Source organism: Malania oleifera, chromosome 8 (assembly GCF_029873635.1).
Source record: "Malania oleifera isolate guangnan ecotype guangnan chromosome 8, ASM2987363v1, whole genome shotgun sequence".
In the NCBI taxonomy this organism is placed as follows: domain Eukaryota; kingdom Viridiplantae; phylum Streptophyta; class Magnoliopsida; order Santalales; family Ximeniaceae; genus Malania; species Malania oleifera.
In genome coordinates, this window is record NC_080424.1 from 11,810,729 (window position 1) to 11,954,907 (window position 144,179).

At 35.6% G+C, this 144,179-nt stretch overlaps 2 protein-coding genes across 3 annotated transcripts; both read right to left on the bottom strand.

Annotated features, from left to right (window-relative positions):
• Positions 1–26,545: 26,545 nt before the first annotated feature.
• Positions 26,546–96,352, bottom strand: LOC131162475 (sugar transport protein 6-like). The gene is made up of 8 exons (XM_058119000.1): positions 95,314–96,352; positions 88,047–88,094; positions 83,468–83,515; positions 68,684–68,748; positions 68,474–68,559; positions 27,879–28,198; positions 27,077–27,610; positions 26,546–26,934 (listed from the first exon to the last, which is right to left on the bottom strand). Exons 2-8 carry the CDS (start codon positions 88,092–88,094, stop codon positions 26,599–26,601), a joined length of 1,437 nt encoding a protein of 478 aa, XP_057974983.1. The 5' UTR covers positions 95,314–96,352; the 3' UTR covers positions 26,546–26,598.
• On the bottom strand, positions 95,272–113,758 carry LOC131162476 (probable UDP-arabinopyranose mutase 2). 2 transcript variants are annotated; one of them, XM_058119003.1, is made up of 7 exons: positions 113,114–113,758; positions 112,886–112,945; positions 109,109–109,175; positions 107,868–108,998; positions 107,644–107,703; positions 99,893–99,942; positions 95,272–96,352 (listed from the first exon to the last, which is right to left on the bottom strand). In XM_058119003.1, exons 4-7 carry the CDS (start codon positions 108,932–108,934, stop codon positions 96,297–96,299), a joined length of 1,233 nt encoding a protein of 410 aa, XP_057974986.1. In that variant the 5' UTR covers positions 108,935–108,998; positions 109,109–109,175; positions 112,886–112,945; positions 113,114–113,758; the 3' UTR covers positions 95,272–96,296. The 2 variants fall into 2 exon arrangements, with proteins under 2 accessions (XP_057974986.1, XP_057974984.1); XM_058119001.1 differs by lacking the exon at positions 109,109–109,175 and having other exon boundaries at positions 95,346–96,352; positions 113,114–113,748.
• Positions 113,759–144,179: the final 30,421 nt, after the last annotated feature.

Here is a 144,179-nt window from a genome sequence, read left to right on the forward strand (position 1 = left end):
TCTTTAATTTAAAACAAGCAAGCACAAATTTTCTGGTTTTATCATTTAAGTACATTCATAACATAACCAGAAAACCAAAGCGATAATGATCCTAAAAATTCAACAATCACATGCAAGATCATATGGCAAGTACAAACGGTTGTGGCAATATAGACATGCTTCAGATTATGGTTTTCAATAAAAAAATTTCATTCAAGTGCATGCCACAATGAATTCATTTAAAATCTAAGCTAAGCATATAGGTAAGCAAAACAGGGTAGTAATTTAATTCTAGATACTCCTCCCATTAATTTGAGTTCATGCTTAGATTCTTCAGCTACTTATACTAACTAAAGATCAGTTTCATTACACTCAGTAGTATAAGCTATCAATCTAAATTTTTAAAATCAACTATACAGAGTATTAATCAACTCTATTTACCCCTATCAGTATAGTTGTCCCTATGGACCATAGATGCATCAGAAAAGTGTATATCAAGGCATGCAATTGAGTTCATGACCCACAAACATTCCATATCAAAACATAAAACTTTAAGCATAAAGATATAATGTTTATGGATTTCAGAAGAGCCTCAATATTTTAGTAGACAAAAGTGACGCATATAAGTCATTTATGTTCTTCCTATAGGGATGGATTTTACCCTTTCTAAATCCTTGATGATTACACTAGGATGAAGTCTAATTAGCTATTTGAGTTTTCACTCATCCTTTCAAAAATATTTTATCATTTATTTTTTTACTATGATGAATTTTAATTAGCTATTTGAGTTTTCACTCATCCTTTCAAAAATATTTTATCATTTATTTTTTTTCATAATCATCCATGTACAAGGTTTTGGTTTGGGGAAATTGCACTGAAATTTTGGCAGCATGCCATCTGTAAATCGGACATTTTCCCACAAAACCTGTACCTAATAGGTTCAAATAAGCAATTTATAATAAAATTCAAGGCACACGAGAACCTATATCTGCTACCAGCATGCAATACATAACATACTGCATTAACCATGCAGTTGGCGTTCCATACAAGCATGCAAGTAAATAAATTTCTGCAACAGCCTTGCAGATGGCATTCCATGCAATCCAGTATTATCAAACAATATATTCAATAACAGTTCACAATACTAGATAATCTCAAATCACTATCCATCAAGATATAATATGAACAATAAACAACAATGGATGTGTTTAATATAGTGCGGTTATTCATTAATGCACAAAGACATAAATGATATAAGAATATAAAAGCATTTTAATGTATATAATCATGAAATAATATATGCTCCCCCTCAGTCATGTACTTATTCATTTTATGCCTTTTTCATCTTCTAATTTATTTAGCCAAGAGTTATAAGATTTCCAATGGTTTAAATTTTGGCGTGAATGCTTAGGCTTAGAGGACCGAAAAGTCACAAACAATATTTTCCAAGGTCATAAGCCAACCTTGCCTCTTTTCTTATGAATCTCAATATGTGCGAGAGACATGAGTTAGAATGACCTTTAAATTTAACTGATCATGCATAGGTTTCTTTCAAACTTCATTTCATAATCTAGATCTGAAACCTTGTGTAAATAATTTTATCCATTCAACTCATTTCTAAGTACATAAAGCTCTATAGGATATGACTTAACGTTTTGAGAGCTTATGTGTGAGAAGTAACGAATGAATACTCTTAAAGATTAAACATTTTATTTAAGTTCAAGAGAGTATTCAAAAGTAGGACATTTGTCAAAAAGTATTTGTGCCAGTTAATATGTCCTAGAGTGATGACTTAATTTTGATTGATAAGTTTAGGGAAAAATGATATAAGGCAAAACGAGTTCCCTAAGCTCAATTATGTGCAATGGATAAAGTATGCTTAACTTAAGATGTTTATATTTAAGTGAGAGTTAAGCATTTTTAATTAAATACTCGACATAGATGTCATGTCTATTTGGAAGTGGATAAAGATTCTTAGTATAACAAGATAGGTGAGTGCGTATACTAAGATTTTCATTTAAGGCAACAACCACATTCCAAGCCTACAGTCATCACAACCCCCTAAACCTAAACCTAGGAACTAAGGAAGCATTGAATAATTAAATAGCATTAATTTAAGTTCATTTTTCCTTAGGTCCTACGAGGTTTGCTTTCATAATTATCCATTTCATTTCCTTTGCTAGGCCTCTGACACTTCTAAGTAAACAATTAAACCATATGTGCCACATATTTTTGCAAAATAAGCAGATATTGAATTTTCGTGAAGGGATATGCTTATTTATTCTGTTCTTACTCAATAAGGCATGAAAATTTTGATGACAATGGGATTTAAAGAATGTACCATTTTTAAACGATTTACTTCTTTTAATTTCAAAGGGTTTATTATGATTATTCTTCTCATTTTTAGTTTTGAAAGCAATTTTAGAATAATCATCTATTTCTTCATCTAAGCATGCAATTTTCAATATTTTCTCAATCTTTTTCTTTTCAATAATAGCATGATAATTTTCTAACTCCTTTAATTGTTTTGCTATACTTTTATTCTCATTCTTCAAAAATATTTTATTCTTAAATGCTCTAACTAGAAACTTGTGCATTTTCAATAAAGTTTTTTTTAGTTTTTCATGTGACAACATGCTTTTAATATTCAATGCAGCACATGATTCAACACACAATTTAATACAAGAATTATCACATGAGTCAGTGCTTGAATTTTCAACCAAAACATCACATGAGCTATTATATGATTCATCACGAGATTTTTCACAATAAACATTGCATGAATCATTCACAGTATTATGAACAAATGATTTAGTATATGATACATCACAACGTTCATCACAAGAATCATTAAACGATCGAGAGTGAGAATCATATACCTCCTCGTTGATTTCTTGCTCATGATTTACCTCCTCTTGATCATTTGAGTTTGGAGCATTCAGAGGAGTTACGATCTCCTTCTCCTGGGATTCTCCATATTTCTTTTCTAGTTCATCCCAGATTTCCTATGCACTATGACATGCCACAAACTCAACAAAAATATTAGAATCTAAAGCACATAATAATAAGTCCATGGAATTAAAATTAATCATATTAAAATAATTTTCATTTATTTGTGCACATCTTCGTTTAGAAGTCACTAGCCAGGCCCTCCAATCCATAGATTTTAAAAACATAGTCATTCTAATTTTCCAGGGGGTGTAATCAGCACCACAAAATAATGGAGGGCTAGTAGGTGACTGTACCTCTCTGAATGGGGATACACCAAATCGAGCCATTGCGATCTTTTTGCAAAAAACGTTTAAGTCAGGTGCAACGAGGCTCTGACACCAATTGTTAGCTTTGGTGTATTCCCAATAGGGGGGTAAATTGGAATTTTCAAATTTATCACCTAGATTAAATAAAATAGTCGTATAAAACAACCTAGGGTCAGTCAGTCTATATAATTTCAAATGCGCAGATATAGAACATATGCGGAAATTTAAATCAAGCGCATCATTCACACTATAACTTATATGTGCGGTAAATATAAAGAGAAAAAATGTAAATAAACACACGATATATTATCGGGGTTCGGCCAACTGTGCCTACGTCCCCACCTCTAGCTCGCAAACCCGAGGATTCCACTAAAGGCTCACTTGAGGGTGGAGCAGCACCGATTACAACCTGGTCAATTAAAGGGTTTGACCTCAACCAACACGCCTTACCAAGATGATGCACCTATCTTTCCTAACCGGGTCTAAGCCAATTCGGGACTATTCAAAGGGCTAATCTCCCTTTTCAGGCACGCGCCTGGAATATAACAGTATTGAAATACAATCAAATGGTACAGTGATAGTGTTTTCGTGTAAAGCAGATGTGTATCCAGTTACGCGCAAGTAATAATCAATTCGCACCAAACATGTACGAACTATAAGCTCAGTGGTGTTCTACGTGTGCAACCAACACTCAATGTTATGTCTATAAGCAATCAAGCACAAGAGTATATCAACAAGATTTTCTTTGAAACACAATATATAATATCTCAATGCAAGCTTAGGGTTTCAAATATGCTAGCAATATTATTCAAACGAACTCAAGAAGATTTTCTCAAATTGTATTAAGCACAATAGTTGTTTGAAAAACAAGCTTTGAAAAATGTTTTTGTACACAAAAGAAGAAGCCCAAATGAGTATTGCAATGATAATGTAAACTCACTTAGCTATATGATTTTTCCCAACCAAAGATTTATCAAATGAAATCAGGGAAAAAATCGAGCTAGGCCCTCAATATGAAAATTGCAAGCGCAAAAGCAAGTGAGGGTTCTTAGCAAAATGGAATAATCAATAAAACACTCACACAACTATATTTCTCAAAAGAATGGATGTATTATGAGTGTATGGGCTTGGAATGAACAAATAGGGTTTTGGAAATTTGAGAGATTTTTTGTCTAATCCTATTTGCTAATCACCCCTTAATTTTGCAAATGAAGAGATATATACAGGCATAGGAAAAAGTATGACCGTTGGGGACACCAAGGGTATTCTTAAAATTGTTTTAAAACAGTTTAAGAAAATTAACCTTCATTAACCCATATTTACCTTTGTTAAAATAATTTTAACCCGACAAGGTTCGGGTGGCTGAACCAAGGTTCATCCGCCCGAACAAACTAAGCTTTGAAAAGTATTTTAAATGGTTCGGTAGCCCGAGTCTAGATTCGGTTGGCTGAACATTAGACAGAATGATCATAACCATGGTTCGGGTGCCCGAATCTACAACCCAAGTTAGTGAAAAGCATTCTGTCGTGGGTTCGGTCACCCAAGGGAGTTATGTTTATTAAAGGTTTGGTCGCCCGAAACCTGGTCAATCCGCTGATTTCTCAGCGGTTCAGGTGCCCAAGGCGTTTTGAACACTTAGGGTTCAATCACCCGACCTCTCACAAATTTTGCCTATTTAGTTAAATGTTAAACCAATTGATTACCCTGATATTTTAAGTGATGTAGGGGACTTTGTGCACTAAGTGTTGGGACCTAGGGTCTTTTTAAGGCCTTTTAAAGTACGCCAAAAACCTGGCGTCGGTCAATCGAAGGGTGATCCCTAAGGTCTCTAAAGCCTTGAGCTTTTTACTTCCGACATACATGTCATGCAATGATTATTACAGACCTTTCTTACCTAAATATTACAAACCAAATAATGTTGAAATGAATTACAACATGAACATAATCTTCAGGGTCTTCAGTCTTCACGTGCCATCAAATGATCTTGTTATTATGAACCTACACATAAACTTGGCAGACATTAAATACCAGTATTTGTCATTATCAAAATAAGGATATGACCCATAGGGTCAACATCCTCTCTCGCATAATCTATAATACCAACCTTAGATGATTTTCATGCTCTTCCGAACTCCTCAAGTATACCAGAATGTCATCAATAAACATCACTACAAATTGGTCCAGGTACTAATGGAAAGCCCTGTTCATCATATCCATGAACACTGCTGGAGCATTCATCAACCCAAAAGACATGACTAAAAACTCATAGTAGTCGTAACTGGTTCGACAAGCAGTCTTCGCAACATCCTCAGATTTAACCCTCACCTGATGATACCCTGACTGTAGGTCGATCTTCAAAAAGACCCTGACTTCCCTGCAACTAGTCAAAGAGATCATCGATATAAGGCAACAGGTAACGATTCTTCACAGTCACCTTGTTGATCTCACGGCAATCAATGCACATACGCATCGACCCGTCCTTCTTCTTCACAAACAGAACTGGAGCTCCCCAGGGCGAAATACTAGGTCAGATAAAGCCTTTGTTCAGTAATTCCTGCAACTGCTCCTTCAACTCCTGAAGTTCTGCTAGAGCCATCCGGTATGGAGCTTTAGAGATCGGTGTCTTGCTAGACAGCAAATCTATCACAAACTCCTCCTCATGATCTGGAGGTAAACCAGTTAAGTTTTTGGGAAACACATCTGGGAACTCGTTAACCACTCAAATGTCCTCAAGCTTTAACTTATCCCACGGCGGTTCCCTCACACAAGCTAGATACCGCTGAAATCTATCTAAGAGTAACCTCCTCACCTATAATGCCAATAGAATCTTGGCGTTGAATGCACACAAGATCCTACAAACTCATACTCCTGCTCCCCAGGAGGTCTGAACACTACTACATTTCCATGACAGTCGATCATAGTATAACTGGAGGATAACCAATCCATCCTCAATATGACGTCAAACCTAGACATATTGTACACCACCAAATTTGCCGATAGTTGTCCTCCTTGAATTACCACTGGGCAGTCTCCTAATATCCTCCTACGGGACATTACACTCCCAGACAGTATAGCTACGGATAACTCCTTATTCATAACTTGGGCGTCAACCCCACACAGCTTTACAAAGCTCACAAATACAAAAGAATGGGTTGCTCCTGAATCAAATAAAACAATAGCTCTATTTGAAAGCAATAATAAGGTTCCTCGAGTTCACAGATACAAAAGAATGCATTGCACCTGTCACTATATTCCCCGCACGGTCAGCATCCGATGGAGTAAGAGAAAATACCCTCGCTGGAGCTGTGTTCGCCTGAGTGGTTCCTTGAGGTATCTAGTTGCTACCCCAGTTCACACTAGATGTAGGCGTATGTCTCTTCAGTGCGTGACATACCTGAGCCATGCGACCTGACAGGCCACAATTGTAGCAGTTAGCCCCAAATGGCTGGCATTCTTTGTCATGCCATTTGTGGCACTTGACACAACGATCATGCGACTGATTCACCTGAGAACCCTGACGCTCGGTATTCTGGCAGTAATCCGAACTCTTGTTCTTCTTCTTCCATGATCATTGGCGAGACCCAGAATGAGAACCAGAAGGTACTGGCCTTTTCTTCGGTTCTTGATACACCTCATCCTCCCAGATTCCGGTCTCGATCATAGTGGACTTGTCCACCAAAAGCGAAAAACTTGTGGATCTGCAGCATACCCACTAATCTGCGTATGTCTTTCCTCAGGCCCTTCTCGAACCTTTGAGCCTTCTCATACTCGTTCGAGATCAAACACGGCGTGAAACTGGATAGCTCTATATACCGAGCAGCATACCCCTGGCGATTTTGAGTGTAATCCTATTGAAAAACAATGGACAATGGAGCAGGAATTTACTCCACAAGAATTTCTGCCTCTTGTGATGAATGATCCACCCGTTTATTTTGGAAATCCTCCACAGTATAAGCAATTTCAATTTACAAGCTCAAATCCTCCACAAAATTGTTGCTTATGATATTCTTCCAAGAGCAAGATCCTATGATCATATTTCCTTCTTCGATTGTTTTGTCATATGGTGCATACTCAAAGGCAAGAAATTGGATTTAGCAAACCTCATACCTAAGTGGATGGTAATGAAGTTAGAATCTCCTAGAATTGGACTTTCATATGGTGGCATACTTTCTTTAGTCTTTGCTCACTTCCAAGTTCTCACTCCATCTTTCAAGATAGTGAAACAAACCTATTATAATGTATTTACCTCCACTACTCTAAAATGGATGGGTTACAAAAAATACACTGAGGGATGGATGTATAGAGGAAATAGGCTTGTATGATCGGAGCTAGAAGAACCTAATCCAGCTCTTGAAGAAGCTTATATGCCTGCTTGGTTCCTTCTCTTCTATCAGCATTATTTCAGTTTCAGTTTTGACATGAGGGCTGGCTTTACTTCCCTTCAAGACAAAATCTCAAATATTGATGGTAAGTACTCTTCACTGGATGAACGTCTGGACAAAATAAAGCAACATGTCACTAGTACAGCACCTATGGACATTAGTTCAACACCAAATGATTCTAATTCCGAAAAAAAAGAGTGACGAAAATGATGGCTCACAAAAATCATCAGATGAAGGCTCTGCTGAAGAAATCTAAAGGGAAAGCAGTTGCAGCAGATAGTGATACAGCCTCTGACGCTTGACTGAGTTTTTATTAGGTTTAAACTTTTTGATGTTTGTTACACATGCTCTGCTTATGGTTGTATTTTTCCTTTTTGTTGATGTCAAAAGGGGGAGTATGTGTGTATAAGCGCAAAGTATTTTGTTGAACTATGTTTCTATGTTCTATGTTTCTATTTTAAATAGGAAGTATCTAAAAGTGTGCCTTCTGAAATTGTGCTTTAATGTTTAACTATTACATCCACTTTGAAGATTTATGCTTATTGAAAGGGGGAGTATTTTTGTATCTTTGCTCCTTATTTGTCATCATCAGAAAGGGGGAGATTTTTTGGCCTAGCTAGGCTTACGAGTCTTGATTTTGATGATAACAAAGTAAGGCTATCTAATCTGCTTCAAAGTAGAACTATTTCAATTAATAAAGGCAAAAAGGATTTTAGACGATAAAAGGGACAAATTCCGAAAGCTCATGTCAAAATTCAGATCAAATGAAGCTTAGACCTAAAATGACATATCTTGAAAGCTCACAAGGATCAAGGAACATGGAAGGCCCTATATCAGTTTTTAGAACAAGCTTTGTAAGTACTTCAAGTATGATTCAAATATGACTTTTCATTTTGAAGCTCATTAGGTAAATGAGACTTAGAGACCTTAGTTTTAAGACTTGGAACTCATTTTTCAAAGAAAAAAAATTAATATTCCAAGATTAAATAAGCAAAGAAAAGAGAAATAAAAAATGTTAACACACGAAACAAATTGGTTAACAGGCGACTGACTGCCCACGGCCAGTCAACTACCATGTTAAAGGACCTTAAATAAGCTGACAGAAGCATGGTAGATGACTGTCTAGTGCTAGACGGGCGACTGTTAGTGTAAATTGAGATGACTGCTTGTGTTTTGTCAGTCGTCTGTCACTCCTCTGGACATTTAAAAAAACTCAATAGTTCAGTGACAGGCGCCTGACTCCCTATTCACAGGTGACTGCTACTTTACTATTTGTTCATTTTATACATGAAATACACTGACAGCAAACTGTCAGAGTTCTCACACTCAACTGTCACGCGGCAAAAATTTTAAAACATAACGAACATATTTTGAAATATTTAATTGTTTGGGGCTCAAACTTATTTAAATCTTGGACCCTACTCTAAGTAAACTTGGGGAACAAGTTAGATACTCTTCTACATCTATAAATACACCCAAGCTAATTTGATTCAATACCAAGATTTCAATTCAACATTCAATATCTCTCTCAAGTATTATGAAATTCTCAAAGCTCACTCTTACTCACAACTTGCACGAAATTTAATGAAGTCTTGCTGATTCTCTCACTGGTATTATGCTATAACTACTAATTCTTTCATCCATTTAAAGAATCATTTGGTGAAAAATTTTTAGAGCTTCAATCTGAATTTCATATTGTGAATTTTATTGAAGTATATAGTTTTTGATCTGTACTAATCAGTTCCTTGATGAGCAATTCTTTGTACATCTATTTGATTTGTATCTTGTAGATATTGACGGTTCAAGGTTGTTTGGATCATTAGCTAAGCATGGGGATATCGCTTAGAGAGGCGAGCTCTAGCCTAATTAAAGGAGTGACCGAACAAGAGTACATCGTTTGGAAAGGTGAGCTCTAGCCTACTGAAGGAGTGTATAATCAGTGTTGTTCCGCTCGGTAAAGGAATTGATTTTAGCGAATCCTTTGGTGGTTTGCCAAAGGCGAGGACGTAGGCTGGGTATAAGCCAAACCTCGTAAAAATCTCGGTCTCACTTTCTCTTTCCCTTACTTTTTATTTTTAGCACATTTAAATTGCGTTGATGGTTTAATCGGTAATCATATTGTCGCGACGTCCCGGGAGCGCGTGTGCTCCCGAGCGGCGATATAAAAATCATTTTAATATTCAAGGAAAAATAGGGAATGTCAGAGTCGCCACTAACCTTTTAGTGTGGTTAGAATACATGATTACTACCCCATTAGGGGTATAATGGGTCTATGTTACTAGAGTTAGGCTCGGGAGTTCGGTTACGCGAGGGGAAGGTACAAGCACCCCCTACGTGCCCGTTCTTACGAACGGTACCTAATTAATTTAAAATTATCCCAAGTTAATCTAATAAGTCTTTAAATTACTCCTTTTTATGAATTTATAAATACACATAAAAAATAAATAAATACAATATATACATATATATTCCCTTAGAGCTTAGGGTACGTGATGCCCAAAGGCTCATACCCCCGCAATAAAATCATAGGGATATACATACGAAAATACTTAATAAAATAATACAAAAATATTAGAAGGAGTAAATATTGTAATACAATAGAAACATAGAAAATAGTAAAAAATAAAAAATATATATATGTGATAATAATAAGGCTAATACATCATAATGATAATACACTATGTGTAATAACTATTCTACTTTGATAGTGATATATATCTCATAATATTAATAACATATAAATGTTAAGACAATATTTTAATATTATATATCATAACACGTAAGTACTAATATTGTACAATAATAGTATTATTAGAAGGATAATATACCTATATCACACTATTAGCAATAGTAATACACATATATTATAACAATACTACTAGAATACTATTACACATATATCACAATAATATACATATCTTAACACGTAAATATTAATATTATACCATAATAATACTACTAGACTAATGATACATATATATCATAATTTTAATAACTATACACTATGATAATAATACATTTTAACAAATATATGCAAAAACCCTAATTATAATTAATCAAAACTTTAACATAGCAGTAACAAAACCCTAATGTTAAGAATAAAGGAAACACTTAAGAATACGCCAATAAATCAAACCCTAAAAGTTAAGACAAACATGGAAACAAATAAGACGAACTTATGGAATTAGCCAAACCCTAAAATAAATATACCATATATGCAATAATAATTATGGAAATAATTGAAGCCTTACCATTAATATACAATGAAAATATGGAAACAAATTAAACCTTATAATACACATGCAATATATATACAATAATAGAAACTATTACACAAGTAATATTATGGGAAGCAATTTAAACCCTAAAGTTAACACGCGACAATAATTATGGAAATAATTTAAAACCTTACCATTAATATATCATGACAATATGAGAAACCAACGGAACCCTAAATAAAACAAAGCCCTAAATATACCATTTAAAACCCTAAATACAAAATATAGTAATTTAAACCCTAAATACACAATACATAAATAACATACCATAGGATAATATACAACAATAACGAAAATAACCCCCAAACATAAAAACCGAACAATTAAAATAGCTATAACAATAATAAAAACCTACAACATGAATATAACAACAAAACCCTAATCATGAATATTTAAATATACAACAACAATGACTGCTTTAAATATACATTTACATGCAACACCAATAAATACAAAGAAAACTCAAAGTAATTAAACTTGAACACACATTAATAATGAAAACTCTACAAAAAAGACATGAGCCTAAATATTAACAAATATTATATAAAGATATTCCCAAACAATATTATATGTCAAAAAAAAAATTTTAACTTTAAATATTGAGACAAGTTAATAAGACTTCTACAAATAATAACAAAATAAAGTAAAAACATTAAAAATAAAATATAATAAAAATAAGAAAGATCCTGCACACACATGAACAACAATCGTTAAATACTATAAATAATAATAATAATAATATTCAGCATTTAAAATATATGACAAACACAATAAAAATCCAAACTTGAATAAACCTATTTACATATATATACATACATGTATGCCTGCAAAAATAAACAACAATTTTAGTGTCTCAAATATACCAAAACAAACAAAGATGTAAAATAAATAAATGAATAAATAAGTAAATAAAAATAAAATAAAATGCATGTGTGTGACAGTGTGAGTACGTGTGTGCTCTGTCCGTGTATAGTGTGTGTGTGTGTGTGTGTGCGCGCGCGCAGATATAGGGAGGCAGGGACTCACCATGGGATGGTTTTGAGGTCCTGAGGGCTGGTGTAGGTGTCGCCGGGACTGGAGAAGTTGGTCGGAGAGTTAGGGTGCTCTAGCGGTTCTGCTGTGCTGGCCGTGGAGCTTGGCTGCGGCTGTGGTGCCTGGCCGGAGTTGTAGAGGTGGTGCTGTTGGAGGGGCTGGCCAAGGATGACCAGAGAAGGCTGGCCGCGAGGTGTTCGGGTCTTGGAGTGGTTGCAGACGATGGGAGAGTTGCCGAGGGAACTCTCGGCTGTGGTGGCCGGTTTGAGTTGCAGAGGACTTGGAGGATGACTGTGTGGTGGCCGGATGGCTGGAGGGTTGCAGCGTTCTGGTGTGGCCGCAGCTGGAGAATGATATGGAGGAGGGGCTATGGGGTTGAGTGAAGAAAGAAGCAAACGAAGAAGAAGAAGACGCAGAGGAGGAAGAAGAAGAATGCTTTTTTTTTTTTGGTCTTCTGTGCTGCGTGTGCGCCCGTGCCCTTTCCCGGCTGTCCCCTCTTGCCCTCATATATAAAAAAAATTGACAACCCTAAAACAAACCTTCCCTTTTTTATTTGATTTTATTTTATTTTTTTATGCTTTTGGTAGTAATGAAAATGGAAATAATAATAATAATAATTATCATAATAAGGTATTACTACTAAATAGTAAATAATAATAAATAATTATAGTAAAAAATAAAAATGAAGATACTATCGATAAAATAATAATAATAATAATAATAATAATATTATTATTAATAAAAATAAAGTAATAATACTAATATTAACAGTAATAAATAATAATAATAATAATAATAATAATGATAACATTACAATAATAATAATAATAATAATAATAATAATAATAATAATAATAATAATAATACTAAAGTATAATATAAGAAAAAAATAATAACAATAATAATAAAATAAAATAAAATAAAATAATAATAATAATAATAATAATAATAATAATAATAATAATAGTAAACAATAATAATAATAATAATAATAATAATAATAATAATAATGATATATCAAAAACAACAAAATAAATGAAAAATAAAAATAAGTATAGTAAAGTAAAAATAAAATAAAGATAATAAAAGTACTAGTAATAAAAAATGAAAAATAATAATAATAATGATAATAAAAATACTAGCAAAATAATAGTAAAGTACTAATAATATAGGAAAATAATAATAATAATAATAATAATAATAATAATAATAATAAGAGGGGACCCCGTATTTTATTTAGTTAGGGCAAAAATAGGGTGTCTACACATATATACTACGAAATCAAGTAAACTTAAAGTTTAATTTTGATTTGGGTTGCGGAAACTGAAAGGAAGTATGTTGGCTAAACCATACTTTGCGGAAACCATACGGGAGTATGTTACTTGGTTAACATCTCAAAGATAAATTAATTAAGAGTTTATTTGAATTCTGAATTTTGGGAAGAGTGTGAATGGTTTGTTGAATATTAAATTGAGAATCAAATTACATTCTCTACAGGGCTTACAAATTTGTATACGCAAGGCTACAAACAAAATAACCATCTTGATTGAACATTGTGTTTTGGTTAATTTGTTTGGTTGATTGATTGGATACTTGATTGTTTAAATAGTTGTGTTGTTGATTGTATAAAAGAAACTAAGTTCTTGTGTGATTGACAAATTAAACAAACAAGTTAAAAATTGGTTAAAATAAATAAAAGAGGTTAACAAGTCTTAAAAGGAATTAAGGAAAATTTTAAAATCCAATTCACCCCCCCCCCTCTCGGGACTACATCTTAGTTTTCAAACTTGATTCAGAACCCTTATTTCATAATTAAAATGACCTGGTAAAAATTAGGGTGTCTACAAGACTCTCAAAACCAATTATCGTCTCTAGGTCTTTTGTACTAACAAAACCATTTCTTGTATCACTGCACAAAACACAAGTCAAACTAGACAAAATTTGGCAAAAATGTGGCAGTCAAAGGATGGTGTAATGAGATGGGACTGAAGTGCATTTTATTTCATTTAAATTCAAATAACTTAACAAAAAGAATTTATGAGAAATTGTCCTTTTTAAGGATGAAAGATTTCGTTGAAGCACATACTCAATTTTCCACCCTCACTTTTGTATCATGTTAGCTCACCTCCAAAGTCGACTACCAATCAATCCTCCAACCAAGTATGGAACTCTATTAAATGAGCATCTTTTTCTTTCTGGCATTACTTCCTCCATAAGGATGATCTTGTAATGCCTGCACCTCCTCATGTATATTCTTTTTTGTCCATTCCCTCCTTTATAGTTCCTTGCCCAATACTGGAATTGCTTATTCTTCCCATCTTAAATGTCCCTTCAATTCGTTCCTAGATGATTACCAAATCGGCAAAATTTTGGGGAGTGCTTCTGATAAGATGGTCAAAATATGGATCGTTGAGGGTTTTGACAAATAAAGAAATTGCTTCCCTATCCTCAACCAGAGGATGAACTTGTGTTGCCACTTCTCTCCATTGGTAAGCATATTCTTTAAATGATTTACTCATCTTTTTCTTCATATTTTACAAAGTCAACCTATTTGGAACTATATCAATCACATGCCTATAATGGGTAATAAAATCATGAGCTAGATCCTTCCAACTACGAATTTGTGCTTAGTCCAACTGAATATACCATCTTATAGCTGCCCCAGTGAGACTATCTTGGAAACAATAGATGAGCAACTTATCATTATCAGAATGCACATCCATCTTTTGAAAATACATCCTCAAATGAATTAATGAACATTTAGACCCACTAAACTTCTCAAAATTCAAGACCTTAAACTTTTGGGGTAAAACCACATTAGGAACCAAGCACAGATTAAAAACATCCACTGAACTAGATATACTTGTTCCCTCTATTGCCCTTAGGTTCTCCTCCAACACCACGTATTTACGGTTGAACTCCTATCTTGGAGTTTTCTCCTTGACTGTTTCCCTAGTTACTTCTTTCTCTCCAGCATCAGGAATCACAATTGGCGGTGTCCCCATATGATCAGAATCCTGACACTGGTACCATTGGGACGAATGGTGGTGTGCTTGGGCCAGGACCGGTTGCCGCATTCATTGGCTGAGCTAGAGGGTGATTATCAATAGGTGTAAACTCAGGTGGAAACATGGCGTCCTCTTCCATTATAGGCTCTGAAACTTGCGTAGCTTGCCCCTTATTCATAGTGATGAGTATCTCAATTAACTTATTTATTTGATCTTTAATCTCCCGAACATCTTGACAGATTTCCTCATAACCTTGTTCAAGACTTCTTATGTAGTTTCCCAACTGCTCACCCATGATTCTAACCTTTCGTATGGAGTTGTAGAGAAATTATCTTGCTCTGCTCAATGTTGGAATCTCGAATCTTAATTCTACCACCCTAAAACACTTTCTTTGTAGACAATTGGAACATGAGCAAGGACCCGTTAACTATGACTATGTGTGCATGCCTATGCCTGAAATGCATGAATGCGATGCAACCTAAACAACCACGTCACTAAAATTCTTAGAAAAATCACATCACCTAATGAAAACTCCCAAATAAAATCAATTTTTGATATACAATTTTCAATTCAAGACTCAGGTTGTCTTCCCCAACTTGCACAAAAATTTATTTTCCTCTCCTTACTATTAAAAACGGTCTTATCTATTGAGCATTCCACTTCAGGCAAATCTTTCTTCAACTAAGAATTCTTTCATGCACTCCTACCTTTCCCTACAACCATACCATTCCTGTTGAGGCAAGACTTGGCGACAAACCTCCCATTTGAAGAGTGAGAACTTCTTAAAGGCACAATGTTGGAGGGAGGATTAATTCTCTTAATGGGTCAACTTGACCAAATTTCCCTTCATTTCTTTTCTTAACCACCTTAATTATTTTAGTTCAAATAATTTTTTGATAATTCTGTTGGACTCCAAAATACTGCTGAACCTCTATTTCTTCTTTATTGTATACCATTAGTACTAATTTGTCCATAGGGTCGCTTATGGGTTTTTCCAAATTTTTGACTAAGAATCATGCATGCCTAAAATGTGTGCAAAGTATGGGAAACCACACAAAGGAATTCAAATAGACACAACAAAGATTGGACTAAGTCATGTGAAGAAGGATGAAACTCTTGTCGCAAGCCCAAGTAGATTTATTACTTAGAGGTCTTCACCAAAGTTCTATCATAGTGGATGAAACTAGAGGATAAAGTATGTGTGGTTCAAGCTCTATTACCTATCAACAATAGGTTCCCAGCATGTCCTTTATCCTTACCCAGTGGATTTGGACAAAGTACATGCTGAGTGGAGTGGTTCACGCACCCTCAAAGACCTTGTCTCATGAGAGCTAATGATACTACAACCATATCTAATCCTAAAAGGTAAAGCCTGGGTAGGAGGCTCGTGAAATTGTGTGTGCTCATAGATTTTTAAAGCCTATCTCTTTAATCCCCACATATCATCAAACCCTACACATGCTTATCCATTCATTCCACAACATACACACCAGAATTGTATATGGGTAAATATTTACAAGTATGCAACAATCAACCATATTTACAAGCAAAACATCATGGAGCAATCAAAAAACCATTAAATTCATATTCATGATGATTCATAACTAACTAATGGCTCGATTCTCTAAGTCCTCAGTAGAGTATCCAAGTTGTTGCAACGTCTTGGAAAATGGTTCGGAATGGCAAGGGATAGTAGATATTGAAAATTGAATGGAGTTGTCACTAACATATTATTTACCTTGGTGCAGTTATAACACCTATTGGTCTCTACCCGTTCTACAAACAGTACCTAATTAATTATGAATTATCCCTAAATTGAATTTTGATGGTCTTTAATTAACTCCTTTAAAGTAAACAAATAAATAAATAAAAGTAAAAAAATAAACCAATAAAATAAATTAAAAGGAAAATAAAAATCAAAGTGTGATTTAGGAATGTCTAATAAGACCTCCAAATGAGGGGATCTTGTTAGATAACCCCCCCCCCCTCTCACAGTGGGGTCTAAAAGACCTCATTGCCATTTTTTAAATCGTAGGGACTCACAGATACACACACAAATAAGCAAAATCACCAAATTTTAAGCAAAATAATCTTTAAAAAAAATCCCCCAATTTTTCATAATTTTTGTAGAAATTTATTTTGAAAATTTTCAATAAAAAAGTTTCTAAAATTTTTGAAATTTTTGAAGACTTTTCCTTACTTAAAACTGCTGTTGCAATGGGGCTGTCGTCCAAGTCACAAAACCAACGTTACAAAGCTCCAAATGACAAGTCGACCGTCCTAAATGAATAAGGATAAGCCATGAACAACTTGTCAAAATTGCAGCTCAATCAGATGGGAAATCACTATCCGATTGTCTAGATAAACTTACTGCGCAGGCACCTCCAATACTGAAGCTACTGTCCAAGCCATGAAGCTGAAATTACAAAACTCCAAATCACAATCCAACCATCCAGAATGAAGAAGGATGCATCATGAATAGCTTGTCATAATTTCAGCTCAATCACACAATAAATCACCCCCTGATCGTCTCGATCAAGCTGACTGTGGAGACACTTCCAATCCTAAACTTTCAGCAAATAATTTTCTTTCATCCCTCACTCTTTCTTAGTTGTCCCAAGGATGCACGAAACTCCTTTTTTTTCCTCTCCTCTCTTCTTTTGATGTCTTTCTTCTTTGAATATTTCTCTATTTATAGGTCTTTGAAAAATAACTCAATTAAATTGTGATTGATTTATTTAACTTTGATTGCTTAATTCCCTCAACAAATGATCAATCTTTCAATCAACAATTTTATTTGAATTCTTCACATTTAGCACATGCATGTTTGAAAATGATTTGCAAATTGAAGACTACTTGGTCCACTTCCATTAATTTTTTTTTCTTTTTTTTATAAAAAAAATTCCAATGTAGAAATGTATTTTCCTTTTCTCTGCATTATTTTTTTGTATTTGTATTTTTTCATATGAAATAAAAATTCTTTTTTTTTTCTTTACTTTTTGTAATATAAGACTCCTAAACAATTTGAGGTGTCTATTAATAAGTGTGAGTTAGTATAAGTATTATGTAAGTATTATGGTTATCAGCATTGTACTTGACATATATTATAAATCAAGGGACACCTATCATTCAAAATCTCAGATAAGATGTTTCATTTTACCCAATTATTCAATAAGTATTCTTTCCTATCAAAATGAGAATAGGAGTTCCCACAAGAAGAAAAATTTCCTTTCTTTTGTTCCTTAACTTTCCCCGTCCCCCCTCTCCCCATCAAGGAAAGGTTGGTTTTTTTTTTTTTTTTAAAGAGAAACATATACCTGTTAAATTGTAAAGTCTTTTTCAAGCATTCAAAGTCTAACATAGGGGTTGTACTATTCATATGGTGGTTGTACTATATATATGGTGGCTACACTATTCATTTGGTGGCTGCACAAGTCTACAAAGCTGGCTACACTATTCATTTGGTGGCTGCACAAGTCTACAAAGATGGCTACACTATTCATTTGACGACTTTGAAAAAGAGGCTTACAAAACCCCTATAAATAGAGAAGTGGTGGTGAAGGAAGTTGTATCCATCCCAAGCATCTCCAATTCCACCTTTAGAGAGAGATCAAGTACTCTCCTACAAAGTATCTCTGCTGTAGCCCGTGTTTCTAGTTTCTCATAATTTGAGAGAAGTTGTATCATTATTTTTGATAGTGGATTCCTTCTACTCTTGCCCGTGGTTTTTCCCTCAATTTGTTTGGGGGTTTTCCACGTAAATCTTGGTGTCAATTCCTCTTTTCTAATTTCTTATTTTAGTTGTGTGATACTGTTCCTACCCATTCAATTTCCTAACAGTGGTATCAGAGCCTTGGGTTACGGCCTTTGGGTTGGGGTTACTATTCACGGTTACTATTCACACGTGTCACCGGATACTTTTACAGTATTGTGAATGTATACGAGATTTGTTAAAGTATACAGTTCCATTCATTTATGATACTGTTCATGTATACGGTATTAATCACGGTGAAAAAGTGGGAGCCGGTTTAGTGGAGGAGCAGATATTATCTACTACAGTGGCAGCAAAGTACGAAATTGAGAAGTTCAATGGGGGTAATTTCTCCCTTTGGAAATTGAAGATGAAAGCGGTCCTAAGAAAGGACAATTGCTTAGCGGCAATTGGAGACAGACCAATAGGGATAACTAACGAAAAATGGAGCGAGATGGATGACAATGCTGTGGCTAATCTTCATCTAGCATTAGCAGATTCAGTGTTATCAAGCATTGCAGAGAAGAAGTCAGCAAAAGAAATTTGGGATGCACTGACAAAGCTCTATGAGGTAAAGTCACTTCACAATAAGATCTTATTAAAGAGACGACTCTACTCTCTTCGAATGAGTGAGTCCACATTGGTTACGGACCACATCAACAATCTTAATACGTTGTTCTCCCAACTGACAACGTTAGGCCATAATATTGAGCCAACCGAACGAGCGGAGCTTCTACTCCAAAGTCTGCCAGATTCGTATGATCAACTCATCATCAACATTACAAATAATATTCAGTCAGATAATCTAGTCTTCGATGATGTTGCGGCAGCTGTTCTGGAAGAGGAATCTAGACGCAAAAACAAGGAAGACAGATCGTCCAGTTCTCAACAAGTTGAGGCACTACCGATGACGAGAGGAAGATCAACAGAACGTGGCCCTAGTGGGAGTCACAATCATGGTAGATCAAAGTCAAGGAGTAAGAAGAATTTTAAATGCTACAACTGTGGCAAAAGGGGGCACATCTCGAAGGATTATTGGCATAGGAGAAGAATGCAGGGAAAGCTCCTGAGGAGAACGCTTCTCAAGGATGCGCTGCGAGTACTTCCAGTGATGGCGAAATCTTGTACAGCGAAGCGGAAACGATCTCTAATGGTGGTAAGAAACTTACTGATGTATGGATCATGGATTCAGGAGGAACTTGGCACATGACCTCTCGCCGAGATTGGTTCCACTCTTATGAACCTGTTTCAGGCGGATCTGTATTCATGGGTAATGATCATGCCTTAGAGATCGCTGGAGTTGGTAATATTAAACTGAAGATGTACGACAGTACAATTCGCACTATTCAAGGGGTACGACATGTGAAGGGTTTGAAGAAAAATTTATTGTCTCTTGGACAGTTAGATGACCTCAGCTGTAAGACCCTTATTGAAAATGGGATCTTGAAGGTTGTCAAAGGCGCGCTTGTATTGATGAAAGCAGAAAAGATCGTGGCAAATCTATACACACTGCTAGGAAATACTATACAACAGGGAGACACATCAGTTGCATCAACCCAGGAAGAATCAACGATAATGTGGCATCGTAAACTTGGCCACATGTCTGAACGTGGTCTGAAGATTCTTTCAAAACGTAATCTTCTTCCCGGACTCAAATCAGTAAGTCTACCTTCCTGTGAGCATTGTGTTACAAGTAAGCAATATAGAATAAAATTTGAAAGATCTACTACCAGAAGCAAACACATTCTAGACTTGATTCATTCTGACGTATGGGAATCACCAGTTCCATCCCTAGGAGGAGCACATTATTTTGTATCATTTATTGATGACTACTCTAGGAGATTATGGGTGTATCCAATCAAAAGGAAGTCAGATGTGTTTCTAGTGTTCAAAGAATTCAAAGCGCAGGTGGAACTTGAATCTGGAAAAAGAATCAAGTGCTTAAGGACAGATAATGGAGGAGAATATAAAGATGGTAATTTTATTTCATTTTGCAAGCAAGAGGGTATTCAAAGGCAGTTCACTGTTGTGCATACACCTCAGCAAAATGGCGTAGCAGAGCGGATGAATAGAACCATATTGGAAAGGACCAGAGCCATGTTGAAGACTGCAGATCTAGCCAAGTCATTCTGGGCTGAAGCAGTCAAAATCGCTTGTTATGTGATAAATCAATCACCGTCAACAGCAATTGGTTTGAAGACACCAATGGAGATGTGGATTGGTAAGCCAGCCCAATATTCTTCTCTTCATATTTTTGGATGTCCTGCATATGTAATGTATAATGCCCAGGAAAGAACTAAACTGGACCCAAAGTCTAGGAAATGCATATTCTTGGGTTATGCTGACGGAGTCAAGAGGTACCGCCTGTGGGATCCCACTGCCCGCAAGGTCGTAGTCAGCAGAGATGTGATATTTGTAGAGAATGAAATGCAAAATAAAGAAAACAACAATACTTCGGAAACAACTACTGTTCAGATAGAAGAAAATAAAGATTCGTCTGAATCCGCACCAGAGCATGAGGAACAAGAATCAAATGAGGCCAATGATACAGAAGTTCGACGTTCAGTACGTGAAACAAGGAAACCATCATGGCACTCAGATTATGTCATAGCAAGCAATACTGCATATTGTCTTCTAACAGAAGATGGAGAGCCATCAACTTTCCATGAGGCTATTAGTAGCACTAATGTTTCTTTGTGGATGACAGCAATGCAGGAAGAAATTGAAGTCTTGTACAGAAATAATACATGGGAGCTTGTTCCATTACCACATGGACGTAAAGCCATTGGAAATAAATGGGTCTACAAGATCAAACGAGATGGTAACGATCAGGTGGAACGATATCGTTCAAGACTGGTAGTGAAAGGGTATGCTCAGAAAGAAGGTATTGACTTTAATGAGATATTTTCTCCAGTTGTTAGACTTACTACTATCAGAACTGTATTGGCTATGTGTGCTGTGTTTGATTTATATTTAGAGCAGTTGGATGTGAAAACTGCTTTTCTTCATGGAGAACTTGAAGAAGAAATTTACATGCTCCAACCAGAAGGTTTTGAAGAAAAAGGAAAAGAAAACTTGGTTTGCAGGTTAACCAAATCTCTGTACAGTTTAAAGCAGGCGCCAAGATGTTGGTACAAGAGGTTTGATTCCTTCATAATTAACCTCAGATACAACAGACTCAGTGCAGACCATTGTACGTACTACAAGAGGTTTGGTAATAATGATTTCATTATTTTATTGTTGTATGTGGATGATATGTTGGTTGTAGGCCCCAACAAAGAAAGAGTCCAAGAATTGAAGGCACAATTGGCTAGGGAGTTTGATATGAAGGATTTGGGACCAACAAACAAGATTTTAGGGATGCAAATTAACCGAGATAGAAAAGACAAGAAGATTTGGCTTTCTCAAAAGAATTATTTGAAGAAAGTCTTGCGACGCTTCAACATGCAAGATTGTAAGCCAATTTCTACCCCAATTCCTGTCAATTATAAATTATCCTCAAGTATGTGTCCTAGCGATGAAGCAGAGAGGATGGAATTGTCTCGAGTGCCATATGCATCAGCAGTGGGAAGCTTAATGTATGCTATGATTTGTACAAGACCAGATATTGCTCAAGCAGTTGGTACGGTTAGTCGGTTCATGGCAAATCCTGGTAGAGAGCATTGGAATGCTGTGAAGAGGGTCCTAAGATACATTAAAGGGACCTCAGATGCTGCATTATGTTACGAAGGATCAGAATTTATTGTCAGGGGATATGTTGATTCAGATTTTGCAGGTGATCTTGACAAAAGAAAATCCACTGCAGGTTATGTGTTTACTCTTGCAGGAGGAGCAATAAGCTGGGTATCAAAGTTGCAGACTGTTGTGACATTGTCTACAATTGAAGCTGAATATATGGCAGCTACGCAGGCTTGTAAGGAGGCAATATGGATTAAAAGACTATTGGAAGAACTCGGGCACAGTCAAGAGAAAATTTCTCTATATTGTGATAGTCAGAGTGCCTTGCATATTGCAAGGAATCTAGCTTTTCATTCCAGGACAAAACACATCGGAGTACAGTATCACTTCGTTCGAGAAGTTGTGGAAGAAGGAAGTGTGGACATGCAAAAGATTCACACCAAAGACAACCTAGCAGATGTTATGATAAAACCAATCAACACTGACAAGTTCATATGGAGTAGATCCTCTTATGGCTTAACAGAAACGTAAGTGGCATGAAACTGGCAAGACTAGAAAGGATGAAAAAAAAAAGGGGGGGATTTGAAAATGACTTTAAGTGGGAGAATGTTAAATTGTAAAGTCTTTTTCAAGCATTCAAAGTCTAACATAGGGGTTGTACTATTCATATGGTGGTTGTACTATTTATATGGTGGCTACACTATTCATTTGGTGGCTGCACAAGTCTACAAAGGTGGCTACACTATTCATTTGGTGGCTGCACAAGTCTACAAAGATGGCTACACTATTCATTTGACGGCTTTGAAAAAGAGGCTTACAAAACCCCTATAAATAGGGAAGTGGTGGTGAAGGAAGTTGTATCCATCCCAAGCATCTCCAATTCCACCTTTAGAGAGAGATCAAGTACTCTCCTTCAAAGTATCTCTGTTGTAGCTCGTGTTTCTAGTTTCTCATAATTTGAGAGAAGTTGTATCATTATTTTTGATAGTGGATTCCTTCTACTCTTGCCCGTGGTTTTTCCCTCAAATTGTTTTGGGGGTTTTCCACGTAAATCTTGGTGTCAATTCCTCTTTTCTAATTTCTTATTTTAGCTGTGTGATACTGTTCCTACCCATTCAATTTCCTAACAACACCTTCCACTTTATGGTAAAGAGATGAATCTAATCAATATCCCTCGTTAAGATGAGTTCTTGAAAAGTTTATGGTAGCAAGGCATTTTATCATATTAGATATACCTTTTTTCCTCTCTTTTTGAAGTAGATCTATCATAACTGAATATTATTCAAAATAAATGTAATATGGTTGTCTCACTATTTTTAGGCGGGGATTCGGAATGTTCTGAATTTGGTTGTATTTGATCCTCTGTATTTTTTTGTGTGGTATGCGATTGCTTTGGCAAGATACTCTACCATCTCAGCGGGGGATGGTTTGATAAGTATCCCTTTGGAGTGTTCTGAAACGTTGGGATGGAGGAAGGATTTTAAAATGAAATCTGCAGGAAGTTGTAAAGTGAGACTACGAATGAACATTTATGTTGTTTAAACATGAATGCCAATTCAAAAGCCAATCTTCTCAAACTTGACGGTTATCCTTTTCCATTTGATCCACACGAACTTGACACACCCTCATTCTTCCATCTTGTGAAGGCAATAGGCCAATTGCGCTCTTTGATTCAAAGTTCTGGGTAAGTGTGAGCATGCTTGAATTGCCACCATGCAAACAACGAGAAAGTGTAATTTCTAGAGCATGAATCATGACCTTTCTTGGCAAAAAAATCTCACTTTTCGCTCTGCATTCTTTGTTTGCTTTTATTGCCAGCCTTCTTCTCAATTTAGCCACCTTTTATGGTCCAAATCCTTCCACGTGTAACTAATTATCATCATCATCATGTTCAGTTATGGTAATATTTTCATAGTTGTCTTTCCCTGTTTTCCACTATTTTTTTTTTTTTGGATTACGTACCGGGTATCCACGTGTCCATTTTACGGTCCACGTGACTAATCTCGTGCCCCTTGAAGTTGACCCAACAACTCCAAAGAGAGGGTAAATTCAGGAGCTCGGGGGCGGAAACGAGTCTAGGAGGGTTTGAACACCTGGCCTTATGAGAGGCACTCCCGCAGCCCGCACTGCCACCTGAACCACACCCTGGGTCCCTGTTTCCCACTATTGAAGTAGGTGAAAGTTACCCATTTCAGCAGATTTGAATATGATTTTTAGCCAAACTTAAATTATACGTACTCAATACTGTGTAAAATGTATAGACATAACTGTGTGGACGAAAGCAGTGACCAAGTTAATATTTACAAATGCCAAATCAGTATATGTTTTATAGGGGAGTATTCACCGTTATATGGCTTGAGCCTGAGATTGAGTGATAATAAAGAATTTGCAGCACTATAATTATGATGACTCACTGGTGGTTTTTTCATTTATGACGCAAACTAGATTAAGGTTCATTCATGGTTAAAATAAAATTCAACATGGATGACGAAAAAAATTGTAACTTGAGGGGTAGAAAAGAGTCTAGATAAAAAGAGAGAGATCTGAAGCCAAGCTTTATTATCCAAGAATCACACTGTAGGCAATTTTTTCTCTGCCCATGGACTTCCAACACAATGACCAATAGTCAAAACAAGAACATGAACCTTGCTTGAAAGCATGAAAATGATGCTGATCCCTTATAACAACTTCCCTGCTGTATATTTCAAACACCATTTTGATAAGTGAATTTTAATCTTAGCAAGTTCGTCCATTCTTGAAAGACATAGAGAGGAACATCATTCTGACAAAAAACTTGGCATTTAGTACCATGTGGATGTTCTGATTTTCAGCACTGTGAAGTCGACCAAATGTGCTGATTTTCAGCACTGTTAATGGCCATAATGCTGATTTTCAACATTGTAGATCCACCCAAATGTGCTGATTTCACCGCTATAATAAACCCAGATGTCCTCGTTTTACAGCACTGCAGTACAACCTAAATGTACTGCTTTTCAGCGCTTTAAATTCACCTGAACGTGCTGATTTTCAGCACTGTAAATTCATCTGAAAGTGCTGATATTCAGCTTTGTAAATCCACCTGAATGTGCTGATTTTTAGCATTGTAAATCCATCTGAATGTGCTGATTTTCAGCTTTGTAAATCCACTTGGATGTGCAGATGCTCCAAGAGCATCACAAGCTAATTTTACAAGGGCAACACTAAAACACACATTGGAAGTTTTGATTTCGAAAGAACAAAGAACGCTTTTTAAGAACACAAACGGTTCATATTTATTTTCAAAAAGCAAACATTCACATTTTGGTTGAGGATAGACCCAACGTTTTCTCACTCACCATACTCACATTTTCAAAGCACACACAAACCCTCCATTAATTTTCTAAAGCTATAGACATGGTCCCCCAACGTACTCAATGTGTGTAAAAGAAAAATGTAGGAGGTGAAAACACAAATCTCTCTATGCATACATATGATTGAGATGCTCACAAAAAACACATGAATATGCACATGCATCAAGCTCGTAATAGGCATACACATAATTAATCAACATGCGTTAGGACTCGGTTTATATACCTCAACTGCATTGCTGATAAGTCTACTCAAAAACCTCCATTTTAATTTGCATGTTGTGCAGCTGATGTTGGAATTCACTCTATTTTGTGTAATTATATTCAGGTCATATAAGTTTTCTTGATTCTTTTGGCTAATTACCTTTTTACAACACAGTAGGTCTTATAAACTCTCAAAAATCAAAAAATAAAATTTAGAGAATTGTTGCCTCCTCCACACACACATCATCACCCAAAAAAATTGTAATAGCCATCTCCAACAAAAAAAGAAAAAAAGAAAAAGGAAAACCCAAAACAACATAATTATAACAATAATTCTCATTTAGCACGCAGATGAAATTCTAAGGATTTGTGATTAGCTTTTATCACCCCTAGTAATTACACTATTTTTTTTGTGGACAAGAAAGAGTTATGGAGTGATTCTTCAAAATTTATCATCGGAATTCGAAATTTGTCACTGAAAGGACTTTCGATTAATTCAGCAATGGCTGAAGCAGTCAAGTGGATTCTTTAAAATGGAAAATAAGTTTTAAGCTTTAAAATTTGAATAAGAAGGATGATAAATTTCTTTACATTGACAAAACTTTCTTTAATATATATGAACTCCTTAATTGAAGCAAGCACTAAACTTTTTTCCCATCAAACTCACTACAATTGAATTTTTTTACATATGCCAATCTTGAAAATACCAAAAAATGACACCTACAATAGTTGTCAAAAAGAAGAAGAAAATAAATACAAGTGCTCTCCAAGAGCATAACATTAAAAAAAATACGTGAGTAACTACAACATAAAAAAAGAAACTAGTAAAATTAGATATTATTGTGCCAATGGTATTGGATTCTTCAGAGAAATCAACAGCAAGGCATCCTTCAGGTGCTGTTATGATCGCTGAACCAGCCGCAAGAAGAAGCATGAATGCCGCAAGGACACCTGCGCCCGTTGGATTAGGGATGCGGAACTTATTCAATATAACCAAAACAGCAACCAAGATGGACAACTGCAATAGATTAATATGAAATTATTAAATAGATATAATTATATAACATGCACTCTCAATATATAAAAAAAAGTACATTTTTAAAATGCCTTAACTGAGAGATGAAGGTATAAATACTAATACTCATGTTGTGAAAGCTAACCTGCAGAAGGATGATAAATGATAGCATGATGGAGAATAAAAGTCTTCCTCGTCCCCCACATGTTCTTCGCAGCACACTTGCTACAATTGAACATAACATACTAACGCCAGCGAGGATCATGGCCGCTAGATATGACTCTTGGGAGGAAACACCGATGCCCTCTAACATGACCGGCATGTACGAGCTCAGTGTATCCATCCCAACTGCGTGTGGGAGCCCTTGTGCAGCTAGGGCCTGAATTAGCTTTCGGCCACTAAGACATTGAAATATTTCTTTATACCTTGTATGTTGATTTCTTTCCTTTCTGAATATAAAAGAACCATCTGCAAGAAACAAAGACAAAACGAGCAATGGGACGTTGAAAATCGCAATGCTGCCAAATGACCCCATCCAATCCCAATCAGGATATTGTGATGTGTAGTAATTTACTACACATCCTAGCAGGTTCCCAGCCATTATGCCAAATTGGTTTACAAGCCCCATGTTTTTCTTGAGTGGAACTGACTCAATCTCAAAAATGTTCATAGGAATCACCTGCAATAAAAATTGAAGATTCTGAAGTTAGTGAGTGAATAACAGAAGAGACAAACAAGAAACCATGCATGAACATTAATTCTAACATGACTATATAATTTGATCAAATTTGTAATCATGTGGAAAGAAACTTACACATGAGACTTAATATGCATTTTTCATTAAAGCGGCTTTATTGGGTGACTTTATTGAACACTTTGTACACATGATCAAAGCTAGTATTTTTTTTTCTTATTGAAGAAAAAGGTAACAGGAAAAGTGATCAAACCTGATAGAGTACTCCGGCTCCAAACCCCATCAGAATTCTGCCGCAAAATAATGCAAAAGTGTTCGGTAAAAGAACACTGATGACAACTCCCATGAATAATACCAGTGTGGGGCTAAAAATTATCCAGCGTCGGCTAAGCCTCTGATGTGCCATTGGTGCTATAGGCAACATGGCCATCGCTGCTAAGTACTGTACGGAAAGTGACAGACTTAGCCACTGGTTGCCGTAGGAGCAGAAGTTGTCCTCCCTAGCATGTGTAAGCTTGTAAAATATTTTTGGAAAAAAAATATACATAAAATTATCCATGGCAAGAACTCCAACTGAAACACAATAAAAACTCATGATTAGAAATGCATCAAAAAAAAAAATTTAGTTTATTAAGTTAACTATGATATTAAACATAACTGAAGAAAAGAACAATAGTGTATTGATGATGAATAGTTCCATGTATGTTAACAACATAGGGAACGTGATGTTAATGGGCTATAATATAACAATTGATTCATCGAAATTCTGAATGTTCATACAACCAAAGGAAGATAATTCTATAATTTTTCTAATACTTTGGTTAGATTTTGAAAATAAAACATATGATATTATGAAATATGGAATATCTATAGAGTAGCTATAATATATCATAGATGATAAGCATGATAATATTTTCACATTAACCCTTTTCATTTTGACCACATAACTTTGCAACATAGGATGTTGTGATTCCTAATTCACTCAATAACGAAGTATCATCTTAGCATATTAAAGTAAATGAATCAGAATTTGGTTCATGTATTGCTTAAAGAGGACCCACAAGGAAACTCTTTAAATCATTAAAAGGAAAAAAAATGTTTTGTCATGCGATTACGGGAACACTTTCCAAGGGTGCCCAGCTAAAGAAGGGGAAAGTAGTTCTTGTGGGGAGGAATCTATTTGTTTAAATGGGATAATCTGTTATAGTTAAAATAAAAAAGAAGGCTTGGGAATGAAAGCATGGTTAGCTAAATTGCTTGGAGATTTTCTATTTAAAGAAACAAAGAAAAGGACGACCTGCTATAAATATGGATACAACACCTTAGCCTGGTTTCCACCCTTTGCAGATGCCTCCTATTGTCACAACCTTTGGAGAGTTATTTTAAAATGAAGCTCTCCTTCTGGAAGGAAGATATATCAAATTATAGAAGGATTAGTGAGTGGGAAAGTTTATGTTGAAGGACAATACAGGGCATTATACTTGATTTTTGTTGATAAAGATGCTTTGATTAGATGTTTTACGCTTAGAAGGATCTTCTTTCCACTCTTATAGCCCCTGTTCCAAGATTAGTTTTTCACAGTATATGGTGGAATGAGAGTGCAAATGGGGTTTTTCAATAGAATAAAATGTTTCATCAATATGTTGCCAACAATACTCAGATCATCGAGAAGTTCCCTCAAAAACTAATTTGGCATTTGTTGGTCCTAACCAACAAAGCTTCTATGTGTGTGTCGCGATGTCCCGGACCCGGCCCGAGAGAAAACCACTCTCTTGAGCACAAAAATGGGTTCAACTTGCGAACTTGGAAAAATGGTATGTGTGATTTTGAAAAAGATATTTTCATGGAAAAATAATGTGTGAGGGAGTCGCCACTAACATTTTGGAATGTGGTTAGCACACTTAATTACTACCCCGTTAGGAGTAGAATTGGTCTACGTCACTAGAGTCGAACTCAGGAGTACGGTTACGCGAGGAGAAGGTATTAGCACCCCTTACGCGCCCATTCTTACAAACGGTACCAAATTAATAAAAAATTATTCCAAAATAAATCTAACAAACCTTTCAAAATTACTCCCTTTCAAAAATCAAAGGAAAGAAAATACTATATAGTTATTCCCTCATAACCGAGACAATCCAATATTCCGAAGAGTCCATGCCCTTTGTTGCAATCATCTGGAAGAAAAATCAAGAAAATAGAGTATAAAATACTCTCCCGGGGGTTTGAAAATCTGTAGGTTTTTCTACGTATGAAAATACTATTCTGAGGGATTTTCTGGAATTTGTTCAAGATGAAAATGATTTTCAAGGCCTAAAAACATTTTTTGTGATTTTTCTAAAGTATGAAAACAATTGTTGTGATTTTTCAATATTTTTGTTTTTATTAATTTGGTCACAACCATGAGGGATTGGCTTAAACAATCGAGATGGGGGAAAACTAACATCAACTGCCCCAGTTTCAAAATAAACAACACAAATTTGGACCAAGGTCAGGGTCCCAACTTCCCAACAAATGATACGGGTCTGGGTCGGGTGCCCCAGTTTCAGAGCAAATGAATCAATTTAGGACTGGGTCAATGCCCCAATTTTAGAGAGGATGACTGGATTCATACTGGGTTAACTGTCCTAATTTCAGAGCTGATGAATCAATTAAAGCCCAAAATAGTTGCCCCAAATTTAATAAGGCTTTCTTAAATAAGGATGGAGAATGGATGCACAAGAGATGATGCAATGCGATGTATGTATGTGGGCTATGATGTAACGATGCAAAGGTGTATACCTATTGCTATGTGTGTGAGAATATGTATGTTTTTTTTCTTTTTCTTTATGCAACGCATGAAATGCATGTGATGCGCAAGTTGTCTTTCTTCAATGTGCTTGTAATCAACAAAACCAACTTTGAATTTCAATCTGGTATTGATGCCTCTGAATTAGCTTCGCCGAAACTCGTCGTGAAATCTACCCCAGTTACATCCGTTTGTGACTGATCCTGCCCACCTTGCATTCCACAAAAATGGCCTTCTTTGGATCGCCTCCTTAATGTTTTAAAATGAATATGCAATCAGATAAACCAATCTCAGAAATGGATGCTCAAACTTGTTCGTTTTCACTTGACTTTCTATGCTTGCTTAACATGAAACAATTTTACAGTACTTTGGCATGGATATAACTTTGATGCAAACTCAGGGAACCACGTTATTGGGCAAACATCTTCTCCCGTTTTTTTTTTTTTAATTTTCTTTTTTCATTGACCCCCTAACCAAAGATTCTTTCTTGCTCATATCAAAATTTCTGTCTAGTGTCTTATTAAGTAATATGATCGATATCCTGATTTCGGGGTGGACTTTGAGACACGGGACAATATATAGGCCAAGGATTTCAGTTTTAAGAAGAATAAGGAAACCAAGGCTCAAAAATCCCATTCCATAACAACAAATTTTGCCCTAGTTTGGGACGTCCTATTTGCAAAGTGTTGACCAAACTTGTCATTTAAACAAGCTGCCTACGTACCCTTTCGGGATCAAGTCATTACGTAGTTCAGACTCAACAAGGAATCTGACAAATCATTTGAGACAACAATGTATGCCAATCTAGTAAGAACTTTCATTTAGATCGTAATGTAGGCTTAGGGGATTGGTTAGAGAAGAAAATGGGTACAATACGGATCAAACTTTGCTGAGCTTGAAAAAGGTAATTCTTAGTCAAAGATCACATCTTAAGCATGTCCCTTTTCATTTTCTTTCTTTTTCTTCTTTTTCTGCATTTTCTTATCTTTTGCTTTCTCATTTATGGAAGATTTTTGAGCATCATGTTCATTGGAAGCTCAATTGAGATTAATCTTTTTTAAAACTACCCCAGTGTGGGGACGGGTAAATCAAGAATTGAATTCTTTTAGGCTCAAGAGGGAGGGATTTTTTCTTCGTTCTTCTTTAGGGTAGCAGAAAAACAGCCTGTTGTCCCTTTGGTAATGACCATTACGTCAAATGACTTGTCAAACTTTAGAAGACTCAAACCTAGGTTAAATTTATGGTAAATCGACTTTTGAGAAGAAGAAAAAATGGTTTAACATATATATTCAAGTTCCAAAGGGTTAGCAAGTGGTAAATGACAATTTGTTTTTTTCAGGAAAAACTGGTCGACAAAATATCCCTTCCTTTGATCGGGATGTAATCATCATACTTTTAAAACACTAATTTGTTCATCGATTTGAACAGATGTGAAGCTTGATAAGTCGTTCATGTCTTCTTAATCAACAAAACTCCTTATCCTTATTTTGTAGAGGGGTCATTGACAAATTTTAACTTGGAGGCTTCTCCTTCATTTTTCCTTTTTGTTTTCTTTTTTCTTCTTTTGTTTTTTTAAGTGGTTTCCCAAAATCAATTACTAGCTCCAAGTCCCTTGTCCTGGTACAATCATTTCCGGTGTTATCACACAAAATGCAAGCTAACATAGACAAAGTTCGGCATAAGGTGATGTGATGAGATTGAAATGCATTTCATTCAATTTAAAACTCCAAACAATTCAATCAAGACTTTGTAAGCCATTGTCCATTACACATAGTACTCATTTGATTCAACTTTCCACTGATAATTAGTTAATCTTCTTTAGTACTTCCTTTTTACTCATACAACTTTCCTTTTCCCTTTCCCAATGATTCGGCATGGGTACACACTAGCTTACCAAGTGTATTTTTGTCAAAAGAATACCACCCTACATTCCTTAAGACTTGTACCTTGTACTTGAGAGACCAACAATTTTCGATTAAAAAGCCTATTGCCCAGGACTCTGTCTTCTAACTGTTCTGCCATGATATTTACTTTGCTTTTGGTGTTGTAGTGGTGGGAAGAGGTGAGCTCAATGCTAGAATTCCGAATTTTGATTCAGCTTGATTTTACAGGAAATTGGAATGTAATTATTGACCCATTAGAGAAGAACATGCATGCATCATGTGTGAACTTATGCATGTATGCATGTAATGCAACATAAAATAATCATTTGGCTAGAGTTTCGGGAAAAACCCATTCATATGTACATTAAAACAAACAAATATAAACACTATGTGCAAAATATGGTGGAGTAATCAAAAGGCTTACAATATTTGAGATTGAGATAATTCTCAATTAATCACTGGCTTGACTCTCAAGTATCCCTAGCGGAGTCGCCAAGCTGTCGCAATGTCTTAGACCCAGCCCCAGAGAAAACCACTCTCTTGGGCATGAAAATGGGTTCGACTTGCGAACTGGGAAAAATGGTATGTGTGATTTTGAAAAAAGATATTTTCGTGGAAAAACAATGTGTGATGGAGCCGCCACTAATCTTTTGGAGTGTGGTTAGAACACTTGATTACTACCCCGTTAGGGGTAGAATTGATCTACGACACCAGAGTCGGGTTCGGGAGTACGATTACGTGAGGGGAAAGTATTTGCACCCCCTACGCGTCCCTTCTTACGAACAATACCAGATTAATAAAAAATTATCTCAAAATAAATCTAACAAGCCTTTCAAAATTACTCCCTTTAAAAAATCAAAAGAAAGAAAATACTATATAGGTATTCCCTTATAACCGGGACAATCTAATACACCGAAGAGTCCATGCCCTTTGTTACAATCATCGGGAAGGAAAATCAAGAAAATTAGAGTACAAAATACTCTCCCGAGAGTTTGGAAATCTGTAGATTTTTCTAAGTATGAAAATACTATTTTGGGAGGTTTTTTGGAATTTGGTCGGGATGAAAATGATTTTCTAAGTTTAAAAACATTTTTTGTGGCTTTTCTAAAGTATGAAAACAATTTTTGTGATTTTTCAATATTTTTCTCATACTTTAAAATAACACAAATAAAACCATGAAAATCAAAGTATGAAAATGTTTTTTAGATTTTTGAGAATTTTGTGATTTTTATGAATTTTCTGAATAACTAAATAATAAGAAGCAAGTGAAATGGAGAAAACTGGCGTGAACCAATTCGAGGGATGACGAACAAGTCAAACATTGACCGATCCGAGGGGAAAACCAATTTAAGGTCTTGGTCAAGACCAAATGACTTTTTCGAATTTTTCAACATTTTTCCAAAATAATAAAATAACAAAAAAAGAGTTAAAGCAAAATCTTCAAAAATTAAAAAGATGAGAAATAAAATGGAAAGCTGGACCAGCTTCATATCGGTTCAGAAGATCCAACAAGTTCGGGAAAGATCCAACCCAAGGAGGGTTGACCCGTTTTAAGCCCGATCAACGCCATGTCAACACGCGATGCCTATGGGGTGCACACATTAGGGCGTGTTTTAGAGTGTGCATGGGATGTGAAAAATGTGTGTGCATGGGTGTTATTTGCATGCACAGTTGTGTACGTGTGTGCATGCATGTGTTACATGCACGCCTAGGTGGGTTGGTGGATGTGTGTGCTAGTGGTGTGTGTAGGTGTAAATTAATGTGTTAGTGGTGTGTGTATCAGTGGGTGTGCAGGTGTAAATGTGTGTGTAACAGTGTGTGTAAGTGGTGTGTGTGTTTAGGTGCGTGTAGCAATGTGTGTGTAGGTGTGTGTACAGTGCATTTAAGTGTGTGAAACAGTGTATGTTTTTTTAGTGTGCGGCTGTGTGAGTGAATGTGAACGGTGTGTGTTTTTTATTGGGTGAAGTAGTGTGTGTGGCCGAGTGTAATAGTGTGTGGGCATCAGCATTGTGTGTGGTAGTGTGTGTAGTGCTTCACTATGTTTAATAGTGTGTGTGTGGGGGTTAATCTGCTGTGTTGTGACGCTGCCTGCTGAAGGGTTCGATGCTGCTGCATTTGATGCAGGGTTCAAAGACAATTTCAGATGGCTATGCGCAAACGATAGGCACGTGCTCTGCCTTTTGACATGACCCAGGTTATCTATGAATAATCAAACAATATCCCTTATTTCTCCTTTTCAATCAGACTCAACAACACCACAATCACCTCATTTTGAATTCGAATGTGAGGTAAAGAAAATCCCAAAAAAAATTCAGATCATATTAGAATATTTGCACTTGCAGAAGGGGTTTGGCATTCTGTGAGGTAAGGAGCCGTGAGTATTCACTTTTTAATGCATTAAGATAAAACCCAGGCCACTGATTGAATAATAACCGAGGGAAATAGGGGAAATGCCAAGGTTCCAGGCCACTTACCTACAGCCAGAAGAGCCAATGAAGGAGTGTTAGAACCAACTAGATCGCAATAAGGATATCTCAACAACAGTTGTCACTGGTGACGCCAAAGTGTTTGTATGAAGCTGAACGAAGTCCTAGGCCGGCATCATCGCATGAGTTCTGTGACTGCCGGCATCTCCCAGAGTATAGATAAAACTTAAACTCAGTTCTGCCATAAATTGAATCTAGTGAAATTACAGTCGAGTACAGAGAGACGGGATGCCAGTTGTGGTCGTGCTGAACAGCGTCCCCAGGTGACTGTTGTGTAGTGTGGTGATGCACAAAAGGTGGGAGACGCCGAGTGGAGTCCACGAGGAGGAGCAAGGGGTTGGAGACGATGGAGGCTTGCGGGGTGTTGCAGCTTGTTTCGGGGGTTGGAGTTGGGCGATGGAGCTGTTACGGCCGCAAGTGGTTGGTTGCCAGAGCTGTGCGTGTATTGTGTGTGACTGTGAAGTGAGTGTGGCGAAGAGTTGCTGGTGTGGGTGGTTGGTTACGGGACTGTGAAGGTCTGGCCGTAGACTGAATCTGGTGGTGGTCATGGGAAATGGTTGGGGAGCAGGTTATGAGGAGATGAAGGAGAGAATCAGAGGGAGGGGGGAGTCTGAGAGTGGAGAGGAAGGTGGTTCGGATCTGGCTGCAGGTTCTGGGGGTGCTCCCGGAGGTTGGTCGAGAGGGGACTGGTGGTGGCTGGTGCTCTGGTTGCTGCAGAGGCTGGAGAGCCTGAAGGTGGCCGGCGAGGTGGAGGTGCGGCTGTGGTGTGGTTGGTTAGTGGCCGTGAGTTATGCTATAAGAGGAACGAGGTGGTGCTCGGGACTATAACCGAGAGGTGGTGAAGGGACTGGTGGCTCGGCTGGGGGCTAGATATGATGGAGGCTAGTGCGGGTGAGTGAGGGAGATGAGGGAGAGAAGGAGCTGGTGTGGTGGTTGCTGGTATGGAGGAAGAGGAAGGGTCAGAGGGTAAACCAGAGAGAGCAAGAGAGATGGCTGGAGAGCTTGAGGGAGAGCTGGAGTTGCAGGTGAGGGAGACGCCGAGAGAGCCGTGCGGTGGAGATGGAGTTGCGGGTTCGTGAGAGAGGCGAGTGGTTATGGAGAAGTCTGGAGAGGGGAGTGGTGAGAGCCAGCGGGTAAAAACCAGAGAGAGGTCTCAGATGGAGACAGTGAAATTTTGAGATCTCTTTCTCCCTATTATTTCTTTACTTTGGTTGGAATTATTTATTTTATCTTTAAACTACAACATTTTTTGCCTAAAATAAACAACCAAATACATATAGTCAATCTCTTTCGAATGAAAAAATGTGCATTTATTATGTTTTACTGTGTTACCTATTCAAAAAAATTACGTTGTATATCATTAATCATTTACATCATGGGCAGCAAATTCCCTTCTTGTAACCACTTCTTCATAATTCCTCCCCAAGAATAAAAACCAACAGCAAGGATTTATTCATCTCATAAAAGACAGTGATACAAATATACAACATTGTTAAAGTATATATTCCCAAGGGATAAAAATGAAGGGGAAGCTAACAAGCCTAACATGGCTATGGATTTTTTTTTTTCCAATATAAAAATGCATTATGTCATAATATCTTTATCATATATATATTTTTTATTTTCACATTGTAATTTTTTGCTTATTGTGAGTAGGAAATGTAACTTGCTTTTAAGATATAGAAGTCTTTGGCAACAATTGTTCTGTGAAAGAAAATATGTTATGTATAAAATATAATTGGATTATAATTTATAAATAGATGAAAATGGTATTTAAATTATATACCTATATATAATAATCATTGAAGATGATAAGTTTTCAAGTCTTGATTTATTGGAGTTGAAGACAATAATGTTTTGAGTCTTAATTTATTGGAGCTATCAACCCAACTTCTTGTAAAACATAATATAAGTGTTCTTACACTAAAGCTCTTGCCTGCTGGTCTAAGCTTTTATATTGAGCATTCTCTCAATATATATAGTATTCAAGCATCTTTAATCAAAAAGGTCTACAGTTCAAATCCTAGCAATTTTATCTCAAACTTTCAGCAAGAGATATGAGTGAGATCCTTCTTCATCGTTCATGCTTTCAAGTTGAAAAGCTTATTTGAAAGTGTTGTATTTGATAATAAACACAGTTCTTTGGCCCTCCCCTTATAGCCCGCCTAAGCTTTTAGATTGAGTGGTACTTTTGTTGATTGTAACAAGTAAACATATGGTGATAAAGTAAAAAAAAAAAATGTTAGGATAGAAATACACATTTTAGTTTAAATTCTTTGTTCTAATTTTTGGATCCATTTTTTAATAAAATGGGAGAGACACGACAACATATCTTTTGTTTTTCTTAATGGTATGGTAGTTTGGTTCTTTTAGTGGTTGTAACAAGTAAACCGATTCTGATAAAGTGAAAGAGGTTGGTATATAAAGAGGTCTTTTGGATTAAAATGCATGTTCTAATTTTGGATTCCTTTTTTGATAAAATGGAAGGGAATACCACATACCTTTTGTTTTTCTTAATGGTATGGTAGGCATATGATGATAGAGTTTTAGCCACATATTTTGGAGAGGGGGGGGGGGGGTGAGGGGATGAATACAAATCTTGTGTAATTAGAGACTTTTTGAAAAGAAGCTTGAGTATCGATTCAATGACAAGTTAGTATTATTGTTTGAGTTTTGCAAAGTTTTTCCACGTTCTTCCCAAAAAAGTCCAAAACAATTGTAGATAAGATGAAGAAGGATCAAATATTAGCTATCACTGCTCAACTAATTTGAAGATTTTTGTCTTGTTTTTTGTTTCTGTTTTTTTTTTTTAAAAAAAATTATAAAAAAATGCAAAGATTTGAAGTAAATTTACTATAGATAAGAAGTTGATCCATTTCACAGTTTCCTTGAAATGATAGAAGAAATTGTTTGATGTACATCACTTGTCCTTTGTAAATTTTTAGTATTGAAATGATTATTGGTGTCGCTCGTAAAGTGAAAAATGACTCATGGGGAGAAGAATGACCTTCTTGAACAAATGTAGAAGTATTAAATCAAGAAGGAACCAAGGAAGTACTAATACCAACACAAGACACGGATACGACATGATACCAATACAGTGATACGAAATTTTTAAAAAAAAAAAAATGAGGATACGACATGTTAGGATACACTAATTAATTAATATATATAAGTATATATATATTGGCATGTTTTTTCTTTTAGATGACAAATATTATAGTACTTTTTTATTTTAAATAAAATATAAGCACCATTTATGCAAAATTATTAGTTACACGTTTTACAAACTACACTTATATGATCATCAACTATAGTCATATTGCAGAGTATTGATCCAACAACAAAAACACAACTCAAGGTCATGGCTAATAGGGGTAATGGTCTTATTCTATTTTATTTAATATTTTGGGAGAGGGCAAGGGGTTCTATGGGTCGAGAGGTCCAGTGGTGCTCTATAAGGCTAGCATATAGGCACTAATGCTCTCAATCCCAACCACTCAAATGTCAAAGAACCTCATAACTCTCAATCTTTCAACTTCTCCTCAATTTTTTTATGGAATTTTATTAATATAATTAAAAGGGCAACTAAGTACAACATTTCGGTGCAAAAAATGTCTTCGAGGTATTCTAGTTGTCACTGGATGTTTTCATTGTGTCCAAAAACAAAACTAAATCAATTGATTCCTAACACATGTTGGACACATGTTCAGGTGTATCAAACAGGTATTAGTATTCGATACATTATGAACACCAACACTTCAGGCTTCCACTAGTGTCCATGTTCCCTAAGAAGTAGTCTTCTAGTGATCAACTCCACCAACTTTTTTTTTTTATAGAAACATCCTTCCTTGCTTTAACAATAAAATGGATATAGTAGGGTTGGAAAAACGTGTTATGGAAAGGGGATGATAATGACAGCACAAACACAACACAATTAGAACACACAGAACACAAGGGGATTATGTGGTTTGGCCTACATCCACGGGAGAGAGAGAGAGTCACACTATATTATCAAGAAAAATACAGTGGAGGAGGAGAACACAGTCTCACTCAACTCTCAGTACAAATCTCTCTGCCTCACATATAGCTTTTTTCTTCTTCTTCTTCTGTCTGTACATTTTTATTTTCTCGGACACTCACTCAGCTTTACAAAGTAGTGTACGTATATATAAAAGAGAGGAACATTGGGATGGAGCAGCAATAAAAGAAATATGCATGCTCGAGGCTACGCATGCACTACGACACTGCAACTTCCAAGCAGAATAAAAAACACCCACATAGGCAGGTCAACAAATCACCCCCTCCAAACATGAGGGCCTGCAAAGTGTCTGCTGATGCTGCAACATTGTGACCTTGTCTTATACTCAAGGCGTCCACACCTCCTCGAGAGAGTGCCCGCACCCCCTTACGGAAGTGCACATGCAGGGATCAACTTCTGGATGATTTCAGTAGATCTAGGAGACCCACTGAATCTAAGCATAACTCCAATTTTTCTCTAGTCACTGTCTTTGTCAACATATCTGCTGGGTTTTGACTGCTAAGTATTTTCTCAATCGCTAATATCCCTTCATCTAAAAGAGATATGATGAAGTGATAGCGGAGTCTAATCTCGTCCATGTTTGATCCTGCAATTAGCATATCATCAACATAAAGTAAAAGAATTATGTAACTTAATTTATACCTCTTGAAATAGCAACAATGATCAGCGTTGCATTTGCGGTAGTCATTCTTTTGCATGAAGTCGTCAAATTTCTTATACCACTACCTTGGAGCCTGTTTCAAACCATACAAACTCTTATTCAACCTGCAAACAAGTTTTTCTTTGCCTTTCTCTACAAAACCTTCAGGTTGGTGCATATATATCTTTTCCTCTAGATCAACATGGAGGAAAACAGTTTTTACATCTAACTACTCGAGGTATAAATTCTCTACTGCAACAATGCTCAAAACTGTTTGAATAGTTGTGTGTTTCACAACTGGTGAGAAGATTTTTGAGTAGTCAATACCTTCTATTTTTTGGAAACCTTTGACCACAAGTCTTACTTTGTATCTTATAGAACCATCATGCTCTTTTTTTATGCGGTACACCCATTTGTTTTGAAGAGCTTCTTTCTCCTTGGGCAACCTAGCTAGCTCCCAAGTCCTGTTGTCGGTGAGTGATTTCATATCATATTTCATGGCAAGTTCCCACTTGCTAGCCTTATCCACCTGACATGCTTCATCATAGCACTCTGGTTCACCTGCATAAGTTAGTAATAAGTAATCCAAATATCTCCTATTTGGTACATGCGGTCGGGAAGACCTCCTCAGAGTCAGAGTAGGAGTCGGAATTGGAGTTTGTGGTGCTTCAAAGCACTCCTCTATGATAAATTCCCTTGTCTGGGAATTATCAATAGTCTTTTGCGCCACGCTGCTTTTAGTGAAGTCATCCAACTCTACAATATCAGGGTTATATAGTGCGGGATTACTTGATGATGTCGCGTCTTTATCCATAACCTTTTCATTGAAAACAACATCTCGACTTCTAATTATTTTCTTGTTTTGATCATCCCAGATGCAGTAACCAAACTCATCTTCACCATATCCAAGAAATGTGCATTTTTGAGATTTTGGATCAAACTTGCTCCTAACCTAATCACTTATATGTACATAAGCAACGCAACCGAAAACTTTTAAATGTGAAAGTTTTACCTCCTTTTTGCTTCATACCTCCTCCAGTAACTAAAACTGCAATGGTACTAATGGACTTCAGTTGATAAGATAAGCAGTTGTGTTGATAGCTTCTGCCCAAAACTACTTTGGTAAGCCTACTTGTAATTGCATTCTTCTGCCTCTCTTAGTCAAGATTTTGTTCATTCGTTCTGCTAAACCATTGTGTTGGGGTGTACCTAGCATGGTTATTTCAAGTCTGATCTCCCATGCTCGTAGGAAAACCTTTTGAATTCTCTATCTTCATATTCACCACAATTGTCTGATCTCAACTTTTTGATCTTTAACCCTATTTCATTTTCCACCATGGCCTTCCATTTCCTAAAAACATCATACACTTCAGATTTATGTCTTAATAAATAAACCCATACCTTCCTACAATGGTCGTCAATAAAGGTGACGAAATAGAATTTCCTGCCAATTGATGAAACTGGGCTCGGTCCCCAAACATCGGTGTGCACCAGCTCTAATTTTTCTTTCTTTGGAGTTCTGCCGAATGTCTAAAAGCTAACTCTTTTTTGTTTACCAAGAATGCAGCTTTCACATTGGTCAATATTAGCTGACTGCAGACCTAGTATCTTTCCCTTTGAGTTCATGATTTTTAAACCTTTCTCACTCATGTGACCGAGTCTTTAGTGCCATAGGTTTGAATCTTCATTCCCTTTACCAACAGAAATTGACATGCAAGCATCTGAGGTCATATAAAGAGTACAAGTTTTCTTACCACGCAAGCATGTCATTGTGCCTTTGGAAATTTTCCAACTTTCGCCACAGAAGGTTGTAGTGTAACCTTCACTTGCAAGCTGTCCAACAGATATTAAACTTTTCTTGAGATTAGGGATATATCTTACATCAGTCAAACTCCAAGTGGTACCTGTCAAATTTATTTTTGCTTCTCCTTTTCTTACAATTTCACAAGGTTTGTCATCACCAAGATAAACATTGCCAAGATTACCGGGTACATACCTGCTAAACATTTCTTTATTGCCTGTTATGTGAAACGAGACTTCAAAGTCTAATACCTAAGACTCTCCCTTCCTTTCCAAAAAGCATAACAGTGCATCTGCTTCTCCTAAAGAAGAGGCTACATTTGCTTCGGTCTTATTTTCTTGCTCCTTCTTCTGGGATTGACATTGATTTTTGTAGTGGCCAATCTTGCCACAATTCCAACACTCGATCTGCTTTTTGTTCTGTGTGTTGTTGGAATTTCCTAGAGCTCTTGATTTGGACCGTCTACTTCTTGATCTTCCGCGGTTTTGATTTCTATTTTGATTTTTGCCCCTGGTCTGCTTCTCACCTTGTGTGACCAAGGCACGCCCTTGGAGGTTAACATTTGGCTTTCTAAGGGTATCAGTATCCTGTAGTGAAGTCATCACTTCTTCCAAATTCAAGGTTTCCTTACCAACAAGTAATGTTGTGACAAGATTATCACAAGAAGGTGGTAGAGATGCTAGGAGAAGAAGTGCTTTATCTTCTTCTTCAACTTTTGCACCAATACTCGTTAGCCGAGTCATGATCTTGTTGTAATCATTTATGTGATCAATAATATTTACCCCTTCTTCCATTTTTAGCTGATAAAGTTTCTTCTTCAAAAATACCTTGTTTGTTAGAGATTTTGACATATATCTCTATTCATATTGATTCCATAGCTCAACAAGTGATGATTCATCTAAAATGGAATATTTAACTTCATTTGACAGACATAAACAAATAGTACTAACCGTTTTCATTTCCATCTTTCCCCAATCATCATCATTGATATTTTCTGACTTCTTCCAGATTACCGGCTTTATCAAGTCACGCTGAATCAAGATATCCTTGATTGTACTCTGCCATAAACTGAAATTGTTTCGACCGTCAAATTTCTCCACGCCAAACTTAGATAAATTGTCATCCATTATAAAACAATAACTTAGAGGCTGATTTTGGTAAAATCGACTGTACCAATGCGTCCGGAACAATCAAATTAACTATGAATAGATTTGACCTGATTTATGCGTGGGTCCCACAGATGATGTGGCAAGTGGACCCCCACTGGTGATGTGGCAGGCGGGCCCCCTGGTGATGTGGCAAAAAAAATTGCAAATTCTGGGCGTGCTTTTTCTACACCCTTCTGCTGCTACTTGCAATTAAATGTGAATATCCCCTCCTTTTCTTGTATTAAAAAAAAAAATGAAGACACAATACCTTTTTAAAAAAAAAATAATAAAAGACCTTACCCTCTTTTTAGAAACTTGCTGCGGAAGACTCAATCTTCCTCTTCATCCTTTGCTCCGTCTCTAGCTCTATGCAGAGAAGAAAAAATAAGTTCTTACCAGATGTTGCAATCACTCGTGGCTGAGAGATCCGATTGCGATTAGCAGCAAACAATTTTGCGGGGAAGCAATGAGGAGTTGTTATGGCGGTGTGTGAAGTCGACGTTTATGCCTCTGCGATAGTTGTTCCAGCTTCGTCTTGATGTCGCGGAACCCGAAGGTAAGCACAAATTTTTAATCACGCTCCTCACCCTCTCCAAGCTCTGATACCAGTTGTTATGGAAAGGGGATGATAACGGCAACACAAACACAACACAATCAAAACACACAGAACACAAGGAGATTACGTGGTTCGGCCAAACTCGGCCTACATCCATAGGAGAGAGAGAGTCACACTATATTATCAAGAAAAATACAGTGGAGGAGGAGAACATGGTCTCACTCAACTCTCAGTACAAGTCTCTCTGCCTTACACACAACTTTTTCTCGTTCTTCTTCTGTCTGTATATTTTTATTTTTTCAGACACTCACTCAATTTTACAAAGCAGTGTATGTATATATAAAAGAGAGGAACATTGGGATGAAGCAACAATAAAAGAAATATGCATGCTCGAGGCTACGCATGCACTACGACGCTGCAACTTCCAAGCAGAATAAAAAACACCCACATGGGTGGGTCAACAAAATGCATCATTGCCCAACGGTTGACCTATTACTCATCTGTTTAAAATGAGTGTGTTTAAGAAAGATTGACTTGTTTATAAATAGTTAAACATGAACCCAACCCAATTAATAAACGGGTTACCCAATTTTGGGTAGGGTACCTATCAAGTCACCCATTTATCTTTTCATAAAAAAATATTAAATTCTTTATATATGAATAAATTTTGATATTTGATGCATATATGATGTACTATATATATATATATATTTTAAATAGAAATAAGATACAAGTCATATGATTACATTTTTTTTATGAAATATTTAGGAGGAAAAAACTATAAATAGGTTGTAACTGCTATTTTTTATAACTTCAAATCACTTTTTTTTTTTTTTAAATCAAGAGAAAAGTTAACTAAATAATAAATAAGTGTTACTAACTCGTATATGTTAAGATATAAGTAAGAAAAGAAAATTTAAAATAAATATATTATGTATTCTTTAACGGGCGCTTAATGAGTACCCATTTATAAACCATTTATTAATTAGGGGTTTGGGCTTTTGATTTACTCACCATTTGTAAATGGAGCAATCAGAACCAGCCTATTTAAATCCCACCCCTTTATGACCCGACCCAAACTCGGCTCGTTTTAGTCACCCTAGGTTATAGCAAGGATATCCTCTATTATTCTAGAAAATGAGATATGGGGAATTTTTGAGACATGTTGGAAAAGATCTGAAGATCCTTTGTAAAACTATAAGTTTAGGGTATGTTTGGGTCCCTAGATTTAGAGGCCTCATTTCCCAATCCATCGTCTGAAAGCACAAATTCAGTTTGGATTTGAACTCCAAATGAAATCCAAACTGAAATCCTTTAGAGCCCAAACTCACAAGTTTAAATCCCAGTGCAAGGCTGGATTTTAGAAATTCAAATCCATGTGGACTTCCTCCTTCTATCATTAGAGCTTGCCTACCCCTGACACCCTTCGTCCTCAGCTCCTTTTCCTCTTCCTCATCCTTGACCTCCCCCAGTGCCATGTAAGAAGACCTCCATCTCTCCGTCAATCTCCCTTTGTCTCCCTTATTTTATTTTTCTTCTACTATCTCTCACTCCCTTTCTTTCCGTATGAACCATATTTGCAGGAGGTCCAGTGAAGTTTGAATATCTTCATTATTGACTAGGTACAGAACGAAATCCTCCCTGTCTCTCAAATGAATCATATTTCTCTCTTTTTCTCACATTTCCTGTTGGATTGGGATGGATTGGTGCCCTAATTCATCACGTATGCAATTGAAATTTGGGATTAGCCCTAATGCGTGAAGTGCTCCTAATTCTGTTTGGTTATTCTTCTATGTATAATAGTGTTTTGTTTTTGTTAGACTTTTGAAACTTCATAGTCGTGTTGTCTATTTCAACATTGCATTCCAATTAATTAGCAATAATCTATTATGTGGGACACTTGTTGTTTAGTGCCATTCCAAGTTATATGATGGTTTCTTTTCTGAAGGAAAGTTAAAAAATACTTCAGAGTTGGAAGAGAGGACAAGAAGGAGAACACGATTGAGTAATTCATGGGCACAAAAGGAGCTGTGGACAGGTATGATTCTTGCTTATTTGTTGCCCTAGATTAATGGAGGTCACTGCACAGTAGCCTATGGAGTTCTCCTCCTCCTCTTCTTCTTCTAATGCTATATTTATAGAATCTTTTGAGGAAAATGGGAATGGTGTAATATGTGAGGCTTTTGCGGACTGAAAATCAGACTTTGAGGTGGCTATGACCAGACCATAGCACCGACTAGGCACCATAGTATCCAAGCCATAATAGTGGCTGAGAACCACAGTAGCCCAGCTACTGTACATACCCCCTTCCAAAACTATTTTTGTTCTCTTATATATATATATATTTATCCGTCGCTACTATTTTACTTCTTGAGAGAGAGAGATGCAGGCTGCCAGCTTTCATGGATGTCTTCGGTAGCAGGATGCCAACGATATTCATATGCGAGAGATGGGGTTCAGAGTTCAAAGTTGAATCCTTTCTATATTCATTGTTCAAACTGTATGTCTCCGGTATTCTTCCTTCTCTAAGCAGAATCTCTACATTCATTTCCGCAATAGTGCTTGATTCATAGTGGTTGAAGAATCCATATTAAAGACCATTATTTTGGTTGAAGGATGTTAAAGTTTGACATAAATTGTTGGCCTACAAACTAATAGTTTAAACTTTTTAGCAAAGTGATTATCTAATATAGTATCAAAACTAGTTACCAGGAGGTTTTAGGTTCTAGTTTTATTGCTCGTGTTTATTTTGTAAGGTTTAAAGCTTCATATACATTGTTGTCTACAGCCAAATAACTTAAACTTCTAGGTAAAATGGTAATATAACAAAGGATATGCTCCCACTCGAGTAGGTGACATTTAAATTCATGTAATTTTATAGAACATGATGCATAATTTTCTCTAGTCTCCTCTAAAACATTGAGGCATGCAACCAAAACCATAGACTTTCTAGCTTCCTAAAAAAAATCAATATTACAATGGCAAATACAGAAGATTATTCTTCATCTCCAAACATGGTATGTAGCAGTAGCCCAGAGCAATTTTGACAGATCTAACTGAATTCAAAAATCTAATATCACCTTATTTTTTCTCAAAAAATTAATAAGTACTCTTCTCTAGGCGTTTTTGGAAAAATACAACTGCAGAATAGATGATCTATGGATTTAGGGATTTTGCTAGATCACATCATGCTCATAGACAAACTTCTCAAACCCTATTTCATTTCACTATCCATTGTAAGAACTCTATCTTAATTGCAAGCCATGTTGAGAGAGCACTGACTCTCTCTCTCTCTCTCTCTCTCTCCAAAAGCTTCTAGAAAATCCTCCCTCTTTCTCTAGAATTATTTGTCTCTCACTCTTTAGAAAGTTCTTCCCTCCTCTCCTTCTTGGAAGCTTCTCCTTCTCTCTTTGCAGGAAACATTTCATTTCTTTACAGTTTAGATAATCCTCTGCCCCTCTCCACAACTTTCTTCTCTAGAGTTCTCTCCATTTTAATTTATAAACACTAGCTAAAGCTATCTTGAAAGTTCTACTTGGTTGAAACCCACTTTTAGCACCTATATAAGGAGCTCAAGGTTCTAATGTTAGGTAAGCACAAGGAAATCGTGTGTGTTGAGTGCAAGAAAAAATTTTGAGTGCGCAAACAACAGAAATTGTGTGTATTGCATGAAAAAAGAATTGTAAGTGTGTGCTGTGTGTTGGCAACATGGAAGTGTTTTGTAAGTGAGAATGCTTAGTGTTATCTTGTAGTTGTGAGGTATATTAGTGTGTGAGCATATTTATTGTCTTGTGTGAGTGTCTCGATGTATGTCCAAGTGTAAGGTCTTGGGCACGTATTTTATTTCCACAAATCAATAAGAGTTAGTATTTTGTGCAACTTATATATAGAGGAAAGGACATACTCATGAATGATTTATGATCCAAATCTCTAGATAAGAGATCCTATAGGAAACTAGTTATCATAAAATGAAAATGTAGATTCACCATGGCAAAAAATTCATCTTTTACTTGTGGAATTTTTCACCTAGACCATTTACAAAGTGAGGAATTGATATAAAAATTTGTAGGAATCGATCCGAGGTACTGATAAAAATTATTTGGAGAAGAAGAAATCCTTACCATTAAATAAACTAAAGCTTGCTCCATTCCTACAAATATCTTCCCGTTTAACTCAACAATCATATGGATTCCAGTCATTCCTATGCCATCAAAAGGATTTAAACCTCTTTTCTAGCCCCTTTTAAACACCTTTTGGGCAAGAATAAGGGGAGAACACCAATAAAGCTAGGCCAATCTTTCATTGTCTTTTCTCCAAACTATTTTAAAACTATCAATAGAAATTTTTTTGGGTCAAAGTCAAACCAATAATATATCTCACTGACAGGATTCTTCCTGAAACTCCAAAGTGTTAAATAGTTGCAGCCCTTGTCATTGGATTACTACATGTAACCTAAATGGAACACTTATTTGCGTAGTCGGCTTTCAGACTAGCGAGGCTTTAAGAAAATGTCTAGAAGGACTATAACATTCTTGATTCATTTGGTTGATGCAATATTCCCACATGAAAATACAATGAGATTGTATGCAAAGCTTAAATGCATAAACTATAAGCTCTTTCACACTTTCTATGAAATTTGAATTCATGACACTACTAGGATTTTTATCGCATAAATTGGCGAAAAATGATTCATATAGCCGACCCCACTTAGTGGGACTAAGGCTTGGTTTTGTTGTTATTGTTTGTTGTTGTACTAGGATTTCTCTAAAAGCGTAAAAAGGATATCCATAACCATCACAGACAAGTAGGGAGAAGTGTTGAAATCCAATGTTAACCCCAAGCTAGATTTCATTTACCTACTTTTGACAATAACAAACTATATTAAGGACTAATGACTTTTGTGTTTAAGTTCTTCTATAGGTTTAAACATATTAAACCATTGAAGTTGAAGTAAAGTTGAAGAATTGAGAGAAGTTTGAAGACTAATTTGATTTATTTGTTCTTTTATTCTCTCATTTTTATTGTACATCAACTTGAAAATTCATGAAAAAAATATATAAGGCATAACACATATGAGCTAATACTAGAGCAAGGGGGACAAAAGTAGACCAACCTTTGTGTTAGTGGTGGTCAGCTGGCCTTAGGGGACAGTGACGGACCTCAGGCAGAGGCCAAATGTGGGCGATTGGTCCTTGAACGCGATCGACTGGTCTAGTAGGTTTTGCCTACAACAGTTAGTTTTCCATATCTAACAAATAATTAGCGGTCTACTGGACCCAGTAAGCAGTCGACTGACTTGGCCAATAAAAAGGCTCTAGCAGGCCAAAAACAGCTAGTTTTTATCTAAACTCTATATATGCCCTCCTAAGCCTTAGGAATGCAAAATAAATTATTTATATTGCATATTCAATTGCTTGTGCTTTCATTATCTCCTAATCTCTCTTTGTGCTTTCTTTTTCTTATCTCTAAGAGAATTTCAAAACTGTTGAGCTTCATTTGTTTATTTCTTGAGATTTTATCGTGTAAGGTTGAATTGTAAATCTTCCTTATTAGGATCTTTCTTTTGTAAGCTTTGTTGTATTAGTTCTCTGGTCTTTGTAAAAGAGGGATTATAATTTGTTTCTTTTATCTTTGAAAATTAGGGGGTTGTATTGGTGTCCTTATCACCATTAAAGTAAAGGAGAAATAGTGGAACCTTAAGATGGTTGGTCTTGAGAGAGTGGATGTAGGCAGAGATAGCTGAACCACTATAAAAGAGTTTGCGCATTTATCTTTTCTTCTCTCTTTTATTATCTATGATACTGTATGATTTATTTAATTGTTTTAATTTGCTTCAAATTTTATATCAAACATTTTAATTTTATTAAATCCAATTCACCCCCCTCTTGGTTTGCCTTTAGGCCAAACAATTGGTATTAGAGCTAGTTGACCCCCTACTTGACTAGGGCAAAGCACCAAAGAGAACTCTCACTTGTTACCATGTCACCAAAGCTCCCTTTGCTTATTGGTGTGGGTGCATCAATTAAGACGATGACCTATTGATCTAATAAGTATCATTCATGAGTGACATAAGTTGGGGATGACTTATAATCTGTATCAATTTGTATCAAAGCTAGTGCTCTTCTTTAAATTTTCGAATTAATAGTCTTAGAGTGGATGCATGGCAATCGATGCTTTTTCATTTGGATTTGAGAGATCTTCCACCATTGGACAACCATTCTTTGATGGAAATAATTTTTCTCTTTGGAAGTCTAGGATGAGTATTATGAAATATTGTCTAAGATGGGTATACTCCTCCAACTATGGTGTAACATGGAGAGACCATGCCTAAACCTAGAAATAGGTGGAACAAAAATATAGGCATTTGTATACTATTAATGCAAGAGGTATTCTATATGATACCTTAGCCGATAATGCTTTTAACAAAATTTCTATTTATGATAGGATTAAGGATATTTGGAGTGCTCTTGAAATGTTATATGAGGATAGGTATGATGAAATCGCTAACTTATTTGCACATCAATGTAACATGGATAAAATGGAGGCAAGAGACAATGAACATGACGTGTGATAACCACCCTTTAGGCCATAGTAAATTTAAACTACTTTGATAAATTAACAAGACTTGTTTTTTTTTTTTTTTTTTCTTTTTTTTTTCTTTTTTGCAATAAACAAGTTCATACTAGCCATTTTATTCATTTATTTGAGTTGTGTTAACTGATATTGGAAATTCCATTTGGCTTATTAGTAGTAGGAGGGACTTAGATGAAAGAAAAGTATGAGGATCACGGTAAAACATAAATAGCATAAGAACTAGGGCAAAGAGAGAAAAAAATACAGGGCATGTTGAAATTGAGTGTGACACCTAACAATAGCAAAAACCAGCAACAACCACTTTGTAGCTTTGAAAAACTAGCAGCAGACATCTAGTGCACAAATGTAAACACTGCAGGACCCCTGTGGCCACCAGCTACTAGGGAGTGTGGAAAATGTTTGAGTTCAACCTAATGTAAAGAGCTTGTCACTAAATGAAAAACATTTTTTGTTGCTTATATATATATATATATGTGTTTGTGTGTGTGTGTGTGCGCGCGCGCGCGCGTGCATGTCTTGTGTTTCCATTAAATGTCCACTCTTAAATATCTTTTAACTGATTGCCAAATGATGATTTATAAATCAAATTCCTACTTAGGTTCATTGGATGTTTGATTAAGTCATGACCGATCATGTGCATATAACGAAATTGAAGAACATTGCCTCATTAACCTTGAAGATAAAGAAGAGGCAAGTGAAAATGAGGAGACAAAGGACAATGAAAAAAAAATAAAACATCAACATATTGCCTCATAGATATTGAAGACAATGAAGGCAAAAGAAAAAAATCGAGGTAAATTCTTTTCTAAATGAGCAACAATCCTATAATCATTTATACAATGCTCTATTCCAAATGATCTTGAAAGCAATGATTTTAAATATAAAGAGCTCAAGAAGAAATTAAATTTTTTGGCAAATAAAAATGGGGGATACAAAAAGGAAAATGAAAATGAAAATTTGGAAGCTAAAACTATGTCAAGCCCTCCTACAAATTAATTAAGATTAGAAAATGAACTTTTGAGAAAAGAAGTTGAAAATATCAACCATTTTGCTTCAAAAATTATTCATGGAAAATTTTGATAAAGTATTAGCTAATAAAAATGTCATTCTTGACAAGCTTAAAAAGAAGCAGTACCCATACAAAACAAATTCTTATGTTAAGAAGACTTGGGTACCAAAAGGGTCTGTTAATTTCACATGATAGCACTCTTAAACTTGGAACTTAATGGAAAATGGTTCTCTTTGATAAAGGGAAACTTGAGCCTTCTTCAAAATTTTTACATTTTTAAATTAATTGTTTTTTGTCCAAGGTTTCCTCTTAGAGAAGGGATTAAATTGTTCTTAACTTTGTGTTTTTCGTGTTTTCCTCAAAAATGTTTGATCCACTTGATTATATGATGTTTTGTGCAAATATTTGGCTACTCTTTGAAATATGATGAAGAGTTTTGTGATATATTGATTTGTTTTGATTTTTAAGGAAAATTGAATGTTGATAAGCATGTTATTTGAAATTCTCTTATGGTTAAAAGGCTCATTGTGAAACCCCATGATTAAATCTTGATTTGTATGCATTGACTTAAGGGGAGCATGCGTAAATCAATATTATGATATAAATACTTTGCTTATGCTCAAATTGTATATAATGTTTTTGAACATTTTAATTTTGTTATTGATGATCATTTTAAACTATGAATAAATTGTTCATAATTTTTGAAAATTGAGTATAATGAGTTGAGAATATTGAATATATTGATGTTGTAAAGAACATGACTAAATGAATTTTTGTGTTGTGAATATTGAGCTAAAAATGAATATATTGTCATGATTGAAATTATTGAAAATTTCTTGTTGAAAATATTGATATTTTTTATATGGAAAATATTTGAATGTTGATCATCTTGTGCACATTGAAAATTTTATTGTGGATATTGAACTTAAATTATTACCTTATTATGAATGTTTGAGTTTAAGTTTGTGTTCATATGTCTGTGTTATTCCAAAAATAAAGAAAGTCCTAAAAAAAAAGTATCGGGGATTGGTAGTGCGCCTTCAACCTAGTCCAGAGGGTCGCAGCACCACCATTGCCGCCTCCAACCGGCAACCCAGACAACCCAGCACGCCATCGCCGTCGTCTATACTCCTTGTTGTCGCTGTCGCCCCCGCCGTTCGTCTCCATCGTCAGACCAAATCTGTTCATTCTCGCGATCTTTGAAAGGAAGTTCCTTGAAGCCCTAGCTCTCGCATTTCAGATCTGCAACGGTGGCGACGACCCAATCCCCACAGCCCGTGCGCCATCGCACGACCACCACTAGCCACGCTCACTCTTGCGCGAGACGCCGTGCGCATGACCATTGGCCACGCTGCTGCAGAGTCACCTATGCCAGCTGTGGTCGTCGTTCCTTCGGATTTGGCTCTCTGTGGCCCTACACACCGAAGCAGAGGTTGCAGAGGGTGGTTTTTCAGGGATTGCGAGGGAGTTTTATGAAGACAGTGGTGGGACGACGGCGATTTTGAAAAATCTCATGAAGAAACGAAGGGACTCTCAGCCCTTAAGACAATAGCGACTAGGTGCTGTTTCGAGGTTTCGTAGAAGAGAGTCATATGGTGCCGTTTCTAAGATTTGCAGAGGAGAATTCCCGAGCCTCCTCCTACTGTGAAAATTTTTCCAGAGAGAAGAGTCATCAGCTGCAACTACGGTCACCCACATGGCCGCCTGCTGGTATTCCAGGACTTTGAATTTCGGCAAGCTTTCTTTTGCTGGTACTTTGAATCATTCTAAATCAGGTATGTCTCTCTTCCATTCTTGTTGAAGTAAGACACTTACTGTGTAGGAGTCAATGGTGGCGCCTACCGGGCCTCTAGGGGATCCTCCACTAGTGGGGCCTCTTTAGAAAGGTGGTTTAGGACCTTTATCGTATGCCCATGTAGTATCACGTTCTAATGCTAATCCTGTTAACCCATCGTCTTCTTCTTTCAAATTAGCCATGAGATATCCAGTTGATGGAGATATTGGTTTTGAAATATTTGCGATCTAGACCATCCATTGATGTTATCCGTTTGAATATTATAAATTAGTGGGGCCTTTCGGAGATCCCTTCTGTTAGTTTCATGGATGATTTTCACATACTGGTTCAGATGAAGAATGAACGAGATTTTCTTCATGGATGGTCTCGTGAAGGAAGGATTTTGACTGGATTTCCATTTCGTCTTTTTCGATGGACAAGGATTTCAACCTAAAGCAGGAACCATCCTTGGCCCCTCAATGGTTATTTCTCCCTAGTCTTCCGATGCACATGTACAGACCTAATTGCTTGCAAATTCGAGCGACGAGGTTTGGTCGATACCTCAAAACTGACAATGCTACGCTTAATCGAACTAGGGCTACGGGTGCGAGAATGTGCGTGGAGCTGGATTTATTGGCATATTAAGTGGATGCTTTCCTGATTGTTGTTTCTGCAAATCAGAAAATTTGGCAGGAAGTGAGGTACCAAAAGTAAGGATTTTATTGTGAGAAATGTCATAGATAGGGGCATTCAAAGGTGGTATGCCGAGGGGGTGAAAGGAAACAAAAATTTGGGGATAGAAATAAGGATACAGAATATGGTAGACAAGAAAATTGACAAAAAGTTTGGAATGTGAAGAAATTGGATAAAGGGAAGGAAGTTCAGAGAGAATTGATAGATCCATGCATTGTCGAAGAACCTGTAGAGGGGGCTTAGGCTCAAGAGGGTGCAATGACATCACAAATTTTGCTAGTGGTTGAGACAGTTCCGCAACGTGAGATGGAAGAGGGGGAGTTTTATCCTAAAGATCCGAGGCCTGAAGTGGAGACTTTGCAGCGAAATATAAATCAGTATGAGATTGTGCAGAGGGAGGAGAGTGTTGAACCAATCTTGGGTGCTCCTGACGCTGATATTCTGATAGTGGAAGATGGCATAGTAGTGCGTGATCAGTTGATGACGTCTAGTAATATGGTTACAAAAATTTTGGAACAAGAGTGTACCTTCAAGGCCAAGTGTGTCCCACATAATTGTGAATCAGATAGGGACGTGGAGACAAATACTTTAGAGAAACTCACTTTGGAAAAAGGTTTTTGTTCGGATGATGATTTACATGTTCCGGTTGTTAAGTTGAAGGATATTAATAGGCAAAGTGAGAAGAAGTCTCAACGGGTATTACCCGTCCAAAGAAACTTGATTTATGATTAATACAATTCTAGTGTGGAACGTGTGGGGTTTAGGCACGTTGAAAAATCGTTTACATAAGTTAATGAGGAATTTTTCACCTTCTATTTTGGCTCTTTCAGAGCCATTTTCTGATGAGAGTCTAATATCGCAATGGGCTGACTTTCTAAATTTTCCAAATTTTTGTGCGAATGCTTCAGTGAGGGGTAAAATTTGGATATTTTGGGAAGAGGAAACGCACTTTGAGTTACAACATATGTCTGATCAAATTATTTCGGGTATTTTTAGTTCTGTGGACCAGATTTTCTTGGCTTTTTTTGTTTATGCTAAATGTCATCAAACAGATTGTCAGGAACTTTGAAATGATTTGGAGTTTGTAAAGAGGGATGATTTCCCTTGGTTAGTGGCGGGAGATTTTAATATTATCCATTCAGATTCAGAATGTATTGGTGGTCATATGAAGCCGTTATCGGCTATGGAGGAATTTAACAATTGCTTGGACAACTGTGGTCTTATGGATTTGGGTGGTACTGGCAACAACATGTCTTGGTGTAATGGTCACAGTGGTAATTCTCGGAGTTGGGCAAAATTGGATGGGGCGCTCTATAATTTGAATCTTATCCAAGTTTTGCCAAATATTTATTTTAAGTATGGAAAGAGGAGGACTTCAGATCATAACCCATTGATTATTCGATTTCATATAAATTTGCATCGGTATGGTCCTTTTCCCTTTAGGTATCAGAATATGTGGAGCACACACCAGTCTTTTAAGTCTTGCGTGGAGGAAGCCTGGAGGGAGGAGTCTCATGGTTCGGGTTTAGTTAGACTTGCTGGTAAATTGAAACATACGAAAGTTGCAATTAAAAACTAGAACAAACAGGTTTTTAGACATGTACAACAAAATATTAAAAAATTGGAGGAAAGTATGGAGGCTCTAGAGGCTCAGCTTCAAGAACGGTATTCGCTAGAAATGGAGGAAGATTTTTTCCTTACTAAACTCGAGCTGGAAGCATGGGAAAAGAGGGAGGAGATTTGTATTTCTCAGATAACCAAAAAGAAATGGTTGGAGACGAGGGATAACAATACAAAATTCTTTCATGCATTTGTGAACCAAAGGAGGAAGAAGATTATGACTCATTCATTGAAACTTCCAAATGAAGAAGTGTTGGTTTCTATAGAAGCTGTTCATGAGGGTGCAGTAAGGTATTTTCGAACTTTCTTAATAGGTGTAGGACCCAATCGAACAGCTAACCTTGTTGATATAATATCTCCTATGGTTTCTGAAGAGGAGAATATTGATCTTTGTGGTGAACCGTCTAAGGTGGACATAAAGGATGCTATTCTCTCTCCCGAGAAATAGTAGCCCGGGTCCGGATGGTTTTCGCTCGGCTTTTTTTCAAGATTGCTGGGATATTGTAAAAGAAGACGTGATCGATGCAACTAGAGATTTTTTTGCTGGATCCCCTCTTCCTAGATTTATTCTGCATCTTACATTGTTTTAATCCCAAAAGTTCAGAATCCTCAGAGTTTTGACAAGTTTAGGTCTGTTAGTCTTTGTAGTGTTATCTACAAATTTTTTTCAAAAATTATTGTTGCAAGGATGACAGGTTTATTGTCTACTTTGATTTCTTCGGAACAGGGAGCTTTCATTCCTAGTAGAAGTATATTTGAAAATATTTCTTTGGCACAAGAAATGGTTCATTCTCTGCATAAAAAGTCTAATGGTGGAAATGTAATGATCATAGTGGACATGGCTAAGGCATATGATAAGGTTGATTGGAATTTTTAAAACTTGGTTATGGAAAGCTTTGGTTTCTCACGAAGATTTTGTGGTTTAGTGGCGGAATATGTTTCCTCTCCTTGGTTCTCCTTTATGATGAATGACACTTATAAAGGTTTCTTTAAACCTTCTCGAGGGCTTCGCCAAGGAGATCCTTTATCTCCTTATCTATTTATTATTTTATAGGAAGTTCTCTCTCGGCTTCTAAAGAAAAAAATTTATGGAGAATAAGATAGTAGCTTACTATCATCCTCGTGGGGCGCCTTTGGTATCTCACCTTCTCTATGCGGATGACATTCTTATTTTTGTCAATGGCAAGAGAAGTTCCATTCGAATGCTTATTAAGACTTTGAAGAAGTATAAGGATTGGTTTGGTCAATTGATAAATAAAGAAAAGTCAAGTATTTTTTTTGTCAAACAGAATTGCTTTTGCTCGGAAGAAATCTCTGTTACGGACAACTGACTTTGCAGAAGGAGGTTTTCCTGCTACATATTTGGGTGTTCCCTTGGTTTCAAGTCGTCTTAAGACCCGTATTTTAGAGCCCCTAATTGATAAATTGAAGAAAAAGATAGCGGGTTGGAAATTTAAGCTTTTATCTCAAGGGGAGCACCTAATTTTAATTACGCATGTATGATCATCATTGATGGTTCATCAATTGGCGGTATTGGACATTCCTACTACTGTCTTCAAAAAGATAAATTCTATGTTATCGAAATTTTTTTGAAGTGGAGTAAATGATAAAAGGAAAAGGAATTGGTGTTCCTGATCTAATATATATGTAAGCCTGTTTATGAGGGTGGTTTGGGTGTTAGGGATTTGGAGGAGGTTAAAAAATCATTGCATATGAAGTTTGTGTGGAGCTTGTTATCTATGGATAATCTATGAATTCAATTCTTTAAAGCCAAGTATTTGTATAAGAAACACCACTTGAGAGAAATGAAACTAGAGAAAGGAACCAGATTTTGGAGATCGATTGTTCATGTGATTCCTAAAGCTTTAGAGCATGTCCGTGTTTGAATTAAAGAAGGGTCGACTTCTTTCTGGTTTGATCGTTGGTTAGCCTCCGGCCCCCTTTATGCTAAGGTTAAGGAAATCAGTAATCATAAGTTTCGAACTCGAGATTGTTGGGATAGAGATGGGTGGAATGTTGATTTATTAGTGGATCTTTAGGGTGAAGATCAGGCTGAGGAGGTAATGAACTCTGCTATTTCTTGCAAGGAGGGTCCAGATACAGCAATTTGGGAAACTTCAACAGATCAGAAATTCACCACGGCAAGTGCTTGGGAAATTATAAGGGAGCATAAAGAGGCATTCTCAGTTGCAAAATGGATATGGCATCCTATGTTGCCAAAAATGGTGTCAATTTGTATGTGGAAGTCTTGGTTTGCTTGTCTTCAAATTGATACTCATATTAAAGAAGTAGGTGTCCAGATGGCCTCTCAATGCGATTGTTGTTCAAATGCCAAGATTGAATCTTTAGACCATGTGTTTTGCACCGAATCTTTTGCTCAAGAGGTATGGAAAAAAGCAGCATTGGCGTTGGGTGTTAGTTGTATGGCAACGAGTACTTGGAAAGGCAGAGTTAATGTCTGGTTTAGTTGTGCAAGAAGGGCCTCACAATTAGGCGTTTTGGTAGGTCTTATACCTAGTCTCATCATCTGGAGACTCTAGACTCGTCGATGTAGAGTCAGGATGGAATCAATTCATGATTCGGTGAGAACTGTGTGGCTGGATATTAAATATTGGCTGAGATCCATTTCAGACAAGTTAAATAAATGTGCACCTTCTTCTTGCATGGATATTGCAGTCCTTCGTGCTTTGGATATTCAAGTAAAAAATGTGGGAGTTCGTCTTCCTCGTATAGCCAAATGGTGTAAACATGGGATATGTTGGGTTAAATTGAATATGGATGAGAGTTGTAGAGGTAACCCATGGAATTGTGGGGGTGGAGGCGTGATAAGAGATGAAAAGGGTTTATTTAAAGCAATTTTTTCCTCATTATTGGGTTATGGAACAAATAACATGGCTGAATTGAAGGCGATTATTTTAGAGATTAATCTATGCAAACATCTCAGATTTGATCAAGTGGAGATTGCATGTGACTCTGCTTTGTTGGTTCAGTGGATAAATTTTCGGAAGTGCTCGGTTTGGAACTTATGGGATTTGTGGGAAAAACTTATGTTAACATTAAGATGCATACAATTCAAAGTGGAACAAGTTTACAGGTAGGCGAATAAAAGTGCAGATTTCTTCGCTAAACAGGGTGAATCTGGCATTTCTCGATCATATAGTTGTCAAGATGATCTTCCTCGGCAAGTCAGGGGAATGAGTTGATTGGACTTTTTGGGATTTTCTTCTTTGCGCTCATGATGATTTGTGTTATTACACTTTTAGTGGTTTAGTTTCTTAGTTTTTTTTATTGCTAGTGTTTGATTTTTCGGTTTGGTTTATGTTGGTTAAGTTAGTTTTAGGGTCTTGGAATTTTCCTTTTGTCCCAAAGTCTCAAAATTGTAACCACGGTTTTCCTCCGCCATAAGTGAGGGGTTTTCTAATAAAATTAGGAGGTGCCGCCCTCTTTTACCAAAAAAATTAAAAGAATGTTTGAGTTTGATTGAATATTATGATGGGTTAAACATTGAATTTATTGGAAATTGAACTTATAATGATTATTGAGCTTGCTATGAAGTTAATTATATTAAGCATATTGATTGATTATATTGAATATATTGCTAATATAAATATTGTACTTAATCATTATAAATGGTACTATAGATTTAATTTTAAAGAACCCTTTCCTAAAAATCTTTTGATATTTACTACGGGTGACAAAACGAGTTCAAACCCGACGAGTGACTCGTGACCCGTCCATTTAAATCGGGTTAGGATTTAATATAAGCTGATCCGCTTATTAATGGGTCAACTTGGACCCAATCCATTTATTAAACGAGTTAGGCGGGTTCAGGTGGCTCACCTGCCAGGTGACCCATTTTGCCACCCCTGAGAGAGTCACGTGGCCCCGTAAGGTGATTGGGTTTTTTCTTTTTTTTTTTTAAAGAAAGGCAGCACCTCCATTTATTTATTGATAATCCCTCACTTTTGGCGGAGGAATATCGTGGTTACAAGACAATCAATGGGAGATAACAAAAGACAACATGTTAAAAACCTCCCAAAGAATAACACCAACATCCAGCCAAAAACCGGGTTACAAGTCCAAGCAAAACAAAACAAAATTGGATCTACAAAACAAACCTCACGCAACAAAACAAAACAAAAGATAAACAACATAAAGCATAAGTTAAAACCAAAAGAAAATCAACTAAACATACCTCATATAAGTCGTACACATCTTCTTCAATTTATACAAATCATTACTAACTCTAGGGAGTTGACTACTATTTGTAAACAAACTATTCCTCCTCATAGCACTTGGTCGAGCCAAGGCATCTTGCACTTTGTTCCCTTCTCTATACCAATGATTTATCGAAAAATATACTCCTTCCAATAAATCAATAAGTTGCTCCCAAAAATCCCACAAATACCTTAAGGAGCACTTCCTGACTTTTATCCAATTAACTACAATATTCGAATCACATTCAATATCGATATAGGTATGACCTAAATGTTTGTAAATCTTTATTCCCTCCAACACAGCTCTCAATTCAACTTCATTATTTGAACAAAAACAAAAATATTTTGAAAAACTAATCACAAAAGAACTTCTATGGTCTCTAAGGATGCCACCACCACTCACCGGTCCTGGGTTCCCTAGACTGCTCCCATCCAAATTTAGTTTCAACCTCCCTTGCCTCGGTTTTAGCCATATCACACTTTGCATAGTTTTAATTCTTTATTTCACAATTTGCACTTCCAGATTCTGCATTACCCGAAAATCAGCATCCTTTAACTGAACCATTTCTGTCATATTCCTACTCAAAACCCCCACCCAATACTTAATGGAGAACCACACATTAGTACTACTCTCTAATTTCTCTCCCATTCTAGCCACACATCTCCTTCTCCACAGCCTCCAAACTACTAAATAAGGAATCAAACCCATCAATGAACCCAGTTAAGAGAACCTGGAAGCCCTATTAAACCACATTTGGACTCTTTCTTTCTAACTTTGTGACCTAAGGAAAGGAACACCTACTTCTATCGAAACCTTCCTCCAAACCTCAGAAGCAAGGTCTCCCTTATTTAACACATGCTCTAAATCTTCTGATTGCCTCATCTCACAACAATACACGCCGAAACAAGTGAAACCCCACCCTTTTCACATTTTCATCAACACTTAGGCACTCAAAAGCAGCCTTCCACATACAGATAGAAATTTTCTTTGGTAACCATTTGTTCCAAACCCACTTAGTCCAATCAAATTTTGGAACTCTAACTCTGATAACATCTCATGCGGATTTTGTATTAAAGCAACCATCCTTTTCCGAGAGCCACAACAGAATGTCCGAAGAATTTCTAAGGTTTCCCACTTTTTCCATCACTTCATCCGCTTTACTAAATCCCAGAATCCTCTGCAAATTTTTCATATCTCACGCATTATTAATAACCAAATGTTTTAATTTGATATGAGATGTGCACCATTTGGACAATCTACAAACAAAGGTCCCGAATCTTGAAACTTATCATACCACAATTTTACATCTCCTTCTCTAACCTTTCACTTAGATTTACTTAACAATTAAAGCATACCCTACAGAACTTTCCTTCAAAAGGAAGAATTCGATCCATGCAATCTGCAAAGATCAATATGTCCTCCTCTCACATATTTAGTTTTAAAAAATCTAGCCCATAAAGAATTTTGCGTTAATAAATGCCAACCAAACTTCATGAACAAAAATCGTTATACTTTCGAAATGTCCCTTACTCCTATGGCCCCCTGCTCCACAAGAACACACAATTCCTTCCAAGCCCTCCATTTCATTTTTTCTTTTCCATCCTTAAATCCCTAGAAAAAAGAAGCAAACATATCTTGTATCTTTTTAATCACCAGTTTCGGTACATTTAGAATAGCTAACAAATGCAATGACATACTTGAAAGCACATGTCTCAACAAAACAAGACGACCTCCTTGAGACAACAGTCTACTTTTCCAGCCCTCAACTCTCTTACCGATTTTTTAGATTAAAGAGTCAAAATGACAACTTTTCAATTTACCATCCACTATTGGCCCACCCAAATACGTAAAAGGAAATTTACCCTCAATAAAACTAGTCTCTTATAGAATTCCTCCTTTCCTCTGAACACCCAACTTGTTTAAAAAAAAAAATAGCTGATTTATCTTTATTCACCTTTTAGCCAATCCAATTTTCATACTCCTTAATCACCTCCATTAACTGACTAATAGATTTTTTTCCAACATTAGCAAAAAAAACATCATCCGCGTACATTAAATACGATTAATAGGAGCACCACACGGATGTGCAAATGCTAAAATCCGCTTCTCAGACAACTATTTTTGAATTAATTTAGAAAGAATTTCTTCCATGATTATGAAAATATACGGCAACAACAGATCCCCTTGCCTCAAGCCCCTTTTTAACTTGAAAAAACCTCTATAAGTGTCATGCATCATGATAGAAAACTATGAAGTGGAAATACAAAATCCTAAATCAACTTACAAAACTAATCTGGAAAACCAATAGCCTAAAAAATCTGATCTACCACCTGCCACTCCACTCGATCATATGTCTTGCTCATATCAAGCTTTAGCATTATATTACCTCCTCTCATCTGTCTATGTAATAATTTTGTTATCTCTTGAGTAAGCGTTATATTTTCAAAAATACTCCTCCCTTTCATAAAAGCATCTTGTTATAAAGATATTAAATCACTCATCACCAACGAAAGCTTATCAACAAGGATTTTGGAGAAAATTTTATAAATTACGTTGCAAAGGCTTATCAGCCGAAATTTATCAAAAGACTGAGGATCCTTTACCTTAAGAATAAACACTATGAAAGAGGAACAAAAATACTGAGGCAAAGAATTCTCTTAACCCATCAATCACATCATTTTTAATAATCTTCCAATAGGTAATATAAAAAGAAGATCCAAACCCATTCGGTCCCGGGCTACTATTTACAGAAATAGATGAAACAGCTTCATAAACCTCCTCCCCAGTCGATTCTTCCCTCAGCTGAACTATAAACTCCTCAGAAACTACCGAATGAATGATATCTTCTAGGTTTGACCTTTGCACTGAACTATTTTGTCCTAAGAATTGCTCAAAATACTTCACAGCCTCATCATGGACCATCTGCATATTTTCTAACACCGAACCATCAGGAAACATCATTGAATTTATACAAGAATTTTGCCTTTTTTGCGTAATTACAGTATGGAAAAACTTTGAATTCTGATCCCTATCTATCAACCATTTCATCTTTACTTGTTGCGTCAATCTAGCCTCTTCCCTTCTATACCAAACCTCCAATTCAGCCTTAAAAACAAGGAACTCTTCTTCAACTGATTCCGAGTATTCTGTCTGCAGTAAATTCTTATATTTTTCCACCATTTCCTCCAACTCTGAAATAAAACTACCAACACAACCGAAAGTCTGTTTATTCCACACCCTAAGCCTTTATTTTAGCCTTTTTAATTTACTCACTAATTTACACAATGAAGAAGACGGTCTGCCTATCCATCTGTCTCATTAGCATGTGAGCGTGTCCAACGTCCTTTGGCACACCCCTCACCTGCTCCCCTTTATTTTGTACAATTTTGCGCCATCGCTAGTTTCAAACCACAAAACCAGAGTAGCTTCTTTTCGTCGTAGCGGCAGACGCCCTCACGCAGGTCTCATTCTCACCTACACAGGCGCGCTGTTGTCGCCTGTCGGCCCTTCGTAGGCTCGTAGCAATGTTGCGGTAGTACCCCCAATCTTCTAAGCCTTCTTCCTCAGCTCTTTCCACCCAAACCCCTGCAATTGCAGCAACTCCATACTAGGAGCCCCCAATTCTAGATCCATGACCCGATCCAGATCCCTCCCTTTTTACTTCCCTCCTCCTTCCTTTTCCCACTCTTTTTTCTTCTTCCTCTTCTTCTATAACGGCAACGTGCATTTCGTCTCTAGTTCTTCACACAGAGAGAGAGAGAGAGAGAGAGAGAGAGAGAGAGAGAGAGAGAATTAAAGAGCCAATGATGTCAAATAGAGTGTTTTTTTAAAATAAATGTTTAAAAAATTTTAAAATAAATAAACTATATTTTTAGACAGGTGACCCGTTTATGACTTGATTATTAAATGGGTGGGTTTGGGTTTACCTATTAGTCACTCGTTTATAAACGGTCAATTCGAACCCGAATCCATTTAACCCTGACCTATTTATGACCGGCTCAAACCTGTCCTGTTAAACTGTTTTGCCACCCATAATATTTACCAAAGGGGAACAAACATAAGAAAAAATATTTTTGATTTTGTGACCTCTAGTACGGGAAAAATCTTTTTAGGAACATGAGCATCATTTTAAGAATGATTTTAGATGATTTTTTTGAAAATCTTGAATGAATTTTAAATTGGCAATTCATTCTTCATACAAAATTCATTAGTCCCCATCTTTTCTTTTTTGATAATGACAAAGAGGGAGAAAATTTTCAAGCATGGAAAGCTTGTTTTAAGTTAATTGGTATTAATTCTCTTTTATTTGTCTTATGATCATAAACAATTGGTCCTCAATTTCTATATGACCATACATAAATTTGGTAATCATCTATTGCCATAACCTTTTACCATGCTCAAATTTTCATGTGGAGCATATTGGTATATTTTTATGATGAACTTGTTGAATTGAAACTTTGTGTTTGATTGTTATTTCTTTAGCCTCATCCACTCTTATTTTGGTTTTGATAATGTTAAAAGGGAAGAGATAGGGAAAATAGGAACTTGTATGTGATTTAAATGCTTTATTATTTATTCCAATTTTTTGGATATTTTTTTTTTTATCAAAAAAGGGGATATTATTAGACCCAAGGTTTCATTAGCCCGGCTTTGATGATAACAAACTATCCTAAGGACTAATAGCTTTTGTGTTTAAATTGTTCTACAAGATGAACCCATTGAAGTAAAAGTAAAGTTGAAGAATTAAGAGAAACTTGAAAACTTAATTTGATTTATTTGTACTTTTATTATCTCATTTGTGTTCTACTTCATCTTATAAAGTTATGAGAAAAAGACATAACACACATGAACTAAAATTGGGGAAGGGAACAAAAGTAGATTGAACTCAACCTTTGTGCCAAAAGTAGTCAACTAGCCTTAGGCAAAGATAGGGTAGCAAAACGAATTCATGGGTCGAGTTTGGACGAATCGCTAACGCGTCAGGTCATAAACTCACTCATTTAATAAATGGGCACGTCACGGGTTACCCGTTTAAAATATATAATTTATTTATTTTTCAAATTTTAAAAAAAAATTCATATAAAATGCCAAATTTTTTATAAAAAAAAACACTCCATTTTATTTATTAATATCTAAATAAAAACAACCAAAATGGTGTCGGCTTTGCGATTTGAGTTCAAGCACTTAAGCAAACAGAACCTTCGCCTCTGGTGCTCTGCAGTAGAATGGTAGCCACTAGCCAAAAGAGTGGAGCAGTGGAGGAGCTTGACTGCTTGAGGGGCCTGACGCAGTAACACCTGTGGAAGTGTGGAGCAGTGGAGGAGGGTGGGTTGGGTTACGTGGGTGACGAACTTACGATAGCAGACGGACGGGTAGGGTTACTGGTTAGTGGGTTATTTATAAGCCAAATAAACAGGTCACCTAGCAGGTGACCTGACCCGAACCCGATTTGACCCATTTATAAATGGATGGGTCATGGGTTGACCAGTTTATAATCGGGTTGATTTTCAAGCATGTACCTGAACTCGTCTTAACTAGGTGGTTCACAGGTGGCCCGTCGACTTATGACCCATTTTGCTAGGCCTAGGTAGAGACTAGGGGCATTTGACTAGATCTTGAAGTTGTTCCACGAGCCCCTAAAGACGGTTGACCAGTCTGGCAAGTTTTGTTTGCAATGGTAAGTTTTCCCTCGTTAATAGCTAATTAGTGGTTGAATGGACCTAGTAAGCAATTGACCGAATAGGCTAACAAAAAGGCTCTACGGGTAGAAAATGGCTGGTTTTCATCCATACTCTATATATATGTTTTCCTAAGCCTTAAGAACACAAGAAAAACTATTCATATTGCATATGCAAGTGCTTGTGCATTCATTATCTCTGAATCTTTTTTGTGCTTTTTTTTGCTCATCTTTGAGAGAATATCAAAACTCTTGAGCTTCATTTGTTTATTTCTTAGAAGTTTATTGTGTGAGCTTGAATTGTAAATGTTTTTTGTGAGGATCTTTCTTTTGTAAGGTTTGTTATGTTGGTTCCTTGGTCTCCGTAAAACAACTGTTGTAATTTGATTTCTTTAGTCTCCAAAAAATAAAGGGATTGTATTGGTGTACTTGCTGTTATTAAAGTTTAGGAAATAGTGGAGTCTCAAGACGGGTCTTGAGAGAGTAGACGTGAGCGGGGGATAGCCGTACCATTATAAAAGACTTTGTTATTTCTCTTCCTTTATCTCTTTTATTTGATTTAATATTGTGTGATTTGCTTGATTGTTTTAGTTTTCTTTAAATTTTATATTCAAGCACTTTAATTTTATTGAACACAATTCAACCCCCCTCTTGCATTGCCTTTGGGCCAATACAATCCTCATATACTTCAAGCGTAAATCTAAGAGCGTATATTTCCCTAATTTTATTTGTACTCATTTAATTACCAAAATGGCTTGATAGGTAATGGCTTGTAACAATGCAATCCAAGAGCATGTCAAGAGTAAAAAATGTTTTAATATTTCAATGTCAGTCCAATAATGTTTTTGTTGAGAATTCCACTTGTGAGCTTGTCCCACATTGGAAAATTAAAGTGGATAATGAGTGTTTATATACATAAATGGACTCAAGACCCAATTAGCTTGAGCTTTTGGGTCAAATTGGTGTTCACCCATGTGTATCAAGCCCACCTATGGGCTCGTCCGGTCCTAACAAGGGGAATCAGAGCTAACGATTCGTAACTCTGGGTGAGCGATATCGTAAAAGTCGAGACGGGAAACTAATTCCCCTGATGTGCTAACAGTTGGAGGACCAAGTGTGTAACTGGGACCAATAAGGATCATCTAGGCTGTGGATGGATCCGAATAGGGTCAAGACGTGGAAGGCATGATTGGTTTGGAGGCACATGGAATGCAATCTGAGGCACATAAGACGCCAGTGGTAAGGCCAACTTGAGCAACTGTTGGAGAATTGTTGCAGTAGAGAGACGATTTCCATTCAAGGGGGAGTAGGAACTCACAAGTGAGGGGGAGATTGTTGAGAATTCTACTTGTGAGCTTATCCCACATTGAAAAATTAAAGTGGATAATGAGTACTTGTATACATGGATGGACCCAAGACCCAATTAGCTTGAGCTTTTGGGTCAAATTGGTTTTCACCCATGTGTATCAAGCCCACCCATGGGCTCCTCCGGTCCTAACAGTTTTAAACCCTTCGAGCGCCAAATTTATCCTTTGAAATAGGAAGAATGCCCAATGGAGAAGCTTGTAAAAGCCTTCAAGTGAATAACCCACATCTAACAGATTTCAACTAGATGACCCTTATGAATACAAGCTACAACTCGAAAATGCTACTGTTCTACACAATGTAATTGTTCCTTATCCTATACAACCTTATATGTTTATACCATATGTAGAAGGCTTATTAAAGGAAAAGAAATTCTGACATTGTTCTTGATTGCTTCAAGGCTTATGAAGGTGCTTTAAAACAAAAGACAAAATATAGAAAAATATGTGGGAATATTATTTGGAATTATTCCCACGTGACTAAATTCTCAATTGATTCTATAGACAAAATTTCACATATATTTGATTGATCCTTAGTCCTTGAAACCCCTATGCCTTTGTAGAGAATCTCATGCAATCCTTGAGGCAATAGCTCGGTTTGCTAAACAAATTTTAGATCCTTTTTAGTTTGGATTAAAGAATCTCTAAAGTTCCTCCTATATTTGTTAAAAGGGGATGGATGTAATTGCTTTTCTTTTTCTTTTTCTTTTTCTTTTTGTTTTTTTTATTTTTTGCAATGTCAATAGATGTTTATTATTGGAAGCTCAAATGATAATGATGGTACTGTTGATATATAAGTATATGATAATATATTTGTATTTTATAACAAGTTAGCAATCTATGTTATATTATGTGGCCTGGCAAATTAAGTTGAGATATGCTAATATGATAAAATATCACATATATATATATAATTCGATTCATAGTCCATATTTAAACAATCCTTAGCTAGTATAAGGGCATGTCTAATTTATGGCCTCTTACATGTATTTCTTCAAGCTAGTACATCAAAGTGCAAATTCATGTACTAAAACTTGTTAATGAGGGAACCACTAAAGTTCCCTTTATGCAAAATGATAACAAGTGTTAGATTGCTACACAAACTATCTTAAAAGATGCTTTATTGCACTTAATGACATCTTATAAGTTAATCCCATGTTAAGGAAATTCAAGGGTAGGAGGTGTTAATTTGGTTGGACAGCTAGATATTCTTTTGATGCCAATTATCGTCTAAGATATCACCCCCTTTCCCCAATTTCTCTTTTAATTTTTTAAAGACTAGTTCACAAATTCAATACTCAAATTCAATGTTAAATATTTCGGGCCTAATGTGGGCATTCCGACTAGTTACCAAGACAAGCTTATCCCCATGAGCCACAATGTTTTGTTGGCTATTCTCTACCCAGAAAATTAAGAAATGCTCCATTCCCTGGGTGTTGCCTTAAGCGGATCAAATCTTCCGTTGGGCTAAAAAGCATTGCTACTTAACCATGTAATATCTTCTTTTTTAAAATAAAAATATAAATACATTTAATATAAATACATTCCAATAATCTTTCTCACCTTCATAAGGCCCCCTTAGCATGCTATGCAACACATAAAACATTTATTAAGTAAGAAATTCATTTTTACATTTTTTATTCTTATATTATCTTATGATTAATAATCTTAAAGCTATGTCAATAAATATTCTTCATTTGGGAATGCATAATAAATCATTCATAATTTATATTTATAACTCTTTGCTTACTTTCCCTTAGTGAACGACTCAATGGTTAAAGCTTGAGATTTTCACTTCTATGAATTTTGCTATGGATGGGGAAGTGGATGAGATGGGAGAAGAGCTACATCCCATTGAATGGCAAGGCTCACTGTAGGCTTCCAATTGAACCACAATGTTTTGTTGGCTATTCCATACCTAGGAGATTAGGAAATGCTCCATTCTTCATTCTTGTGCTCATTATAATATGCATTCTTCCGTCCTTTCTTTTTTCTTCACATAAGCTAGAGTTTGAGTTAATGCTATTACACCATCTCTTTTTTGCCATTAGAACTTTTTCCTAAACTTTAGCGTTTATTTCATATAAAACTTATTTTTCTATGATTTAATCTGGTATTTTTCATTTTCAACGAAAATAAAAAGTTCTTTAATAAGTAATTCTTCGCATCCCTCTTAATTTTTGGAATTTTAAAGTAATATTCCCATTTTCTTAGATTTTACATTTTTTTTTTTTGTTAATTTGATCTATTTTCCAAATTTTCTTAGGAATTATTTTTAGAATTTTTTGGCAATTTTTTTTTTTTTTAATGTATGTAGCGAAGAAAATTATGCACAAGAAATGCATGATTCTGTACAAAATTATAAATAAATAGTTGTTCTTCTTCCTAAGAAAAATGAAAACTTATTGTTAGCACTTTATGCTCTGCATAACATTGCATGCTCTCTAGCATTGGTATGCTTGTGATAAATAAGTAATCAACTTGCTCATCAAAATATAATACTTAGATATCCACATGCATACATAAGTGTTTTTAATAATGAAATTTAGATTAAGTACCTGGAATGGTAAAGGAGTAGCCAAGTAACAACCCGCTACAAGCAAATACAAGCCCCCATTGGATAGTATGCCATAGTAACTCAACCCTACTTGAAAAATAAAATAGAGGGAAAAAATGATTTTTAGGTCTCACATTCAACTATAAAAAATACATATAATTGAAAAAAGATAAAATTTTCAATTTACAAGTTAAAAAGACATAAATGGTACCCGGAACGTCTGCCATTTGAGCCATGAACAACATGCGTAGATGACTCTAGGGAGACAATCTCATCCTACAATAGCATCATCATTGATACACAAGAGAAGAATAATTTTACAACAAAATGGATAGCTAAAATATTAAGACAGAAAATGAGATAGAAGCAACTATTTTAGTAAATAGTAGCACATTAACTGAAGAGTGGTTGGTGAAAAAGTTTTTTTTTTTTTCCTTTTTTTTGTACGAAGAGAAGGAAGCAGTGAAACATCAATTGACCTATTCTAAAGGTGAATTTGGCCTCGTTATTGAAAAAAAAAAATGATTAGGTATGATACATTCAATAAACAACTCTTTTAACATTTTAAAAAATAGACTGTAAACTTTTAAGAACTACTTTAAAAGTGTACAAACATATGCAACTTGAATGAAAAAAAAAAATGAGATTTTTTTTTGTGTTAGTTGCAAATTTGCATTTGCATTGATGGGATTAATTGAGAAGCAAGAGATGTCTTTGATTCGTGATTTTAGTGTGTTTTTCCCCTTGGGGATTCACTCAGAGAAAAAAAAAAGGATTTTTTTTGGTTTTTTGTAATGATCTTTATGGTGGTTACGAAAATTGTTGTGCAAATCAAATTGTAGAGGAATAAACAATCACACAAGCATAACACAAATAATAAAAAAATAACAATCACAATGACTGTAATGAAAGAAATAGAAACAACACAAATACATAAGTAATTATATGGTTTGGCAATGCTTACATCCACCGAAGCAAACAACAATAATATCATTATCTTCTTGTCCAAAGGACATGAACAATACATCAACCACTTACATATACATCAGAAACAACGTATATATAAAGTTTCCAAAGGTTTTCTCTCCAAATCCCAACCAACTTAATGTCATTTTATTCAAAATTTGAAAATATGTGCTAGGTTCCCAAGCCAAATTGTCGACGGTTTCAGACTAAGATCAAAATTCTGAAATTTTGGGCCAAGCATTTGCAATTTCTGTTGACTAACTGGCCAAACTGTCGACGATTACTGCCAAACCGTTGACGGTTCCTGCTGTTGCACCCCAGCATCTTGATTTTCTACCATGTTTTCTTACTCGTAGATGCATTCCACTTAGTATATGAGTCACATATCACAACAATCTCCACCTTAGCAAATATACGCCCCTTAGGAGAAACTACAAACCTGAATCCGCTACTCCTTGAACTTGGGACATTAGGTTGGGACGTCTCCCTTCTAGCAATTGGAGACAAATACCATGTAGTAACCCAGGAAAAATAATAATATTAATTATTAATTATTAATTAATTAATTAAAGAAATAAAATGAATAGTATTCTAATGAATAAAAGAAAAAAAAAAGGGAAGAGAAGAAACTAATTGGAAAATATATATATATATAAGTATATAATATAATATATGTAAAGATCATAAAGTTGAAGCTTCAAGATCAATTGGAATTTCATTTCTAGCGCCCCCCCCCCTCAATTGACATCTCTCTCCTCCGCCAACTCACTCTCTCTTCTCGATTTCCTCGGTCAAACGTACACCAACCAAAGAACGAGAAATACCACTGCATTCCTATCTTGGCCATCAATATTTTAATTGACATGGATTTGTGATCAAGGTGTCGTAGGCACCACTCCTAGGATAAGGTAAATTAACTCTCTCTCTCTCTCTCTCTCTCTCTCTCTCTCTCTCTCTCTTTAATTTCTCTCAAACCTTGAGCCAAATTGACAATCGGACACCACCACAGGGTCTTAACTGCGATTTTGAGCAAGTTAATCAGAGCAAATTTTTTATTTAGGGATCCTAAGCACCACTCCAAGGCTAAGGTAAGAAGTACAAATTATGTAAGTTATTTTAAAAATTCAACTGCTTAAATTATAATGTGTGATTACTAAATTGGAGTATTTAATTATATGAGATTTTTGAAAATATTACTGGGATTAAATTAAACTACAGGATTGGATAATATTAGATTTTTGGAAATATTTTTGGGATTAAATTAAATTGCAGAATTGGATTATATTAGATTTTTGGTGAATATTTTGGAATTAAGTTAAACTGAAGGGATTTGATCATATTGATGTTTTTAAATATGTTAAAAATTAAATTTAAATATGGAAAGTGGATCAAACCCACATTTTTAGAAATTAACCATTTAATGGGAGCGTGTGAGCGTAGGAATATTAAGATAATTGTAATTCTGAGGTTGAGTTGATTGAGTTAGGAAAAATGTGATTTCAGGATTCGGGAGCTTCGAACACCGTGGGCGTAGATTTAGGGTTTTTAACAGGCCTCTTAGTAAATAGGTAAGAAGAATAAATTATAGTAGTTATTTTTGAAAATTGCTGGTTGAGTAAATTTGTGAAAATGAAAAATGATATGTTTATGGTGGTTATTATATTATGAATATCAGGTGAAAAATTGTGTGGCATGAGGTAATATGAAATAATTATTTAATACTGGTTATATGAAATGATTGTTTAATGTTGGGAATGTTATTAATATGAAGGACGATAATCCCAAAGGTTCCTATAGTTTTTTAGGAAGTTTGAAGATTAACTTAAGAGTGTTGATATATGCTCAAGAATTGGGGGATTCTATTTTCTTTTTCGTAGAATCCAAGACTTTTGAATTCTCAGTTGACGAGGGTGGTTCTTATTTCATGTTATGCATTTTTTAGCGAAATTGATACTCTCTCCGATAAGTTTGCATGGCCAAAGTGAGTGCAAAATGTTTGCTAGATATTATGAAGGAGCTAATGTCCAATGTAATTGTGGAAATTTTGCACGGACATTCAGAGATAGTGAGAAAGTATTTATTTTGCAGTTGGGATCCATTGCACATGGTTTTCTTTAATGATCTTGGAACTTATTCATGGCCGTCGGAAAGGATTTCTGGTGGTGCTAGAAGAAAAATTGGGCAGTTGGTGGAGAGGGTTTGGATTTCATCTTCGAAAAGCCATTGCTCCTAAGACGTTAGCCAGCAAAAAGTCCTTAGCCAGTGAAAAGACATTCAAAATTTTTCTGTTGGCAACAGTGGAGGGGGGTCGAAGAGAGGATGGTGGTAGCAACAATGGAAAGCAATTAATGCCATATTCTCAAAATTCAAAATTGAGAGAGTATAGCCATGATATACGTTATTTGAGTACTGGGAAGGAACAAGTAAAATCAAAGCCTATTGTTCCAGTGGAACTTACTGAGAACGTTAGTGGTTACACAAATGTATCTCTGAACATAAGCCTCTGATTACATAGTGGGCCGGATGGAGAATGAGAGGTAATATGGTCCAAAGTTACTCAACCTCAGGAAATGGGTTGTACAGAGAAGATCAAGGAAAACAATAAAAATTTTAAGCCCAAAGCTCCCTTCAAGCCAAGGCCCATACCCAAGCCCAAGCCCATATCAGTCTGGCAGCCCAAACCAACACAAGCCCTTCAAAATAATAAGACTCAGACTCCAGAATCGTCATCTTCGGCCTTGGGGAGTTCAGCAAGAAGGGGCGATGGTGTGGTTTTCGATTCGAAGCGATATAAAGTTGATCAGCGAAGCGCGTTGATGCTAGCTCAGTCAATGAAATCTTCTGATGACATCGGGACTGACAATACCGACACCGATGAGCCCAATAATGAGCTCTTAAGCTCCAACGAGATTGATGGGGAGTACTTAGGTTATGATGAGACCGATAAAGAGTGCATCAACACCGATGAGTCAGCAAACACGGCCAATGGTGAGGAAAACTTGTAGCGAGACATTCAGTTGATTCTTCAAGAACATTTCGAAAATATTTTCAGGAAGTGGGGAAATTCATAGCATTGGGTGCTTAAGCTTCGAGATGGAAGAAGATTTGCAGTTCCAATTCAAAATTCTTTGCCACCTAATGAAGTCGCAGAGGGTTTGGAAGAGCAAAACCAAGTGTCCTTGGTTCCATTGAAGTCAACGGATATTTTGGAGGATTGGGCCTCAGACAATGATACAGAGGTTGCTGAGCTACCTAACGAGAGGGGTATGTCACCTTTAGCAGTGGAACCACTAGCCTATTCTTTACCCTTGACTATGGAAGGACAGGAAGTTGTGGATGTGGAGAGTCCAGTGAGGGAAGTACATTATTCCAAGTGGTTCCAAAGAAGATTTAAAGGGTTTGAAAAATTTCAAGGCATGCCCTTACAAGGTTTGGAAAATCAAGTAACCAATATTTTGCTGATGGTTGAGGCTGAATTACACCGTAGGGCTACTTCAGAAAAAAAAAATGCACGTGACTTGAGGAGAATTGATGCGAAGGGTTTAAGAGAACTGAAAGGTTTATTCAGTTTAATTATTTATGGTTCTACCTCATCTAGGCACAATGGAATTAATAGGGAGCAGGCTCTCTCTATTTCTAAATGAATCTGAAAATATTTTCTTGGAATGTCAAAGAGATGAATGAGGTTGAGAAGAGGCTTCAAATTTGTAATTTGTTACATACATGGAAACCTGATATTGTATGTTTGCAAGGGACTAAACTTGAATGGATTACCAGAGGAATTGTCTGAAGTATATGGAGTTGTCCTTATGTAGACTGGTTGTATTTGGGTTCAGAAGGTGCTTCTCGAGGTATTGTTCTGATGGGGGATCGAAGGTTAATGGAAAAGGTGGAGGAAGCAGTGGGGTATTTTTCTGTTTCATGCAAATTTAAAATGTTGGTGATCAATTTGAGTGGGCTTTCACAGGTATTTATGGGCCAAATTTGAACAAGAGGCATAGGAAAATGTAGGAGGAGCTGGCAGGGCTGATTAGTTGGTGCGACTCACCATGGTGCCTAGGAGGTGATTTTAATATTATTCGCTTCCCGTCAGAAAGGCTAGGGGTTGTAAGTTATACTCGGGCTATGCATGAATTTTTGGATTTTATCTCTTTTCATGGGTTGATGGATATATCTATGCAAGAAGGCCTTTACACCTTATCCAATTCTTCCTCTTCTTCTAGAATAGATCAGATTCTTTTCTCTCCATTCTTGGTGGATCACTTCACTCAATTTTCACAAAGAAGGCTATCCAAAATTCTTTATGATCACTACCCAATTCTATTGGAGAGGGGGAGTCGTCAGAGAGGTAGAATTCCTTTTCGCAGAGAGGTAGAATTCCTTTTCGCTTTATGTGGTTGAGGGTGGAGAACTTTGTTGATAAAGTGAAGGAGTGGTGGGCATCCTATTCGTTCTAAGGAAATCCTAGCTTCATATTAGCTAAAAAAATGGCAACATTAAAGTTGGATTTAAAAAAGTGAAACAAGGAGGAATTTGGGAATGTCACTGTTAAGATACAACAACTCTGGAACAAATTGAATGACTTGGATGTTAGAGGGGAAACTCATCCTTTAACAACTAAGGAAAAGTTAGAACAAGCTACTCTCCACACCAATATTGAAAAGCTCACTCTTTTAGAAGAGATTAGTTAGAGGCAGAAGTCTAGGGTATTACATTTGAAGGAGGGAGATGCAAATACCAAAATTTTCCATAGAATGGCTAATTCTAATAGAAGAAATAATGGTTTTGAGAGCCTTGTGGTTGATGGTGTCTTGTCTTTCGATCAAGGTATGATTGCTAGTTACATCACTCATTTTTTCATGAATTTATACTCTGATCAACAAGTTAGCCGATCATTCCCAGAAGTCTTAGTATTTCCAAGAATGTCTGGTGATAATGCAGATTGGATAGATAGACCAAGAACTTTGTTTATTGTGGTGTCTTTGGAGGGAGAGAAATAGTAGGTGTTTTGAAGATAAGGAAAAATTCATTTCAGACCTGAAGCTATTTTTCTTTACAACTTTGATGGATTGGTTGGCTGCTTTGTGAAACCAATCATTTTCTTCTGTTTTTGAGTTATTAGATTCTTGTTATTTCTGTTTTTGATTTGTTGACCCCATGTACACTCCTTGTGTATTTGGTGTTCATTTTGATATCAATAAAATTATTACTTATCAAAAAAATAAGTTTGATGATACAAGGTTTATATACAAAATTGATGATATGTGAAACATAGATATGTTTTCTATTAGGAAATGATGAAATATGATATACAAATATGTTTTTACATTGATATGGTAAAAATATGAGATATAGATGTGTTTTCATTGAAAGGATGATATATGTGATAGATGTTGGTACATAAATGTTTTATACAAAAATATTGAATTGAGTTTTATACAGATATGAAATGAAATGTGTACTGAAATGATGAAAATGATACAAAAAATGATGAGATTATTACTGATGTGATGAAATGTACGAATATACTGAAATGTAAATACTAAAATGCGAATACTGAAATGTGGAAATGAGAACCCTAATGGACTAGAATCAGATAGAGAGCACGGTACCATTGCTAGTGAGGTGTTAGTGCAACCACACGGTCTCATGGAGAGTGTTGCGTGGCAGTCGATTGAGCCAGTAAGAAAGGTAGTTTTGCCACTTGGTGTCCATACCAGGAGTGGGCAGGTCAATCGAACTACAGACAGATTCCTTGTTTTGATTTAAGTGGGTAGGCCAACCGCGGTTAGGTCCGGCCTTCAGGCCGCACAACTCGGTCATGGGGAGAAGCATGATGATGTGAATATCCTTAGGGCAGCCATAAGTTATAGACATTATGTGTATTTGTTACTGGTGGACACTCATGAGTTAGATTGTGAAATGAAAATGAGAAATGAAAGAGTGAATTTAATGGCATAAATAATGAGGGCAAAGTAAAACTCTTCTGAGGGCTTACTGAGTAAGGTGAGTGCTCTGATAAGTATCAGTTGTAATCGCACTCGAATTAATCGGGCAAAGTTACAAACGATATCTGAGCAAAGGGGTGTTACATGTATGGGTGTGTAATCTCTCCTATCCTCGGGAACTTTCACTGATAAATATTGGTTACATATGTATGAATATGAGAAATGGTATCAAAGATTATGAAATTATGTTTTATATCTACATGATTATGAGTACATATCTATATAGTTTCTCAAATGATATAATCTCTTAAATGAGTATATTACAATATAACTAAACTCATGCAGCCACACACTGTGAATAATTTATTCCGTCTTACTGAGAGGTGTCTCACCCAAGTATTTAAATATTTCAGGAAATCGTGACAGATCAGAAGATAGAGCTCCGACATAGAGGGTAGCTGGTACCCTAATAGTCAGGATAAGTGTTTTGTATTAGGGATGTATGATTCCATGGGGTATGTTATGGATTTTTTTCGGGTGTGTATAGATGTATAGAACTCTGGTTATTTGTATTCTGGATGCTTTGTAAATATTGACTTCTTCTCTTAGGTATGTTTGTATAAGATTGACTATTTACCCAATACCCATTTCGGATCGGGTTATGTTGAAATGGTATCAGAGTTTTTGACATGACAGATGTTTGATTAATATTTATTATTTATTGGAGATGAAAAAAAAATGGTATGGAAATTGGGGTGTCACACACCAAGTCCAAGTAAGGCTTGAACTTGCCCATGGAAACTTCGTCTTCTGCCAACAACCCCGATTCAGTGGTAGATGTAATAACTTGAGACTGCGCCCTAGGCTTCCAACAACTAGCTAGGTCTTCCCACAACAATAGACACAAAACTTGTTGTAAATCTTCTATCATCAAAGCCCCTTGTATAGTCTACATCAACATACCTTACAACTAATGGACGACTTTGTTGCCTGCCGAAACACCCCATTGCACCAACATAGGGGACCTTTGACATATCCTAGGCATCATCGTCCATCCTTGGGTACTAAGAAGTAGACATTTTACATTGATTCTCCACAAAACGACCCTGAGACAAAAAACAAAGTCTCCCTACAGTTCTGTCCACAAAGCCACCCCGAGGTAACACCAATCTCCCTGCAGTTCTTTTCACAAAGACACTTGAGATAACCCCAATCTCCTTGCAACTCTATCTTTGTGAATCTTAAAACCAAGACACTTCTTGGTTGCACCCAACACATTCATCTCAAAACCTTTGAAAAGGGTTCCCAACTGATTAGCCTCAGTCAAAGACTTCCCAAAAAATAACATGTCATCCATAAACAACAGAAACATCACCCTCTTGCATCCTATCACCCGTTTCCCCACTAGAAGTTCCACCAACAATATTTGATTCTTATGCAATAACTCCATTTCTTCCACCATAACATTCATCCATCTATTTTTCCCTTTATTATGCAATGCAACTTGAAAAATAGTAGAAACCTTACTGCTAGTAGTAATGAATGCATAAAACACTAGAACGTCAAATTTATACTTAAGTGGTGGTCAGATAGTGCATCTGGACCCGTTGTTTTCTTGCTGGTATCCCAAGTTAAAACTCCCTACAATATGAACCTTGTCATCTCTATCCTGAGTCTATAACTCCAACCTCATCACATGTTCATTGCTTCTACACTTTTTTGGTATCTGTTTCTCTTCCTTTACTTGGGTACGTTGCTCCTTGGCTTTTTCACCAAAAACTTTCTCTCCACTAATTACCACATTATTTGTCATTGGATCACCCAACTTGGACCGACCTTTCCTATACCCTAGAAAGATGTATTGTCTGGGCATAGCATCAAGCCTAGATCTGACCTCACTAGAAATGTGCACCTATGGACATCCACTCAAACCAGAGCAGTTTACCGCAAAACCTACCCACAATTCTCCTGCAACTCTCCTATTTAGTGATAGCTTTGGTGATTGATTAAACGAGAAATGCACTATACTCACTTACTTCAACAAGAAGTTCCTTGCAAGCTCTACATACAACCAACCCTACTCACAAAACTCCTTGAACAAAATCAGTGTACTTAGTACCAATGTCTGACCTGAGGATCTCTCTCCCAGCCTGGTTTTCCACCTCAACCACAAGTTAAACCTGGAAAACACCTCTTAACTTGTGCCACATGAGATGCACCAAGACCCTTTGTGATAATTGCTTGAAAAGTATATGGGTTTGCCACTGATTATTGAAATGATTAATAGAATGTACTATGAAATGTTGGTTGAAAGAATTGCTTGCATAATTCATTCTTGGACTCATAAATACTTAATGTATGCTGGTAGATTACATCTAATAAAGTTTATCTTGTTGAATATTTTTGGGTACTAGATTGTCTTCTACTATCTCTCTTCTCCAATTCGTCATTGATCACGTGGAAAAAAAGTTTAAAGCTTTCTTACGGAAAGGTATTGAATGGAATACTCATGGATGTTGGGAAATGGAAGTGGTGAACCACAACAACAAAATATCTCTTATTAATTGGAGGAAGCAAAATTAGGTGCCCAACATGTTACACATGGATAGATAATGCAACACTTACGCTGAAACTATATACTCCCTAATAAATACTTTATCTTTTTTTTTTTCTCGTTGTATGTTTTGTATTTTTTCATATCGTTGTCGTGCAAGTTTTTTAAGACAACTGAATAGAACCATGTCATCTCTTTGTTGAGTCTAAACTCCAACTGCATCATATGTTCATTGCTTCCGCATTTTTCTGGTATCTATTTCTCTTCCTTTACCCGAGTACGCTATTCCATGGCTTTCTCACCAAAAACTCTCTCCACTGATTACCACATTATTTGTCATTGGATCACCCAGCTTGGACCGACCTTTCCTATAGCTTAGAAAGATGTATTGTTTGGGCATAACATCAAGCCTAGATCTGACCTCGCTAGAAATGTGCACCTATGGACATCCACTCAAACTAGAGCAGTCTACCGCAAAACCTACCCACAATTCTCCAGCAACTCTCCCATCTAGTGATACCTTTGGCGATCGATTAAACAAGAAATGCACTATACTCACTAACTTAACCAAGAAGTTCCTTGCAAACCCTACATACAACCTACCCTGCTCACAAAACTCCTTGAAAAAAAATCAGTGTACTCAGTACCAATGTCTAACCTAAGGATCTCTCTCCCAGTCTGGTTTTCCACCTCAACCACAAGTTAAACCTGGAAAACACCTCTAACTTGTGCCACATGAGATGCACCAAGACCCTTTGTGATAAACCCACGAAATACATGTCTAACCCCTGATGTTACCATCGCCGATCCCCAAACATTTGAATACATGTAGTCACCCATATACCTTAACCGCATATGCCACAGAATATCTAACTCAGATTCTACAACTACAGCTCCACCTATAACTGTGATAAGCTACAATGCATAAATATTTTCCACTACCTTTTGTCCTTTCATCACCATCAAGTCACCTTCACACACTTTCATTATCCCACTTTCATACCTATAGCTATACCTATTACAATCTAAAGTGTCCAATGAAATTACATTCTTCCTTAGATCCGGTTCATGCCTAACATCACATAAATTTCTCATAACACCATCATGCATCTTAATTATGACATTCCTATTCCAATTACTTTGCATACAACACCTTTTCCCATTAGAATATAACCAGGATTAACTAGCCTGTAGGTGTTGAACTAATTTTTATTTGGTCTCATGTGATTAGAGCATGTGGTATCTAGGATCCAAGAATTCATGAGGTATTCTGAAGTCAATGAAATAAATAGCATACCACCATCACTGCTTTCCGAATATCCTTCCACTACATTTGCAGCTTTTGATGAATCCTCTTGATGTCCTGAATTCCCTTTCTTCCACTCCAGACATTTTGGTCTTATATGCCCAATTTTTCCGCACTTAAAACACTTTATGTCCTTGTTCTTCCCAGACTGCGATCGAGACTTATTACCACTCGATCCATTCCTGAATTTTCCTCTCTCATGTTCATGGTTACTCTTCATTACAAGCCCTTCACCATGTGAAACTTCATCGCTATCCATTTTTCTTTTATGAAAAAAGAGCAATGCCCTTGTCACTTCTTCTGAATTCAGGCTTTCTTTGCCCCATGTTAGAGTCGTAATCAAGTTCTCATACATGTGAGATGCTGGCAGGGAATTCAATAGCATCAGCGTCTTGTCTTCCTCCTCGAACTTCACATCAACATGCATCGAATTACTTACAATCTGATTGAATGCATTGATGTGTTGGTTCAAATCTGAACTCTCCACCATCTTAAACCAATAAAATTTTTTTCTTAAGAAACAATTTGTTCGATAAAGACTTAGACATATACCCGCTTTCAAGTTTCCTACAAACTACTGCTGGAGAATCCTCATCCATGATGTGATACAACACACATCATCAGTCAAACAAAGTCGGATGGTTGATACTATCTTTGCCTCCAATTCATTCCAACTTGATCCTTACTTTCTGGTTGAGTTCCATATAAAGTCTTCACCATACCTTACTGCACTAACATATCCTTCACCCTTCTCTGCCACAGACCGAAATTTTCGGTTCCATCAAACTTGACAACGTCAAATTTCGCAGAAGAAGTTCCAGAAACCATTACAACACCGCTCTGATACCAATTTGTTGTATAAATCCAATTGCATAGCGGAATAAACAATAACACAAGCACATCACTCAATAGTGAATAATACAGAAATGACAATCACAATGATTGTAATGAAAGCAATAGAAACAACACAAATACACAAGCAATTACATGGTTCAGCAATGCCTACATCCATGAAAGCAAACGGAAATAATTTCATTGTCTTCTTGTCCAAAGGACATAAACAATACATCAGCCACTTATATATTCATAAGAAACAACATATATATAAAATTTCCAGAGGTTTTCCTTCCAAATCCCAACCAACTTAACATCCTTTTATTCCAAATTTCAAAATTTGCACTGGGTTCCCAAGCCACAAACCGTCGACGGTTTTAGACAAAGAAAAAAAATCAAAAATTATGGGCCAAACCGTTGCAATTTTTGTCGACTAACTATCCAAACCGTCGACGGTTTCCCTTGTTGCACCCCATCATCTTGATTTTCTACCATATTTTCTTCCCTTTACATGCATTCCATTCAGTATATGAGCCACATATCACAAAAAAAATAAATTTTCATAATTTCGTTTTTATGTATATGTAATTCTACTATTTTTTGGTTTTTTAAAAGCATATTCAAAAGTTTATCAAACAACTTAAATTTTTAGTGTTCAGGGATTCAATCAAGTTCAAAATTTTAGTTTACAAATTGAGGAAAATGAGACTTTATGAATGGAACAGATGTGAATAAAAAGATTTTGATAAAAAATTTAAAATCTAGTTCTGTGTCAAATACTGATTACAGTAGTAAGAAAGCAAAAGGACATATTGTTATTTGCAATGATAATACTTTTAAAATTCTGAATCGAGTTGAAGAATCTGAACTAAATATTGTGAATGAATCTAATTATTCCGAATGACTTTACTCCATGTTGTAATGGGGAAAACAGTAATGCAAACTCTTGTGTGAAGACCCCATTTGAGGGCAAAAACCCAATAATGCAAAGCTATAATACTATTTTTAATGCTGCCATGGAAATTGGTCATAAACATGATAAAAATCATTCTGCTAAAGTAATGGATGGAAAGGGAGGTGAAATGCAGATTAAGGATGGTAAAGGAAGGAAGAAAGGAAGACCCCCAAACAAGCAGGTTGATCTTGGGTCATGAACTTCCTTAAAACAATAGAAATGATAATGGTAGGCAGTTGAAATATAAGGGGTTTAAATTCCTGTCAAACAAAAAGAGGTTACTAGGATTTGTCAGCAATGAGAAATTTAATTTTATTGGTTTATATGTAACAAAGGTTAGATCTCAGAATTTTAGCAAACTTTGCAAGGTGATTTTAAAGGATCGGATTTTTTTGCACAATTTTCAGAATGACAAAGCTACAAGTAGAGTATTGGTGGGTTATTATGATGCTATTTTCAATGAAGTGACATTGACAAAGCATAAATAGACCATATCATAGCAATGCAAGATTGGTAATAAAGGTTTTTGGATAACTTCATTATATGCTTCAAATGATATGATAGAAAGGAGATTTCTCGGGGCTGATTTACAGCATTTGTAAAGCTCAATTGGAGATGTTGCTTGGATTGTAATGGGATCTTTTAGTACTATTAAGGAGACTTCTGCAAGCAGTAATGATATCTCATTGAGAAGTTGGTTGAAATAAATGATTTTAAAGAATTTCTATTCAACATTTTTTTTATATGAATGTACTTATACATGCCCAACTTTGATTTAATGCAAAAAAACTAGGAGTATTAAATTCTCAAATTTCAATTGTGTGTTTTAGAATTTCAAATGCCCGGTTTCTTATATTATTGTCTAACTTTCGTAGATTTTAAGTTAGATAAATCCTATGCCCCAGAAAATATCTATTTAGGTTTTTGAATTGTTGGGTTAAAAATAAGAAATTTGTTAGAATAGTAATGGAATCTTTGAGTGCTGTTGTTAATGGAACTCTTACAATTGAAACATTTTATGGCAAAAGTGGTTGGATTCTAGGGAAGGAGATATGAGAACCCGTCCTTTCTCCTTTAAAAAGACACAAAGCTACTTAAACATGTGAATCGTACTCTATTTCATATTGGTACATAAAACAATGAGCACTTCACATCCTAAAGAGTTTAGACCTATTGCTTCGTGTGATATAGTGCAAAAATGCATAACTGAAATCAAGACAAATAGGTTGCAACTTTAAATTGGATATCATTTAAATGTTAATCCTCCTAGATTTGATTTGAAGATTGATTTTATGATTGCATTTGATAATGTTCATTAGGATTTTCTGCTTCAACTTTTTGACTGCACTGAAACTCCTCTAAACTTCATGGGATGGACAAATGAATAAATTTCTACACGTACTTATTCTATTATGGTTAATGCGTCCATGGAGGGTTTTTTCAAAGGGCAGAGAGGTATAAGACATAGAGAGCTAATTTAACCTTATCTCTTTGCTATATTAATGGAATTATTTTGAAATTCTCTATAATTCATGGAAGCCTAACACACCATCGTATATGTAAGAAGATTAATTTTCTCAATCTTTGGTTTGTAGATGACTTGTTAAATTTAGCTCATGTAGAAATTGATATGCTAAGAGTATAAAGTATTCTTTGCATGTGTTCTATAAAATGACTAGTTTGAGAAGCAACCCTACTAAATTTGGGATGTTTTACTCTAGAATGATTGATAATAAGGCTAAGAAGATAGATACTTTGCCGAATGTCCAATTGAAAAGCTTCTTGTAAAGTATATGGATTTGCCACTATTACTGAAATGATTAATAGAATGGACTATGAAATGTTGGTTGAAAGAATTGCTTGCATAATTCATTCCTGGACTCATAAATACTTAATGCATGCTGGTAGATTACATCTAATAAAGTTTATCTTGTTGAGTATTTTTGGGTACTAGATTGTCTTCAACTATCTCTCTTCTCCAATTCGTCATTGATGACTTGGAAAAAAAGTTTAAAGCTTTCTTATGGAGAGGTAATGAACGGAATACTCATGGATGTTGGGAAATGGAAGTGGTGAACCACAACAACAAAATATCTCTTATTAATTGGAGGAAGCAAAAGTAGGTGCCCAACATGTTACACATGGATAAACAATGCAACACTTACGCTGAAACTATAGACTCCCTAATAAATACTTTATCTTTTTTTTTTCTTGTTGTATGTTTTGTATTTTTCTATATCGTTGTCGTGCAAGTTTTTTAATATATTGGGGAAGAGTATGATATCTGCATCTAGAATAAGACAATTAAATAGAAAATAAGTAAAACAACATAATTTACCTAATCATGATTAGGAAAACATTCACAATTTGAAAAAAAAAAAATTCAAATGAGTACAATTTAAAAGAAGTCGGAGTGAGAATAAGAGAGTTACCTCCCTCTCTAAAATGTGGGTCGGGGAAGAGCCTGATACATTCTGAATCTATAATGGAACCATTGTATAACAAATAATAAGTAAAACTAAAATAATGATACCAAATGGTCACAAGGAAAACATTCATAATTTGAAAGAAAATTCAAACAAATAAAATTTAGAAGACATTGTATAAAAAATAAAATTTTAACAAATGATAACAAGTCACAACTTTATGGAAGGGAAGAGAGTGGTCTACTCTCCACACATACACACACACATATCATCACAAGTCTAGACAAGATAATTTCCGTAGAATCAATGGTACAAGGTCCTTGCTACAAAAACCTTCATTTAATTTATGTTCATATGCCTATGGATTGATTAGGAGATTCTTGTTTCCGTTTATTCTTCAAAGAAATATTTACCAACTTGTATCAAATATTTTTTTTAAAAATCATTCTTGTGCTTGCATATTTTTTTCTAATCATGTAAAATTATATCTCGATAGCAATTGTCATTGGAAATTTCATCATAGCGTCTCATTATGTTGATAATTGGGAAATTTTTAGTGAAGATAAAGAAAGCAAATAGGGTGTTTTAAAATATTCAAAAGTTTAGCCTTATTTGTGTCAAATTTTAAAATGTTATGACATTCAGTCGCTTTCCTTTACTATGGCATTGTGTCAAAATTTCAAAATATTCACAAGCTTGTTTAGGGTTTTATACTTTCCTGTGGCGCTTTGCTCGTGAACATGGGGTGAGTAAATAATAATGTAAGTTTTATTTCTTTTAGTAGGAAAATGACTCAATAAAAAATATGAGTAAGTTTTACACCTATGCTCGGAATGTTATATAGAATATTTGGAAGAAGATTGGAAAAGTAGAAACTCTCTCCATCTATTGGGGACTTCTTGTTTAAATTTGATAACATTGAGGATAAATGGAGAAATCTTAACTACTGATCTGGGGTATGTAGTGAAATGGACCAACTGCAATGTGTTCGGACATGCCATAAAAATATGTAGGACTCGAAAAATATGGGTTGTTAAGGGCCTATTTGCTTGCACTGATCATCCTTTTAATGGACCGTTTCATTGAATAGGATTTAAAATTAAGAGATTTTTGTTGTTTGGGTGTATTCCATTACCATTTTGTTACGTGTTATTAATTATGCTTAATGACATTCAGCAACTTGTTCTGTGTCCCCCCTCCCTTCTCCTCTTTCAATGAGAGATCGGACTGTCGTCTCTTGCTGCACCACCCCATTACTCTCTCACAACGTTATACTAGCTTTGTCCATCATTACAACAAAAGATCAACCCACCATATTTCAACACAATAGAACAATTTCAAGCTACCATATTTCTACACATAAGAACAATGCAAACAATATAGAAGCAAGCTCTCTCTCTCTCTCTGTCTCTCTCTCTAGCCATGGGAGTGCATAATTGTGTTTAGATTGTTAGGATTAAACAATCTGGTTTTATGTTTTTTCCCTTGGGAATTAAGTGAAAAAATTGAGATTTTTCTGTGTTAATTGCAAATTTGCTTTTGTGTTGATGGGATTAATTGAGAAGCAAGAGAAGTATTTATTCATGATGTTATTGTTTTTTTTTCCCCTTGGGGATTGACCGAGAAAAAAGTAAGGATTTTTTAGTTTTTTGTGATGATCTTTATGGTTAAGAAAATTATTTTTCATAATTTAATTTTTATGTATAAGTAATTCTTCTATTTTTTGGTTTTTTAAAAGCATATTCAAATGTTTATCAAACAACTTAAATTTTTAGTGCTCGGGGATTCAATCAAGTTCAAAATTTTGGTTTACAGATTGATAGCTAAATATAGCATTCAATTCTTAATGCTTAATTTTATCAAACATCCCCCAAGTCTATTGAGGAAAATGAGATTTTATGAATGGAACATATGTGAATAAAGAGATTTTGATAGCAAATTTAAAATCTAGTCGTGCGTCAAAGACTGATTAGAGTAGCAGGAAAGCAAAAGAACATATTGTTATTTGCAATGATAATACTTGTGAAATTCTTAATCAAGTTGAAGAATCTGAACTAAATATTGTGAATGAATCTGTTTTTTCCTAATGACTTTACTCCTCCTTGTAATGGGAAAAACAGCAATGCAAACTCTTGTGCCAAGACCCCATCAGAGGGCAAAAAACCAATAATGCAAAGCTATAATACTATTTTTAATGCTGCCATGTTAATTGGTCATAAACATGATAAAAATCATTCTGCTAAAGTAACAGATGGGAAGAGAGGTGAAATGCAGATTAAGGATGGTAGAGGAAGGAAGAAAGGAAGACTCCCAAACAAGCAGGTTGATCCAGGGTCATGAACTTCCTTAAAACAATAGAAATGATAATTGTAGCTAGTTGAAATATAAGGGGTTTAATTCCTGTTAAACAAAAAGAGGTTAGTAGGATTTGTCAGCAATGAGAAAATTAATTTGATTGATTTATATGTTACAAAGATTAGATCTTAGAATTTTAGCAAAGTTTGCAAGGTCATTTTAAAGCATTGTATATTTTTGCACAATTTTCAGAATGACAAAGCTACAAGTAGAGTATTGGTGGGTTATAATCATGCTATTTTCAATGAAGCGACATTGAAAAAGCATAAATAGACCATATCATAGCAATGCACGATCGGTGATAAAGATTTTTGGATATCCTCGTTTTATGCTTCAAATGATATGATAGAAAGGAGAATTCTCGGGGCACAGCATTTGTATAGTTCAATTGGAGATGTTGCTTGGATTGTAATGGGATGTTTTAGTAAATATTAAGGAGACTTCTGAAAGCAGTGATGATACCTAATTGAGAAGCTGGCTGGAATAAATGATTTTAAAGAATTTCTATTCAACATTTTTTTTTTTACATGAATATGCTTATACGTGGCCAACTTTGACTTGGTCTAATAAGATACGGAAAAATCATATTGCAAGAAAACTAGGAGTATTAAATTCTCAAATTTCAATTGTGTGTTTTAGAATATGATGATTGAAATTCAAACAACTGGTTTCTTATATTATTGTCCAACTTTGGTAGATTTTACGTTGGATAAATCCTAAGCCCCAGAAAATCTCCATTTAGGCTTTTGAATTGTTGGGTTAAAAATAAGGAATTTGTTAGAATAGTAATGGAATCTTTGAGTTCTGTTGTTAATGGAACTCTACACTTGAAACATTTTTAGGCAAAAGTGGTTGGATTCTAGGGAAGGAGATATGAGAAGCTGTCCTTTCTTCTTCAAAAAGACACAAAGCTACTTAAACATGTGAACCATACTCTATTTCATATTGGTACATAAAACAATGAGTACTTCACATCCTAAAGAGTTTAGACCTATTGCTTCGTGTAATATAGTACAAAAATTCATAACTGAAATCAAGAAAAATAGGTTGCAACTTTAAAATGGATATCATTTAAATGTTAATCCTCCTAGATCTGATTTGAAGATTGATTTTATGATTGCATTTGATTATGTTCATTAGGACTTTTTGCTTCAACTTTTTGAGTGCATTGAAACTCCACCAAACTTCTACTCCTACTTATTCTATTATGGTTAATGGACCCATGGAGGGTATTTTCAAAGGGCTGAGAGGTATAAGACAGAGAGTACTAATTTCACCTTTTCTCTTTGCTATATTAATGGAATTATTTTGAAATTCTCTATAATTCATGGAAGCCTAGCACACCATCATATATGTAAGAAGATTAATTATCTCAATCTTTGGTTTGCAAATGACTTGTTAATTTTAGCTCTTGTAGAAATTGATATGCTAAGAGTATAAACTTTTGCATGTGTTCTATAAAATGACTAGTTTGAGAAGCAACCCTACTAAATTTGGGTTGGTTTACCCTAGAATGACTGATAATAAGGCTAAGAAGATATATACTCTGCTAAATGTCTAATTGAATAGCTTCCTGTGAAGTATATGGGTTTGCCACTAATTACTAAAATAATTAAAAGAGTGGAGTCAATGGATTATGAAATGTTGGTTGAAAGAATTGCTTGCAGAATTCTTTCCTGGACTCATCCAGTACTTTATGCTGGTAGATTACATCTAATAAAGTTAATCTTGCTGAGTATTTTTGGGTACTACATTGTCTTCACCCATCTCTCTTCCCCAATTTGTCATTGATGCCTTGGGAAAAAAGTTCAAAGCTTTCTTAGGGAGAGGTAATGAACGGAATACTCATGGATGTTGGGAAATGAAAGATGTGAACCACAACAACAAAATATCTCTTATTAATTGGAGGAAGCAAAAGTAGGTGCCCAACATGTTACACATGGATAAAAAATGCAACACTTACGCTGAAACTATAGACTCCCTAATTTTATCTTTTTTTTTTTCTTGTTGTATGTTTTGTACTTTTCTATATCGTTGTCGTGCAAGTTTTTTAATATATTGGGGAAGAGTATGATATCTGCATCTAGAATAAGACAATTAAATAGAAAATAAGTAAAACAACATAATTTACCTAATCATGAATAGGAAAACATTCACAATTTGAAAAAAAAAAAAAAAAATTCAAATGAGTACAATTTAAAAGAAGTCGGAGTGAGAATAGGAGAGTTACCTCCCTCTCTAAAATGTGGGTCGAGGAAGAGTCTGATACATTCTGCATCTATAATGGAACCATTGTATAACAACTAATAAGTAAAACTAAAATAATGATGCCAAATGGTCACAAGGAAAACATTCATAATTTAAAAGAAAATTCAAACAAATAAAATTTAGAAGACATTGTATAAAAAATAAAATTTTAACAAATGATAACGAGTCACAACTTTATGGAAGGGAAGAGAGTGATCTACTGTCCACACATACACACATACATATCATCACAAGTCTAGACAAGATATTTTCCATAGAATCAATGGTACAAGGTCCTTGCTACAAAAACCTTCATTTAATTTATGTTCATATGCCTATGGATTGATTAGGAGATTCTTGTTTTCGTTTATTCTTCAAAGAAATATTTACCAACTTGTATCAAATATTTTTTTTAAAAATCATTCTTGTGCTTGCATATTTTTTTCTAATCATGTAAAATTATATCTCGATAGCAATTGTCATTGGAAATTTCATCATAGCGTCTCATTATGTTGTTAATTGGGAAATTTTTAGTGAACGAGATAGTTGGCTTGGAGCCATAGATGAGGAGATGGAGTCTCTTCATAAGAATGACAATTGGGTGTTGGTTCCAAAACCGAAGGATAGGAAGCTGATTGGTTGTAAGTGAGTTTTCAGAAAGAAAGAACCTAATTTAGAATCAAAAGGGATAAAATATAAGGTCAAGTTAGTAGCAAAAGGATACAAACATGAAGAATGTATATATTAGAATGAAATCCTTTTCTCCTGTTGTTAAGCATGCTTCTATTAGATCTTTGTTAGCATTAGTTGTCATACATAATTTAGATCTGAAACAGATGGATGTAAAGACAGCTTTCATTCATAGTGAGTTGGAGAAAGATATCATTATGGAGCAACCGGAAGGGTTTGTTGAATAAGGTAAAGAGCACCTGGTATGTAAGTTGAATAGGTCTCTTTATGGTTTAAAGCAATCCCCTAGGCAATGGTATAAGAGGTTTGATTCTTATATGTTGAGGATTGGGTATGTTAGAAGCAGTTATGACAGTTGTGTCTACTTCAATTGCTTAACAGTGGTGTATATGAGATCCTTATGCTATATGTGGATGATATGTTGATTGCCTTTAACAGTACTGATGAGTTGAATGTGTTGAAAGTCATGTTACATGATGACTTTGAAATGAAGGATCTTGGTGCAGCTAAAAAGATCCTTTGCATGGAAATTAAGAGGGACAGACAACAAAAGAAGTTGTGGTTGTCACAAGGTAAGTATATTGAGAAGGTGTTGGAAAGGTTTAACATGGATAAGGCTAAATTGGAAAGTACACCTCTAGCTGTTCATTTTCAGTTGTCTGCTAAATTGTGTCCTACTGATGAGGATAAGTTAGATATGACTAGTGTGCCTTACGCCAGGGCAGTAGGAAGTCTGATGTATGCTATGATATGTAGTAGACCAGACTTGTCACATGCAGTTAGTTTGGTGAGCAAATATATGGCTAATCCGGGTAATAATGCATTGGAATGCGGTGAAATAGATTTTCAGATTTTTGCGTCGCACTTCTAATTATGGTATCATGTTTGAAAGTACTAATGATTGTAATGTTCAGGGTTATGTGGACTTCAATTATGCAAGTGATTTGGATAAGAGGAGGTCTACTTCTGGCTTCATTTTTACCATGGCTAGTGGTTCCATTAGTTGGAAGGCTATGCTGCAACCTACTATAGATTTTTCTACTACAGAAGCTGAATACATAGCTTTGGCAAAGGTAGGTGAGGAGGCTTTGTGGTTAACTGGACTGATTCAAAAACTTGGTGTTATACAGGATAGGTTACACGTATTCTGTGATAGTCAAAGTGTGATCCACTTGGTAAGGAATCGTGTCTACCACTCTCGCACGAAGCATATTGACGTGCGGTACCATGCAGTTAGAGGTTGGGTTGAAAGTGGTAATTTCTTGTTATTGAAGATCGACACAGATGGGAATGCTACAGATATGCTCACGAAGCCTGTTACAGTAGCTAAGTTCAAGCGCTATTTGGACATAGTTAATGTAGTCTCTTGTTGATTATTGACAGAGCATCCTAGAGCGTGGGGATGGAATGTTGTGTTTGGTTGTAATTAAAAGCCAAGGTGGAGATTGTTGAAAAATATGTTTATTTCTATTTATTTATTATGGCTTTTATCACAGCCATTGGATCGTCTCTAAAATCCAACGGTTGTGTGCTATCATATGTATGTTTGTAAGCCATGGGAAAATATAGGGATCACTTGTCATTTTGTGCAAGGAGAACTAGAGGGGGGGTTCTTTCTAGGAAGAACTTTTCTTTAACGGGTTGAAGGTGATGGGTTGTACCGGGGATCTGGGATCAAGGAGAGGCTAATCATGCCTTGTACTGCCATCGTTTCATAGTGAATTTTTTTCCAAGGGCACGCTCCATGGACGTAAGCAACCACCAAACCACATAAAATCTTTCATTTCCATTTTTCTGTAAATGTTCTTTGTGTGATTTATTTTGTTGATCAGAAGATTAAAATTGTTGCGCGCCAACAGAAATCTTGTCGGGCTTTGTGGAGCCTAATTGTGTTCGATCTGGATTATGACCTGACTTTTCTTTAATGAGAAATTTCTATCCTAAGGTTTAGTCCATGGAGCGAAGGATTTGGCCGTAAGGCCCAAGTTTTAAAAATACTTATAAGTTTGGATGCTGATTTACTGAAAGTTTTTATGGTTTTTTCTTACAAAAATCATGTTTTCATTTAAAAAATGATTTCAAATGGATTTCCACTCTCAAGCCACTTCATGGGTGATTGCTTTGAAAAATATTATTTTACTTTCTTAAATTTATAATAAAAAAAAATTATACATTTTTTGTGGGAGAACCACAAGTCCGCCTTGAAAAATGATTTTAAAAAATTTTGAGAACACTTAAAATCTGAATCATGAATGTATGACTTTAAAATTTAGTGTGAAGCTTACAAAAACTTGAAAACCTTTCATGAAATCCATTTTAAATCATTTTTTAAATGAAAACATGATTTTTTTTTTTAAGAAAAAATCATAAAAACTTTCAACAAATCAGCATTCAAACACACAACCACCAACTACCAACTTCCATAGTTGTTGCCTGACATATGACAATTTTAGGACATGTGGCTTGCCAAGATCCCTCAACTAATCATGAGAAAACAACTCAAAAATTCAAATTTTCTCTAGGCTAGTCAACTACTTGTAGGTTGCACTAAATGGTAGAGGAAGAAAACGAGCCATTCGAGTGCCTAAAAGTGGCTGCATAAAAATATTTGGAGTTTCTAGATATTTATGTTGATCGATAGCTAGTGACTTATATTATCATCAATAAATGGTAAGCTTCATTCTTGGTCAAATATAAATGTTTCACTTTTAAAACATTTGGTAACACTCCAGAATTTATGGTTTGTGATATATATACTTGTGCGTGTGTGTGTGTGTGTGAGAGAGAGAGAGAGAGAGAGAGAGAGACCTCATCCCGAAAAGTCGACATAGCCTCTTTAATTAAGAATTAAGTAATTAAAATGAACAAAAACACCAACAACAATAATAACTAAGTGAAAACCATGGCTAACATTTTCACAAGAATCACTATAAATCTCATTGTTAGCCATAAATGGAGTTCTTTGGCATTTTTCTACTCTTATTCTATTAGACTTCATTTGACATTGTATGCCTTTATTAGGATGCAAAAATATGATAAACAAAAGAATAGTGTCATATCTTAGTCCATCAAAAACATAAAACCATGATAAAATATTAGAATTTTCAAAAGTCACATTATGGTTTACAAATGAAAGCAACTCTTCAATATTTTAATATATAGAGTCTTTCTCTTGGTTCTAAAATTTTACGATGTCAAATTTTAGATGTCTAATTGTATGCATGTCTACTCCAAACTAAAATTTCCTAAGAATTTTTTATATTGCCTTGTTACGCAACAAGTAGGATACTTCAAATTGAATAATCCTTATGAGAAACAACTTAATCAATAAAGCTTGAAATCAACTTCATTGTTGAAGATATGAAGTTAACATTGATAGGGTAGAAAGGGATATGGAGAGGGAGATGCAAGTTACCTCTTGTTGTGTAGCAAAAGCCTTGTAGGCTGCCGATAAGTAGAAAAAGAAGAATTTTTTTATAAGTAGTTGTAAACAGTTTAAAACTATAAAGAATAAAAGGTTATTAGGGTCAAAGAGTGAGATTAACTAAGTGCTTAAGGATATGGCTAGGTTAAAGGTTGCTATGTTAGGCTTTATATTTTGAGGTCATGTGAGCACTAAATTAACCGACCCTAAAATAAAAATTAACTAATGCAAATGTAATTGTAAAAGATAAGAGGTACAAACAAATCTTAAATTAAAATGTTAGATTCACTTATGAGGTTATACCTAGGTTACTTGAGAATATATGTAATGTCAAAACAATTATTTAGCACATCTTAGTGCATACATCTTCAATAATTTCTTTTATTAATTACAAAACCCTTTAGGAAGTAATGCATTCCATCTATTGAAGTAAAAACTTATATCAAAGAGTTTATACTTCTACTAAACATTATTTTCATATTTCTCTTTCTTGTCAAAATAATTTCATATTTTATAAATTTTAAGATGATAAATGTGATTAACGAATTCGTTCAGCTTAAAATCGTATCGATTGCGCACACTTAAAAAAAATTTTTATTTAATCAAATTTCACATAATTATATTCAATTTTGGACCAGATTATTCACTTATTTAATGTTTCAATACAGTCGCAACGTCCCGAACCCAACCAGATGTGTGGCTTTGGCTTGCGAACAAAGAGAAAATGATGGAAATGTGTGATTTTGAAAAATATACTTTCATGAAAAAACAATGTGTGGTGGAGTCACCACTAATCTTTTGAAATGCGGTTAGAACACTTGATTGCTACCCCGTTAAGGATAAAATCGATCTGCGTAACTAGAGTCGAACTCGAGAGTACAGCTACGCGAAGGGAAGGTATTAACACCCCCTACGCGCCCGTTTTTCGAACGGTACCAAATTAATCGAAAATTATGCCAAAATAAATCAAATAAGCCTTTTAAAATTACTCTTTCAGAAACCAAATGAATAAAAATAATATATAGATATTCTCTTAGAATTAGGACAATTCAATACTTCGAAGAGTCTATGCCCTTTGTTACAATCATTAGAAAGGAAAATCAAAAATAGAGTACAAAATACTCTCTCTCGGGTTTTGAAATCTGTAGGTTTTTTTAAATAGTAAAATACTATTTCGAGAGGTTTTCAAAATTTGTTCGGGATGAAAATGATTTTTTTGTGCCTAAAATAATATTTTTGTGATTTTTCCTAAGTGTAAAAGTATTTTTTGTGATTTTTTTTTGTGATTTTTCCTGAATTTCAAAAATAACACAAATAAAATCAATTGGAATCAAAGTACGAAAATGTTTTTGGGATTTGCAAAAATTTTGTGATTTTTATGAATTTTCCGAATATCAATAAGAAGCAAATAAAATGGAAAGAACCGGCGTAAACCGGTTCGGGGGAGGACGAGCAAGTCAAACATCAACCGGTCGGGGAGTAACCAGGTTAAGGTCTTGGTCAAGACCAAAGTGGATTTTTGGAATTTTTAAACATTTTTTCAAAGTAATTAAATAAAGAAATTAAAGTCAAATCCGCAAAAATTACAAAAAAAAGGGAAATAAAATAGAAGACTGAACCGGTTTCATATCGGTTCAGAAGACCCAATTAGTTCGGGAAGGAACCGATCCAAGGAGGGTCGACCCGTTTTAGGCCCGATCAAGGCCAATGAATATTCTGATTTTCTCCTATTTTTCATTTTTATGACTTATTTTTTATAAATGTGCAATAATAATAGGTACATATATAAGAATAATGCAAATAAAATATGCGTGTGTGTGACGTGTATGCATGGATGCTTGGGTATGCAAGTTAGTGGTGTGTGTGTAAGTGTGTGTGGGTAATTTTAAATCCGGTGGTGTGTGTGTGTAAGTGTGTGTGTGTGTGTGCAGGTAGGTGTAGGAATAGTGAGTGCTGTGTGTGTAGGTGTAGTGAGTGCTGTGTGCGTAGGTAGGTGTAGGAGTGTGTGTGTGTGTGTCAGCGTGGGCTAGTGGAGTGTGTAGGTGTACTGTGCAGTGCATGTTGCAACGTGAAACAGTGTGTGTGAGTGCAGGAAGCAGTGCAGTGACGCTGGGGGCGAGTTACTGCAAGGGGGGTTCACCGTGGGGAGTTGCCGGGACTGTGCGCGTGTGTGGCTTTGCTGGGGTATGGAGGTCTGGCGGTGGTTGGGTGGCCGTAGGCTACAGGTGACTCAGGGGTAATGGAGGTCGAGGGTGGTGGTTCTGTATGAGGTCTCGACCAGGGGAGAGTTGAAGTTGGGGGGAACTCTGGTTCGTGTGCTGTTGGTGCCCTGAGTGAGGCCGAGAGACAGAGGGATGGGAGTTGGTTGCAGGTGGGAAGCAGAGTTACTGGTGAGGAATAGAGCTCGGGTATAGAGGTAGCAGTGTTCACGGTCGTGGGGAATCAAAGGGGAGCCTGAGGGTGATGAGCAGAGCTCGGGAATGGCTGCTGGTTGCTGTGACAATGAAAAGTCGTGGGTGGTTTACCGGAGGAAAGCTGGGGGTTGGCCGGGCTGGTTGGGTTGTGACACTGGTACGTGCATGGATTGCGTGGAAGACCCGAGAGCGAGGGTGGTGAGGATGGAGAGGGTGAGAGTGGTTTGTTGGAGTTAGATGGTGTTCGTCCGGCTGGGATGGTGGGTGTGTTGGTCTTGGCTGTGGGTGAATGAAGGGTGATGCCTTGAGTGATGGTTGTTGGCCGGAGCAGCTGGAGGCTGGCGCTGCAGTGGTGTGAGGCCGTGGGAGAGATGAAAACGAGAGAGGGAGCGAGGCGATGATGGGGAAGGAGATTGAAGTTTGGGGTGCACCACTGTGTCCCACGATATTCCACCAACAGATAACTCGCCAAAATCAGATTGCATTTTCTAAAGGTAGTTTTAGAATAATCTTTTCAATTGGAGAAAAGAGAGGTTCAACCCCAATGTTCTTCTATCAAAAATCAAACAACCAACACTACATGAATGACAATCTTTAAAAGGATCAATCCGAACATGCAATTTCATGAAACAAAATACTCATCAACATCTGCAGGACCATCAACCATCGCAAAATAATCTAGCACAATGAAATGCAGATAAGAAACCAAACAACAACCATACCTTAAAGATGACGAGAGACCCACAGATTATTATGTCAGATAGAAAACAGATTATCTTTTGGATTCAACACAGAGACATCGGATCGTTCATTGATCAATTTACCAAGAATTCAAAATGCCCTAAGAGACACAGAATACTCCAACGAAGAGCCAAACAGAACACCAGAACGAACAGCAACGTCTCCAGCCGATTCACTGCTTAAACTCCGAATCCCCTTGGACAAATGGTCGAGATTGTGGGTGTTGCCAGAGGTGACGGTGGCGATGCCGAAGGTGGTTCGGGTGAGCCGCTCTGTGGATAGAGCTGCGAGAGTTCGGAGGGTCTGACGAGGGAGATGGCTATGAGGTGAGGAATGGAGCTTCTGCAGATCCGTGGGAAGCTTAAGGTGAAAGTTCGGCCAGTTGGAGATGTGAGGATTGCGGTGGATCTAGTGAAGATGGAAAGAGGCTGGTCGCTGGAGGTTTGGGTGAGGGTATTGATGGTGGCTTTGAGGCAGAGGGAGTTTAGCAGCGGGAGAGATGGAGAGAATGGGGGAGCTGCTCTGCGTGGCGGCTGGTGGCAGAGAGAAAATGGAGAGTTTCGGAGAAAGAGTGAAGACGTCTGTCCTGCGCTCGGGGTGAAGAAGAAGACTCGCTGCTCTGCCAGGGAAGACGACGCGGCTCCGCTGCACTTTTTCTTTCTTCCAAGAAGCTGAAAAACTGAAGTGTTGCAGGAACCCCCGCCCCCTCCTGTGTTTTTATTATTCATTTACAGCACCAGAAAATCAAAGCAAATTACATCACTGCCCTTAGCTAACAATGAGTGAAACACAGCAGCCGTTGGATCTGAAAAGAACGGACGGCCTGGATCTTTTCAAGCCTTGACAATCCAACAGAGAGAGAGAGAGAGAGAGAGAGAGAGAGAGAGAGAGAGAGAGAGAGAGAGAGAGAGAGTTGTAGCTGAGCTGGCGAGGGAGGAGGAGAAGGTAACAAGGCAGGGTGAGGTCAGGGGAGCACCGTGCGCAGAGCCTTTGTCCTGGCCCGTGCAGGAACATCAAAATCTACAAAATAAATATTTTTAATCATTTTCTCTGCAAGTGGGATGAGAGATAGATCGTAGAGTAGGCTGTTGAGAGGAAGGAAGAGAGAGAGAAAGGAGGAGAGAGAGAGAGGAGTATGGTGTCCAAAGAATTCCCGCAGTGGCATGCGTATCCAGTCAGGCACGTTTACGTGCATGGCTAATTTTAGAAACCATTCATTATGAAATAAAATTTTTTATTTTATATATTAAAATTTCTTTAAAAAGAATTAAAATATAATTATTATCCTTCTGCTCAAATATATACGCAAATATTGACATATCACTCTCAAATTAATATTATTGTCCAATCAGCATTTTGGAATCCAACTTTTCTTTTAAATGATATTTTTTCTAAATTAAAAGATATCTATATGTATTTTTTAACTTTTTTTTAACATTAAGAAGTAAATTATTATTTTTTTTTATGATTCTTCCAAATTAAATGACAAATATTGACATTCTATTTTTTGTATTTTTTATTTAGGAGGAAATGAAGGTATATAAAATAAATAATTTGAAAATAAATAAAAGGAAAGTAACAAATCAAATTAGAGGCCAAAATTTTTAAAATATAAATTTTCAAAAAAATTAAAATATTTGGTGGCAAAAGCTAGCTTGTTAGGCTATAATTTTTAATCCCTTTCAAACTTATAAAATGCATACATCTTAATGAATATATCAAGTGTCCATGTTTAATTCAAATACAACGAAACAAATTTTGTCTCTAAATTTTTTCACTCTCCAAAGGCATCATTGTGGCCTATTGTTCTAGTGTGTGTGTGTATCTTATATAAGGCGTAATTTTTTCTTTTTTGAAAAAAAAAAATACTATGGATTGCTTGTCATTTTGTGCAAAAAGAGCTAGAGGGGGGGTTCTTTCTAGGAATAACTTTTCTTCAACGGGTTGAAGGTGAAGGAGTGTACCGGGGATCTGGGATCGGGGAGAGACTAATCATGCCTTGTACTACCATCGTTTCATAGTGGATTTTTCTCCAAGTGCACCCTCCGTGGACGTAGGCAACCTTGCCAAACCACGTAAAATCTCTCGTTTCCATTTTTCTATGAATGTTCTTTGTGTAATTTATTTTGTTGATCGGAAGATTAAAATTGTTGCGCGCCAACAGAAATCTTGTTGGGCTTTGTGGAGCCTAATTGCGTTCAATCTGGATTATGACCTAACTTTTCTTTAATGAGAAATTTTTATCCTAAGGTTTAGTCCATGCAGCAAAGGATTTGGCCGTAAGGCCCAAGTTTTAGAAAAACTTATAAGTTTGGATGCTGATTTACTGAAAGTTTTTTATGGTTTTTTCTTACAAAAATCATGTTTTCATTTAAAAAATGATTTCAAATGGATTTCCACTCTCAAGCCACTTGATGGGTGATTGCTTTGAAAAATATTATTTTACTTTCTTAAATTTATAATAAAAAAAAGTACACATTTTTTGTGGGAGAACCACGAGTCTGCCTTGAAAAATGATTTTAAAAAATTTTGAGAACACCCAAAATCTGCATCATGAATGTATGACTTCAAAATTTAGAGTGAAGCTTACAAAAACTTGAAAACCTTTCGTGAAATCCATTTTAAATCATTTCTTAAATGAAAACATTATTTTTTTAAGAAAAAATCATAAAAACTTTCAGTAAATCAGCATTCAAACAAACAACCACAAACCACCAACTTCCATAATTGTTGCCTGACATATGACAATTTCAAGACATGTGGCTTGCCCAGATCCCTCAGCAAATCATGAGAAAACAACTCAAAAATTCAAATTTTCTCTAGGCTAGTCAACTACTTGTAGGTTGCACTAAATGGTAGAGGAAGAAAACAAGACATTCGACTGCCTAAAAGTGGCTGCATAAAAATATTTGGAGTTTCTAGATATTTATGTTGATCAATAGCTAGTGACTTATATTGTCATCAATAAATGGTAAGCTTCATTCTTGGTCAAATATAAATGTTTTACTTTTAAAACATTTGGTAACACTCCAGATTTTATGGTTTGTGATTTATATACTTGTGTGTGTGTGTGTGTGTGTGTGTGTGTGTGTGTGAGAGAGAGAGAGAGAGAGAGAGAGAGAGAGAGAGATACCTCATCCCGAAAAGTAGACATAGCCTCTGTAATTAAGAATTAAGTAATTAAAATGAACAATAACAGCAACAACAATAATAACTAAGTGAAAACCATGGCTAACAATTTCACAAGAATCACTATAAATCTCATTGTTAGCCATAAATGGAGTTCTTCGGTATTTTTCTACTTTTATTCTATTAGACTTCATTTGACATTGTATGCCTTTATTAGGATGCAAAAATATGATAAACAAAAGAATAGTGTCATATCTTAGTCCATCAAAAACATAAAACCATGATAAAATATTAGAATTTTCAAAAGTCACATTATGGTTTACAAATGAAAGCAACTCTTCAATGTTTTAATATATAGAGTCTTTCTCTTGGCTCTAAAATTTTACGATTTCAAATTTTAGATGCCTAGTTGTATTCATGTCTACTTCAAACTAAAATTTCCTAAGAATTTTTTATATTGCCTTGTTATGCAACAAGTAGGATACTTCAAATTGAATAATCCTTATGAGAAACAACTTAATCAATAAAGCTTGAAATCAACTTCACTGTTGAAGATATGAAGTTAACATTGATAAGGTAGGAAGCGATATGGAGAGGGAGATGCAAGTTACCTCTTGTTGTGTAGCAAAAGCCTTGTAGGCTGCCGATAAATAGAAAAAGAAGAATTTTTTTATAAGTAGTTGTAAACAGTTTAAAACTATAAAGAATAAAAGGTTATTAGGGCCAAAGAGTATGAGATTAACTAAGTGCTTAAGGATATGGCTAGGTTAAGGTTGCTATGTTAGGCTTCATATTTTGAGGTCATGTCAGCACTAAATTAACGACCCTAAAGTAAAAATTAACTAATGCAAATGTAATTGTAAAAGATAAGAGGTACAAACAAATCTTAAATTAAAATGTTAGATTCACTTATGAGGTTATACCTAGGTTACTTGAATATATATGTAATGTCAAAAACAATTATTTAGCACATCTTAGTGCATACATCTTCAATAATTTCTTTTATTAATTATAAAATCCTTGAGGAAGTAATGCATGCCATCTATTGAAGTAAAAATTTATATCAAAGAGTTTATAATTTTACTAAACATTATTTTCATATTTCTCTTTCTTGTCAAAATAATTTCATATTTTATAAGTTTTAAGATGATAAATGTAATTAACTAATTCATTCAGCTTAAAATCGTATCGATTGCTCATACTTAAAAACTTTTTTTATTTAATCAAATTCCTCATAATTATATTCAATTTTGGACCAGATTATTCACTTATTCAATGTTTCAATACTAATAATAACCAAAGGTCAAAACTTTGTTAACTTAAGTTGGTTCAGTCTCCTTTTTTTTTTTTTTTTTGTGCAACTAAGACATAATTAGGAATTAAAGGCATACTCTTTTTCCCCAAAAAAAATGAAAAGAATTAGGAACATACCTAGTATCTCATCCCTAGTCACCGGACAACTATGGGATCTACGCTGAGTGCTGCATTTAGAAAAATAAAAATTTATTAAAAAAAATAGTTTAATGACAATTATTGAATAAACTTGCTAGATTCTAACTAGTAGATCATTGTACATGAATGTGTAAATGTATAAACTGTGCTCTGTGTGTGTGTGTGAGAGAGAGAGAGAGTGATTGAGAGGACGAACGAACTAGAAGACACAAGAAAATCTCCTGGAATTAGAATATGCACTTGATCCCCCACCACCCACCTTCCCACTTCCTTTCTCTCTCCAACCAATTCTCTCTCTCTATCTACTTTTTCTTTTATTTATTTATTTTTATTTGTTTTCTTCCTTTTTTTCCTAGCCGGAGGCCATTGATGATGCTTCTTGCTGAGAGCAATGGTCAATAGCAATGAAGCAATATTGCTCTTGCTAGTGTGAGAAAAATGAGCATAACACTGTTGGGAATTGACAACAAATTCTCAAAATCTGTGAGAAAAAAAAAAATGGAGAAATAATACACGTCAAAGAAAAAAAATTAATCACACGCACAAGACAGTATTTACGTGGTTCAGAAATTTTTCCTGTGTCCACAGAGTTGTAGGGATTTCACTATTATCTGGAAGAAAAATACAGATAGTGCGGTGGTACAATGTTCTCTCTCTCTCGCTCTCTCGCGAAGGAGACCTCTTACCCTAATCACCCAAAAAACAATCATTTTATATGTTGCGGCTTAGGCCTTATGGCCCAATCCTTCGCCCCATGGACTAAGCCTTAGGATAGAAATCTCTCATTAAAGAGAAGTCGGGTCATCATCCAAATTGAATGCAATTAGGCTCCACAAAAGCCCAACAAATCTCCTACTTGGAGACTAGTTCAATCACCAATATCAACTGCAATCCTCCAAATGAACAATCCCTTATCGCTGCAGCTCATCCTCTTGTCCTCTAGCTAGAAGAGCAATTGAAGCTGCACACAGCTTCAACTTTTCAATAGTGACACCCTTAGTCAACATGTCTGTCGGGTTCTTAGATCCACAGATCTTCTCAAGTATTACCAGCTTATCTTCAACAAGGTAACGGATAAAGTGGTATTTTATTTGTATATGTTTCGACTTTGAATGAAAAGCCAAATTTTTTGTAAGAAAAATTGCACTCTAACTGTCATTGTGTAAAATGTCCATCTTCTACTTCTTACCCCATTCGTCTAAGAAAGCATGTAGCTAAATCATTTCCTTTCCAGCTTCAGTTGCTACAACATACTCAGCTTCTGTAGTAGACAAAGTAACAATCTTTTGCAGGTTTGAAGCCTAAGATATAGTTGTACCACCCAGAGTAAATACAAACCCAGTAGTACTCTTTCTACTATCATTATCACCAGCAAAATCAACATCTACATAACCCTGCAGTTTCAAACTTGCACCTGTGAAGCAAAGACATGTATCCGATGAACCCCTCAAATATCTCAGAATCCACTTGACTCCCACCCAATGCTGCTTTCCTAGCCTACTCATGAATCTGCTCATAACTCCCACTGCATGTGCAATGTCTAGCCTTGTACACACCATAGGATACATCAAGTTGCCAATAGCTAAGGCATAGGGCACCTTGCTCATATGATCCCTTTCTTCTTCTGTCTTCAGTGACTATTCCTTGCTTAGTTTGAAATGACTACCCAAGGGTGTGCTCACTGGTTTAGCTTCATTCATGTTGAACCTACTGAGAATTTTCTTCACGTAGTCTAACTGTGAAAGCTTCAATGTACCTTTAGTCTCGTCTCTAATGATTCTCATTCCAAGGATTAGCTTTGTAGCTCCCAAATCCTTTATTGCAAACAATTTTGACAATTACTTCTTCAGATTATTAATCTCCTCAATGTTAGACCCTACAATGAGCATATCATCTACATATAACAGTAAAATAATGTAAGAATTGTCAAAGAACTTAACATAACAACAATGATCAACTTCACATCTCTTGAACCCAATTTTATGCATAAAACTATCAAATTTCTTATACCACTGTCTTGGAGCTTGTTTTAAACCATACAAGTTCTTTCTCAGTTTGCAGACTAAATTCTCTTGTCCTTGGACAATGAACCCTTCTGGCTAAATCATGTAGATGTCTTTCTCCAACTCACCATGAAGGAATGTCGTTTTCACATCTAACTGCTCAAAATATAGATTTTCTATAGCCACCATTCCCAATACCAGTCTAATTATTGACATCTTCACAACTGGAGAAAATATTTTTGTGAAGTCAATGCCCTCCTTTTGCTGGAACCCTTTGATAACTAATCTGGCTTTGTAGCGCTTGCTACCATCATGTTCATTCTTTATTCTGTATACCCACTTGTTGTGCAAAGCCTTCTTCCCTACTGGCAATTCAGTCAGTTCCCATATATGATTCCCCAACAAGGAATACATCTCATCTTTCATGGCTAACTCCCACTTGCTTTCATCCTACAAAGCTTCATCATAACACTCTAGCTCACCACCATTAATTAGCAGGAGATAATTTAGAGTAGGTGAATAACGTTGTGGAGGTCTAATGGTCTTAGAAGATCTACGGGCCGCAGCTACATGTGTATTCTAATTTACCTGTGATTCTACATTCTCTTTATCATCTTTACCCCTTTCCTGGACAGTACTTTTAGTCAACTCATCTAAGTTAACAAACTTAGATTTCTTCTAATCTATCTCTATGACATCTGACACTACGTTTGACCTGTCCTTGTACATAACCTGTTCATTAAATATCACATTTCTGCTTCTGATAATTTTCCTATTTTGTTCATCCCAAAACTAATAGCCAAATTTCTCATCATCATAGCCAATTAAATAACATATTTTGGACTTTGCATCAAGTTTACTATGAGCATCAGAATCAATATGAACATAAGAAACACAACCAAAAACTTTTTAGTAAGAAAACTTTGCCTCTTTATCGCTTCAAACCTCTTTTGGAAGTCTGAACTCCTTGAGAACTGAAGGTCATCGGTTTATCAGATAAGCTGCAGTACTAACAACATCAGCCTAGAAAGTTTTTGGTAGTCCAGCATGCAACCTCATACTACTAACATGCTCATTGAGAGTTTTGTTCATGCGCTCAGCCACACCATTTTGTTGTGGTGTCCTAAGAATGGTCTTTTTCATTCTGATTTCATGTGCAACACAATACTATCTAAACCCTCCATCTATGTACTCTCCTCTATTGTCCGACCTCAAACACTTTACTTTCAAACCTGTCTTTGTCTTAACCATAGCCTTCCACTTCTTAAAAGTTTCAAACACATCATATTTATTTTTCATAAAATAAACTCATACCTTTCTAATTGAGTCATCAATGAAAGTAACGTAGTACCTTGAACCTCCAAGGGATGCAACGAGAGAAGGCCCCTGCAAATCTGTGTGCACTAACTCCAATTTTCCAGCCTTCGGTGTTCTGCCACTTTTCAAGAAACGTACCCTTTTCTACTTTCCTAAGATGCAGCTTTCACACAAGTCAAAATCAACGGACTTCAATTCTGGTAGTTTCCTTTTTGACAGCAGAATCTATAATCCCTTTCTCACTCATGTGACCAAGTTTGCAATGCCATAAACTTGTATCAGTACTTGCTTCAGCAACTGCAATTGTGTTTCTTGGACTTGAGGTCATGTATAAAGTACTAGATTTCTATCCACGAACCAATACTCTGGCTCCCTTTGTAACCTTCCAAGTGCCACCAGCAAACAACATTGCATGCCCTTCATCATCAAGTCGTCCGACAAAAATCAAATTCCTTCTCAAGTCAAGAATATGTCGTACCTTCTCCAGTAACCAAACAGGCCCATTGGGCAACGACATCTGGATGTTTCCCATACCCACAACATCCAAGGTTGTACCATCAGCCAAATACACCTTACCAAAATCTCTTGCCATAGTTTTGTATGATTTCATCGTGTAAAGTGGTATGAAACGAAGCTCCTGACTCTAAAACTCAATCATCAAGTGGACTGTCTACTGCAAGAAGTAATGCATCTTGTACCTCTTCTATTACAGCATTAACAGAATCATCATCATTCTTCTTCTTAAGATTTTTGCATTGTTGCCTAAAGTGACCCGTTTTCCCACCGTTCGAGCATTGTCCCTTTTGGTCAATTCTAGATTTACTTCTATTTCGATTATAGTTTCTGGATTTTGATCTACCCTAATCTGAATTTCGGTCATTACCTCTGCCTCTCGGCCCAAGGTTTAGGGCAGAACCAGATCCTGAGGTTTCACCCACATCTCTTCTATGAATCTCCTCAGCCAGAATTAAATCTCGTATATTATTATACTTCAGTTTTTCTTTTCTAGTAGAGTTGCTTACAGCCATCCTTATTGCCTCTCAACTGTTTGGCAACAAAGCCAAAACAATCAGTGCACGAATCTCATCATCAAAATCAATTTCTACAGATAATAATTGATTTTTGATAGTATTAAACTCATTCATATGTTGTGCTACTGATGCATTCTCTGTCATCTTCAAATTAAACAATTTCTTCATCAGATGTACCTTATTATTTGTTGACGATTTTTCATACATACCAGACAAAGCCTTCATCAGATCTGCTGTAGTCTTCTCCCTTCACAACGTTGTGTACAACAGACCTAGACATAGTTAATCTTATAAATCCCAGTATCTATCTATCAAGGAGAGTCCATTCCTCGTCCTTCATAGTAACAGGTTTTTCTCCTAGACGCGGCAGATGTAACTTCTTCCCATAGAGATAATCCTCGATCTGCATCCTCCAAAATCCAAAATCTGTGTCATCAAACTTTTCTATTCCAGAAATCTTTCCTGCTTCTTCTACCATTGCTCCCACTCGAACCTAACCCTAGGCTCTGATACCAGTCGTTGGGAATTAACAACAAATTCCCAAAACTTGTGAGAAAAAAAATAGAGAAAGAATACACGCCAAATAAAAAATCAATCACACGCACAAGACAGTATTTACGTCGTTCAGTAATTTTGCTTACGTCCACGGAGTTGCAGGGATTCTACTATTATCAGGAAGAAAAATACAGAGAGTGCGGCGATACAATGCTCTCTATCTCTCGCTCTCTCGCGAAGTGTGACTGCTTACCCTAATCACGCAAAAAACAATCATTTTATATGTTGAGCACAGGGTTCCGAATGGACTACAAAACGGACCAAAAAAAAAGTCAGGTCATCATCCAGATTGAACGCAACTAGATTTCATAAAAGCCTAACAAACACAAGTTAGGTATCAAGGTTTTAATTCCTAGCTCCTAGCTAAGAGAAGATAATTAGAATGGCGAAGTAAAATATTATATTAGTGTGGAATGTGGAGTAAAATAATAATATTTGACTTTCTATTCAAATATTGGTGTAGGTGGACCAGTTAAAACAAAAAGTTAAAAGTTAATTTCCGACTAACGAGTAAGAAGAGTTGGTGTAAACGCCTTTAGGTTTGAGTTTGGGTTTTGGTTATTAGGCTAGCCAGTGGATGCCTTTTGGAACTTAGAAAGTGTGAGTAAAGTGACATACTTGATCAAGCATGACTTCAAACGAAACACCACTGACACTTTAATAAATTGAATAGTATGGACTTTCAAGTTTCAAAATAATATATATTTGTCGATTTGATGGCATTTTTATTATTTTATTAATAAGCAAACACTTATATTGATTAGTGTTATTCAAATCTATGCCTAACTCTGAAATCAGTGAATTAACTTCATTTATTATATATGATAAAATTTTAAATCATTCTTAATAAATAAGTAAATGGTAACTGGTGATAAATTTCTTTTTATTAAAACTAATACGCAAATTGAGTACTAATTATGGATCTTTCCTAATAATTAAATTTTTTTTTTTTCAAAAGATGTTCCTTCGTTAATGAGAAACAGATAGATTTGCATCACATTTCTTAATTAATGTTAACTAGCCCAACCCCTAATGCTTTGACAACTATCTTTAATTAAAACATGATCCAAAAAGTGGTACAATTAAACATTAGCGAAGTTTATTAATTGAACTTCATAAATATAGTTGTATATTGACTTATTATATATTAAGATAATTAGCATTAACTATGAATTTAAAATCCTACTAACTAAGAGCATATATTAATATTCTATAATACTTAATTAATTATATTACTTCTACCCAAATCCACATAAAATAATTGGAAGCCCGATTGAGCTTCAACTATACTTGAATATCTCCCAAAAAATTTTAAAAAACAATGAACTTTTTAAGCTTATTTTTTTACTTGACAATTATATAAGGTTATTTATTTATTTGAAATTAAAAACAAAAAACAAAAATAAGCTACCATTAAATTTTTATTAATAACAATTTATAATTTTATCATACAAAATAAATGAAGTTAATTCGTTGATTTGGAGCTAGGCATAGATTTGAATAGGAGAATCAATATAAATGTTTAATTATTATTAAAATTATAAAACATTTGATTAAATTAACAAATATATTATTATTATTATTATTAAAGTTGAAATTCCATAATATTCAATTAATTAAAGTGCTCGTGGAGTTTTATTTGAAGTCATGCTCGATCAGGTATATCACTATACCTAGACCTTCTAAGTTCCAAAAGGCACCCACAAGTAGGCCCAAGAAACCCAAACTCAAATTCAAACAACAAAAGCATGTACTTAACTTTTTCTTACTTGTTAGCACGAATTAACTCTCAATTTTTAGTTTAACCAATCCACATGCCCTAACATTAGAATAGAAATTCAAATATTATTATTTAACTCCACAATCCATATTATTACAATATTGAACTTTGCCCACTCTAACTATCTTCTCTTAGGCCTGGAGTTAAACGATTAAAACCATGATACCTAAGTTGTGTCATAGTCATATATGTCATTCTAATGAGAGCAATATTGTTTTTTTTCTTTTCTTTTTTTAAAATATGAATTTTCATTTAAATAGCGAAGCTAAGAGCTTGAGAAAATGACTACAATCACAAGAGAGCTGAGAAACATAAAGCATCATTAACGGCCGCTGACCAAGAAAGAAGAAAGAAAACAAACAAATAAACAAGTAAAAGAAGTAAAGAGAGAAAGAGAATTGATTTAGGGAGAGAAACGAAGTGGGAAGGTGGGTAGTGGGGACATTGAGCAAGTAATCTAATTTCACATAATTTTCTTGTGTTTTTCCGACTTGCTCTCTCTCTCTCTCTCTCTCTCTCTCTCTCATAAAACGCAATTTTCGTATTTACATATTCACATACACTTTGAAGTAGGCATAAACATTCTGTCAATACGGTTAATTTGGTAAACTTAATTGAATTAATCAAAAATTTTTAATTAAAGAATCTTGTTAACCAAACCAAAGCGAAAATTCATATTAACCAAACTCAAAATCATTTGAACTGAATTTTGGTTAAATCGACTAATTTTAATATATATATATATATATATAATTTTAAAATAAAAAGATATATAATTTTAGTTTATAGATTATATAAAATATTTTATTATATATAATTAATTATTAATTATTAATTTAGACCATTTGGTTAATTGGATTAACCGAACATAAACTCAATTTTTTGTTCCATCTCCGTATGTGCTGCTGCTAATATAATTGTGACCATAGAATATATATATATATACACACATAAAATTCTAAACCATAAAGTCACATGAATTAGGAACTCACTAGGGGTATAGTGGTCTTTTCATGCATAATAGAAGGGAAGAGAAAAACGCACCTGGTGCTGCGTTGAACAGTGCGAGCTCTCTCACTTTGGATGACACCCTCTGTATTAGCACTGCAATCCACAAAAAACAATCGATTAGCTTGATTTCCAATTGAAAATCTTGAGGGTAGAGAGAGTACTTGTAACTATAAATAAATAAATGCAACGACGGATGGTAGCTTCTAAACTTATAACCATAGAATGCAGGGGAAGTATCTGTGTATGGGAGTCTTTACTTTGTGGTGCCGTAGGGTAGCTGGGAAGAATCTGCCCCCGAACCATTGAGCTCATCCCAAGCTTCAATCCATGTGACCATAGCATCAGCTAGCTTAAGGAAGTAGGGATCTACCTTGCCAAGCTTAGCCTTGACTTGTTTTGAGAGTTCAACGTAGCATTTTTGAACTATAGTGCATTCCTTCGGAAGGGCTATGGATTGGAAGAAAGGGATGATCTCTTCTTGCCAATAGATACCCTTGTACTCCTTTTTTAGGTTAACAAATGGGTTGCTTGCTTTGTTGTGCCATACGTATGGCAGGCCCGTCTTAACTCCCCATCCTAGGTGGTCACATATTACCTTCATGCACAAACCAGCCCACATATCATCATAACATCCAATCGGTTGGCCATTACCCATGAGTCCAAAGTACATTGCAGGTCCAATCAGCTCACGGTTGAATGCCAGATTCATACCACACATGGGAAAAAGGGTCCCCTTTGGTACTGTCATAACTGCATCCACATACCTCGTGTTTCTCTCACGAGGCTTGACAAGCTGGGTAAGAGCATCATAGTCAGGGATGTTGAGCCAGAGGCCATGAGAAACAGCTGTGGTGGCACCCTCACGGAGATTGAAAGGGTATCCACACGCAAAGTCGGCACCCTCCCTATATGGATCATAAAGGGTGTTGAAGAAAAATGGTGTAGATGGACTCAGGAGGTTCTTTATGTGTTGTTGGAGGGCATCTATCTCTTTCCCTGATGGATCTTTGGCTACGAAGCAATCATCGTCAATGGTGAAGATGTACTTCTTCTTGGAAACCATGTAGCCAAAGCATCGACAAGCGGAGTCGTTGAAGGAGATGCAGGAAGCCTTAGGACCCAAAATCCTATTGATGTCGTGCCGATTGTAGAGCTCGTAGTCGAAGCCCTCTGGAACATTGATGATCTTCGATGGATCGCCATCTTGGACGATGATTAGATGGTAAGGCTCCAAGAAAGGCCTCCACATTTCCAAGAAATCCAAGTCTCGGATCGTGGGTATTACGATATCAAGCTCGGAGGGTGCGATCGAAGCTTCTGCCATGGGAGAGAATGAAGGTAGAGAGAAGGAACGGAAGATTCCGCTGAGAGGGAGATGGAGTGGGATCCTGGGAGAAAGAGAGAGAGGACAATAAATAAACGACGCAAAAAAGATCAATTAAACTTAAAAACACAATAAATAAATATACAGTTCGAGATGGAAGTATACAAAACTTACAACTAACTATGTAGTTTCAGTCAATGTGAGAAAGATCAAACATCTTCAAGGAAAAATAGCTGGTACCCTATAGAATTAAAGCACAAAAGAAAATAAAATACAGATAAAGGAGAAAAAAGTCACCAGCTGTGAGAATTTATTTGAACTACAGCAAATCAACTAATTTCTATAGAGGAAAACCAACAAACTCTGAGATAACAATAGAAATATAAAATAAATAATCAAGCTAAAACATATACGACACCTATAAACTTCAGTAGGTTACTTCATAATCGCGATTACGAAGAATGATTGGAAAATTCTCAAGAAACAAATTTGCAAAGTGAGAATTTTTACTCGCTTGGTGTGTCGCCTCGGAGACTCCCAGACTCGCAAACTCGAACACAGGGCAGAAGATGTGTTCAATAATAATTATGCTTAATTATGTAGTCCAATAATATTAAGATGTTGGCTGTATATATATTTTTTCTTGAGATTGACATGTATATCTGTATACTAATTCAGATGGTCTTGGATAAATACCGAAGAGGCAAAGACTCAAACAAGACTCGAGCAAAATCAATAAGTCAATTGGTTATTCAACTTGCATCATGAATTGAGGAAGCTGTGGGGAAAACACCAAGAAGGGAAAGCAGAAGTTTCTGTCCAGCTTCTCCTGTTTGCTTTTGAGCTACGATGGTACATAATCAGGGACGCCTAAATTATTAAATTTTACCTCTTCTTCGTTTCGTTATCTACTATATATTTTCTTTTATTTGGGATGATCTATTAATAAATATTTTTAGTAATTTTCTCTGCAGTGGGATGAGAGATAGATCGTAGAGCAGTCTGTTGGGAGGAAGCAAGAGAGAGAAAAAGGAGGAGGGAGAGAGGAGTCCGGTGTCCAAAGAATTCCTGCAGTGGCATGCATATGCAGTCATGCACCTTTACATGCATGGCTAATTTTAGAAACCATTCATTATCAAATAAATTTTTTTATTTTATATATTAAAATCTCTTTAAAAAGAATTAAAATATAATTACTATCCTTCTGCTCAAATATATACATAAATATTGACATATCACTCTCAAAATAATATTATTGTCCAATCAGCATCTTGGAATCCAACTTTTCTTTTAAATGATTATTTTCTAAATTAAAAGATATCTATATGTATTTTTTAACTTTATGTTTAACATTAAGAAGTAAATTATTATTTTTTTATGATTTTTTTCCAAATTAAATGGCAAATATTGACATTCTATTTTTTGTATTTTTTATTTTAGGAGGAAATGAAGGTATATCAAATAAATAATGTAAAAATAAATAAAAGGAAAGTAACAAATCAAATTAGAGGCCGAAATTTTTAAAATATAAATTTTCAAAAAAATTAAAATATTTCATGGCAAAAGCTAGCTTGTTAGGCTATAATTTTTAATCCCTTTCAAACTTATAAAATGCATACATCTTAATGAATATATCAAGTGTCCATGTTTAATTCAAATACAACGAAACAAATTTTGTCTCTAAATTTTTTCACTCTCCAAAGGCATCATTGTGGCCTATTGTTCTAGTGTGTGTGTGTATCTTATATAAGGCATAATTTTTTCTTTTTTGAAAAAAAAAGTACTATGGATATATAAGGCGTGACTTTAGAATTTGGATCAATGATTAATGCAGTGAGACTGGTCAATGGATGGATTAAATCATTGAGTTAGTGATGCATAACAATTGTTTGTTTGTGTGTTATATGTGCGTTTCTATGTCATTACTTGCTCAATTATTGGTGCCAGTCTGCTTAGGCAGAGGGTTTGGGGATTTTGTCATTCATTTGTATCCATACTTTTTTAATCAAAATAAAATAAAATAATCATATAAATTTAAAGTATAATTAAAATGAAAAATAAATATCATAAAATTTAAAAAATTATAAGTCATTTATAAAATATTTTACCCTATCAATTATCATATATAATAAGATTGTCCTTTGAATTTTGGAATATAATAATTAAGTTTAAGTAATTATAATAATTTTTATTTTACTATATTATTTTTTTTATGTTGAAAGAGTAAACTTGTGGGTGGACAGGGGGATCGAAGTCAACGTCGTCAACTGTGTGAAAACTGCGAAGTGGGAAGGGAACTGGGAAGAGGGAAGAGGGAAGACTGGAAGAGCCAATGACTTGAGGCTGCCAAAACTGGCCATGCACGTAAACATGCGCACGACTGTAGGCGCTGCCACTGCAGGCAGTTTCTTGACGCATAAGTAAATTATTTTCTTTTGACCAGTTTAAAAAAATAATTCATATATTTTAATTTTTATCTTTTTAAGTAAATTAGGTGGAAGACCATGAGAGATATGAAAGCGATAATACCATGAGCACATCACTCTTCCCATCCTCTCCCTCACTTCTAAAAAACCCCGACAGAATTTCTCAAGTACCATACAAAAGTAATATAGTTTATTCTAATACATTTTTTAAATAAAATAATAAATCTTTTATATTTTAAATATACAATTGCATGGGCAAAAAGAATAATAGAAAAAATATCAATTTACAAAGAAATTTAACTACGTTTTTTTTTCTTTTGTAAATTTTAACTAAAAACTAACTTGGATATCTTTGTAATTTGTTTTGGGTAGAAATTTTAAGGGATGGTTTTCTTGTCTAATTTTTATCAGAAAAAAATTAATCTTAGATTTTTTTTATTTTTAAATATGAATTATATTTTACTTATGTGATTTACTGTATAAGTTGTCATTACTTTATTGGGTTAGTCTATAACCGATGTGGTAGACTTAGTCTACCTAATAATTTCTCGGTCATTTATAGTATGATCACTCACCTACACAATTATTTATATTTTCATTTTATATAATTTAGGCAGCCTAATTAATCTCATACTTTAGCATTGGTTATTTAAAATGAATAAAGTGGTTATTTGGTCATAATAACTATTTCAGCTTCTTCTTCTTTTTTCAGAAAAAGAAAAAAAAAAAAAAAAATTGTTTGAGAGTACAAGCTCAAACACATTCGACACCCGGCGATATTCAAAAAAAAAAATAAGCTCTGCCAAGCACGACTCCACAAATCCTCCTTAAAACATCAACAACGTTTTCCTTCACAAGCACCGTAATTACAGCCAAAATTGTGTCCAAATCAAACAAATTAATAAAAAGATTGCAATCCTTCCAAAATTGTTTTGAGTATGCTTTTCCTCTTCTTTTTTCTTTTTGTATATTATTCACCTAAAATAGTAGTCTTACTTTCAAAAAAGTGAATGTTGAATCTTATTATCATACAGCTTTGCAAATCATAAGCTACTCTCAAATAAATTTTGAAATAAAAATTTTAATCATGCTTAGTTTACCATTATCTAGAAAAAAATTTCCTCTATTAATGCTCTATGTCTTTTAAAATAGTTTTATCATATTTGAAAATTTAAATGTTCAAATTTTAATTTTTCCTATGTTTTTCTCCTATGGTGTAATTTTAGATTCGAAGAGTACTAATTTGATTGGTTTCCATCTTCTTCTCATAAAATCAATTAAAATTAGACAACTGCACACACACACACACACGTCACTTACGTTCTTCTTCAAGCCAAAATTTAGATGGGCAAGATATCCATATATGGATATGAATATTGTTCATCGATCCCTTCTCAATCGTGTGCCAAAATTTCATGCATAATAGAGGAGAGGAGAAAATGGGGTTGTGGGTCTTAATTTTAGTGTTTGGTTTTGGGCATGAGCTTGATTTTCATGCATAATAGAGGAGAGGAGAAAAACGCACCTGGTGCTGCGTTGAACAGTGCGAGCTCTCTCACTTTGGATGACACCCTCTGCATTAGCACTGCACAAAAACAATCAATTAGAAGACAAATTTGCAGAGTGAGAATTTTTACTCGCTTGGTTAAAAATAAACACACACACACACACACACACAAAGACTAGTCATACCTTTCTTCTTTGGTATGGCCATACATTAGAATAGATGAATTAAGAGAAAAGTGAACGCTACCTTTAAAATATTTTACTCCTTTACTCTGTCAGCGAGTCGGCGAGCGAGCTGCGAAGTTGGGAAGGTGGAAACCGAAATCCTGGAAGACCGGATCTGCTGATCTGTAACAGGAGGCTCGAACTCAACGTCGTCAACTGTGTGCAAACTGCGAAGTGGGAAGGGAACTGGGAAGGGAAGGTGAAGCTAACGGATCGCACCCACCTCCTGCCGTCTCCCTCTCCCGCGCGCTGCGGCTGAAGGATCTCCCTTGGCGGTGATGGCCTCCTCGGGTCGCAGGTGCTCTCTCACGCGGCTGCAAGTGAAGACGTCTGTCCTGCGCTCGGGGTGAAGAAGAAGACTCGCTGCTCTGCCAGGGAAGACGACTCGGCTCCGCTGCACTTTTTCTTTCTTCCAAGAAGCTGAAAAACTGAAGTGTTGCAGGAACCCCCTGCTGTGTTTTTATTATTCATTTACAGCACCAGAAAATAAAATCAAATTACATCACTGCCCTTAGCTAACAATGAGTGAAACACAGCAGCCGTTGGATCTGAAAAGAATAGACGGCCTGGATCTTTTCAAGCCTTGACACTCCAACAGGGAGAGAGAGAGAGAGAGAGAGAGAGAGAGAGAGAGAGAGAGAGAGAGGAGAAGAAGAGAGTTGTAGCTGAGCCGGCGAGGGAGGAGGAGAAGGTATCAAGGCGGGGTGAGGTCAGGGGAGCACCGTACGCAGAGCCTCTGTCCTGGTCCGTGCAGGAACATCAAAATCTACAAAATAAATTTTTTTAATCATTTTCTCTGCAAGTGGGATGAGAGATAGATCGTAGAGTAGGCTGTTGAGAGGAAGGAAGAGAGAGAGAAAGGAGGAGAGAGAGAGAGGAGTATGGTGTCCAAAGAATTCCCGCAGTGGCATGCGTATCCAGTCAGGCACGTTTACGTGCATGGCTAGTTTTAGAAACCGATCAAATAAAATTTTTAATTTTATACATTAAAATTTTCTTAAAAAAAATCAAAATATAATTATTATCCTTCTGCTAAAAAATATACGCAAATATTGACATATCACTCTCAAATTAATATTATTGTCCAATCAGAATTTTGGAACCCGACTTTTCTTTCAAATGATTTTTTTTCTAAATTAAAAGGTATGTATATGTATTTTTTAACATTAAGAAGTAAATTATTATTATTATTATTATTATTATTATTATTATTATTATTTATGATTCTTCCAAATTAAATGACAAATATTGACATTCTATTTTTTTTTTTTTTTAGGAGGAAATGAAGGTATGTAAAATAAATAATTTGAAAATAAATAAAAGGAAAGTAACAAATCAAATTAGAGGCCAGAATTTTTAAAATATAAATTTTCAAAAAAATTGAAATATCGAAGCTAGCTTGTTAGGCTATAATTTTTATTTCCTTTCAAACTTATAAAATGCATACATCTTAATGAATATATCAAGTGTCCATCGTCGTTGAGGTTGCAGGGGAGCTGGGTGCTTGGCCATGAGGTGAGGGGTTGTGCAGGCGGTTGTTTTTCTTGGTGTTTTTGCTGGGATGGACCGTGAGTGAAGAAGAAGAAACTGGCAGCAGTAGGGAGAGAAGCAAAGGTCGCTGCCCAGCCGTGGGTGTGTGAGTGCCGTGAGGGAGAGAAGAAGATGGTGCCTAGGGCCGTGAGAGAGGTGCTCAGCGCCGTTAGAGAAGAAGATGGTGCTCAACGTCGCCAACTGTGTGCAAACTGCGAAGTGGGAAGGGAGCTGGGAAGGGAAGGGAAGGGAAGGTGAAGCTAAGGGAGGGACTGGAAGAGCCAAAGACTTGAGGCTGCCAAAAGTGGCCATGCACGTAAACGTGCACACGGCTGTAGGCGCTGCCACTGCAGGTAGTTTTTGGACGCATAAGTAAATTTTTTTTTTTTTATTTTACCAGTTTAAAAAAATAACTCATATATTTTAATTTTTATCTTTTAAGTAAATTACGTGGAAGACCATGGGAGATATGAAAGCTATAATGCTATGAGCACATCACTCTTCCCATCCTCTCCCTCACTTCCAAAAAACCCCAACAGAATTTCTTAAATCCCATACAAAAGAAATATAGTTTATTCTAAAATAGTAAAAATACATTTTGTTGAATAAAATAATAAATATTTATATTTTAAATATAAAATTGCATGGACAAAAAAAATAATAGAAAAAATATCAATTTACAAACAAATTTAACTATTTTTTTTTTTTTTTTGTAATTTTTAACTAAAAACTAACTTGGATATCTTTGTAATTTGTTTTGGGTAGAAATTTTAAGGGATGGTTTTTTTTTTATAATTTTTATGGGAAAAAATTTAATCATAGATTTTTTAAAAAAATTAATTATGTTTTACTTATGTGATTTACCGTATCAGTTGTCATTATTTTATTGGATTAGTCTATAAACGATGTGGTAGACTTAGTCTACCTAATAATTTCTCGGTCATTTATAATGAGATCAGTTAATGCTCTATGTCTTTTAAAATAGCTTTATCATATTTGAAATTTAAATGTTCAAATTTTAATTTTATTTACTTTTTCTCTCCGATGGGGTAATTTTCGATTCGAAGAGTACTAATTTGATTGGTTTGGATCTTCTTCTCATAAAATCAATCAAAATTAGACAACTGCACACACGTCACTTATGTTCTTCTTCAAGCCAAAATTAAGATGGGCAAGATATCCATATATGGATATGAATATTGTTCATTGATCCCTTCTCAATCGTGTACCAAAATTTTCAAACATAAGCATAAAATTCATATTAATTAAATAATATTCCTAGCGTTAAAATGTATCAAAAAATAAATTTGAAAGAAAAATTAGATTATCGATAGTAACTAATTAATGAGAAAAATTGAAGTATGACACCACCAAGTAAAAATAATGGTCTATTGAGTTTGGTGCATTGGTGTTTTCTCATTGGTCAATTGTCAATAGATATTGCAGCAACATCCTCGAGGGCTGATCTTTGGGAATAGGTGAGATCAAAATTTCAAATCGCTTCAACCGAGTGGCGAACTTAATAATATGGGATATGAAGTTTGGTATAATATATGAATTGAGAAATTAGTTACTTTAAAAACAACTGAGTCGTTACTAACTTATTTATTCTAGGTATATTTAGAACACTTATTTAACATACCACTAGTTCATTAGTCACTTAGGCCCAAAGAAGCCACCAATTAATGGTATTAGCACTCCTTCATACCCATATCTAGGGGATGATACTTGATTAGTCTGAGATTACTTTCAAAACTGGCCTATCAAGATTTCAATTCTTATGCCTATTTATTTATCTAGTCATTAAATATTGGATAGCCCTGCAAAACATAGAAACAATCCTCATCAAGATGCAAACTCCATGATCACACTAGAATAAATTTTTATTCTACCTCCATGATCCATACATGCATATATGTTTATATATATTTGTATATGTTTTTTTTCAAAAAAAAAAAATTAGGGTATTGATCACTAATAAGATTATCATACCCAACTCTTCATTTCTTTTCTTCACCAACAAATATGTCCCCTAGGTCCTTGGCCCCACCTTCCCATCCACCTAATCTCACAAACAAAATTAAAATACAAAAAATCATAAATCCAATGAAAGTTTTTTTTTTTACGCTTTGATTATTAAGAATAATTTTACTTTTCAAAAGTCATAGCAATTGCCAAAAAATATATCTAGAGATTTTCTTGATAATTCTCCTCAATTGTTATATATATATATATATATATATATATATATATATATATATTTTATAATTCACATCTTCATTATTTCAAATGTGATAAGTTAAATTAAAAAAAAAAATGATATCAATTTAATAAAAAAAAATGACAAGTTGTCTTGTCTTTAACAAATTAATAAGTGAGTGATGTTGGAAAAATTAGTAAGTGAACTACAATATTTTCAAAATTAAAACCGATAGTGAATTATAACAACTCAATAATTCGACTAACTGATAGAGCGTGATAAATTAAATAACTTTATTTTTAATTTAAATTTTTAAATTTTTAAAATTTTTTAAAAAAATCAAATAAATTAGAAATTATTTAAATTATTAATATTATAATGTTATAAAATACTAATGATATTACAGTTATCAATTGAACTAAATTAATTCAATTTGTTTGATTCAATTAACAAATGTAATTTGACCGAATTACTCAATCAAATAGAAAGACTTTAATGATATATGGTAGGGGTGAGCATTCGGTCAGTTCAGTGAATTCGATTAAATAACCAAATTAACAAAAAAATTCAATTAAAAAAACTCATTAACTGAATTGACCGAAATTTCATATTTAATCAAACTCAAAACAAATCGAATTGAATTTTGATTAAATCGGTTAACCGATTTAATATTTTAATATATATATATATATATATATAAAATATAGATTTTTAATATTTTTATAAAATATAAATAAGATAAATAGTAAATATAATATATATATATATATATATATATATATATATATATGTACAAACATACAAGTCCATTTCTTTAATTAATAACCAGTTGTACCGCAATATATATGTTGCAATAATTAATATTCCATCTTTCTTCTTTTGTTAGGCTGCCAAGTTTATAGCACCCATCTTGATATTTGAATACAACTTAGCATTAGAAATTTTTTTACTAATTCTCGTGCATTAGAACATATATAATATTTATGATCTCTAATTAAGACTTAATTTTCTTAGCAAAATTTAATTTTAAAAATAATAATACATTTTTTAACATTAACATCTATTCTCACTAAAAACTAAAATTACATAAACATAAATAAAAAATAATTTTATTAGTTATTTTCATAACACTTTTTACGTAATTTATATCATGTGATGACTTTTTAAACATTAATTTTTATTAGATGACTATGATGATGAAAAATGCAAAAGGAATTTTAATTTTTCATTCTAAATTAATGAATTAGATCATTAACAATTTGACATTCTCGTTGTCTAGTTTGATAAAATTTGAATTAATTTTGGGTCAACTTATAGGGCAAGATTGGACTTGACCTATTTGATTGGCCAGGTAAAATTTTTTTTAATTAGTTTAACATAGTTCTAATTTGTCTAATTACCTGTTTTTTCTTGTTTCACCTAAATTACGATGCTTTTAAATATGTTGATTAATCATTCTCTATAGTTTTTTTTTTTCGCTCATTTAGAATTTACGCTTTAAGCAGCACTATCATTCAACTTTATAAATTTATTTTTGAAATTTTAATTATGTTTTTTCTTGATACTATGTTTATTATATTGTCACGATTTAAAGATATACTATGTTTATTATATTGTCACGATTTAAAGATATTGAACTATGTTTTTCTTGTATTAAGATGTGTTTAATCATCTAATTAACATGAAAATTATGCTCAACAAATATTTGTAGCACTATAATTTTTAAATATATTTTTTAATTTAATAGTATTTTTATCTATATACTAATATATTTTTCATATAAAATTGTGTTATCCTAGCTAATTGATTCGGTTGATATAAATCAACTTAATTAATCAGATAACTTTAATCTATTTTAAGTTAAAAATTATCCAATAACTACTGAGCTTCTACATTCTTCACACTAACCTCCTCTACAGGGAATGGGAGAATTTTGACTCCCTAGAAAATTGCCCAAATGTCCCTCCTTAAATATATAAAGAATAAGCACCCAAAGTAAGATACCCAAGAAACTCATAAGAAACGGGGCGTTCACCAAATTCATCCAACACTAGCACAACCATACTCATTGTCATTGTCTAAAATGTCGCCCTATTTGCTTTCCTTTTCAATCCTTTTTTTTTTTTTTCTTTGATATTAGAAGAGATAAGAATGTACCACAAAATTTAAAAAAAAAAATGTAAAGAAAAGAAAAGATCAGATGAATTTTTCTCTAAGACTGAGTAAGATCAATATTGAGATTCTTCAACAAACAAAACTTCCTAGAGGAATCTCTTTTAAAAATTTGCGTCCCTTTGGTTCGAGGTTAATCAATTATTAAAAGTTTCCTACACAATATTAAGATATTGTCTTAATTACTTTATATGAAAAATAATATAATTTATCCACGCACTAATATCATAGATCCGATAGAAATGCCAATAAGTATGAAAACTAATTATTAAATTAAGTAAAATGTGTGGTTGCAATGGAACATATGAGACATGAAACTTAAACACGTCAACCCATCTAACCTAATGGTTTTCTAGCAAATACACACACACACACACACACAGATATGTCTTGGGTTTCATTATGACTATTAGCTCAATATTAAAGAAGTAATTTGTTACACTATCACACAAAAGTTTATACAAGGAAACATGAATTAGGCACATCTAGTACAATAGATAAATGCTAATAGTAATGTTTCCTTTAATGAAAGGTCAAATTGTCCCATAATTGGACCTATAATTTTAGTGTCATTGTCAAAATTAGAAAAAAGATTCTAAACAAAAAGGAAAAAATTAACTTGAAGAAGAAAATAGTGTGAAATCTATTCTAAGCCTTTAACAATCTCTAGTGACATTTTTCAAAAGCTTGTGAAGAATTACTAAAATTTTACTTATAAATTTGTATTAACCACATTTAAATTTAAGAATTGAAATTCATACTTCAAAATACGTGATAACTTATATTATAATTTTATTTCCTAAATGATAAGTTAATTTTCAAATTGTATAAATTATTTTGAAGAATTGTTTCCCTAAGAATTATGAAAAGGTGTCAGATTCAAATCTGCAAAGATGGTGTTTTGCTGCCACGTGGGTTACTGTGCTGTACACACTTCTCCAAGTCCAATAAAAAAGTTCGTAGTTGAAGTTGACGGGGCTTTGACAAAGGTGCCGATAAATCTTACCTTTTTGACTCACACAACCTCTTTCCATTGAAATCCATTGATGGTCCAACCAATCATTCACACAACCTTTTTCCATTGAAATCCGTTGATGGTCCAACCAATCATTCAAAGACTCTATTTATTTTTATAGGATAGATATTACATCAATTTTAAAAAATTATATTGAGATTTTATCCTCTATTATTGCTCAAATTCACCAGAATTCACAGGCTCTATGAATGATGATTATATATATTTAAAATTTTACAAACTTACATAAAATAAGTGAAAAACAATTAAATGTTTTTATACCATTCACTAGTAGAAATATTTTATATGATTGGGAAAAAAGTTAGGTTGTTTCTAATTTTCTAAATTTACATAGAAAAGTTAAGAGAACATTTTTTAATGTTTTCTAAATTTTTAATTTTTTTCCCTTACATTTGGGTGTAAAAAATTTGAATTTTGGCTTCTTTCCAATAATAAAAAGTAATTTTAAAAGATGTTTGTTTCGCATCTTTCAACGTTCGTGTAAATGTGATGCTCACTCGCATGTTTGTTTGGACATAAAATTTATATATATATATTAAATATTTTTAAAAAAAAAATTAAAATATGATTATTATTCTTCCATTCAATATTTATTAAAGTTCAAATTCAATTATTGAAATGAGTTATTAAATAGGACCCTACTTACATCAATACACATTCATTAATGTATTTACATGTCTATATATTTATATATGTATAATAATTTATTTATTGTTAAATATGTGCTCTCTCTCTTTCTCTCTCTCTCTCTCTCTCTCTCTTTAAATTACTTAGCTATAGGTCTATAAAAATATAGATCATTTCCATGTTTACGTAAGGCTTAGTCGTTGTAGAGAAAAGACAAAAACTGCTTTGTTGGGGAAGAGGAGCGGAGGAGGCCCCAACCAGTTTTATTTATTTGACTCCCACTGCATTGCATTATTATTGAGAGAGTGAGAAATGCGTCTTGTCTTATTCCATCCTACTCATATGCTACCTTACCATAACAATACATGCATCATTCATGCCCGTACATGTTTCCAGAAACGGAATTATCTGTTGCGTGTTGGTGTGGTCCTCCTGCATTGCGTCTATTGTTCTTTTCAACCATCTTTTCCACGCTGAATTAATAGAGCAATTAATTACGGACGACTTGGTTTTTTTTTTTCATTGAATTTTTATTTTTGTATTCAATTAATTTGATTAATTGAATAATATAAATTAATAATAAATAGTTATATATCTCATTCCACGCACGCACGCAATTTATTTATGTGATGGTGCAGTTGCACCTCAACCTTCTTTTAATTGTCATGTTAATATTGAATATATATATATATATATATATATATGTATGTGTGTGTGTGTATTAAAAATAAATTAAATACACTATTTATTAATAATTAAATTATTAAAAAATTATAAAAACATAAAATAGTGTCACGAGTTAAACTTGTTCAAAACATTATGTTTGCCTGCGACCACTTATCTCGTGTGCTTGGCATGAGTTTCGATCATATAAATACTAGTGTACGGTTATTTTTTACTAGTAGAATCTTTGTATGTCAAATAAGGCAGCATAACTCCTCGGTCCTTTGATATTTCCTAGTATTATGATGATAATTACATAAAAACCACTTTAGGGGGAGGGTGAGTGTTCATCAGTCATTATAAAACTCACTAGTTTTTGTCAATGTATTTAGCCTACTTGCCTCTCTCGCTAAACAAACAATGTCAATGAAGGTGTTACTAATGAATTGCGTAGATTCAATGTTTACTGCTTGCGTGCCACTGCTTTCATGAATGCCTACTATTTCTGCCACCAATTGATTGAATGCTAATGAAAGTACTTTGTGGATGAATGTTGGTAAACGATAGGCTGACTAGTTAAACATAAATGCTTTAGTTAGCGTCGTACGTATGTCGGAGAAGGACAAGTTTTTCTATTTTCTAGAGGGGATGAAACCATGGGCAAGAACTGAACTTCATCGGCAAAGGGTTCAAGACTTGTCTACCGCACAAGCTGCTGCAGAACGCTTGACGAACTACATTGGTGATGAGACCACTTCGTCCAAACGGTTTGGCGGAGAGGGAAATAGTGGAAAGTCTTTCAAGAATGGCAAACCCAAGAGTGGGGGAGCCGACTATAAAGCATCAACCTCAAAGGAAGTTTTGTCGTCTCAAGGATTCAACACACCCAATGGAAAGGGGAAGAGTAAAATTTCATGCTACTTGTGTAGTGGACCTCATTGAGTTTTTGAGTGCCCTCACAAAGCATCACTTAATGCTTTACAAGCTTCCATTGCAGAGCAGGCAGTCAAGGACGATGGCGAAGAGGATGATACCCCGAGGATGGGTGCAATACGACAGGTGAGGGCGTTGGAAAAGCAGGCGAAAGCCCCAAATGTTGTACGAGCCAGAGGGTTAATGTTTGTGGACTTGAAAATCAATGGGAAGAGCACCCGCGCTATGGTGGATACCGGGGCTACCCATAATATTGTTTTGCAACCGGAAGCTTGGAGACTCAACTTATCCTTAGAGAAGGATATAGGATTCATCAAAACAGTTAACTCTGTAGCCCAGCCTACTCTTGGAATAGCCAAGCAAGTGGTTGTAAAGCTTGGAAAGTGGGAAGGTCATGCGAATTTCACAGCAGTGCCATTGGATGACTTTCCAGTCATTCTAGGAATGAAGTTCCTGAGGGGGACGAGGGCAGTGTTGATGCCATCGACTGATTCCCTGTGTTTGATGGGAGATCATTCGTGCATAGTGCAAGTCGTTGCAACGAAAGAAGATGATGAGAAGTCCCTTTCAGCCATAGAACTCAATGAAGGATTGGGTCAGGGTGAGCAGACACGTCTAGCCACGGTGGTGGTACACAAAGAAGTAGGCCAAGAGTTGGAGCCTACGACTATCCAAGCGGTGTTGGATGAGTACAAGGAGGTGTTGCCGGATAAGCTGTCTCACCATTTGCCTTCACAACGGACTGTGGAGCATGAGATCGAGTTGTTATCAGGAGTGAAACCACTTGCTAAAGGGTCATGTCAGATTGTGCTTGTTGAGATAGTAGAGTTGGGAAAACATCTTGATGAATTGGTAGCGGGATGTGTTCGCCCTTCCAAAACACAGTTGGGAGCATCGGTGTTGTTTTAGAGGAAACATCAAGAGCATCTACAGAAGGTGTTCGATGGGCTAAGGGGAAACAATCTGTATGTGAAGAAAGGGAAGGTCTTTTGCGCTCTGCGGAGCAACAAATTCCTTAGTCATGTGGTTGAACAAGGTTGTATCTGGAGGGGTATGGAGAAGGTAAGGATGACTCAAGAACGGAAGGTCCCCATGACAGTGAAGAAGTTGCGTTCCTTTCTTGGCCCTACTAGATATTGCAGGAAGTTCGTTGAGGGGTATTCGCGGAGAATGACCCCAATGACAGAACAACTGTGGAGGTATTATTGGCCGCACATGCGGGATGATGTGGTTGATTACACCAAAACTAGTCTTAGTTGCCAACAAGACAAGGGAGAGCGGAAGAAGTATGGTACTTTCAGCGCCACACCAAAATACTGTTTGGCAAGGGAGACGACACAATTGTTCCTTGTGAATTTTGTGAAACATTGGGGGTGTTCCCTAAGTTATCATTTGTGACCAAGACTTAATGTTCACTAACAACTTCTTGATAGAATTTTTTAGGATATTCAGGTCACACCATGACATCTCTTCGAGTTATCACCGATAGACAGACGGACAGATGAAGAGATTTAGAGAGCTACTAGATGAGTACTCGTGCCATTTTGTCAACGACAATCAGAAGAATGGCGTGCAACTACTTGATGTGGCTCTGTTTTGTGGCAACGCCCAAAGGAGCTCAACAACCGACAAGAGCCCTTTTGTGCTTGTTACAGGCCAGCTGCCACTGTTACCTCACACAGTGGGCGAGCCTTACAAACAAAAGAGTCCCAAGGCATGCATCTTCACCAGAAAATGGAGACAGAATGCAAAGTTTTCCAAGACAATCTCGAGAAAGCTTCTAAGAAGATGAAGAAGTGGGCAGATCAGGGGGGGAAGACTGCAGTTTCATGTCAACAGCCTCAAGCCGTTCAACGCCAATACCAACGACCTGAGCAGAAGTCAGTCCAACAGAGCAGAGTTGAAGATAGTGCAACTTGACAAACATGATGTTGAAGAGATCCTTGCAGACTTAAAGTTCATATCCTTAAGGAAGAAGCGACAGAAATTCCTAGTGAAGTGGAAATTCCTTGATGACAAAGAAATCAGCTGGATTTCTGCAGAAGATATTCAATCGTTCGTGGATAAACTTGAAGTGCACCTACCGCCAAAGTTTACGAGGATGTCGACCACATAAGTGGGGGAGAATGTCACGGGCTAAGCTTGTTCAGGGCATTATGCTTGTCTGTGATCACTTATCTCGTGTGCTTGGGATAGGTTTCCATCATGTAAATACTAGTGTAGGGTTATTTTCTACTAGTAAAGTCTTTGTATGCCAAATAAGGCAGTATAACTCCTTGGTCACTTTGATGTTTCCTAGTGCCAGGATGATAATTACATAAAAACCACTTTAGGGGGAGGGTGAGTGTTCATCAGTCATTGTAAAACTCACAAGCTATTGTCAACGTGTTTAGCCTACTTGCCTCCCTCGTTAAACACACAATGTCAATGGAGGTGTTGCTAATGAATTGCGTAGATTCAATGTTTACTGCTTGCGTGCCACTACTTTCATGAATGCTTACTATTTCCGCTGCTAATTGATTAAATGCTAATGAAAGTGCTTTATGGATGAATGTTGGTAAACGATAGGCTGGCTAGTTAAACAAGAGTGCTTTAACTAACGCCGCATGGTCCTTCACAAGGGTGTGAAAATAGTTGGGCCGTGACAAATAGGCATGCTGAAAAAATAATTAAAATGGAATAAGATATGCATTAATTATTTGTGTAATAAGGGTTGGTAGATGTGCTCAACTTAAAAAAGTCATGGAGAGTAGAGAGTAGAAAAGTAAGGCAATAGCTAAGGAGGGACAGGGGTCTCCCAAAGTTAATTAGAAATATAAATGATGATAGTGTGAGATAGGCAATAGACGGCAAACTTAGGATAGGGAAAGGTAGGACCACTCACCGGCCCATGAGATCATCCCCTCATCTACTGATTTTGTACTTAAGATACGAGGACATATGATGTTTAACCAAAGAAATCAACTACATTGGATGGCCCCACATTCAATCCTTTTCAAATAATTTGGCTTCAATTTTAAACTAAACCTCCTTGATGAGTGTAAAAGTTAAAGACTAAGGACTTTCATATAAGAAGGGAATATGCTCAAGTCATTTGTGCGGGAAAATTGTGACAACTTAATATGTGATTAATGCATTAATTCTATTAATCATCTGCATTATTTTCTAAGTTATTTGGAGATCCAACTAAAGACTTTGTGATGTTTCATTTTTTATATTGACGTGCATTGATTTTAATCTTCTGATCAACAAAATAAATTACACAAAGAACATTTACAGAAAAATGGAGACGAGAGATTTTACGTGGTTCGGCAAGGTTGCCTATATCCACGAAGCGTGCACCTGGAGAAAAGTCCACTATGAAACGATGACAGTACAAGATCTGATCAGTCTCTCCCTAATCCCAGATCCCTTGTACACCCCTTCACCTTCAACCTATTGAAAAAAAGTTCTTCCTAGACAGAACCCCTCTCTAGCTCTCTTTGCACAAAATGATAAGCAATCCATATATTTTCCCATGGCTTGCAAATATATATATGACACCACACAACTCGTTAGATTTAGAGACGATCCAACAGCTGTGATAAAATCCACAATAAATAATTAAAAATAAACATATTTTTTAGTAATCTCCACATTGGCTTTTAATCACAGCCAAGCACAACATTCCATCCCCACACTCTGGGATGCTCTGTCAACAATCAACAAGAGACTACATTAACTAAGTCCAGACAGTGCTTGAACTTAGCTAATGTAACAGGCTTCGTAAGCATATTTGCAACATTTCTATCTGTGTGGATCTTCAATAACTGAAACTTACCACTTTCAAGCCAACCTCTAACTGCATGGTACTGCATGTTAATATGTTTCGTGCGAGACTAGTAGACCTGATTCCTTTCCAAGTGGATCGCACTCTGACTATCATAGAATACGTGTAACCTATCCTACATAACACCAAGTTCTTATATCAATCCAATTTACCACAAAGCCTCCCTACCTGCCTCTACCAAAGTTATGTATTCAACCTCTGTAGTAGACAAAGCTGTAGTAGGTTGCAACATAGCCTTCTAACTAGTGGAACCACCAGCCATGGTGAAAATGAAGCTATAAGTAGACCTCCTCTTATCCAAATTACTTGCATAATCAGAGTCCACATAACCCTGAATATTACAATCATCAATACTTTCAAATAAGATACCATAATCAGAAGTGCCACACAAATATTGAAAAATCTATTTCACCGCATTCCAATGCATTCTACATGGATTAGCCATATATTTGCTTAAAAAACCAATTGCATATGACAAGTCTGGTCAACTACATACCATAGCATGCATTAGACTCCCTCCTGCACTGGCATAAGGCATACTAGCCATATCTAACTTATACTCATCAGTAAAAGGGAACAGTTTTGCAGACAACTGAAAATGAGCAGCTAGAGGTGTACTTACCGGTTTAGCCTTATCCATGTTAAACCTTTCCAACACTTTCTCAATATTGATACTTACCCTATGACAACCACAACTTCTTATGTTGTTTGTCCCTCCTGATTTCCATACCAAGGATCTTTTTAGCTGCACCAAGAACCTTCATCTTAAACTCATCTTGTAACTTGGCTTTCAACATATTCAAACCATCAATACTATTAAAGGCAATCAACATGTCATCCACATATAGCATAAGGATCACATATATACCACTGTTAAGCAATCTGAAGTAAACAAAACTATCATAACTGTTTCTAACATGCCAAATCCTCAACATATAAGAATCAAACCTCTCATATCATTGCCTAGGGGATTGCTTTAAACCATAAAGAGACCTATTCAACTTACATACTAGGTGCTCTTTACCTTGTTCCACAAACCACTCCAGTTGCTCTATAAAGATATCTTCCTCCAACTCACCATGAAGGAAAGTTGTCTTTACATCCATATGTTCCAAATCTAAATCATGCATGGCAACCAATGCTAACAAGGATCTTATAGAAGCATGCTTAACAACTGGAGAAAAGATTTCTTTATAATCTATACTTTCTTCTTGTTTGTATCCTTTTGCTACTAATCTGGCCTTATATTATATCCTTCTGATTCTGAAGTAGGTTCTTTCTTTCTAAAAACCCACGTATAACCAATCGGCTTTTTGTTCTTAGGCTTCTGAACCAACACCCAAGTGCCATTCTTATGAAGAGACTTCATCTCCCTTACCATGGCTCCAAGCCAACTATCTCGTTCAAAACTATGAACTGCTTCTTGAAAAATCAGAAGGATCTCCACTACTACAATTCAAAAAATAAGGTTATTAGTGATGGTTCAAAACCGTCCCTAATACCCACAAAATCGCCACTAATAGTATTAGTGATGGTTTTGTGAGTATTGGTGACGGTTTTGAACTAATTACTATATCTTTCGTTACTAATACTTATTAGTGGCGAATTTTTCAAACCGTCACTAATAATAGAGTATTAGTGACGGATTAAAACTGTCACTAAAAAACCTAAGTCTGTCACTATAAATTCTACATCGGCTCGATCAAAAATCGTCACTAAAACCATAGTATTAGTGACGGTTTTAAATTCATCACTAATCCTCTATTATTAGTGATGGTTTGAAAATCGTCACTATTGCTCACAAGCAGCTATTAGTGACGGTTTTCAAACCGTCACTAATAATATAGTATTAGTAACAGTTTGAAAACCTTCACTAAAACTCTTTAAAAAAAAAAATAGGTAATTATTAGTAACGGTTTTGAAACCTTCACTAATACTTAAATTGGACAATTAGTAGTGACGGTTTTAAAATTGTCAATAATAATTTTAAATTAATTTTTTTTCAATTATTAATTTCTGTAAAAATCTGTAATTACATTTTCATATACGTAACATTAAACCATAATTGCTAAAAAATTCATAAATTATTCAAAATTCAAATTCAAATTTAAATAAAAATACAAATATATTATACAAATTCAAATTCAAATTCAAATATATTATACAAATTCAAATTTAAATACAGATACATTATACAAATTCAAAATTCAAATTCAAATTTTAATAAAAATACAAATATATTATACAAATTCAAATTCAAATACAAATATATTATATAAATTCAAATTTAAATTGGACAATTAGTAGTGATGGTGATATGAGCTTCGACATCGAGAGACCATGGCAGCATAGGCAGCTATGGCTTGCTACAGCGTCATCCTAGAGGGCGAAGTTCTCGAACAATAAGGTTCAATCTGTAATCTAGGGCCCGACTTCAAAATCCTCGACCTTGATGGTGATGGAGTAGACTATGAGGTCATGGAGGGTGATGAAGGACAATAAGGTCTTGGATGACAAAGAAGGACGACGAGGCTGTGGATGGTGGTGGCTGCATCAACGATTCTTTATCTAGTTTACCCGGAGTTTCTTTTCAAAATTGATTTAAAGTGCGATAAGCCTACCCATGAAGACAAAATGAATTTTAGCCTTTCATATGATAGGTTGTCGCTTATAGTTAAGGTATGATTTAAATATTAATTTTATTTCTCTTGAATCTTGCTGCCCTTCTTGTGGATGCAATATTAATAACCACAATAAGGGCATCAAGATTCAAGAGAAATAAAACTAATATTTAAATCATACCTTAACTATAAGCGACAACCTATCAGATGAAAGGTTGAAATTCATTTTGTCTACATGGGCAGGCTTATCGTATTTCAAATCAATTTTGAAAAGAAACTCCAGGTAAACTAGATAAAGAATCGTTGATGCAACCACCACCATCCACCCCACTATAAGAGTACCTGAACCTCCCGATTCTTACCTTCATGTCCATCATAAACTTCAAAGAATAAAGTGGAAGCATCCAGAACAGGATATGCAGCATGCTAGCAAATCAAACATTCATAGTCAATAACAAAATATTCATACTATTTGTTAAGACCTTTAACATGAAAGTTCGAAGTCTCAAGTCATAATCAGGATATCCCTTTTAGGATAACAAGAAAAAAAAATTAATATAATAAATGCAAGAACTATGTTGTAGGTAAAATATTTATGCATTAGTTTGCATATTTGTAAACCCTGGCATGGATTAGTTCATCTATGTACAAGGAATCAACCCTTTAGTTAGACAATTTCTCACACTTATTCATAAGTAGGGCTGATTTTTTGGGCAACTATTTTAGAAACTGGTTTAAAAAAGCTTTACCTAAACCTTGCTCATCTCAATAAAATAAAATAATAAATAATAAATAATATTATTTTAGGGTGCCTGAAGTTTGACCTCTATAAAGGAAATGTCCCTAAGCTTAGTTATGAGTTACAAAATTTAACAACCAACTTCTTTTCTAATCATTATTTTTCTTTATCTTAAATGTCGTTAATAAATATGCTTATTAAAGTATTGTAACACTTAAAGCTATATATCCACTTTGATGGGTGGAGAGGAACACTTAGTCACTGGATGTGACTGAAACTCAGTAAGGATAAATATCAAACAAGTATATTTCAATCTGAAAAATAATACAGAGGAATTCAAACAACAAAATCTCTCGCTCACTCACTGGCTTTCAACTCTCAACACACCACATTGCTCACATTTACTCACACACAACTCAGCTATTTATAGTAATTATAGAAATCAAATAATCAACAATGGTGGGTGCAAATCTTCAATAGAGGTGGGCTGGTAGGTGGAGTAGGTTGCCTGCAAATCTCCAATGTCCACAACGGTGGGCTGCCGGTCTTCAAGTTTAATCTTCAACATCCCCCCTTAAACTTGACTCTCCTAACTTTGTTATTCCGAGCATTGTCTTCAGTCTTGCAAAAAATATCATGTCTGAGTGTTTTTGTGAAAATATTAGTCATCCGATCATACGTTCTGCAAGATATCAATTTCATTTCTTTCTTCCTGTAATCCTTGGCGACATGTTTTGCTTTGTATCTCTGGACTTCTCTTTGAGTGTTCTTCTTGGTCTTGTAGACCCATTTTACACCAATGGTTTTGCGGCCCTTCGGGAGATTTGTCAACTCCCAAGTTTTGTTCTTCTCGATGGATTGAATCTCCTCATCCATCGCTTTTCTCCATTTGTCTTCTTTGTTAGCTTCCTCAAAGCTAACCGGGTCGCTGGTTAACAATAGACAGTAAAGAGTAACATACTCTTCAATTGGTTCTGTAGTTTCATACAGGTCGGCTAGATTTCGAGCTCCTCTAGGTCTCATGTCTGAGATTTCACGCTCAATTGGTGATGGAGCTTCATTCCTCTGTGGTGAACCATGTGGAGGTGTCTACAGCTCAGGAATTTGTGGCTCGATAGCCACTTCTCTTGTCTGTGTAGGTTCTTCTCCTTCAAGTGTCAATTCCGCATCTTTGGAACATTCAGCCTGGTCCCATTTCCAGGATTCATTTTCTTCAAAGATGACATCCCGGCTATGAAAGACTTTCTTGTTAATAGGATTGTAGAGTCGATATCCCATGGTGCTGTCACCGTATCCTACAAGGATACACTTCTCTCCTTTATCATCCAGCTTTGTCCTTCTTGCTTCTGGGATCTTGGCATAGGCTATGGAGCCAAACACCCTAAGATGACTCACACTGGGCTTGTGAGTACTCCAGGCTTCATATGGTGTCTTTGTATCAAGACTCTTCGTCGGACACCTATTGAGTAGATAGACTGCACATAACACTGCTTCTGCCCAAAAACTCTTGGGCACATTTTTATCCTTTAACATGCTTCTAGCCATGTTAAGAATTGTGCGGTTCTTCCTTTCGGATACACCATTCAACTGGGGAGTGTATGATGGTGTGAACTGTTTCTGAATCCCTTGTTGTCTAAGGAATTCTAGGAAAGCTTCGTCTTTGTACTCTCCTCCTTGATCTGACCGGAGTGACTTGATGCGGAAGCCACTCTGTTTCTCCACAAGAGTTTTGAACTCTTTGAACTTGTCAAACACCTCTGACTTCCTTTTCAAGAAGTAGACCCAGGTCTTCCTGCTGTAGTCGTCGATGAAGGTGAGGAAGTATCGATTCTGTCCATTCGAAAATGGTCTTAATGGACCACACACATCTGTGTGTATTAGCTGGAGCGGCATGGTTGATCTCCAGTCGGCTTGCTTTCCAAAGCTATTTCTGTGTTGCTTGCTCAAAATACAGCTTTCACATATCACATTTGGATGATGAATATTAGGTAAGCCCTTCACCATCTTCTTGCTTCCCAATTGTTTCAAACTTTCAAAGTTTAGATGTCCATACCTTAGATGCCATAGCCAGTCTTTGTCTTTAATGATAGCGCTCAAACACCTTGGCGTATCATGTTGGATGGCGAGCGGAAACATTCGATTCTTTGCCATTTGAACTCGAGTAACAAGCTTTCCTCCAGCATCTATTATCACCATCTGCTTATCACTCAGGCTAATTCGATAGCCTCTCTCCACGAGCTGTCCGAGACTAAGTATATTAGTCTTCATGGCTGGCACATAGTAGACGTTGGAGATGTAAGCATGATCTCCAGACTTCTGTTTGATCAAAACATCTCCTCTCCCTTGGACTGCAATTTTAGAATTATCTCCGAAAGAGATCTCCCCCTGAACTTTCTCATCAAGTTCAAAGAATAGGTTCTTTCTGCCAGTCATATGGTTGCTGGCTCCAGAATCAAGGTACCAAACGCTTTGGTCCTGGGGAGTTGAATTGTGTGCCATCAGCATCAACGACTCTCCATCTGCATGATCAGTTTCGGCAAGGTTGGCCTCCTCGCTAACCTTTTCTTGTTGTCGCCCCCAACATTCATTGCTATAGTGTCCATACTTGTGACAATTGTAGCATTGAATGTTTCTTTTGTCTACATTTGAGCGATTATTATATCCTCCTCTTCTTCCTTGTCCTCTGCCTTGTGGGACATAGCTCTGTTGATTTCGTCCTCCTCTAGTGGGACCTCTTCTGCCTCTGCCACCTTCTCTGGAGTTAAAATTCCTAGAATTTCTTCCACGAGATCCTCGGTCTCGTCCTCTTCCTTGTTGTGATGTCCCCCCTTTGTCGTATCTATCTGTAGTGAGGGACAACTTCGTTTGGAGAGCTTGCTCCAGTGCTTTATCATCACTTCTTCTATTGACTTTTTGCTCATGGGCTTGGAGTGAGCCCACAAGTTCTTCTACAGACATTGTTTCCAAGTCTTTTGTCTCCTCTAGGGTCACAGCTATATAATCATATTTTGGATCTAAAGATCGCAAAATTTTTTCACAAATTCTCTCGTCATTGAGAATTTCTCCATTTCTTCTTAATTGATTTGATACTACCATTACTCGTGTATAGTAGTCTGAAATGGATTCAGTAGACTTCATTTTGAGAGATTCGAACTCACCTCGCAATGTCTGAAGACGAATCTTTTTTACTTTATCTGCACCTTTGTGTGTTCGATGGAGAGAGTCCCAGACTTCTTTAGATGTCTTCGCGGAGGCAATGATTTCGAACGTGGCCTCATCAAGGCCTTGGTAGATTATGGATTTTGCCTTACAATCTTTCTTTCGATCGGCTCGCAAAGTCGTTCTTTGAGCATCGGGCATAGCTGCTTCGACTTCTTTTGATGGGCTTTCTCTATACCCATCTTCAACGATGTCCATGACATCCTGAGAACCTAAAAGGGCTCTCATTTGAATCGACCAGTTGTCATAATTCTCTCGGGTCAATTTTGGAATGACCGATTGGATAGTACCGTTAGCCATCGAATTTAATATATAAAAACAGAGAGATGGGGACTGATTTTGGTAAATCTAATGGCACCAATAAATTCATAAGATTTAAAAACCTTAGGAACCGGTTTTTGTTTGCAAAGAACCGGTCTAAAAATCACCGAACCGGCTATAGGAAAATTCTGGTGAATTTTTAAACTAACCAGTTTAACTTAACGGCCTCTTAACGGCGTTAATTGTTCCGTTACCCCACGTGGCGTCCTCTGCGCGTGCCGCGTGTCGCTGCTGGGAGCGGGTCGGATGCGGGTCAAGGCGCGGGTACGGATCCGGGTTGCTGGTCGCTGGGCCGGGTTGCGGGTCGCTGTCCGGGTTGGATCTCACCAATCGGGCGAAGAAGACGCGTGCAGGAGCGTGAGGCGCGTGTCACCGTCTGCCGGAGTCTTCTTCAGCGCGTGCAGCGCGTGGGAAGAGCGCTGTCTTCGTGGGAGGCGCGTGCGAGCGCGTGTAGACTCTCCGTGTGGCCTTTTGAGACGTAGTTTCCACCGTTGGAATCGTCTCGAGTCTAATTGCACAATGGCAGGCTCAATTTGGGATTTGGAGCAACTTCAAAACTGGAAGAAAATCGGATTTCTCCTCTGTTTGGCGAATTCCGGTGTACCTAGACGCTCTGATACCACTGATGGGTGGAGAGGAACACTCAGTCACTGGATGTGACTGAAACTCAGTGAGGATAAATACCAAACAAGTATATTTCAATCTGAAAAATAATACAGAAGAATTCAAACAACAAAATCTCTCGCTCACTCACTGGCTTTCAACTCTCAACACACCACATTGCTCACATTTACTCACACACAACTCAGCTATTTATAGTAATTATAGAAATCAAATAATCAACAATGGTGGGTGCAAATCTTCAATAGAGGTGGGCTGGTAGGTGGAGTAGGTTGCCTGCAAATCTCCAATGTCCACAACGGTGGGCTGCCGGTCTTCAAGTTTAATCTTCAACACACTTGATAGTCATTTATTTTTTGTCTCACTAAATCACGATAATGTTGAAATTGTCAGTCTCCTTAAGTTACTTTACGGATTATTCATTATTCGTGATAACTTCATTAAAAGAAGATTGTCATAATCCAATAATAATTATTTATATTACAAATGATATCGATGCTCTTAGAATAAATATATTAATAATTATCTACAAATTTTACTTTCGCAAAACTCTACAAAAGTTAAAATTTTGATCATAATAAGGGAATTGGGCAAAACACAAAAACCACGTTATACATGCAATATGGACGATAATGTTAGAACTACAACTTCAATTTTTATAAAATATTATCACTTGACTACAACCCGTTCTTCATCAATAAAAGCACTCAAAATTTTTTTTTGGAAACAAAGCATATGTGATTGCTCATGACCAGGAGCTTTTAAACTTATATTCAGTCCATCTCAATCAAAATCGTTATAAAAATTTGATTAGTTGCTAAAAAATTATCATAACATACATCCATTAATTTGAAATGTTAAAATAGAAAAAAAAATTAATTTTTTTCATGCTCACAACTATGGATGATTTTAGGGAATTGGCTCAGAAATCAATTGCCAAATTTCTTATAACAAGCTAATCATCAATAATAATATCCTAATTAATTCACAAGTACATGAACATTAAATTAAATAAACATAAAAGATGTTTACCTTACACCAATAAGTCCATGAGAAAGATTTTTTTTTTTTTTTAAGCTTAAAAACATTCCCCCATGAATTAAATATAAATGAAATCCAAAATCTAAATTCAAATTGGTGGAAAATAACCTAAAATAAGTAAGAACTCCTAATTATAAATTGTTGAAAACAATTATTTATTCAAATTATTAAATATATGATATATAATAAATACATATTTATAATATAAAATTTTGATTTGGTTAATCATGGTTATTGAATGGGTAGAATTGAAACAAAACCATTTGCCCAAAAATTAAAAGTTTCAAACCAAGGTTGTGCAGGTGTTGAGAGAGACAGTAGAGCTTCTCATTGTATCTTGGATGCAGCCTTCTGCACCAGTCTCACATATAGGGGGTGCAAATCCTCTTCAAGATCACATAGTCAATGTCTCTCTCAGCTCCATTTTCCAACTATGTCATTGTTATTTTCCTGTCATTTTAATTTCTTTTCAACAACACTAACCATTAAAACATGGAAGCATGAGTTACTGGGATTCTATAGCTTATGATATTTGAAAGATCAGCTTTAGGAATAGTCTCAAAAATCACAATCCCGTCTAATATTAGTTAAGAAAACAATTTGTCCCCAAAGAACCAGGCATGGCAGGAAATTAATAGTACAGATAATCAAAGGAAAGACGGGATAATTGAAGACCCTTTCTTCATAAATATGTGCAAAATAATGATATTCATTAAAGCAAAATACTATGAAAGCACTGCAAACGTAACGACCCAAAACACCCCATACATAAATTTACAAGACCCACATAAAATCAAACATAAAATAAAACAAAATTTAAGCTTAAATTGAAAACATAAACAAAATAAAAGTAAAACATTTACCTAGAAGAAGAGACAGAGGAAGGATCGGGGGGGTTCCAACCCATAAAGGAACTGATTTTGGAAGTGAGCAGAACGAGGACGCAGAGAGCACACATACCTAGAAAAAGCTTCGCTTTGGATGCAGTGACCATTTAACGGAACCGACGAAGGAGAAGAGGTGACCAACAAACATAAGTGCCTTTGTTGGCAGCCTTCTCCTTCGCCGGAGAGTACATAGCGTCGTGGTTACCATCGGCCGAGACAATATCGCGAATCGAGATGAGGGTTTTCATGGAAAGTCCAATCAATGGACGGTGGCGATTGGAGAAGGTATCATCGGGCATGCGATGATCGAGCGGAGCAATGGCTCAGAGCGGGAGGAAGATCGTAAATGGCAGGGGGGGCATTGGATAATACTATTACGTCGTGGTTACCGTCGTAATCGCGCAAGCAGAGAACATTGGAAGGGAGGGGCGAGGTCTGAACCCTAAACCCCTTGTTGGTGTGGAGGTGGAAAGCAGAAGGACCTCGAGCTGGTGGCGGAGCTACCATCGAGAGAGAAGCGGAGGGCGTGGGTGAGTGGCCTACGGGCGAGAGCGGGTGACAGAGAGAGCGGAAGAAATTTGGGAAAAAAAAGAGACCGTAAGAGGGAGGACTCCGAAGGAGCAGAATGAAATTTGGGGGAAGTGTGGGAATTTAAGATTTCGAGCATCAGTGACGGCTTCAAAACCGTCACTAATACCCTATTATTAGTGACGAGTCTCCTAATTCGTCACTAATACCCTTAACTCAATTTTTTTTTAATTTTTGTTAAATAAAAAACTATTAGTGTTGATTTCAAAACCATCACTAATACCCTATTATCAGTGACGGGTCTCCCAATCCATCACTAATACCCTTAACTGATATTTTTTTAAATATTTTTTAATTAAAAACACTAGTAGTGATGGTTTCAAAACCATCACCAATACCCCATTATTAGTGACGGTTCTCCAAAACCGTCACTAATACTTTTAACTAAATTTTTTTTTTATATTTTTTTAAATAAAATACTATTAGTGACGGTTTCAAAATCGTCACTAATACCCTATTATTAGCGACGAATCTCCCAATCCGTCACTAATAGCCTTAATTAAATTTTTTTTATATATTCATAAATATTAGTAGTGACGTTTTGTTAGTCGTCGCTAATAAGTGACTTTTAGTTACGAATTTAATCCGTCACTAATACCCAAGAATCGTCGCTAATATTTTCCCGGAAAAAATTTCACGTGAAAATTGTTCACCGCGCTGTTTTTAGTGAGGAAAGTATTAGTGACGGTTTTAAAACCATCACTAATAATGTCGTATTAGGAACTACTACTAAATCGTCACTAATGCTTACACTATTAGTGAAGGTTCATAAAAACCATCACTAATACCAACTTTTGGTGACGGTTTTAAAACCATCACTAATACTTTTGTCACTAAAAATCAGTATTTTTGTAGTGCTAGTAATTAGAGCAAATGCAACTAAGTCCTCAAACCCATACCTGACTGAAGGCTTAACATTTCGTTGTATTTTTTAGTTCGATCCCTATTTTGATGCTGACAAAGCACATGTTTCTTATGTGTGCATTTAGTATGTGAACAAGTCTTTAATTCAAACACACACATATGGGGAAGTGGAAGCCAGGAGAAACTTCAAGCTTATTATCATCATTCTGGCGCCTTCCATGGAGTCTTGAAGAATAAAAGGAAGACAAAAACACTTGTTTTTAATTGTATATGCATTTATTTTTATTACTTTGGTCTGTAATAATGCATGCATGCATGATTTGTCTTAATGCTCATACAGAACCGTAGACAGACCTTAGGGCTAACTTCGGTCAACCGATGTCAGGTTTTTTGGCTAAATTAAAATGCCTACACCTTAGAAAGACCCTAAGACCCTGCACTTCACTTAAAGAAAATAATAGGGGTAAAATATAACCTAGGTTGAAAATTGAAAGGGATTCAGGCGACCAAACTAGGCATGTTAAAATGCCTCGGTCGACCAAATAGTTGAAAAGTCAAAATGTTGACCTGACTTCGAGTGACCAATCCGAAATGAATGTAACGCTCTCGGTCGACTGAATACTTAACTTTGACTTTTTCCAACAACTCGGGCGCCTGAGCTCCACGGTCATTTTGACCTCGGGTGATCGAAATGGCCAGTTTGGTAGATCGAACTTAGGAAGAGGCGATCAAACATCGAGCAATTTGAAAAATCGCCTTGTTCAACCAATCAAACATATTTTCAGGCACCAGTATGTTTAAAATGTGGTTTTTGTTTTGTGAGTGTTCGGGCGGCCGAACCTGTAGCTCGGTTGACCGATCCTCTCGGGTTGGGGTATTTTTAAATGCTAAAATGAGTTTAAAATTTAATTAAATTTTTCTAATAATACCCAACATGTCCCCAATGGTTAAAAAATTCCCAGACTCTATATATACCCCTTCATAAGCTAAGATTAGAAACTTTGATTAACAAATATTTTCTTTCTAATTTTTCACTTAATCAAAGTTCCCCCAACTTAATTTTTATTGCAAAAACTATTTTTTGGGGCAAATCTTTTACGTTCCAAAACTATCTTTCCTTTTATTCATTTCAAAAATTATTTTGAAAGAGAGTTAATTTGTTTTGGGAATTTATTTTTAGATCACTCACTCTCACATATACTTTGATTTCTTAAAAACAATTTTTTAGAGTAAGCTTGAAGTTTTCTCCGATTATTTCATTGAAAAATATTTTTGGGAGAAATATTCATTTTAGGTTAAATCTTTGAAATATTCATTATATATATATATATATATATATATATATATATTTGTTCAAAGATTTAGAAAATATTATTTAGAAAAACACCCTTTCTTTACTGAGCATTATTTCATATCTTTAGAGTGTGCATATTTTATGAGTTTAAACGATGTACATCTCTGCTTGTGTTTAGAAAAATTTTAATATGTTCAAAAATATTCTTCATATATCGGGTTGGTTCAGCTCAAAATTGAACTGTGGAGTCTCAGTCCTGTAAGTGAGACTAATTCAGTTTAGCCCGAAAATTGAATTGGGGAGTCTCACCTCTGTAAGTAAGATCGGTTTGGTTCATCTCGAAAATTGAACTAGGGTTTTCCTCATTCAGTAAGGAGAGGATGTAAATGGCTTTTGCTCTGCCCGCTTAAGTGAGTTGTGTTAGTGTAATCCTTAGGGGGTATGCCCAAGGCGAGGACATAGGCTGGTTTGGCGGAATCTCGATAAAAAATATTTTGTGTGGCTCTCTTCCTATCTCATTTAAATTACCGTACTTGAAATTCAGTATGCGTATGCCTATTTATTTACTATTATATTATCTGCATGCAAGCCTTCATTTTAAATGAGATATGCTACACACGTGTATGTCTGTACTCACAGTTCAATTATTTTACATGCACATTTGTATTATGAATGAGATATGATTTGTGGTGAATAGATGAAATTCTTAATTAATCAAAAAATTTTTAAAACCCAATTCACACCCCCCCTTGGGATCACACCATTTCCAACACATTCCTTTTTTCTCTGTCAGTGGCTAGCCCCGTAGGCTCATGTCTATCACCTATTTGAGGAATTTCCTGAGGAACTGTAGTCTGTCTCATTATATCCTGTGCAACAAAATCAACAACAGTAGTCTGAGTATTACCCATACCTGAATTCTGAATACTATCTAGCTCCACCTAAATAGGTACTCCCGCTGAATCAGACTCCACCTTCTTATCAGCATTCTCCTTCAATAAGGCCTCCTCATTGAAGACGACATCCTTGCTAATGACCTCCTTTTGTGCTATAGGGTCTCACAACCGGTATCCCTTCACTCCTTCTTGGAAACCAAGAAATACACATGATTTGAATTTAGAGTCCAACTTTGATCTGTCCGGTTCCTGCACATGCACATACGATGGATAACTAAATATTCTCAACACAGAGTAATCTACTAGCTTGCGTGTCCATACTGTTTACCTTATTGGTCATGTCCCGTTTTGATTTGACAAGTACTCTGATATTTAATGGATGATGCGTTTGTGTGCAGGACCAATCAAAAGTATCATATGGTGCACACACATGAGCTTAAAGAAGATGAAGACTCAAAATGTTTATTCATTGTAATTCATTATTATTCAGTTTGGGTCGGTAATAGTAATTAGGAAAAATGGTCTGTAATAATCAATATTTTACCTGCATGATAGCGTAGATAAGCTCAAATGACCATAGGGAAACTATATGATCGTAGGGCACCCTTTAGTCGACTGACACTAGATTTTTTCGATGTCCTCAAATGACCTAGAATGACCCTAGGACACTCACACATGCACATATATATAGGGTTATATGGATAGGGTGATTGTGTAAGTGAAAGAACCAAAATGCACTAAAGTTGCATGTTCGGTTGACCGTACTGCTAAGGTACATTCTCTTTCGGTCAACCGAATAGGGATCGGGTCAACACTTTGACCACTGCCCGGTTGACCAAACATGGCTGGTTAATTCTTACTCAGTTAAGCGAACTTCCTAGGAGTTAATTCTTTGACCATATGGTCAACCGAGCCCAAAATGTAAACCAACTACCTAGTCGACCGAGTTCCCACGTGTGAGAACTCAACACCACGATCGACTGAACTACCTAGTTTAAATCTTCCCGGTAGAAAAATTGCCCCTAGAACCTCCATGTCCGATCAAACAAACTTGTAGTTCATTTTATTCCCGGTCGACCAAATTCAGCACAACTCGGTCAACCGAACTTCCTTCTCGATCGACCGGTGCTCTCGGGTTGCCATTTTATTTTTATCGCAATGTTTTTAAACAATCCTAATAATACCCTACATATCCTGAACGGTTATATTTTTGGGGAACTCTATATATACCCCCTCATTTGCAAAAATTAGTGAAAGATTAGCAAAATAATTAGCAAATTTTCTCTAATTTTCAAAAGCTTTATTTCTCACATTCAAGCTTAATTTCTTCATTCTTACTCATCTTAATTGCAAACCTTGCTAAGTAAGAGTGCTATTGTGAGTTTTTTATTAAACTTACACTCTCGTTAGTTCTAATTAATTGAGATACATTTTTATTCGAGAGTAAGCTTGATTTTTTCTAGGAGACTTCATTAATAAGTCTTCCGTAGAAAAACCTCATAGAGCTTGTGAGTTTTGTATCATCATTGCAATACTCAAGAGTTCGTATTGCTTTTTGTTTGTGAAATAAATTTTTACGAACCGTTTTCAAATATCTCGTGTGCTTATTTTTGAGAAAAATACTTTTGGGATATTTTGCTTGTGAAGATCTTTCTTGCTATATCTTTTCATCTTGATAGAAATATCAAATAAATTTTGCAAATCATTTTTGAATATCTCTTGTGGTTTATATTGAGAAAAATTTTTTGTTGAGATATTTGAAGTGTGCTTGTGATCTTTGTTTGTGCATTGTGATTGAAATCATTTTTTGGCACAAATATCATATTATTTGCATAAATATTTGAGAGTAGACACATAGACTACACTGAGCTTATCAAATCCTATCTTTTAGTAGTTTATTGATTATACTGTGCGTATTGTAGTACATATCTGCTTAGTTAAGAAGCATATTTGTTGTACACAAATTTTATTTGGAAATCTGTTGTATTTCAAGCGTGGCCTGAGGGGGTGGTAATCCAGTCCGGAAGGATTGTGTCGGTTGAGGTCAACCTTGTGTTAATTGGCCTGATTGTAAAGGTTAAGGTCAGCCCTGTGCTAATTGACCTAGTTATTTAGGTGCCGCTCCACCCGTTAAGTGAGCCTATAGTGGTAATTCTTGTGCTTGTTAGCCAAGGCGAGGACGTAGGCAATTTGGCCGAACCTCGATAACATATTGCGTGTAATGCTTACTTTTCTGTACTTTACTTTTATTACATGTGTATGTTTATTTGTTGATTGCATAGACTGACCATAGGTTGTGTAATACTATTGTTAAACCAATTGACCTAGGCTATAATTTTTTAAATACCCAATTCACCCGTCCCCCCTCTTGGGATATCACCAAAGCTAACAATTGGTATCAGAGTCTCGTAACTTAGACTTAGATGTCATTTAGGTAAAAGATCATGATAGATCGTGTCAGTACATCCCCTTCATGTGAGGGAAGATTGGTCACACACCCACCAATATTATTTGGTGATAACTATGCTATATGGAAATTTACAATGATTGTGTATGTGAAAGCTTTGAATTGGAAATTCTGAAACTCATTGATCAGGATGATAGTGTGCCTGTGAAATCCATGGGTTTTACTAGTGTTCCTTAATTTGAGTATGAATTGAATGATCATGATAGGAACTTCATGCAAGTAAATTTTGATGCCATGAACACCTTGCTGCATGCTTTAGATTCTAATGTTCTTTGTAAGGTTATGGCATGTAATAGTGGTAAGGAGATATAGGAGTAACTTAAAAGGAGATATGAAGCGACCACGTAGGAAAAGGCGATCACTCCTTGTGATACAAGCTCTACGGATCTTAAAGGAGGTAAACCATGCTTCATAACTCTAACTGATGTTGAGGTAAACCCGTCTCCTTCTATGTTATTAGATAATGTTGGCAATGATTCATGCAATGATTTGAATGATGCATCTAATTCTGAATCATGTGATAGTAGTGATGGTGAGAGCATGCCTACTTATGAAGAATTGCAAATTGAATATGTTAGAATTCATAAGTCACTTGTTAAAGCTAACAAAAGATATACTACTTTGAAGAACAAGTATGAGGCATGTGAGAAAGAATGTGAATCAAAAGTTCTTGTTAAAAGGGAAAATGATTTTAAAGTCAAAGAGTTAGTAAACAAGAATGAAAAATTAGAAAAAGAATTGAATGCAGTAAGATCTCAAATTTCAAGTGATAATAAAAAGGATCTTCTCATTTCAGAACTTGAGTGTAAAGCAAACACAATGTCCATTGAATTCGTAAAAATACAAAGTGTTTGCAAAGACTTGAAAAACTCAAAAGTTCAAGATTTAGAAAAGAAAATAGAAGACATGTCTAAGATCATCCATACATTCACTAGAGGTAAAGAAAATTTTGACAAACTCTTAGGTTCACAAAGGATGACCTTAGATAAGGAAAGTATAGGTTTTAATGGAATAGAAAATAAGAAAAGGAAGAACCTATACATGGGGTACTTTGTAAAAGAATCGAAACATTATGCTAGTACCTCTTCTAGTCCATACACTCACACCACATGTGTCTTATGTAAAAAGAAGGGGCATGTAAAATCTAATTGCCCATTTAAAAGAAAAGGTGTGAAATCCAAATGAGTATGGAAAGTCAAAGAATCACCAACTCCTAACCCATAAAAAATAAAATATAGAAAAATGGTATGGGTTGTTAATAAAACAAACCCCTTGTAATTCAAGGAAGAATTTACTCAAATAAGAATTACATGATCACATAATTCTTCCTTAACATTTAGGATTAGCCATAGGGGTAATGTTGAATAAGGGCTTAGGAAGTGGCTCGAGGTTGAAAATGTAGAATCTTAGTATATGACCTCTATTTAAAATTTTACATACTAAGTTTTTTGATAAATCCAGCCAATCTACAAATCCAAGTATATAACCAATCTGAACTTAATGCATATATTCATTGGTTAAAATATGAAATCATTAGCTACAACTTAATTAAAATCGGCTTCCAAATGGACAAAAGCATCCTTGTTGGGTATAAAATTCTTAATGCTTAATCTGTGCCTGAATTCTTATGTTAAGTATATTCTGTCCATTGCACAAGTTTGAGTTAAAGAAATGAAGTTAAAAATCTTGTCCTAAACTAATCTTGAAAGCCTAAATTGCCTAATAAAATGTTTAGTCATCATTCTAGGCTTGAAGAACTATTGATCATAAATTCCAAATATTTTTGGTGCTTATTAAAAGACATTTTTTCTCTTGATCAAAACTAGAGGCATCCCGAGTGTCGGCCAAAACCCAAAAATGGCAACTCAGTATACTCCTAGTACTTACACAAGTACTACATGCAGTACATCGACCGCTACACTCCCAACACAAGGACGCTAGCTCCTGTTACTCGAAAGACTTGAAAACATGTACGTACGATAAAGGTGAGACACCTCTCAGTAAAGAAGATTCAGGTTATATCAGTATGTGACATGTGAGTGTTATCATGGCACAAAACATACACAATTTATTATTGTTCCAGTTTTTTCACAAAACAATCAATATGATCTAGTGTTGTCACACCCTTCAGCCAAAGTCAGACTGTCTGGTGGTATTTATTTCACGCCCTTTAGCGAAATTCGGTGCCCTCGGCAACCTAGCATAGCCTAAGCCTCACAGCATTGAACTAGTGCAGGTCTGGTGTTTTCATACCCTTCAGTAAAAATCGGCTGATCTAGTGGTATTGTACACTCTTCAGCAAAAGCCAGATATTGAACCTTGGAACAATTCGGAACCTCGTCCCTATCTCATTTCATCCAAAACACAACTCATGCATATTCATTTAACAATTCAATCCACACTCATTTGGTAATCTAAAAATCATGAATTTCCCAAAAGTACAGTTTAAACAAGTCAAGGTACTACCATCCTCATAACACATATATATATATATATCACAATATATAATCACGGTTTTCCAACAAAACCAAGGATGCAAC

Coding starts and splice junctions, on each gene's coding strand:
- LOC131162475 (XM_058119000.1), bottom strand. CDS start 88,094: ATGCAGAATGTATCAGACTCTTCCTCGACCCACATTTTAGAGAGGGAG. Junction 28,199..68,473: donor CTACTCCTTTACCATTCCAG/GTACTTAATCTA, acceptor ATTGTGTTTCAG/TTGGAGTTCTTGCCATGGAT. Junction 26,935..27,076: donor CATTTATCATCCTTCTGCAG/GTTAGCTTTCAC, acceptor AATCTATTGCAG/TTGTCCATCTTGGTTGCTGT.
- LOC131162476 (XM_058119003.1), bottom strand. CDS start 108,934: ATGGCAGAAGCTTCGATCGCACCCTCCGAGCTTGATATCGTAATACCC. Junction 107,704..107,867: donor CTACCCTACGGCACCACAAA/GTAAAGACTCCC, acceptor TGTGGATTGCAG/TGCTAATACAGAGGGTGTCA. Junction 96,353..99,892: donor GACTAGGGATGAGATACTAG/GTATGTTCCTAA, acceptor TTTATTTTGTAG/ATTTTGATGTTCCTGCACGG.